Source organism: Platalea leucorodia (assembly GCF_965183815.1).
Source record: "Platalea leucorodia genome assembly, chromosome: 5".
NCBI classification, from domain to species: Eukaryota; Metazoa; Chordata; class Aves; order Pelecaniformes; family Threskiornithidae; genus Platalea; species Platalea leucorodia.
Window position 1 is genome coordinate 33892857 of NC_138827.1, and position 144179 is coordinate 34037035.

General features: G+C 39.5%; 2 protein-coding genes across 2 annotated transcripts in view; one reads left to right on the forward strand and one right to left on the reverse strand.

The window, feature by feature from the left end:
• Positions 1 to 1208: 1208 nt before the first annotated feature.
• ST6GALNAC5 (ST6 N-acetylgalactosaminide alpha-2,6-sialyltransferase 5) lies at positions 1209 to 73476 on the forward strand (the record flags this gene model as incomplete). The annotated part of the gene is made up of 5 exons (XM_082311529.1): positions 1209 to 1274; positions 1947 to 2171; positions 60708 to 61117; positions 66503 to 66610; positions 73245 to 73476. 5 exons carry the CDS (start codon positions 1209 to 1211, stop codon positions 73474 to 73476), a joined length of 1041 nt encoding a protein of 346 aa, XP_082167655.1.
• A 10730-nt stretch (positions 73477 to 84206) lies between these two features.
• Positions 84207 to 144179, reverse strand: part of PIGK (phosphatidylinositol glycan anchor biosynthesis class K) — a 73151-nt gene continuing 13178 nt past the window's right edge. The window contains exons 9-11 of the mRNA XM_082314481.1: positions 141584 to 141756; positions 110283 to 110358; positions 84207 to 85781 (exon numbers count right to left, since the gene is read on the reverse strand). Of these exons, the coding sequence (XP_082170607.1) occupies positions 85665 to 85781; positions 110283 to 110358; positions 141584 to 141756 (366 nt within the window). The 3' untranslated portion in view covers positions 84207 to 85664. The remainder of the gene's footprint in view (positions 85782 to 110282; positions 110359 to 141583; positions 141757 to 144179) is intronic.

The window sequence follows — 144179 nt, forward strand, 5'->3', positions numbered from 1 at the left end:
CTGCATGCTGTGCCAATGCTAGAGGTGGCATTTGTTTCACTGTTAGTCCTCCAATGAATTAGTGAAGATAAAAAATGGATTTCAATGACAATTCCAGCCTTGAGAAAGCTGCTATTGCGACCATGGTTGAGTTAGCCTGCTGATCGTTTTCTCCTTAATGTAATATTTAATGTTATATAGCTATAGGTTAGATGTGAAGCCATATATTAGAACTATTATTTCCATGAGTAATTTCAAGAGAAATAGCTCCATGATTAGGAGACAGATTTTTTTTTTAAATGCTATGCTGTCAGTTTAATAACTTCGTAAGAAATCAACCTTAAAATGGCTTGTTTTGAAGGGGCACATTTATAAACGTGGAATTGCCAGAGCAAGAAATCTATGTAATTTGAGGTCTGTTAATAAAGTTTTCACAACTGAGCCGTACACCATTAACACAAAGAAAGAAATAATAAAAAACTTTAGAAGGCTGCTTATGAAAGAATAGTGGGAAAATGTCCGTCTTCAGAAACCAAAAAGATGGCATGGGGAGCAAGCCTGTGAGATTTACTTTAAAAAATGAAGAAAGCTTCTGTCAGAAGGTTTTGAAACCGGTTTTTAGGGCTTGGGAACGAGAGGGTGGTGTTAGCGCCGCACAAGGAGTTGAGGGCGTCGATTTTTTTCCTAACGTGAATTTAAAGTATTGCCTGAACGCTGCCAGCTTCAGGAAACCCAGCTAGCGGCGGGGGAAGGACGAATGCTCCGCTAGGGAAAAATACAAATAACGTAACGTGAGGGTCGTGCCCCGGCGCTACAAGCAGGACAGAAGCCCGGGTCGAGGGAGGGAGCCCCCGCCCGCTGCTCGCCGCCGGCCGGGGAGGCTCCGCCCGCCCGGTGCCCGCTCGCCCGGTGCCCGCCCGGTGCCCGCCGGGGCGGCGGTCCCCGCCGCCGCGATCCCCGCCGCTCGCCGCCCCCCCCCCCGCGCCGCCGAGTCGGGGTCTCGCCGGCGGAGCAGCGCGGTCGACCGAGAGGGAGGCAGAAGTTAACTTCCACCTGCCCTGAAGCCGCCGCTGCGCCGGCGGGAGGAGGCGGAGGCGGAGGCGGAGGCAGGCGGGGCAGCCGAGGACCCGGCTCTGGCAGGCTCCGAGGGTCCGGCCGGGTGTAATTCCCCCCTAATCCCCGCCACGGCGGCGCTTCCCTGGCCGAGCCATGTCTGCGGCTTCCCCGCCATGCCGAGCCTAGCGGGGAGCGGGAGGACTGGCGGCCGGGAGGCGCACAAAATGAAGACCCTGATGGTGAGTGCATCGCTGGCACTGCTCATCCCGGCTCCGGCGGCGGGGAGGAGAGGAGCGGCGCGGAGCGGAGCGGAGCGGGGCTGCCCCGGGCACCCTGCACACGCTCCAGCCTTCCCGGGGCTGCAACCCCGCGGCTCTTCGGGATCGCGCGAAGGCGAACAAAACCCCGGCGGCGGCGGCGAAGAACTTTCCGCCTGCTTTCTTTTATTCGTGTTGCTCGTGGTTTGGGGGTTTTGTGTGTGTGTGCGCGTTTTAAGAAGCGTGTAGAAAGCCGGTCTGCTTAAAGGACGAGGCTGGAGGCAGCTAAGCGCGGGGGGGGGGAGTGCTACAATCCCCAACACTCGTTAAAATGCAGGAATGAGATGCCCAAAAGGGGACGGCTGCATGGGAATGAGGGGCGCGGGGGAGCCGGGCACGCAGAGGGGAGAAGAGGCAAGGAAGCAGGGCTGGGGGAGAGGGAGGGAGGCAGGGGAACGGGCCGGCGAGGGGCCAGGAGGAGGAAAGCGGGGGTTCCCCAGTTCTCTCCTCGCACTTCTGCCGGGTCTCTGGCGGCGTGAAACTTGCGGGCGCCGCGAGTGGGCCGGCGGGGAGCGGCGCGCCCCGCTGGGCCCCGCGGCGGGGGGAGCCCGCTGCCCCGCGGCGCTGAGCCGCCTCTCTCTCTGCCCCCCGCAGCGCCACGGGCTGGCCGTCTGCTTGGCGCTCACCACCATGTGCACCAGCTTGTTGCTCATGTACGGCGGCATCGGCGGCGGCGGGGGCCACCCGGAGCCGCGGCGGCGGCAGCAGCAGCAGGTGGCGGCGGTGCCCAGCCGCCCGCCGGGACGCGGCCAGCACCGCCCGGCGCTCCCCGTCGGGGCCGGCCTCCTGGAGGGCTACATCAGCGTCCTGGAGCACAAGGTGAGCCTGCGGCCGCGGGGCCGCCCCTCTCACCCGGCCCTCGGGGCGGCCGCGGACCCCGCGCTGCCCCGTCCGCCCGAGCGGGCACCCGGCCCCGTACCTGCCAAGCGCCCCCTCCTGCCCTCCTACCCTGCGGTCCCGGCGGGATGGGGTGCCGTGGGGCCCCGGTGTCCGGGCTGGCCTCCCGGCCGTCGTGCTTGGCCCTGGGTGCGTGGATTAACGGGACCCGGTGCCCAGCCTGCGCTTAGGCCTTTATGGAGTGTTGGTTTTCTCTTCCCTTGCCCAGTAGAAGATGGAGGGTGAAGTGTTTTGTTTCTGATGTTGGATGCTAGAGGTACACTACAAATGTATGTTTATGCTGATATTAGGAAGGGCTAAAGAAGGAAGTTTAGTTACTGGAAGGGAAAGTCAATAGGTAGGTGTTTATTCTTAGCTCATTTCGTCTTGGGAAACCGAAGAGAACTGTATTTGCTGCACAAATGACCTTTTCATCCTCCTCCTGGGAAGCACAAGTTGTCAACTGTAGTCTCCATTCTAGAAATTGGGGGCACCTCTTTAATGGTGAACAAAATGATGTTCCTCCCCTTGACACAGGAATTACGAGGCTGGATTGTCAGCCTGTAATACCCGTTTACCAGAGATAGGCAGACTAAGCTTTGATATCTCACAGGACAGACGTAATGGTATAAAGTGAGCAAAGTGGCACATCCATGCTGAAGAGATGCTTCAGCTTCAGTAGTTTTCTCAGAAGGCAGATTCCTCTACTTCTTGTGCAGCGTTCAGTTTGTTGCATTTACCTGGAAACTCCGAGGACCCTCTCTGCCAAAACCTCAGATAATGTTTAGTACACACACTTATTGCAGTAAAAATTTACTGTAAAAAAAAAAAAAAAAAAGGAAGGGAACTGAGGATTCTTAACTTTCTCATGTTTTCACATCCAGACTGACATCTTTCTGAAAGATATGTTGTCAAACAAGTTACTGAGCTCAGTTTAGAGGTACTGTGTGAAGATTAGTGACTTTGATTTACAGAGATTTTTATTGTTACTTCTGGCTTCACTTTCTATGCAAGAGTTATCTGTAGGGCTCTTAACACAGTAAAACAGCGCATGATGGTCCCTTGTAGGCTTTATTTGCTTTCTTCCATGGTTCTCCTGGAAATTTTCAAACGTAGTGGCTGTATAGAAAAAGCAAGTTTGGCCATGGGGCTCTGTACTGTGTGAGGTGTTCTCTTGTCATTCTTTTGTTCTTCTTGAAGATGACTGTAGTGGTGAGGTATAGATATATATGCACACGATTTTTGTAAGCAGTAATAATTGAAAAGGTATCTATGGGTTTTTAGGTTATGTATGTGAGTAGCCTTCTGACACTGGTAACCTCTTACATTGATTTCTCCTGACTCCCAAACACCCCTCATTAATAGAACGTTCTTAAAATCGCTATTCTGTGTTTATTATTTTCTGGGGTAATTTTAATGTTTCCCTGTGTTTTGGAGAAAGCTGATCCTCTGGCTTTTTAATATATTTTAATATGGCCCAAACCCCACAGATACTCCATTTCTGAATTGCATTTCACATAGCTCATGCCTTGCAGTAATAATCTGCTGAAGCTTTAATAACTTTTCCATGTAACTTCTGGGGGTCAAAAAGAAGATTGTACAGTCCCTGCTGGGTTCCCAGCTTGCTTTGTCTTATTTTAATGCACATGAGATCATGCAGAGAGCTGTGCCACTGTGGTATACAGAGCAGTGAGGACACTGTATTACCATAAGGAGATGATGGGGGAGAGAAGGGCTCAGATTTGACTCTTAATAGTGTATTTGTTTTAGTATTTTAACAGACCTATATATTTAACATGGATTTACAATCTCAGAATACATAGGTTTCATGCAGAATAAAAAATGGAGAATGTAAAAGATCAGAGGCATTAGTGGTTTGCAAAAAGAAGGATGCAGGATTGGTGATGATGAGAACAGGGAGAGAAACTGCAAGAACGGAGAAATGGTGAAAAATTTTCAGAGAATATGTTTTTTGGGTGGGACACTGGAGACTGCAGAGAAGACAGCTTGAATAGCAAGCAGCATAAAAGTCCAACCCAAAGTGAGAGAAAATGAAGGAATCAGGAAGGTTTAAGAAATATTAGGAGAGCTGCAAGAAGAGAGCAAGATAAAATTCTGTAGCTGTGAGAAGGACATGATATTTGAAGAGACAGGGAGGTCTGGAACGAGATGAAAAGTACCTGTTGTACAAGGACAACAGGCTTGGAAAGGCAAGTGGGGAATGACTTCAGCAGTGGTACATGTTGTTTTGATGGCACAGAGGGTGACAGTGTGAAATGACAATGGATGGTAGATTTTTCACAATAACAGCTTCCTTAATTTCCCGTATAGAATCTTGGGACTATCTGTCAGGTTGAATGACCTGAAGCTGAATGACCATTATACAAAATTCATCCTTGGTATGTGTTCATGCATGAATGACAGTTAGCAGTAGACTAAATGTCTAGATCATTCAGATCTAGGAGCCGAACCATGTTCGTAAATTTAGAAAGACTTTGTTTCTGGATCCCATAGTTTGTTTTAATAGGAAAACATGGTTTCACGTTTATAGTGTTGTACCTATTCTGATGCGTTTAACGGGAGTAAGTATGCACACATATGTAGAAGCTATATGATAAGTACTGAAGTTATTATTAATCCATATATGAGTATTAATCCAGTATGAGTATTGACACATACAGAAGCTGTGTTACATGGCAGTATAGACCGTTCTCTTCAGGGATAAAGTTTAACAATTGTCCACATGGTGAAATATCATAGAATCATTAAGGTTGGAAAAGACCCTTAAGAACATCGAGTCCAACCGTTAACCTATGTATTACAAATGTCTGTCACTACTAGCAGTACAGCTCATTAAGCAGTGCTGAGTGATCATGTATGGAGACTATTTGCCAGAAAATCAAGGTACTTAGTAAAGTACCAATGATTTTAAAATATAGCTTGCAATATTGTAATTACCAATTTTTTTCCTCCTTTTATTTTATATTCAGTAAGAATTGCAGTTCCTCATCCATCCTGTCAAGATAAGCAGGCAGTCTCTGAGAGTACAGCTAAAATATGTAATATTCTTTATACTGGATTGAAGAGTCTTTTTGCAGGAGTCTTTTGTCACTTGGTCAGATTTGTGATGTTTTTTTTTCCCCCTGAATCAAGCAGCAGAGATCAGAATCCATGTTCTTAGCTTTGGCAGCCTTTTGCAGTTTAGCACTGGAAACTTTGTTTTTGTTGAACTGAACTCTTAAAACTAGAAAATTCAGAAATGCAGTGGATTCAGAGATTGGGTCTTGGTATTTCGCCTCTGCATGTCGCAGAGCAACAGCAGTTGACAGTCATTGTTGATGGATGTTTGAAATGAATGAATGATATCTTTTTTTTTTGTTCCTAATAGCCAGATGTTTATATCCTAAAACCTCTCACATTTGGAACAGAAAACATGGTTTGCTGATAGTTGCTATTGAGAGGTCAAGGACCAAAACGAAGTGGAGAAGTAGCAGCTACCCTTCTACATTTGAGGAGCTGTTGCTTCCTACAGAGGCACATTGGCAGAGTGTAGCACTGCTTAGCTATTGCATCTGTTCTGCAATTAGAAGGGACAAGAGTCCCAGACTGTCAAACTAGCATCTTTCATGAATTCTTTGAGTGTAATCCTGAAATTGAAGAGGTTTTGTCACCGGCGTCGAGGGAAGCGGAATTACGCTGTTCCATGGGGAAGCATGGGGATAAGACTTTCTGTTGATTTATCATAGTGCTAGCAAGAAATTACAATGCTAATATTTTTAAAGCAATTACTGCATACAAATAAGAGACTGTTAATGAAACTAGGAAACCTAGCACTATTCCAGAACTTGCAAGAAATAAATATTTAACCATTATAGTACTATTCTGAAATGAATGTGAGAACATGTCTCTGGATAGTTAAAAAGCTTTTTACCCAGTATTGACTCAACAGTTGGCACTGCGAATAAAATATGAGTTTGTCACATATGTAATTGAATAATATTTCAAGCCATCAAGGATTTTGTTTCTTAGAAAATAAAAAAAATCAAAATCAATCTTGCAGACAAAATGTATGATTTATTAGAACCAAGTTTAAATACCTTAAGAGAGCATTGAGATCAACATGATCATTTAAATGATCACAATGATTTCTTAATATGATAATGTAAATTATCATATGCAAAGAATTCTTTGTGATCCCTTTAAATTAATGCAGATCAGAGAATAGTGTAGTTAATGAAGTGTTTGAGGAGGAGTCATTCTGCAAACAGTCCTATAGCTCTTTAATCTCTGAGACACAAGTTGTTCTGGGATGAAACTATTTTTTCGAGGATAATAAACTTTGTGCACTTAAAGTAGGGGGGAATCTTGCCATGTTTTATATTCTGTTTAATGAGTATTAGATAGAAAGAGTTTGGAATTTGAATTTTTACCTAAATAGTTACACCATTGATGGTTTTGGGCTGAATAGTTTGTGGGGGGTCACTTAACCAACCTTCATAACTAACTTATGTGGAGATGGGAAGGAATTAAATTTTTTTGAGGGTTTTGGTGTCTTTGAAATGAATTTTTCACAGAATCATAAAGTATCTTAGAACAACACACCTTGTCTTGCCTGAGGTGGGATCGAGCCCACTGAGTTGAAGTAAACCATGTACCATGATTTCAGTACATGTTCTTATTTGCCTCTGAAATTCTTACCTGCACAGACTTTATTACACAATTAAGTGTTTGATGGAGCTTTTATTATGTGAGAGATCCACAAGGGGGAGACTTTATTCTAGAATAACCTTGTTGGGGGACACTTCCATCTGCTGGAGATCTAGGCAAGATATGAGTCCAAAAAGCCCCTTGTTCAGTGTTTTGTTGGTTTCTTGGCTTTTTTTTTATTTTGAGGTACTGTAGTTACCTTTTACACTGATAAGCTGTAGGTTCGTTATAACCCTCATACAGTTGACAAAGAAAAAAAAAATTAGGGCCTTGACAGCTGGCGAATGTAACTGAATATCCACACGCACAGAGCAGAGAATTGTTTTACCAGATTTACCCAACATTTGAATAATGACTATCTTATGCTTTATATTTTCTTGCTTTTCAGCTACTGCAGTAGTGTGCTTTCTCAGCCTAACAGATCATAATACTGGATTCATTCATTTTGATGACCCTCGTCTAAAATTTTTAGCAGCTTCTGTGTGCGTTAGATAATAATACCTAGTGTGCAATACATAGCGCACAACAATGATAGGAAATGATGGCACATTTTCCTGTTTTCCTGGTTGCTTGGCACCTCTGCAAAGAACGAGTAGTCCTAGCTTGGCACTGTTCCTACTTAGAATATCTTGAAATATTTTCAAATGTTTACATATAGGTATCAGTTAGCTGTGCAGTTTATGCATTTATTTTATTAAGAAGTCCATATTCTGTAGCTGGACAAATTTTTTACAGAATTCTGACTCCAGTGCCTGCTTGAGAGAGAGAACACAAATGTTAGCTATCAGGATAATAAAAACAAGTAATATTTTACAGTTGTCACTGTTGCCTAATTCTTTCTAAAATAAGTGCCATTAAAGATGAAATCTAACTAGTAGAGGTAGGTAGTGACTCCAGGCAGAGGTCAGGACCTGTTGCTTAAAAGAATTGTCTAAAAAGAATACAGGAACCGTTATATATTCAGATGTCCCTGAAAACTGAAAGATGTTCGGTAGGCATCTAATATGTGCTGTTATTACATTCATTCATGTAACGTGATGCATAAAAACCTACCCAACCACAAACCAGCTGTGTTCTGATCATTTCCTGGTTATTGAGAAGATAAAGGAGAGTAAATCATCGTAGTTGTACTGAAAACAGAGAAAGTACTGGAGTTATACCAGGTGAAGATCTTGCCCCATGTAATTTGTGACATTTTGTGATGTAGCTTTATTCTTTCATAGAAACGGAAGCAAAAGATTCCTTCAGAGACTGTATCACAGAATCTTGATGATTGATTTCAGTACAAACATAAATAGTAGGTAGATGTTCAGGTCAAGACAGTTAATGCAGAATTGTGTTTTCATTTTCTCACATTTTAAAAAAGTCACATCTCACAGCAATATCTGATACCATGAAATTGGTCATAATATCTTATCTTGTTTTTACAACTAAGACAAAGTTCTTTGTTTTTTTTCTTCGTAAAATTGCCGAAGCATGAAGGTGTTTTTGTTTATTTTATGCTTCTGTTTTTTGATTGATTCTGGATTATAGCCTTTATCCTGAATTGTGAAAAGCGAAGAATAAATAAATATGCTCTTTCCTGTTTTATGAATATCCTATGCATTATATTTTAATAAGTGGGTGCTGTCTGTTTCCCTTGTCTGTTTCCCTGTCTTCTTTTGTGAACACACAAAATTCTTCATTGGATGGATATGCAACATACTTCCAGGCAGGGAATTGCTGACACTTTGTCTGCTAGTGAGATTTGCCTGTCTCTCATGCAAAACCCCTTAATTTTTTTTTTTTTCATTTTCATCATTAGTTTCAATGACCACATTTATATTTCTAGTATGTGCTGAAGTATATTATATTTGATAACCATTTAAAGTTACCATATTATGCACTTTTGCACACAGTCTTTCACTGTGAGCATTTTAGGCTCTTTTCATCTTCCTGTGAAGACAAAGTGTTCTTTTGAAGGGTTTTAATCCTTAGTGGAAGCAAGTCTGAACTAAATGAGATTTTCAATGACAGGAAATGTCATTTTTGTTCACAGCTGATAGATATCTCTCAATAGAGTTCCTTAAGTTCTCCCTTTCTGCTTGTCCTGGGGCATAAGTGGTTATTGAATGTCATCCTAACTATGTGATACCTTCAGAACAATAGACTGCAGGTAGTTTCCTTTTCCCAGTGACCTTCCGTATTAGTTTAACCTGTATTGCTCAGTAACACTCAGTATGCACATCCTTGATGCTGAGGTGGCATTGATAACGAAGAACTCGGTGTATTAATTGAACTTCTAATTAGAGCAATTATGATCAAATCAGCAGTCGTTTGGTGCTGATACAAGCAGATGTGACAGCACAAAAGCTACTTTGAAGGTGAGATGAAGCATCATGATGTTTCACCTCACTCGGTTTCACCTCATCCCTAAGCAATCTCCATTAGTCATCAGTCTCTTGCTCTAATAGTTAAAGCTTAAAGTGTTAAGGCCAGATTAATTACTGAAGTTTGCTATTAGCTGGAAAAGCAAATATTTTCAGTTCAGAAACTGCTATTGTTCTCCATTGTCATTCTGAAAATATCCAAATACAGTTAAGAACAAGAGTCGCATAGGAAGGGAGGGAACAAGCCAAAGCTGAAACCTTGTGCCTTCAGAGACTCTGTTTGCAACACAAGTGCAAAATACAAATGGAGAAGTGGAGCTCTGAGGTGCCCCTTGTTGCTGTTATATGAAAGACAGAGTTGGGCACTGAGAAACACGTACACATTCCTGCAGAGAATATAGCACATTTGAACTGAGGTTAGGCAAATCTGGTAATACTGTTAGTGCCTGGACTGTATTCAGAGACATACAATGTAAGAGAAGCACAATGTGTATATTAAGTGCAATAATAAATACTACATTCTTACTGGAGCCTTGTAAAAAAAAAAAAAAACCTTCAGAATAAGATTGGGTTATTTTAAAATATGGAGGGGGCAAACGGATATATTTAATAGATTACTAGAATATTTTTTCACAGTGACAGTGAACTAGTGCAAAATGTTCACATTGTCAAAGAAAAGGGAACAGTATAGGTTTATATGGTATGCAGGCAGCAAAGACCAGGTTTTCTTAATTCAGATTTAATAATCTGGACTGTTGTAAGTAACATACAACACGAATATATAAATGTGTACGTCGTCGTCGAATACAACATGTTAAGAATTCATTGCAGCTGTAGAAAAATTTCTATTACAGAATGGATGGCTTAGTAAGAAATAACCTGGAAAAGAGGAGGAGATTGTTTCTCTGTAAACAGTCAACACATTTGGAATATGCATTCTTGTTTAGCAAGTATTATATTTTGATTTTAGTACATTATTAGCATCCTCAGGTATTGGCATGATGTTAATATTGCAGAAACAAAATATTCTGTAAATTTTGTACTGTTGGACAGTATTAAATTAGAATATATCTTGCCCTCAGCTATAGCAGGTCATAAAAGCAGATGTAATAACACTCAGCAGAGCATCAGTCTAAGAGTTATCTCTAAGGAAAAGAAAAATTCAACAGTGCAAGTTTGCACAAATGTACATCTATATCAAGCTTTGTGCACAGGAAAGTTAAAGGAATATTTTTATACTTAAGAAATGGCTCGCTGAGAAATAGGCTTCTAGAGACTGTGTTCATCACCAAGCACATGCTACTTACCAGTTTGCCTGCATGAGGTTAAAACCTTTTCTCCCAGTTTGAGGCACCAGGCTGTGTTTTGTAGGTAGTGATGCGAGTTACATTCAGGCTCATTACCTTCTAAACTTTCTCACCTGCATTGCATTCTCTGTGGATAGACATTTTTATTCTGTTTCGATGAAATTCACCCTTGTGACTTGTACGAAACATAAGCATCTGAGGAGGCCCATAATCGAGGCAACTGACAGGAAGGTAGCACGTGGTTCCGGACTAACAAAGTACGATGCAGAGATCCGAAAGCTAGCAGAGGCTGGGTCAGTAAGTCTAGGTAGCGAACTTCGAGACAGGCTTGTTAGCTTGAATTTGAGAGCAGAATAGTCACATTGTATCTGAACAAGTAAATCCTGACCTTTGGCAGGTATGTTTCTTCTGGAGCTGGGATGGCTCTGCACTGTGATTTCTGTGGCATTCAGGGTCAGAATAGGCTGAAGCTACACAGGGTGCCTAGGGAATGGTGGTACGGACATGCCCAAAACATTTCTGGACAATTATCAAGTGCAGTGCCAGGGACTGAAACTGCATTTGAAATACGACCTGTTCTTTAACTTTAGCCATCCAAACTATATACACCTTGTATTTGCAGAGATTGAACATTTGGCCACAGCAAAGATATGTTTAGAAAACATGATGATTTCCAAGACTTGTCCGTAGTCCTTATGAGGAAACTTTTTGGCCCAATGTACGGAAGCAGTCCTCCCCCAACCTCATCCTCAGTCTTTACGCAGAGCGCAGAGGCTCACAGGGAGCACGTGCTGTTGTACAACCTGTGCTGTCCCTTCCCTGCCCTGCTCTAGCTTTCAGTATGGCATCTTTGGGTCTGTCCTTCAGACACTTGGCTAAGTTTCATCCTTGGAGATTAGAATAATGACAAATGTGCTCCTAAATTTTGTTGCTGTCCATTTTATTCCTAATGCTGCTGTAAAAGGGTTAGTTTTACACATCCCAGCATATTGGTTGACTCTAAAATAGGAACATAAAACCTCAAAATACAGCCAGTGGTCTGACTGCAGCTGCCAGAGTGATGCAGAGTTAATACTGCCTGTCCTTCTTCACCTTATCCGCCTGTGCCTGCACAATTGTAGGTGAACTCCTCTTTTTTAGAAACAAAACGAAACAAAACCTAACAAAACTCTGTGTTCTATTTAGATAATTTATTTCTTAACACTTACAGTCCATAAAATGGTCATTATCACTGGTATTATTGATGACTATCCAAAATACTTTTTACAAATTAAAAACCTATGGCAAAATCACCGCTATTTATTTCCATTTGTTCATCTACATATGTATTCTCTTTGTAACACTGCTCCATATTTCTTTCTGTTTTTAATAGTGATTCATGAGCATTATGAAGACTGAGACAGTTTGTTATAATACTGCTCACATTATCCATGAGAACTACCTCGGACATGAATGGACTATACATAATAACCAGCACTTCAGTAAGACTTTCCCCCTCTTGTCGAGTGCCAGCTGACATGATGTCTAAGCATATGTCTATATGGGATTTTGCCAGCAGACGAGAGCATGCTCTGCCCTCCCTGTCAGCTGGTTGGAGATGCACTGGCTCTCCTCTGGCAGCTGAGTAGCTGCAGTTAGCATGTTGCTAAGCCAGAACTAATAAGCTTGACTGAGAGGCAGGGTTTATTATCTTGGGCTTAGCAGCATATTTAGTGTGGTTTTGTAGCTTACACCATAGAGCTTCTCTGTGCCATACAATCTCAACGCACAGGCAGAGCTTGCTTGTGGTTCGTTGTACGGAGCATGGTCAGTATTTGCTTGCATCTCCCTGCAAAAACCTGCTAGTCCATACCCTAATGGTTTCCTAACTCTGCTCCAGAGGAGTGTTTTCAGTCCTCTGCCACACCACCAAGAATTTCCTACCTAATACGGTTGAAGAATATAACTACAACCAACAGATTTATTGTACAATTGCACACTTCTCAGTATTCAGTCGGAAGTCTTGCTTACATACCACGCAGCACTCTTGTTGCTTGAATTTTGGTCGTTAGGTTGCCACACGTTTAGTACACTTAACAAAAAGGACTATTTTTCAGCATTTCTCTTTTGTACAGCAGCTTATATGGCAGATGATGTTGTGGATCAGGTTTTCAAAGTTTGAAATGAGACCTTAAATTAAGTTCACAGAGCATGATTTAGTCTTCTAAGTCACCATTTATGACAAAATCTGCTGTTTTCACTGGGCACATACTTATCAAAGAAAAGATTTTAATTGCTTTGCTTTAGAAAATCATGTATGAGAATGAAGCTAAGGGTTTTTTTGCTTGTACCATGGCTATTTCTATATACATGGCTTATTTTATTTGTAATGTTTATGTTTTCATTTGTGTTTTCTCTTATTCTTACCATGTATACTTGTTTGGAAATGTTGACAACTGTATCTTAATTTCAGTCAATGAAGAATTTTTGCTGATAGGATATTTAGTAATATCTTCACTATCTAACGTAAGACTGCTGAGCCTTAATGTTACTCTTTCCATATGTAATTATCATATTAATAGATTTAAAATTGATTTATATTTTAATTTTTATGAATAGCCAAGAGCTCTGTTTTTTTACAAGTAGAATCAAAACTAGAGCTAAATTCTTCACTTCCACTGTATCTGCTTTATGTCTTGGTAGCAGCGCAAAGAAGCAATGAACCTAGTTATAGATATGCTGAATATTCTTTCTCAGGAGTAGTGTTGGCGTATCCCTGAGGGTTTAAGGGCATAAATGAGGTACTTTGTGCAGCTGGTAGATGTGGAGGAAGGATATCAGGGCCAGGAGGGTATCTCTGGTATTAATGTGTCTGATTTCTTCCAGCACAGTGATCCCTTTTGATCTGCAGCAATTTGTGCAATACAGAACAGCTTTCGGGGTATCTTTAATTATGCCTGTGGACATTTTGGCCTGGAAAGTGAAATGAGGCTTTAGAATCACCTTTCACTCCCAGCTGTGCTGATTTGAAACTTCGAACAGCTTGTTACCTGCTCCTAAGTGTGGGGATCATGTTTCTGCTGTCATGAAAGACACTGAATGTGCAGCATCCTGGGCTTGGGTAGAAGGTGCAGCTGGCTCTCAGTCTTTCCGTCACAGCTCTCACTACTGTCGAGATGGAATAGCAACACATCCTATACATACACATACATATAACCTGTAAGAGCATGCATCTTCAGGTCAAATCTAGATTTGAGACAATGCACAGGACCTGAAAACCTGTCTTCGAGGTTTCATATTGATATGGAATACAGTGAAACTGCTCCATTAGGAGCACTTTAGAAATAGAGTTTATGCTAAAAACAGGCAGAGCCATTATGCTTATGTCAGTGCTCTCAGACACATATAGAATAAATTGATTGATGATAAGACGCATCAGCTTTATTAAAGTTTCTCAGAAATGATTTTTTATAATTATGCCACTTCCTAGGGATATTTTTCAGTGTGTTATGAAGATGACATATCCTATTTGTAGTGCATAATGTGAAAAAAATCATTTTAACATGACAATTAGAGTCCTAACGTTTGAACCTTCAGGTATGATGGTTAATTTTCACAGTCTATAGGAAATAAAAAAAGAAGATTAATTCCACTTGAATCTGCAAGCGGTGATCTCAGCCATGTCATGCTAAGTCCAAAGACCAACAGTTATTTAAGTTCTCAAGACTTTAAAAATTGAGTGCAGTGCTCACAGGAAGTACATGAAAGCCTTGTGACTGAGATCAGAGGTAAAAACAGCTATAACAGAGCAATGTGTAAGCCAGTTTAGCTGAAATTGTAGTTCCATTGCTTCTTGATTGTGGATGATGAGGTTGCACCTGCTTGTCTTTTTTTTTTTTTTTTTATTGGAATTGCTTTTTTGTGTACCAGTCTGTGCAAAGCACCGAGACTTTGAAATTCAAAACAAAAGTAATCTTTAAAAAAAAGTAAGTTTTATAGTTCCTTTTTGTTTCCCTTGGAAAACAAATAGATCTGTCAATTTTTTTTTTTTGTTTCATATCCCGTAGTTTACATCAGTAAAACTACCGAAAATTACATTACACTGTGTTTATTAAAGTTGTGCTCCTACACAGTAATACACATAAGACATCTTATACTGCCTTAAGGATTAAGTTAAGCTCCTTTGTCAAGCCTGTTGGTATGGCAGGACTGTTAATCTTTAACTGTCAGAGTCTGGGTAGATCCTTCTTTAGACCGAGGCCATGTCTAAGTGCAAAGAAATTAAAATGAATGAACTCTCCTAGTATTTATGCCTTCATATTTTTGCACAGAGCAATCAATAAAAAGAGAAGCTGTGTTGGACATATATATTTCTATAAGAAGATTGCATTTCAAGCTCTTATTTAGCAGCATCATAATTTGCTTTATGTTTATGCTTGTGAAATACGAAGACAAAGTTGACAGAAAGTGTTCAAAATATTAAATTCATGAAAATAAGATGTGCAGTGGGTGGCAGCTCATTGAAAGCAGGACAGGGGAAATTTTGTGAACCTACATTTCCTAATTAAAATTCCATAGAGTTGTCTACAGTATGTTCATGTTTCATTACATCAGTAATTACTCTTACATTTTCCTTTCAAGTTACAACATTAAGTCACAAAAGAAGAAATGTGCTGTAGTTGCAGCATATTTAGACAAGGCAAGACTTGAAACAAAGCTGTATGAAAAGAATGGTGAAGCTGGGAGGCAAAGTTAAATTCATTGTGAGAGATTAAAGCTAATATTTGAGCCCCAACAGGATATAAAACTGGTAGTAAGGAGCCACAGTATTGTGCTATAGGTAGCAAAGGTTTACATTTCATTGTGGATGTCTGTACAGTTTAATTAATGTTGTCCTAGCTAAAACTTGTGAAGAGGAATTTTTTAATAATTATCTGATAATAACCAACTAGTGCAATTTGTGCAAATATTAATTCAAAGTGGTAACATAATCATCCAATGAAGTGACACAGGTTGTATGTTGAAGCAGTAGGCAAAATATACTACAAAGAAGCTTTTGAGTATGGTAGATGCCTAAATTGTACTTTTCTAATCAGGCTAGATTTTTTGAAATAATAGGAAAAGAAACCCTCAACAAGGAACAATTTTCTTTCGCGTTTTCCTTCAAATATAGTTTCAAGTGGCTGTTTTTATATTTTACACACATATAACCTTCCCATTTTCTGAAACGAGGTTCTTTCCCTCAACTCATTAAATGATAATACTTTCTACCTACAAATCACCTTGCTTCTGAGGATCTCGAAGTGCTGTAGAAGCATTAAATGGAGACTCCTGCCTTAAAGTACAGGAGTATTAATTCCTTATGACACAGGGGGATAGTGAAACAAAAAAGTTCAAACCATAGTTTTGACCTTGAGTGCCCAGCGAGGAATTTCAGGTAGGAGTTTGAAAAGTGCTGAAGTGTTGAAAACCGAGGGGACTCAACCTCGGGATAGGTGCACAAGCAATCACCTGAGATACCCGACTTTCATGCATGGCTTGGAAGTGAAATTTCAGACCTTGTTCTATATAACAGTGAAGTTATATACAGTGGACTGGGAGAGTTATGCACCTGAAATGGATTTGAGATACCTATTCTGCTGTGTAGAGCTGCCCAACAGCAAAATACTTAAGTGCACTTTCAGTCCAGCCCTTCTGCTTGGACAGGATCATGGTGGAGGATGCTTTAGCCCAGATAAATTGTGTTCTCTTTGTTATCTTTTATGGTCTTGATTTGGGGATCTTACATGGAAATGGTGTGTAAAGCATTTGAGTTCCTGCTCCAGAAGCTGTTAAAGCACATCTTTTGAGAAGCACCTAAATTGGAGATTACAGCATTACCTTGTAACTTCCCAAAGAGCTTTCTGATCTGTTTTACTGAACTGTGTAACTCCCCCAACTTCATCGTATGTGGCAATGTTAGATGTCCTGCAAGGCTGCCAGATTTACCCCCCGTCAGGTCATAGTCAGACACACAGAAAGAGCAGTCCTTGAGCGCAGATTTAGATGGTGGCTGAACAGGGCTTTTGAAGATCACACTTCTGGTTTTGGCTTTCGGGTTCTGTCAAAGTGTCATTGACTATGTCTGAGACACCGAGATCTCACTCTAAATTAGTACACAGGCAGTTAAATAAATGACCTGATTTTCAGAGCGTGTTGAACCACATGCATTTTGCAACAACTCTGGTGACTTATGGCAGGTTAACTCTTTAAGCATGGTATTTGATGTGTGCAGCAGGGCTGCACAGTATTTTGGGCTCTAATAAACTTTAATGGGGCGTGCAAATACAGGCACTGAACAGCACTGAATAGGCACCCTCAGGTCCTTAGGGAAACAGTGCATTCATCATACTGGCACCAACTACTTATACAAAGTTCATTAATTTATTATGCCTTAAAAATATTTGGTATGTATTTTACATTGTATTGTATTATATTGTGCATTTGGTATCTATTATATGACATTATATTAAAAATATGTTTAAAAATCAAATATGTGAATTTCAGCAATGGGGAGAACAATCACGATAACACATCTCAGATTTCTCTTTGCGTATGCAAGTAATCCCATCATATTTTAGTGTAAAGAAAAATAAAATCCTTGCTTGACTGCAGATGATGATCAGCAAATAGGATGATTTAAAACATATTTGAATATAAATGTTGTGCTTGTATAAAGTACCTGACTGATAGTTTTGGAGTATGAAGTCTCTCACAACCCTGTGAAACAAGAACAGTTTGGGAAGAGCAGGAAAAATCTTGCCATATACCCAGAAAGATCATACGCAAGAGCAAAGGTAGAAGTAGTCTTTAGGCTGCCAGCTTAGTCGTTAACCTCTCTACGAATGCTGATCCAGAGTTTCCTTGGACAGTGAGTTGTGGCAAAATCACTTGTGGTGTGACTGTTTGATCTAATAGATGAAAATAGTAGCTCTCCTGAAATTCTGTAAACTGTAAGGGCATCCACTGTATGCTTAGAGTTTAGATAGCTCTCAGTTTTCTTTGCCTAAAATTTGCAAAGTCTAAAAAGCAAGTACGCAGATACAAAAGGTTTCAATTATTTTCTGTATAGCAGTAGTGAGATACAAGCAACTCGGTACAGAAATATAGGATTTATGGAGTATCGTCTTTGAAAAAAATGAAGGGCGTCTTTCAGGCTTAACATTAAGCAGCTGAAGTCTCAATGACCTCAGTTTTCTTTGCTTTCTATGAATTAGGTATAAATATTTTTCTCTTCCCTTTCAAAGGGTAAAAATAAAGATAGCAATTCTGTTCTTCTCACTTAAATTAGGAAAGTTGGAGAAGAGAACTGCAAGTAGTGAATCCTGTTATCATGGATAATAAAACTGCAATAAAAGCTGCACTGCACAGCTTTCAGAGTGAAGGTGTACAAACCAGACCATTCTGATTAGACACTGAAATGCACATATTCCTGCCACAATGTCGTAGCTTAAGCTAGATACATGACTCACAAATGGTGAACCCTGACAAATAATCCATCAAGTGATGTTGAGATTCTGTCAGGGAAGGCAGCCTCAAACAACTTTTTTTCTTCTTTATTATAATCCATCACTTCTTGTTGTGCATCTCCTAACGGTCTTATATTGGCAGATATTTTTGTAACTTTCTCTCTCTTTGCATTTCTTGGGAGAACGAAAGTGTAGCATTGGGTGACTTAGGCCATTCCCACATGCTGCTTTGCAGAGCTAGAAAGAGGCACACGAGGTCAGAAAATGCTACAAATGAAATAGCGTTATTCAAAGAGCCCGATTTTGCTTCTGCTAAAGCTCTGTGGCATTCTCCCCTGGAAATCAGTGAAAGCAGGATTAGTACCCAGGTCTGCAGCCCGATCAATTGTTATTAGCAGAGGCTGGCAGTGCTGCGGGTGCAGGCCTGTGAGACGTTAAGCATCAGCTGCTGATCACCTAATAGAGCACCTCTCTTCTGTGGGCACATAGACTATTTATTTCCTGGTTCTGCTTTGAAGTGTCGAAATCTATAGATCAATAAAATTTGAAGGCAGAAGGGCAAGTGGCATGCAGGGTCGGGCCCTCTCTGTCAGATTCATATGGATTAGGGAAAAAAGTGGGAGGCTGCAGTCCAGGGCTAATAATTGTTAAGTCCCAAGTACTTCCTACACTGAATGTTTCTGAAAAGTTTTGTATGTGTGTCTCATTGTTAAAGGAACATGAGAACTTAGAATACCACAGAAGAAATTGGAGCTATAGTGTTAATTCAGAATTGGGATCGGGGAAATAATAATCTTATTTTTAAACATTTTTTTAGGGTTCTCTGTGTTAAAGGGTGACAGCGATAGGTGTTTTTCTATCAACAGGTCTAGGTTTTAATAAAGCACAGACTTTGGCAATGCTTGTTGTCACATGTTATTCTGATAGTGTCTGTGCAATGACCATTTGTAAGGAATTCCCATTTGAGGGTTGATGTTTCAGTGGTCATCCTCACATCTGAGGAAATCTGTATGGTTTTATGAGCGGTGCCAGGATTATACTGTTGAGGGACACTGAATCTCTGTCTTTTCATTCTTGAAACTAGCACTGAGCTCAAGTCCCAGCGGTGCCCTGAAAGGCCAGAACTTCCTTTCATAAACCGCTGACCTTTCTTCTTGATTATCTTTGTGAACTGGTGCTGTCTTTCAGTTAATAGAACTTTGTATTCAGGGAGCTAAGAGGGATAAAATAGAAGTGACAGTTTTTGCTGCTGGTTAGATGTTAATGTGAGTCCTGAATGCCTTTTAAATATGTTATTCTAAATCTGAGGAAATGGAGAAGAGCACTTGTATGTACTAAAAAGGCTAGGAAAACAAACAAACAAAACCCCCATTTGTCTGATGAAATTGAAGGATGTGTCACTCAACTTGAAACTGGAGGTACAGGTACAGAAACCCTTCATGAATGCAAAAAATGCAATGCCTTATTATACTTCAGTATGCTTTTTTGAGAGATTTACTATTTTAAATATAAATCCTGTTTGTAAATCTTGCTACACTGCAACTGACTTCTGGTTTAGTACTGTAGTTGAGACTGAAAGAGAAATTCAAACAGCAAAATATTTCTGCAACTGGACTGTATCACTCTTGGCCCCTGGTGAGAATTGGAGCAGCTCCAAGCTGTCTCTAAATTTATTCTCTCCTTTTGGTATTATCCTTTGTTATGGTAAACAGAATAGTTCAGTTCTGTACCGTTTGCTGCAGCCTGTACTAATGGCTAAGGGAAAGGTTGGTGTGAAGCTGTTCTTGGACACTTCACAATGTCTGCCCGCTTGAACACTCCTATATAATATTTTAAAAGTATGAAATGGGCTTAGTGTAAAATAGAACCAGGCTAACTAGCCTTAGTGTGAAATCTTTGGATATTAAACCCCCAACATTTCAAGATGAATCTGTCTGTGTCTGGATGCGCCCCAGGTGTTCAGAGAGGGCGCCCCCTTCCAAGAAGATTAAGGCTCCCCATCCTGAGATGTCGCAGACTTTCCCATAAGGCATATGGTTAAATAACTTTGTAGAAGGCATTGGCAGTATATTTTAGGTGAGGGCTGAAACAGTGGTGGTGAAAGCTCCGTGTCTCCCAACCTTTGCTCTAGCTCTCACTTTTAAACACTCAACTCTCATTCCTACGGAGGCTGTTGAGAAACAGTGAAGATATAGAACAAATGCTATCTAGAACCCTCATCTGGCCACAAAATCAAGAACCCCAAGGAGTGTGTTTTCTTGTGTTAAGCAAATTGTTCAAACATTTCTCTAAACACTCACTTGGGATGTATTCTTCTAGGAGTGATGTTTTCTACAGGATGCACCTCCCATGAAATGGTGCTTACCTAATGCTTTGTATTGAAAGCAGCATTTAAAGAAGGCAGATTATAATTTGGCTTTAGCGAGTGATGTTTGGCAGTTCATTTGCTTTCTTAATACAGAAATGAAAATAGTATGACAGTATGTGAGGAATTTATTCAAGGCCATATAAGAAGTAGACTGCTATGAACAGACCTTGCTGTTGTTCCTGGCAGTGGACTAATTGGCTCCGAGGGCAATACAAACAGGACACAGTTACAGAGTAAGGTGTTTATTTATGTTAACATTATTCCTTTAAGCATTCTTGCAGAGCAGGCTCTGAGGTGCCCGGTGCTTTCAAACACAGGGCAAGGAGACAGTCCCATTCTATTGATTGTTCTTTTAACATGATATACCTAGCACTTGCGTAGCTCTTCCTAAAGTGCTTTGAGCCCTTTTAGGATAAAGAATGGATCAGTGTTATAACTCTCATTTTAAAGATGAAAGATGAAATTCAAAGTGATAATTTCACTATAAACCAGACAACCTGTGGGTTCAAAGTGATCCACAGGGTTGGTTCTTAGACTGAAAGGCAGCCTGCGTTGTTTGCTTGGGGATTCTCTGTTTCTTGGCCAGTGACTGACCAGGAGGATCCTGACAGCTGATCGAGAGGTACAGCCTGGCTAGCTAGAATGAGGCTTATTCGCTTCACATCTGTGCCCACATTTGCTGGACCTGCTGCATGTCTGCTGTGGTTATGTGATGAAAGGCAGCAAATTCTTATTTGTTTAACGGGGCTGACTTGCAGCCATGAAATGGCGTAGAGAGTGAAATTAGATGTTTTCACTTTCGTGTTAAGCATTTATCCTACAAAGTTGCATAACTCAAGTTTCAGGTGCTGAATCCAGGTGAAACATCCTCATCCTTGGAAAACTATACAGAGAGCATCACAACCAAGTGTCTGTATTTTGCATGTGACTGTCATGTTCTTTTTTTTTTTTTGTGGAACTATTCAATGGTGTTGATTTTTATTTTACCCTGTGTAGCATATCTAACTGCAAAAGTAGCAGGCATTCTTTGCTGCCTTTGCCATTCAATCCAGTGGTATATGTGAAATCACGGGTTTTGAAGATATGAGAGAGGGGACACAGATTCAGTATTTTCTCACTGATTAAGCTTTTGGAAAGATTATTCCAGCTTTTGAAATGGCTCAGTTGTGCCAGTTTAGATTTGCGTTTCAGAATGCTTCGTCTTCTTATTTGCAGTAAAATTGAGGATGTGGATGGGATATGTAGTGTTGGGATACGAGATGGGATACAGAAGGGATATGCCATTCACCTGTAGTGAATTTGTGATACATGGTGGATTTGGTGTAAAAAAAGAAAAGGTCTGTGCTTGGAAGCCCAATGATGACAATATAAATCAGCTTTTAGTTATATGGTAGCAGCTGTGTTTGCCTCAAATTATTTTGAGACACCAGTGCGAAAGAGGAACATAGTGAAACATTTGTTCTGAAGTCAGAGAAACCAGCTCCTTGGTCTTCTTTCAGTAAAGGTTAAATCCTGTACTGGAAGAATAGTAGTCTCAAAAATGCCAATTGTACTTTATATATCATCTCAGTGTGACATTTTTTTAGAAAGTTCTTTTTCCTGTGTGTTATTTCCTCATCTCATTGCATCTTAGTGCAGTCTGTTGCTGTGCATTCAAATGAAATATACCATTAAGATATATAATACTGAAAGCCTCTGCTGTAAAGTCCAGTGAGACACATTTTCCCTTTTACTAGTAGATAGTGATAATGTAAGTCTCTAATCTCATTAGTTTGAAAGAACCACCCCATAGCACTTGGGTGCTTTAAAAAAGCAAGAAATAGAAGAGACATGATTAAGTTTGTAGAAATTGGAAGGAAAATGTTTCTTTTGAGGTAACAATACACTTACACATTCAGTGTTAATGTTCTGGGAGACAATGGAAGAGTCTTCGATTTTGAAGTTAATTTGCCTGTGTCCTGCATGAGAAAACTTAGTATTTTGCATTAGTTTGTTTGTGATACAGCAACTAAATACCATGTTGTGGTTTTTTACTGTTTGTGATTTGCCTTTCTGTCAATATTCTTTATGCTGTTTATCTTCCCACCCTCTGTGAGAGGAGTCAGCAGCTCTGTTTTTGTTTTTAGCTACAGTGTTTATGATTATTCTCAGGTGTGTGTTGTTACTCTTGGCAACTACAGAATCTACAGGTTTTCATAGACATGTCTAGTAAGTAGCATTAGTGTTTTATTCAAGCATTTAAATTTGACTGATGAGTTCATCTATATGGTTTTTGCAGAAGTCTGTTAAATCCATTTATTTGATATTCTGATATAATTGCCTGTGCTTATGTTAATGCTGTTTTCCAGAAGATTAAGCATATGCTATAGAATCTAAATTCCAGTTTTTGAAAGGAAAGTGCTGATGATTTCAATGTTGGATTTAGATAGAAAACTAAGCTTGATAGGGGACGGACAAGAAGCAAGTGCTAAGAAAATAAATGTTGGATCAACTCTTCATGTATTTGTTGTTCACCTGAGCAATTTTACCCTCTGGTTTGTGGGTCCCTCCCATGGTTCTGGATGGCACAAGTATCTTACTCCTTTGTGCTACTCTTACATGTAAATGTCATCTTAAATTTGTTTCTCAGCCTGTTTTGTTGAAAACATGGAAAAAGGCTAAAAGGTCAATCATATTTATCTTAATCCAAATTATTTTCAGTAATTGTATTTTCACTCCTCATTGATTCTAATGGGACATAATGTATTATATGTGCCCTAAAATCAATATAAAATACAAAGTACTATTTATAGAATAATGAATTTAAAAAAGAGGAATACCTATTATTATTCATGTAATGCTGTATATGTTTTATCAGCTGCGCAGTATAATTTATCAGATATGGTACTCTGAATCCCATTGAAATCACTGAGAAATGGATATGTGACTATTCACCATGCTCATTTATTGTAACGTTTTGGTCATTTAGAGCTGCTAAGGGTTTATTACCAAAAGCATAATTTTGTGTGTTACCCTTAAAACTTACCAGATAGATAAATTAGCACTCAGAATGGAATGATTTGCTGTAGCGGCGTTTCTGATAGGTGTATCATGAGATGTTGTGTCTTGTCTTTCCTCCCATTGCTGTCCCTCATTTTGTCCTGTCACACATATATAGCATGCATATGCATTTGGAGAGTGGTGGTGGTGATGATGGGGTTGCACGTGTATATTAATGTAAGTTTGATCTAGTCACTTTGAGTCTTGCTGTGGAGAACTCAGTTGTGCTGTAGGTAGTGAAGCAACAATCTTTAGAGGTCCATGGCAGCCAGCGTGAAGACTTACTATATATATGTCATCTAAGGGATTTATGGTAGAAGATGAGCCATATTAAGAAACGAGAGGAAGGACAATCAGTAATCCTAGGGTTATAGTACCATCACCTTGAATTTAAATAGTTATTGACTGTACAGTCCTCTCCAGAAGGACAGATGCTTATTTAACATGTCTATCAGGTTATAGAGAACTATATCATTACTTGGAGAGTTACAGTCTTAAACCTGCTCTTTCTCCTTGCCTTTTTGCAAAGCTTTATCTTGTGACTCTCTGAAAAACTGTTGGCCTGTAGGTACCTTAGTTATTCACCTCTTTTGATAGGAGTGCGTATGGCGCCATATTCTCGCCCCTTGCTCCACCTCCTGTGAGATGGTTCTCTAAAATTCAGTGCTTTTCCAAACTATCTACTCAAACGTATCCTTCAGCAGCACATTCTTCGGTAGTGGTGGTGCCTTCTGGAATGTTAATGACTAGTTCTTCCTTAGGGTTATCTTGGTTTTCATCCTGAATGTCAGGTAGCCCAATGTGGTGAACACAACATTAGGCATTCCAGGAACGTAGACAGCACTTTCATCTTGTACTTGGTTAGAATTTATTAAATGAAAATGTCTTGCGTTGGATTCTGATGTCCTGGAGTCAATACCAAATTCATTAGTGACTTCTGTGGCGCATCTTAAGAGTTAGTAATAAAAACTGAAATATATTCTGTGATAGTTTTCTATTCTTTTTGTTATTTAAAAAAAAAATTAATTCTTTACTTTGGGACAGGCAATCTCTTGTCTCAAGGAAGCTAGGAGATACATTTCCTTTTGCTTTGTTTCCCAAGAACTTCCAGTTATGTAGAATTTAAAGCCACAGTCCTGCCAGCATATATGCATGAGTTCAGATGTTGAGCTGTTCTAATAGTTGTATCAGTATTTTATTTAGTAATGTATGTGACAGACATCAGAGCTTGTAGCACAGACCTGCAGTTTTAAAACCAAAGGATGCTGTAGTAAGAGCTAAAGGACTGAGTTGCTCTAGCCTGAGCTGTAACAGACTGATATCTATGGTAGAATGTATTTTCACTGAAGAACTATATACGGATACACATATTATATGTGATCATATAATACAGTATTGTAATTTGCACACTGAAAACTCTTTTGGTTCCTGGAATATGAGAAAACCTGAAATATGAAGGAACCTGTGTTATGAGTCTTAATGCTCTAGTATAGGGGTTCTTGAATTAGAAACTTGACTTGTTCATATACCATCTACTCATAGCTTTTAAGTGAATTGATTAAACACAAAGCGCATTGCCCGTCTCCCATCCTGTGCATTCATTAGCATAACTTCTGGCTTTTTGAAACCAGAAAGTGTTGGAGGTTTTGTAGTTTTCCTTCCTTTTGGAATAAAACTCTATGATCTCCCCCTCCCCCCTGAGATTTCAGTTTAAGTTCTCAGCTGGTCTGAACACAGTCTAGTATCATTCAGTCTTTCGTAAACTTCTACAACATTGATCAAATGATTCCTGTTGTCTGCATGTGACTTAGAACCATAGAATCGTTAAGGTTGGAGAAGACCCTTAAGATCATTGAGTCCAACCGTTAACCTAACACTGCCAAGTCCACCACTAAATCATGTCCTCAAGCACCACGTCTACCGGTCTTTTAAATACCTCCAGGGATGGAGACTCAACCACTTCCCTGGGCAGCCTGTTCCAATGCCTGACTACCCTTTCGGTGAAGAAGTTTTTCCTAATATCCAACCTAAACTTCCCCTGGCACAGCTTGAGGCCGTTTCCTCTCATCCTATTGCTTGTTACTAGGGAGAAGAGACCGACTCCCACCTCGCTACAGCCTCCTTTCAGGTAGTTGTAGAGAGCAATAAGGTCTCCCCTCAGCCTCCTCCAAACTTAACAACCCCAGTTCCCTCAGCTGCTCCTCATAAGACTTGTGCTCTAGACCCTTCACCAACTTCGCTGCCCTTCTTTAGACACGCTCCAGCACCTCAGTGTCCATCTTGGAGTGAGGGGCCCAAAACTGAACACAGTACTCAATGTGTGGCCGCACCAGTGCCGAGTACAGACTTGAACTAACACAGTTCCCATTCTTTCCTCCGTAAGTTGGGTCTTTCACTTTGGGTGTAAGAAAAGTCCTTTTCAATGTTGTTACATGTTCTCTGCAAGATTTCATTGTTGTTACGCAAGCGTGTCTGTGAAGAGGTGGTGTGCCCTTGTGCTAACTTAGTTCTTGATATTTTAACTCTCCATACAGAAGTGTGATACAGGGTCTGTTTTTAGGCACAGATTTGAGGAGCAGAATATAATCCAAGCACTTTTCAATCAAGAAGTGTAGCGTCATTACCTCTAATAGCTTATTTACCCACTGATGTTTTTGTATTGTAGACGATCAGGATTGACATTTTCCTCCCTATAGCTGTAGGTTGAAAGTCAGTGCAGCAGGTCAGCCCCTTGAGAATACCTCTGTGCTTATCATCACACCGGGGACTGTTGTGCTTGCAGTTCACTGTGGAGTTGCCCTGTGGGGGGTTAGTGTGACCCGACCCCTCCCTCAGGCACTTTCTCTCCCATAAGCACCTTGTCCTGTATTATCTGGTTGGCTGGTAGGTGGGGTGTGCTTTTGATCACCTTCCTTTCTTAATCAGGTTTTGATGTCAAGAAGAAAGTTGATGAGTGTTATTTTTTCTGATCTTCTCTAAATACCAATTACAATTGTGAGATGTGTTTGAAGGACCATGAGTTGCGTTCCCACTTACTGAAGAAATTTTCTTTAAAAATCATCCTATGTCGTTATCCATTATATTTTCTAGTACTCTCTTTGAGACTTTTGACTTCTGCCTACTCCATAGTGTAGTTTTCTTTTTTCATATTACAGTGTAATGCTCTTTATGAAATTTCACATTTTCTTGCCTTTAGCTCTTTCTTCTTCTTTGCTTTCTACTTCCCGCTTGCTTAGTTAATCCTGTTTCATGTTTTGTTTTACTTCTGCCTTTCAATTTTTCCAGACTTCAGTTGTATCTTTGCACTAAGTACATCGTGGAGGCTTATGGTACTAATCGGGGCTTACAATGCCTGTTTTGCCCATTACATATAATAAGGATCAATACCTCGGCTTGATTCCGCCTCAGACTTCCATGTCTTTAGACAGGAATTAGGGTTGAGCCCCATAACTCCAGCTAATGCTAGACATGATGTCCATAGTCAAACTACTGCAGACAGATTACTTGTGCAGAAGCAGATGGGGATTTGGAGGACCATAGCTCCTCTGCAACCACTGTCAAATTTCCTGATACTCAGAGCTCAAAAAAGTCGCGCCTCTTTGGAGTAAATCCAGTCAGGCATCCAGCCTGGAACTATGCAGAATTTTTCAGTCATATTTAATTACTCAGGTCTATCTTTAAATTGTGTTTCTGCAGGTGTACTTCTTTTGTCATAGAAAGCCTTAATCCTAAAAAAAAGGTGGTTTAAATTTAAGCATAGAACAAATTTATGGTTAATTACCTCCCCAAACTACACTGTATAAAAGTGAAGTTAAATTTGATGCTAGGCACCCAAATCTTTGTATTAGTTACTAAATAAAGGCTATCCTATATGGTCAGTTATTTGGAGCTGTAAATATTCTTTGTTACATATCAGGTGCTTTTCTTGATAGCTTGTTTGTTAGAATACAGTTGTAGATATGTTTTGACAGCTGTGAACATTCTTTTTTCCTATGTAGGTGATTGCATGGAGAAGAAAACTTGCCTTCTAAAAACCTAGTGATATTGAGTGTCAGGAATATTACAGGATATAACAAATGTTATTTTAGCTATTTATTGGATAAATTAATAGCCTGCACCTTTGCACTTTTTAATGGGCATTCATAAATAACATATGGGAGAGAGGTAATCCTTCTGAGCATTGCATTATGCTGTCCTAAAATGAGGCTGTGGTTTAGTGACTGTGGTTTGTGGAAGAATTAATGATATTGAGTATACAAAATTACTTTAATATGCAGTGTATTTCCCTGTGTTTTGAAGATCAAAGAAAGCATAAACATGAAAACAAATAGGACCTATTTACTTATATTGCTCTAAGATAAAAAGGAATCCCAAGTGAAATTAAATTTATTTTAATTACTGATTTAATATCAAATAATTTGCCTGGTAAGAGGATTTCTTCAGTTGTTTTTAAGTGAATGGAATGGATCTGAAAGTGTTGCATATAGTTCGTATACTCTCTGTGTTTACCAGTGAGCCATATTATAATAGTGAGAGGGTAAGTTTCTTTCACCATTCTGCCATACTATGCTGTATAGAAAGGGATCAGCCTTAAAGAGAACATACTTTGATATCAGTATATCTGTCTTCTTTCTTAGGGAGAACCTACCAGAAAACGAAAGCACTTTTAAAAAATACATTAAGTTTTTTTTCATTTTAGGTATTTCAAGAACAGATTTTCATATTTTATATTAACATATTTTGATATCTGGAAAATTGTGGGGTTTTTTTAAACTATGTTGCATTTAAAAATGAAAAATTGCATTTTCATAAAACCAAATAAACCTAATACTGAGGGAAAAACAGTTTTCAGAAAGCTTAGGATTTATTTTTTTTTAGATATTAACAATTTTCAAAACAGAAGTGTTTTGAAAGGTTTTCTGTGAAGAGAATCTCTGCTCAAATTGTGACCATCATCAGTAATTTGCTTTTCTTCTAAAGGAATCAGTAATGGTTATGATGGGATATTAGTTTGAGAGGTAAAGATGTACCATTAAGAACTTGTATTTATCCTGCCAAATCATTCATTGCTTTCACAGTGCTCTTATAAGGTTTTAAGTTTGACCATTAAATATATAACTGAAATATTTACCTACATCTGTAAATTTTTTAGGCCAGGACTCATCTAGCTCCCTCCAAGCAGTTCTCCTTCCCCTTCAGTTAGTGCCTGCACTGTACAACTTCAGATTCTTAAAAGAAAACAGACCCCTGAAAACCCAAAACTTCCCTTATAGTCTGTAATGTTCTGTGATGAACAAGCATTGAATGCAGTAGTGCAAGTTCCAAGTTCCAACATCAGTGCCGTGTGTTATAGCATGTCAGGGGTTCAGTGAATAATCAGGGCAAGTTACATTTCTCTGTAACAAACATATTTGGTATTTTCAACTCTACCATACTTTTCAAACTTTATAAATGTTTAATGATGGCAGCATTTAATTATGTGTTCAAATTCCAAAGATTGTGTTTATCATGAATTATTTACTAGGATGAAGATTTTATTCAATTTTTTGTTCAGTATAGAAGATTTTAGGAAAGGGGACTTCAGAATCGGTTTTAATGCCTATATTTAATGCCTAACTCACTTTAGCTTTCTATTGCTTCCCCGGCCCTTGGGGAGGCATAGAGTTTAGTCAAATAATGCATACTACTGTATTTTAGAAGCATCACTGCATTGGCTGTCTGAATACTTAGGGATATCTCATGTATGGGGTAGAGCAGCATGCGAGTACTAACTCCGATGATGCTGAGAAACTATTCAATGTCTCTGCTATTGAGGCCCCCTCCTCTCAGCCGCTGTTCTAAGTCTTACTCCAGAAATGTCCTCACGCTTTGGAGAATCTTTATTTAGTCATTTTGAAAGATACTGACAGGACAAATAGACCATAATTAGAACTAGATTTCAGTGGGGTACTTAAGTACGTGAGTTGGTCTGTTACTTCAGTGAGAATAATTAAACATTTAAGCACATGCTTAACTATCACGCTAATGAAGGCTCTCGTAATGAGTGCTGGACTCCTGCTTATCCTAGTCTCATTCCAAAATGGCATCAGCTTCCCGCCGTGCATGTCAATGTCGTCAGCGGGTTCAGGAAGTGACGGCCTCTCACGAAGTGAGCCGGTACCTTTAGGAATATGTGGCGACTTCAATCTGCACGTGGGTAGCTTTTGATCAGTTACTATCGACATGATGTAATCCATGAAAGTGGTCTTAGTGCTTTTGTATCCAGAACTGAAGCCCTTGGCATAAAAAGAGCTCCTTCTCCCCCACTTTCAGTTTAATGTTGTGTCTTAACAATATGAAAATGCATGGATTTGGGGGCATTTATTGTCAGAGTCTGTTTGAAAAGGGTCAGAATAAAGGACAATATCTGTTGGTTCTACCAGAGAGATCAGTTGTTACGCTGTGTAAATCAGCATACACTCCACGAATCCTACAAAGTATAAATTATGGAGTGTTTTTTTTTTAAGGGTGGTTAAATTCTACTTATTACATTTGGTTGTATGGTCAAGCTGTGCTGAACTGCCCTTCCTTAGATGCAGTAGTTTGCTGTGAGTGGAATGTACGAATTTGCATTGCTTTGGCCAGAGAAGGAGAAAGAAATGAGCACTGAGGCATTGTTGGTAAGTAGTGTCTCTAGGGGATTGCAGTAGAAATCCTTTTCTGTTACTGTGTGTTTATTTTAAAGCACAGGTAGGGAACCAAGCCTAAATGTGCCAGGAACTCTACAAACGTGTAATGAATAGATCAATTCCCAGACCTAAAGAATTTGAGGACTAGGTAAGATGAAAGAAGTTACAAGGTAAAGCATAAAGTTACAGTCAGGTGACTGTTACAGTATACTTGCATCTGAGTGACAAGAAGTTTTTGTGAGTGCTAGAAGTGTTATAGGTACTGTTTATCTCATATTGGTACAGTTATATAGTAATTTAAATAAATAATGTGATTATATCAAACACCAGAAAAAAGGCAAGGAGAAAGTTGAAGCATCACAGGATAAAATGAGTAACCAAATTACCTACAAATTTTTGTGCTTCGTATAAGTGCTGTTGCAGTGGAGGGTTCCTACAGTACTGCAAAATGTTTTGAAGGCTCTAAACTCCTGTGATCCAAAGTGGTCTGTCTGTTAGTAGAAATGAGGTTCTCAATACAAGTATGAGGGTATATGCCTGTGTGTGTCACTCCTGGTTAGGCTGAATGTGTGTGGTAGATAGAACAGAACAAAATGTTTTACAGTGTTTAAAAATGTACTAAATGAGTTTAAGACTATTAACTACTTACTAGGCTGCAGAGGAAGGTTGAAATATTTCTTTAGAGCACTGATATCAAAACAACATATCTGATGCATGTGAAACATCCACTGTGGGGATTACCTCATTTATCAGGTACATCGTTCAATTAATGTCTGTGTGCCTGTTGCTTTCTCAGATCAACCGTCTTGTGTTCTTGTATTGGTTCTGATCCATTAAGAATACAAAAGGCCGCATTTGTCATATTACTCCAGTGTGTGTAGAAGCGTCACTGCAGACACACTGGGAAAGCAGGATATTTTGGAGTATGCAGTTAAGTAGTGGCATCTGAATATTAAAGAATTTTGGCATGATACAGTTAATTTTTGAAGTATATTCTGAAGGGGGAAGCTTAATATTTAGTAGAATATATTTTGAAAGAAAGATTCTGCCTCGTTTCAGTTTGCTGTTGTGACACCGTGCTCATCAGCTGTGTAACACTGTAAGGTACTTCAGCATCTGTCAGATTCGTAATCTGATGAGCTATACTTGGAATAAACCTGAGTTGATGAAACAATCAGTGAGCCTTTGGCACTCTCAGAACTGATTAGTGAAAATCTAGCCGGTCTTTGCTCATGTGACACATAACACTGCGCTGTATACACTAAGGCTAAATCATTGAGATTTTCCACCGTGACTGGCCATTACTTAATGCTAATAGCTGCTAAGGGCATGATCGCCTCATTTAGAGAGATCGTATATCCTTTCAAACATGGTAGAATTGTGATTATTTAGATACTTCAGTATTTGTTGACAGATAACCACCTATTGTGGGGTTTCTTATTGATATTCCAGACAGCTCTGGTCATTTTTCCATAGATACCAGTAGTGCACTGACTGCTAAATGCACAGGAATGATTGATTCAAATTTATGCATGTTAATTTTCAGACTTTCTGTCTAGACTCCATAAAATTAACCAGTCATCCACTGAGATATAAGTGAATTCCAAGGTACTGCTTGACAAACTCTACTGATAGCTCATGTGACACACCCCCACAAAAAGCAGCGACTACTTGCTACATAGCTGATGTATGACATGTACAATACCCTATTTGGAATATAATATTCCATGCATTATGCCTGTAATAAATGCAGTTGACATGGTTCAGGGAAACAAGTATGCGCTTTTCTATTTGAGGAGTTGTACAAACCAATTGATGTGATTACTCGCATGTATCAGATTATGGGATTGGTCCTGAAGTCTGTGGATTTACTTGAAAGTACAGTCAACATTTGTGACCTTCATCTGCAAGCAAGCAAGAATACTACAAAATAAACTGATATATATAGCTATGTAGTGTTATACTGAGTGCTTTGAACCAAAATCTGTCTAATAATAATTCAGTGAAATTCAGAAATGTCTTTGGCACTCTACATTAGTATCAAGTAATTATCTCCAGCTAAGATAAAATGAGGGTCAAGACTGATTCTGGCTATTAGAGCTGGAGTGTTGCTTGCTGTATTGAACAGGTTAATTTAAAGCTGCATTAGGAAGACATGAAAAAAAAAAAAGATTCTCCAAAGTGAATTTCATAGTCACTTTTTTGAAAGACTGGACACAAGTTGTTTTTAGAAGTTAAGGAGGGCTATTTGCAACTAACTGTATGTTGGTGGGATGGACACAGGCTGCCCTAAATTGATACTAGTTGAGTACTTCTGGTGTTGAACTCAGTATCTCCCATTTAGGGCTCTTAAATGGAAAGATCTCATCTCTTATTATAAAACAATGATATCAGGTTTATAATTTGGCATTTTGTAAAACTCACCAGAATGATACATGTGGGAGAAAGGTCATAGCCTGGTGTCTTATCCTGACATGCCTTAGATGGGTAGAATTGTAAATGATGTCACTTGGTGTGGCTTGGTCTAGCCATGCCGTCATGGAATCATTGTACCTAGGAGTGATGGGCAATGCCATCTAAATGTTTTGCCTGGTACCCGTAAATATTATAAATACTATAAATACTGTTTGACCTATCTATCCTTTCTCTGATGCCTAGTTTCGGATTATTAGATCTGAAACTGACGTTGCTGTGGATTGGATACTGCAGCACAAATGGATGCTGGCACCTTCCTGCCCAACCTTTCCTTTATGACAGGACCCTTTCCCCGCACAGCTGTCATCTTCATCTGCGTTCTCCTGAAAACCTACAGATACTTTTTGCATGAGTTGCATAGCAGCTCTGCTTTTGCTTTGGAGAAGGATGTGAACAGCTCTACCCATCGCTCCTGTGGGCCCAGGAGCCCCATTTCAGCCCAGCCTGAGGCCGTCAGTCGCTGCCGCAGTGACACCGACACCGCAGGAGTGCCAGCCTCCAGCTCTGCCCCAGCCCAGCCTTGCCAAGCTGGGCCCAGCTTGTGAGCTGACATCCTGGCCTGGCCGCAGCCCATCCCTGTCCCCACCGAGGTGCCTGATGCCTAGGGCTGGGGCTGCCCCCAAGCTGTCCTACTGCTTGGCTGGGATGGTGAGGCTCTGCCCTGCTGCTCCCTGGGCAGCCCCCACCGCTTCTGCACCCCAGGGAGCTGCTGGACCTCACTGGCACACAGATGCCACGATAACGTGGTAAAATCAGTGCCTAGTAGTTTTAGTATAATTCAAGATTTCCTGGATTTAGAACCCTGATCTTAGGGTTCCCCTTATCAGCATATTAGCCATCGTGGTAGGAAGGGATGAGGCTGCACAGAACAATATTAGTGTTTGAAACAGTTTGAAAATGTTCAAAATTTTAATATGAGATTATTTTCTTCAGTGAGGAGGGTGCTGCAAACCTCAGCTGATGGATTGTGTGACTAAGCCAATTTCTTTCCTATGTGAATACATTAACTGTGATGATAATACCCTGAGAAGTCCAGAGGTCCAGTTCTTCGAAAGTAGTTTGATGAAAATTCTCATTCATTTCAAACAGATTTAAGTGTCTATGTATTTTAAAGATCTAGGCCAAAATATGTTAAAATCCACCATATTAAATAGGAATAATGGAAATTAACGTCTTTTGACTCTGCCTCAGTCTTAGGTGAATGTATTGGTTAGCTGTTCATCACTGCTGTGGTTCTCACCTAACTCTCTAAATTAGTATTTGTTTGGAGGTTTGTTACAGTTAATCAATTTTTCATAATGGCCCCTGTAAATCCAAATATAAAAATATATTCTCAGTTGTTTATATTCATTTCTTCTAGCACAAGAGGAATGTTTTAGAGTATGAATTTGCATCAGAATAATTCATGAAGCAGAGTTTGTTTCAGGGCTATTTATTTCCTCCCAAACCCTCTCACAAAGTACCCGTAGTAGAATTATGGATATTGTGATCCTCTTGCAAATTACTTGTACAACTGCCCCAGGAGGGCAACTTGATACTGGACAGTGGTTTAGCAGATCGTGGGTGCAAGTTAGGATTGCAGGAGGCATTGCCTAAGAATGCAGCTGGAGATAACAGTGCTCAATGCTAGGGAGAATACGAAGGTTGACGTTAAGTTTCCAAGCTCTGCAGGGTTGTTGAAGAAATCGAAGCAGAGTGAGACATTATGTATGTTCGTCCTAGCACATCACAGACTGTTTGGAAGCATACTGTTTCAGCTAGGAGGGAAAAAAACTACACGTATGTTGATGTCACAGCAAAATGTTTCGAATATGTTGGTGTCCAGAATATATATATATCTGGCCACAGTAGGGGAAGATGTAGTCTTTTTACATTAAAAATAGTTTTGCTTGTACTCATGAGTTACTTTGGTATTTCAGAGGAACATTTCTGGATAGCAGGTAGGATGGTTCTGTCAGCGTGAGATGGTTCAGATTTACTAGTAGATATTCCTGTCTGAGCGCCTGTCCTGCAGAGGTCTCTTGCTTTGCTTCTCAGACAGTTTTACGTTGTAAACATCTTGGTTCTTATCATCCCTGCCAGGAAGCAGACAGTCTGCTGCTCTGTCTATACATTAAATTGTATTCTGAAAATGGAAATATTTGGACCACAAATGCTCTGAATAAATATTCCAAACAGCACAGTGATACAAAGCAGCAAAAATAAGAAAAATGCTAGGCTCAGACTTGCAAAGTGATAACTCCATTGAAAGCACTTCATAACTGTGGGTCTATAATTACATAATGCGGAGAACTATTAGTGGAAACCCTGTATGTGCAAACCCTGAGGAGGGCATCAATGAGAAGAAAAGTTTCCTTTGTGTTGATAATAGTGTGCCTTTGATGTAGAAACAAAAGATAACTGCTTTTTTATGCTTCTTTTATCAAGAACCCTGTTTTCCCCAGTTCTATTGAAATGTGCCCTCTTTTGTTGGGACTGGTTTTTATTCTATTATGTTCACATCCCTAATGGAAATAGTCATCTTCTGCCATGGACATAGATGTATAGTGTCAAGATGCCTTATCCCAGAAATGCCTTTTATTCTTGTTTTCCAAGACGAGCTTATCATGGAACAAACAAACACCTCTGTACCTGTAAGTCTGCATCCACATTAAGACAATTGTACCACTTAAATTATACTTTTATAATTAAAATGGTACAACTTCTGCATGTACACTATATTTCAGTGAACTCGTTGCTTTTGAAATATTTTTTAAGATATCCATCTTATTCCTGGCATGTTTGTGTATAATCCTGCCTCTCACTACCAGTAGTCTATTACGTGTATCTAAGTCCCTGATGGTGCATTGTATCCTCAAGTCATTTAGCCCTTTCTCTGTTCATAATGATACCACTGACCCCTCTGAGGCAATTCCTTGAAAGGAGATAACAGTTTTTCCCCTGCCCTTGACCAGTAGGCTCACTGTTGTGTTCAGCTCTCCTGAGAACACTGTTCTGTTTCCCTCAGGAATGCGAAAAAGTAATTTCCCCAGATAACAGCCAAAAACCCAATTAAGCTTAGATTAAAGAAAAGGAGGATTTATTGGCATTTTATGGAATAGAGAGAAAAGGAAAATAAAACATAGGAGATACTAAATTGCCTGAAGTGGAGACACAGACTGTCCAGTTGCTAGCATTACTCTTCAGTTTACGGAGTAATTGGTGGATTTTTAGCTGGTTTTAACCATATAACAGTAAAACATTGGGTCTCCCACAGCCCAAAGCCATGTCTGTCTTTTTCTGTCAGAGCTGGAAAGACTGTGACATGCTGTCTTTGAAACACTGTGTGTGGCTGGAAAACCCCCTCAGTGACTTGGTCTCTGAATTTGATGTGAAGGTGTCAGTAGTTTCAAAACATGTTTATTTTCCCAGTGGGATGTTAAAATACATGCAAATTGGGCCAAGTAGACAAGATTTTAATTTCCATTTTCCTGGTACATTGTATTTTAGCACATGATTTTTTAACACCTTTCCTACAATGTATTTCACATCTCATTGTGATCTTTCAGAGGATCCATTGTCTTCTCGTCACCTATTTAAATGGGACGTTAGGTACTTCCTAGCTTGAAACATAAGAAAACAAATTATTTGCCTATCTTTAATTAACGCTCTCTTTGTGTAGATTAAGATTGCCTTTAGTAACTGTCAGGTTTCTTGGCCAGTTGAATAAACAGCTTCTTGCATGCATTTCAATTACTGCACTTTTGTATTGCTAATGAGACTAAGCAACAGTTTCTTAGAGGCAATCTTAATTTAGGGATTTCATTCACATTTTTATAGGGATACAGTGTTCCAGCTATGTAATTAATGGTGCCATCTCAGTTTTAGAGGTGGACAGAGAATTAAAAATCAGCATGACAAATACATCAGGTATAATTCAAATTGTGAAGCCGTGTTATCTTAAATTATTTTCATACCGCAGAGTACCAAACTGTTTTACAGAATATATTCAGAATATCATAGTACAGACCATTCTGTCCTCAGAAGGCAGCAGCCAAGTGGACGGTATCTGATTTGGGAAAGTTTAGTCATGGCCAGAACATGACTCCTGTGAATAAGACATGCCATCTTCATTACTGGGAGCAGGCAGGACTTTAGGGCTTTTATGGCTTCATTAGGAGGGTTTCCTCATGGCGAACTGAGTGAGCCTCACAACATGAAGGGTTGAGCTCACCAGTCTTATTAGTATAGCCAAATTCCTACCAAAACCAATGTTTACATGTACAGTTGCATATTTTGAAGTTTCAGCAGCATTCAGAATGCTCTACAGGCAAAGCTGTGCTCTGACGGACAGCTGCAAAAGCAGTGGGATAAACTGTGGTAGGATGATTTGTAAATGAGCCTTAGGTCTTTTCTAGTTAGGCAGAGGAAACTTGATTATAAATAATTCTCACTATATTATTAAAATTAGCCTTCAGCTTTTTGGCCAGATTACTTCAAAGAGGACTTTGGAGCTATTGTGCCGGGAAAGCAACCAGAGATATTTCAGGGTCAAATGGTAAAACAGCATTAGGGAAGGTTAGAGGGATGCATTTGCAAGTCAAGATGACATTGAAGGGGATCTAATTATAGGCTTAATCGCTGTAGGTAATGACAATTCAAGCTACTATATTTAACATAGCCTGGATAGTATAACTGAGGTCATCCAACAAACGAATCAACAAATCCAAAGCAGATTTTCAAGAAATGTTTAGAAAGGAATGAAAAGTCTTAGACCTGCTGAAGCCAAGAGGACTTTTATCAGTGAGTCAAGTTTTCCAGCAGAGCCCAGATTTCATCCTATGCATAGGACTGTGGCTTTGTTTCAGAAAACATCTTCAGTGAGATTATATGTGAATTTCTAGTAATGTATATGCTTAGCATTTTGTTGGAGCAGTGCCCATGATACGCTTTGGGTTTTAGAGCTGGAAGTTGAGCCAGGGTACATACTATGGTCCTATTACCAAATCCATCACTGGCTTGCGTGGTGACTTTGGCTGAGGCACGCGTGAATGTTTATGATTATTTGCTCCCGAGTCTCTCCACATCTAAACTACCTATCTGTCTTCATAAAAAGCTTAAACATCTATGATGAATAGTGCTATAGAAGTGCAGTAACTTGATGTTTTCAAGGAGGAGACAAACAAAGGCCAGTGAAAGAGTTGACTGGGTGGGTGAATGTAGCTGTATTTTCTTCGTTCCTACTTGTCCATATTTGTGGTTCACAAAAGCGGAAACAATGTGGTATTAACTCATGGTCTATAAAACAAAACCACATTTTTAGTCTTGCATTTCAATCGGTCTCATTTTTATGAACTTTGCAGTTGTGTTTCACTTGGGATGTATTTGGCTGCTTGACAAAGTGACTGGAGATTTATAATTCCTTATTAGTAACTCAGGGCTCTAAAGGGAATAACAGAGTACTTATTTACTTTTCTAGGTCAGACTCATGATGTAGGAGTTTAATGAACTTCTGCTAAACAGGAATTGAAGCAGAATTAAAATCTCAGAGTGCATCTGTCCAATAAGGTTATTCATCTTATTTTCTATAGGTTAGATACTTTTTCCTTGTGCAGGGCTGTTTAGGCTGCACTTTCTAAGTAATCAGCCAAGAATGTGAGACTCTCATATAGAACCTGGTATTAAGTCAATGCACTGATGTGATTTTGCTCTGAAATTATATTATGTCAGATAACTGCATTTATGTATCAGTGTTCAGGTCAGTAAGACCCCACTTAGAATGTGCTGAAAAAGAGTTTGTGATTAATGTGAGCAGCTAAACTATTGCTGCAGTTTTGATGCCTCTCAGATACTGTTTGAATCAATAAGGTGGGCACTTCTCTTTCAAGAACACAGTCAAATCTATGTTCAAGAAAAACAGTGCAGTATCTCTGCTTCCCTGTAAATGTGAAGGGAATACAGTGTTTCATATTCTCACAGGAGATATACGTTGGGATTTACTTGAAATTACAAAATTAGTGGTGGAGACAAAGATGCATGGAAGAAACACAAAAACATGTTACATAACCACAGCCATGCTTTTCACTGGACTTGTATTGCAGGAGATAACATCTCCTCTTTACTGAAAAGAAGAGTTTGTATTAAATTCAGAAATGTTTGTGAATAAAGTATATAAAACGCAATAGTATATTTGAAGATCCTAAGTATTTCAATAGATACTGTTTAAGCCTTGGAGGTATAACTGTGTATGCACATAAAATGCCAGATCTCCTTGGTTTATGCAGTATTTAGTAAATATATATTCATTAACATATGTTTAAGACAGTATGGAATTACCTTGGAAAAAAAAAACAAAAAACAAAATACAAAGAGATAATAGAAAACAATGAGTGAGGGGTTATGTCTTAAATAGCCTATCTTCATGCTTATTCGTGGCTCTGACGAAACACCTTCCTTCACGCTGTCGTAAATGCTGATCGTGAAAGGAGTTCCTCCACCCTTTTCTCAAAAATCAGAGATCAAGGTGACCTTTGCAAAAAACCATCTAATTCTCGATTAAGCAAGAGTGCAGAAGGCAAAACCTTCATGTCTTCCTTGGTCAGTGATGATTTACAATTCTTCCTCTAAGGATACAACCCTAATCTCTAAACTACAAACTAATGTGGGGGTCAGAGTACTTTGTACTTCTTGTTGGAGCTGTGCCTCTAGGCACAAAGAACTGAGCAAGTGGGAGTGTGAGCTGGAGGCTGGGAAGGGCTTGGTTCAACCCCTGCTCCTCTCTCTGCTTATTATCCAATGGCCATTTTACACAGAACTCATGAAAGTCCTCAGAGCATCAACTAGCTTCTTTAGCCTTCAGGCAAGCGTGTTGTACAGTCTCTGTTCATCATTTCTTCTCGTTATTCACAGCAGATTTTCTTTTTCTTTGGCTGCTTTCTGCATTAAGTGATGGGAAGGAGTATTGAACTTTGAATTCTTTTTCTGCCTTACTCCTCATCAACCAAGTTGCCAACTGGCAGAGAGTGCAGAGTCCTGATTACTCTCTATGATATAAGAAAGAGAGAGAACCTAGCTCGACATTTGGATCCCAGGTGCTACGGGATACATGGGAGAAAAGCAAAATAGCCTTTTTATTAAACAAATCTGATGTGGAAGAGAGGGAGGAGCGATTTTATATTTGCTTCTCTGGTTTTGACCAAGAATACTTGGTTCAAGAGCAATAAACTACCATTATTCTTGCTTGTAAAAAACACTTAAGAAGCAGGACTGCAAATAGTAACATGAAATTTGTATTTAATAGTAAGCAAGCAAGGCTGTGCCCATGTGACAACTAAGCAGAGAAATGAACAAAGGAAGCTTTCAAAGCATTTCTGGTCAGTCTGATTTTGTAGTTGGTCAGTGGGAGGACCAGGTGTAATTGTTTGTTTGCCAAAAAGAAAGGCTAAACAAATTGGAATTTCTAGAGCTTTTTTGGGGAATGCCTTATTGAAATGGTAGCGAGGGTTGTTGGCTTCTTTAGGATGTGGATAATGGGAATAACTTTGTGCTACTGTTGTTGGTCAAGGGAGGAAATCAGATGCCAGACCTACGCTAAGAAGCCCTGTAGGTGTTGAGAGAGGAGAAAAGGTGTGATCACGGACGGGCACAGTTGTTTGGGAAGAGACTAGTGTAGAAGCATCTATACCCGTAAGTCTGGTAGAATTAGGCTTGACTGTGAAGGGGTGATGCAGCTTGCCTAGTACAAAGCACTTCTTTGCCATATAGCTGTACCCCTGATAGGACTGCTTTTTTGGCATAATATACTTGTTTTGCTATAACGATAACGTGCCTCTAGAATAAAAATGACCTGAGAAGGGCTGAATACAGAGGAAGAGTATCTCTCTCTTCGGGAGGGGTTGGTAGAGACAATAATGTAATAATAGTATTCCTATCCTATTCATTGGTATGGATTTTTTTCCACTAAGATATATGAACTACCTTGAAAACTGGGTCAACTTAAGTGCTGTCACAAATGCTCATCACCAAGCGTATATTGCTGCATACCTGTCACACTCGGCAGCTGGAACGAATTTCATGAAGAGACTGGGGTAAAGGGTGAAGCTCCGCAGGATTATTGGCTGTGAAGGAATCACACTTTTGCAGTTTGTCTGGTACAAAACAAAGGAAATGGGGCAAAATTGTGCTTAATACTGATAAATACAAATAGTATTTGTCTTTTTGTTTTTAAACTGATATTTTTTGTTAGTCAAATTTGTTTGCATACATTTGGTAAATGCAGTATTATTCCCATGGTGGATTATTCTTGCTGCTTAAGAGACTGAATTTATTGACATATCTAGACGTGGGAGTTTACTGGGAATTGCTTGAAACCCTTTAGGAGTTGAAAGTTCTTTAAATGGAGTTAGTTTCAGTGTAATAATAGGATTGTTGGTGATAAATTGCAATATTACATATGTACTGCTAACCAAGGAAGAGCTTTTTAGAAGATGCTCTTTCTTTTATGCCAAAATGAAGTTACATGGATGAAAGCCATGGTGTCCTCTCATGGCATATCTTTGCTCCAGCAGCTCTTGATGATCATAATTCACTGTAGAAAATTTAGGATTTGTGCCGGAGAACAATAGCATCTCATCCTAGTTGAACTGTCCAGTAACGCTTGGGAAATAACAGCATGTATGATTGACGTGCCACTGTGTTGCATGTCAGTAGGTAGCTTGCCAGCCTGGAGAGAGCCAACGTCAGGGCTCAAGCCTGTACTTTCCTCACTGTGTTAACACAAGCTGAAAGCATCCCCTGAGACAGATCATAAGCTTTCCTGTGTGGGTAGGAACGTGGTAGGGAGCAGTACTTAAAGTTCAGGCTAGCTCTGCAGCTAAAGCCTGCCCTAGGAGTGATTGTCATCTGCATCTATATCCGTTCAGTCCTTGGCTTTTTCACTGATGGTGCCCTTCTGGCATTGGTGGCTTTGTGATGCAAATCAGTCCTGCCAAGTCTTACTTACTAAGAAGGTAGCTCATTCATTCGGGGTCAATTTTTAAGGCAGCTTGTAACATCTCTCTCATTTGGCGTGAAGGATTTTGCTGAACGTTTCAATGAGACAGTTGCAATCTCACTCAGAATTTAAAAAAAAAAATTTCCTTTCGTTCACATTGTCACTCTGAGAGTTGTATGTGAGTGCCAAGAACTGGACAGAGAGACTGAAAAGCAATAAATTCGCTCTCCCAGGGTGAGCAGAAATTTTGCCTGCAAGAATGAGTTGAAGAGTCGCAGGGTTTTTCTCAGGAGGAAGGCAAGAGCAGAGAGGACAAGAGTGGTCCAAAGGACCTTACTTTTTTTACCAGGACATACAGCAGGTGACTCCTTAGTGGCCTGTTCTTCAGAAGGAGAAGTGGAAGGGAAGCAGCACAGTAGAGTCTTTTGCTAAAGTGTGAAGAGTAAAGCAAATACAGGCTCCAGTGCATCTGTTTGAGAGGGAGGGAGTAGGAACAGATGCGCTGAAACGTGTGGCATGTCCTGGAGAACAGGGATGGAGCCAGCAGCAGGGTGGCCAAGCAGAGAGGAGTTGCTGTGATGCTGAAGGCATGTTGCCCTGCAGAAAGCTTTGTGTATACAGGAAATTCTCAGGTTTTGTTTTGAGGAGGAGGACTTACTAAGCTGAGGCAGAGGAAATGCTGGACTTGGCTAGTTGGAGGCAGAGCACCTGAAGCACTGTTCCCCAAACCCCTGGTGGGTATCCTGACACTAACAGGGTTAAAGAGGAGAATATAATGCAACACTTCCCAGTGAGGACTACTCAAAACTTCTGGGTAGACAGTGGATACAGATTAAGCAGCAGTATCTCAGTTGTGATAACTACACAAGTCTGAAGTGAGCATATATGCCCATTCTTCACATGTTCCCTAGATATCATAGCTCTGGACAATCTGAGTCAAACAATCAGAAATTGTGTCCAACTAATGACTTGCTTTAAAAATTGTAAGCTGTAAATACTAATATTATATTTGCAGCTTATTTTTTCTATTGCTTCTGATGTTTCATTGTGTACTTAATGTTACACTTTCTGGTTTCTCAGCCGCTTTGAGAAACTTGTTCTCTTCTAATCCCATCACTCTGGGAGCTGGAGAGTTAAGAAAACCATGCAATATTATGAAATATATAATAAAATTGTAACAATTGGCAACCTGGTTAGAGTAAACAGATTGTCAGTCTAAGACTGCTATATGCAGTAATTCCTCCTTCTGTGTAGGTGATGCCTGAGTCAAGAAAAGCCTTATGTCGTCGCTAGAAGGAAGGTTGTCTACTTAGGTCCAGAAATGCCGTTAATTTGCAGGTTCAAGTCATAAGTGACCGTCACTGTATTCCTGAGAGAAAAAAAAAAAAAACAGAATGTAGACCCTGAACTTGTAAATATATTGAAGTTTCCAAAATATGCTTTATTAAAGCAACAGCTATATGTTTTTAACAAGTGACGAATACATACAGAAAACACATTTTATAAACTATCCATAGGCTGCAGTTTTGTTTGTCCATACGAAGTCTTTGGTAACCCTACGCTGATAGCAAATACATAAGAAATAGAAAAAAGATTGAAATCTATAGTGTGCCCAGCTGATTTCTATAACATCCTAAAATTCACATCCACATCCTCAATTTTTGATGTGCTCCCTTCATCCTTCAAAATGAATTTCAGGGATGTTTCAAATGCATTCTTAATTTACCATATGTGCTTTGTTTGTGTTGTATCACTGCAATAGCATATATGTGGCATAGAGATTTTAGCCTAGAAAATAAAAGATATACTGGGGAGTGAGCAACCATGAAAGAAAGGAAAAAACACTGAAAAATTAGCCTGGATTTGAGAGAGAATTCAGTGATGCCAGCCTGCCTTTGAAAGCTTGCTGAAGTGTGTTAGACAGTTGGAAACAGAGTTATAAAGGGGAAATTTAATCTCCTTCTTACAAGACAGCAAAATTTAACTGATACTGGATAAAGGGGAACCTCCTGTGATGCTGTATGGCTAATTTTCACAGAGAATGTTTAATTCTTTCAGATATTGCAAGACTGCATTTACTGCTTTAGCAAATAAAAATTGCTGCTGGTGAAAATCCATTTAGTAAATGTTATTTTGGAGGGTGTTGGCATCTTACACAGTACTGAGGCTTCTTTATCCACTTTTTACCTGACCTGCTAAACAACTGCGAGTTTTCCTTCATTCAGTAAGCTTTAGTTGAATAAAAACCCCTACCAATTCTTAATAAAATAATCAGATAAGAAAAGGCATACTATTAAGATGAATGGTTAATACGTGGAAAATTATTCAAGACAGAAGTATTCTGCCTGCAGTTCTATTAATTTTATCAATGCATATATAGTGCACCATTATGGTATATAAGAATTACATATACCCATGTGCAGTAGACTGCATGGTATCTACCAAATCTTTACACTGTAAATAATTCACATTTATTGCCAAGCAGAATCAGAATTTTCCAATCTCAGAGGAAAATAAAGTCTTGTCAGCCCATCATGTTGTCATTATTACTGAATGCCTAGTAACCATTTCCACAAATATAAAAGTCTAGACATCCTACCTCTTCTTGGATGAGATAAGTTGATTGATTCCTGGAGCCAGTTTGCTCAAGATGCAACTGTCTGTCTTGAATTTGATGTAGCATTTGCTCTGGGTAAGAAGAACAAAGAGAATGCTAGTACTTGTTTGTGCTTTGGGCTAATATGGAAAGGGTAGAATATTTTATTTTATATTTTATATACTCCCTGCTACTAGTCTTGCTAGCAGGGAGAAAGGACGCATTTTTCTACTGTGATACTCACAGTGCTTAATTAATACTCACCAGAGCTAAGCCCTGTAGAAAACCAGAGATATGATTTTTTGTTCTTGAAAAGGAGAGGCCGACTAACTACTAAGACCCAAATTGCCATGGGTAACACAGGAAGTATGTGGTTATTTCTGATGAAGGTGGTGCGTTAACACTTTGTCAGTGGGCTTGAGTTAGGCGTTCCGGTCTTCTACTCAGGAGGGACGAACACCTTGTAAAATACTGCGAGAGAACATTGGATAACTGGTCTTCAAATAGGATTAAAAGACATCATTCAGAACATACAAGAAAAAGCTGTTTCAACATGCAAAATGCACAGAACCAGATAGCTTCAGACTATATTCATCTGCAAACAGTAAATATATACGTAATTCACATTTCCATAGTAAGAGTTTGCACACTGCATAGAGCTTGCATAGCCTACATTTTGTAGGCAAATACTGTTGAAGCAATTCAGGGTGACGATCAGTCCAACTTGCGTTGCTTTCCTAATTTGAAAATCCCATTGATAAGAGTTGCACAAGAAAGCTGGTTGCACTGAACTTGAATATCTAGTTTGTCTGTGATACAAGTGCTGCCTCTGTAATGCAGATTTCCTCTCTTAAGAAACATTCACTTCAAAGTGTTATGCAAACTACTGCACTACAGCAGCAGCCATAGAAATATACTGCAGCATGTCCCAGCTATTACACACACCTGTCGAGCGCAGAGAGCGAAAAAACAATCAGGCAGCAAGCGCTAGGACCGCGCTGGTACGATATTTTCTGCCAGTTTAAAAATAAAGACCTAGGATAGGGTTGGTGTGTTGTCCAAAGGAAGCCTTTTGTGGATACCAAGCTATGGCATTATGCTTTTAACCTGCTGTCAGCCCAGAAGGAAAGATGAATCTGTTTTCTTTGGATTATCTGAGGTGCCACTACCTGGCAAACCAGAAACGTCTTCCGTTTATGCACACTAAACTGAGCACTAAGCAGGGCATGTCTTTATTAGCTCTGGGAAAGAGCTTTCCTATTCTTGTGTTAGCAAAGGCTAGGATTTATTACAGCGTAGTTTGAGAAGAAATTAGTCATCTGTGATGTGGAGTAGGATATTTTCTCTTTCACATGGTTTCTCCATTTTTGCCTTGTACGCCACTAGCACTTTCCTGCATTTTAGATGATGTATTTGCATTTTCAATTTGTACATTTCCCTTTCTGGTTTTGCTCTTCATTGGCAGATAAGAGGGTAATAGGTATGAGAATTAAGGGGAAAGGTGGTGAGCACACCCAAAGCGGCAGCAGAATGGTTTGGGGAGAAGTGGTGTCTTTAGATACTGCTGTGGCATCTGGATACTTGGGAACTACGTCCATGAGTGTGAACTAAACATAGAAATGCCAAGGTACTTATAAAGGGCCCAGTTTACAAGTCATGTGTCACTTTTTGCACTGAATAGCTGATTTGTATTTGCAGTTAACACCATTTGTGTCTGAGATGGAAAAGTAAATGTAGTGTCCCTGTTTGCTAGCAGTTCAGACTAGGGACTGTAATGTAAAGTATTACGTCAGGCAGTGCCTCGCCTCGTCTAATTTATGGCTTTGGAACAGCTTGTTACACACCCGCTGTGGGACTGGGTGATGGGAGTAAAGAAACCCCCACCTTTTCATGTGCCCTAACAGCAGATTGCCTGGTCTGCAGAGCTTTGCTGCATCAAAAGTAGATTAAATCTTTATTTAAGAATCAGAGGATGGTGATAGTGCTCTTAAACACTAGCTGCTATTAAAATGTCAGCATTGCTGTCAGTCACCACCGAGTACCTGAGTTAGCGCTGTTTCCCCTGATATTGAGAATGGAAAACAGACAGGTTGCTACTTAAAGTGAACTATTGTAAATGAGGAGCACAGATTTAATCCTTTCTGATATGGCTTATTATACATCTGTAAGATTAAAAATGTATGTTGTATTACTTCAGGGGTTGCACTGACCTCTAGATTTCATGCTTCTGGATTTTACTGCTTCTTATGTACCGTTATGGTTTTATTCCATATTTTGGCAATATCAAGGCTTAGTCATATATGTGAAAGAAAATGTAAAGTTACAGATAACATGGTAATTGTCCGTTTTATGAAAACTTTAGGGATTTGTCTTGTGAGCATTGTGCAAAATGGCAGATATTGATCTCTTAACTAATTATTCAATCAAAGATTTGGCAGGCCAGTCAATGGGAACGATGTACAATGGACTAGAATTGATCACACTTCATTTCCCATCAATTGGCAGAGCAAATGGTAGCTCAGATGATAAGTTAGGATCATTGCCAGTCATTTTTGGGCTCATGCCTTCAGTTTTTTCTTTCTTTTTTTTCTTCCAAACGAGAACCCCCAGACTATTTGATGAAAGTGAATGTCCTCTAGTGTTGGTGAATAAAGCAATGCAGAGTTTTTGTAGCCTCTGAGGGACGTGAGACTATTTCTGGCTCCATAATTGATGCTGCTGCATAGTCCTATAATCACCTAACCTTATTGAATTGTCCCCATGTGAAGATTTGATTTCAAATTTAGTAATCATTATACATCATTTATTTTCACATAGATTACAGGTTCATCTGTAAAGTGACAGAATTTCACCCCAGAGCTCTTTGAATGTTCGGCTCTTCACTTTTACTCCTTTTGGATATGCTTGTGACACTTCCAACTTTGGTGATTTACTAGCAATTAGTAGGCTTCCATGACAGATTTATTGTAGCCTTCCAAAGAGTGATGAATCAGGTATGTGGCTATGAAGAAGTGGTTCCCTAGGAATTTTACTTAATTCAGGAACATAGAGTTAGATCCCGTGAAGAGCTTTGGTGTCTAAAGCAGGACTTAACCCAATTAAAGCTCCATTCCTAAACCTAAAGCTAAAATTGCAGTTTAAAAAAATCTTTGCTTAGCTGCTATCTAACCCTGAAAGCACATAAACCAACTCACTGTTTCCTCATTTGAATTTCAAGTGAACTGGATGCCTACACTTCTTTTTCTATATCTGCCAAAATCTTTGCCTGATTCCTGTGTAAGGCTGCTCAGGAGCTGGAAGTCAGAATTTCTGTCTCCCAAACGGCTCTGCCTGGTTCGGCAGACCCACCCTACATTCATACACCCAGCCGTGCCCCCAGAAGCGTAGCTGGAAGGGATGGTGCTATCTACCCATAGGAGTTGTTTCTGCGTATCACCCTTGGCTAGCGGGTAGTTCATACTTGGTGTGAGGTTTTTGCATGCATTCTGGTTTCTGCTGTTGTGCTGTTTTGTTCTTGTCAAAAAGGTAACTTACTATTTATCTTTTGGGATAGGGATCGATTCCTTTGGAAATGGTAAATATTCAAAAATAATCTAGTTGTGACAGGACCAAATGTTTTTGCACTAACAAGCTTTCTTTTGAAAATGTATTGATCTGTTCTTTTTATTTGCTTTCCCAGATGTCTATTCCTCAATACAGATTGAAAAAATATCTCATTTCTGATGTGAAACCATCCACGTGCTAAACAAATACACGTTGAACCAAAATAAACTATTTTAATAACTTATTTTTTTTAATTAAATGCAAATGTAGCACCCATTGCAGTCTGTTAAAGCAAACAAAACCCCCAGCACATTTAGCATGTTAAAAAGAAGATTTTTGCTGTGTTCACAGTGTTATACAATAATTAAAAAGGAAACCAGCTAAGCCTTCAGAACCTGTCCACTTCTATAGAATGTAATTAATTTCTGTTTAATTATAATAGTAGGGCTGTAGCGTGATTATTATTTTTGAGGGGTAGAAATCCTGCGCTGTTCCTGTTTTTTGTGTTTTGGGAAGCAGAACACATGCCAGAAAGGGAAAGATTTGAGCCACATTCCAGCTGTAATTAAATGGTGACATGTCAGTGCAGTTTGGCTGCTCGTTTCTTCAAATGTGGATTTCCAGGATGGAGGCTCCTCCCGGCTGTACCGTGCTAACAGGAGCAACAGTTTCTCCTGGGAGGATGTGTTGTTTTCTCCTTGGATGCACAACTCTGGGAAGTAGGCAGGCCTGACACAGTGCAGACACTGCCATGCTCGAGGTGTTCCCACTTCGTTCACACTGGTTTTGAGGATGTCAGGGTGCCCGCTGTCCTCAAGGGCTCTCCCTTGAGAGCGGTGTGGACACTTGTGGTCTCCCTGTGCCTGCGACCGGGCAGGCTGAGCCAGGATTATGCTCTCATGCCATCTCCTGGCAGATTGTCACCGTGTTTGCCTCTCTGGGCTGTGTCCCTTCTGCCCTGCCCTGTCCTCTGCAGATGTATTTGTCACAGCATGCCAGCCCTGCGAGATCAGCGTGAAAGGCAGTGGGGCTGCAGGTGGCCTTCTGTGGGCACGGTGGGGGATCAGAGAGGACAGTGCAGGTACAGGGACAGCGGGGATGCTGCAGGCTGCAGGGGTCAGATGTTACACCTGTGCAGGGCGTGTGCAGTAAGGTGGACACGACTGCTGGGCTCTGAGGGTGTGCCAAGAGTGTGAAACGGCAGGCAGCTCCAAAACCCACCTGATACATGTGGGCGTGTGGGCAGCAGAAAGGCTGGTACCATCTCGCCCTGCCAGTGAGGCAGTGGGGTTTGGGCAGAGTCTCCTGGCCCATTCTGCCACAGCGTGAAGCAGCCCCTGAGGGCAACCCAAGGGCCATGCAGTAAAGACAGGATGAACCACCTGGTCGCATCTTTGTTCAGTGGAGTGAAGCAGTTACACCTGATGAGTAGCTGGTTGTCTTCTTTTTAATTCTTTGCTGAAAGATTCTGATACAAAAAACTGTCGACACTTCAGTATTTCTCCCTTACAAGAAGAAAATACCCTGCCGTCTCTCCTGAGAGTTGAAATTGTGGCTCTAGAGAGGTCTAGGTTTGTCAGAAATGCTGTTTAGGTGGGTGGGCACTATTTGGGGCAGTAAAGCTGGAAAGATGACTTACATGTCCAGTGCAGAAAAACTACTTTACTACTTTAGAATATGCCTGTTGCTCTGAAGAAACTGTTTGACAGAGGTTCATTCGCATGAAACAAGAATCCCAGGCTGCAGCCAGGCGTGGTACAGAGACCTGAAAAGCAAGCGCTGGTTGCAGAATTTAAAATTTCCTGCTGACAGGTATCAGTTAGATGTCAAGGCATTCAGTAATGGTGATTTGAAGCAATGAAAGATTAAGAGATACTTTGAAAGACCTCTGCAGCCTAGCACTTCTTGGTCATGCTGCCGTGTGCTCCTTTTCATTCTTCCATGACCACCACCGTCACCCATCTTACCGTAGCATTTTGGGCTGAATTTTATATACATTCAGTGTCACTGAAGAAAGCAGTGCCATCCACCTATCTTCTTTTTTCTTTCCTGCCTTGTTTTTACTTCTCTCTGCCTCTTGTCCCCATTGTGAAATGGATCCAAGGAGTGATCCAGTGAAATACACTCCCCCTCCAACCCAGGAAGAAGTGAGCAGGAATTGTTTAATGTCACTGCCAGGTAAAATGCACTTCAAATGACACACACCTCACATCCAAGGAGTACAATTTAGGACTAGTAATGTAAAATAAAAAGCAGGTAGAGTGTATAAAGCACCCACAAATCCTCTGGGACTCTGGTAGTCTGCATTTCACCTGTTTGCAGGGAGGTTTTATCTCTGCTGCTGCTCACTAAAAGATGATTCTTTCTTTCCTGATTTCTGTGTCATCTGTTCTTAAACCTACCTCTTGCATCGTCCCTGTGGCACACCCTTCTACACTTCAAATTCCTCGACTAAATGCGTTGGGTAACTGTGGATTTAAGTTATATCATTTCCCCGGTTATAGATAAGCTACATCTTTAAGCAAGGAATATTACTGAAGAGTGTTAGCCAAGTGCCTGGGAATCATACTGCACTCAAATCAGTTAACAGTAAACATAAATAAAAGCATTTAGGTGCCACAGCCACAAGAGATGGCACAATTATACGTAGATACGGAAATAGAGTTAACTCTACTTCTAGCAAGGTCAAACCCCCTCTCTCCCTGTAATTAGCTGACTTGCTATCAGCTCTTTCCTGGCTCAGTTTTTCAAGGACTCCCACTTCTCATTTGCCCTGCAGCTCAGGGTACTTTTCTCCGAGAGAGATCTTCCTTTCTCTCCAGCCAGCCTTTTTCTCTGGTCCTCCAGAGATTCCAGTTAACCTCATCCTTTTCACCCAAGCTTATTTACCCCTAACTTAATTCAGAAGATGATAGTTTCGACTTTCTGCTATAAATTGAAGAGCATCTCTTTGGAGAAGCAATGCTAGGTTGGCAGACAGAGTGCCATCTCTTGTACTTGATTGTCTAATTAACCCTTAGTGGTAGGTGCATTTCAGTGCTAAATGTTTCCATCCACTGAGTGTTTAATTTCCTATTAACCTGCACACTGACAAATAGACTTGATACAAACACCCTAATCGGATAAATATGCTTATTTGTTTATTTTTGTCTCCTGATCAGGACTGTGATAATAGTAAACAATTGGAGAGACATGTTTGGAATGCTGCAGGCCTTTTTTTAAAAAAAAAAAAAAAAAGACCCAAAGAGCTGACCCCTGAATTCAAAGGATTATTTTTCAAGTTTAGTTGTAGCCCAAAACCCAATTAAAATTATAGTGATACATAGTTGCAGATACAGATACAGATTTTTAAACATCTGTCTTCAAGATGTTTTCTTTTCATCTGGTTTTAGTCCAAAACTGAATATACAAACATTTTAGCCCAAAACACACTCTTTTTCTTTTCTACATATGTGCATGGGAGAAATTCCCAGTGACTTTCTGCATCCTGTAGCTATTGAATGAAATGGATGTTTTGACCAGTTTTGCTGCCAGTACCCGTTTCCAGCATCTGTCTTTAGTGTCAATATGCCAGTGATTATGGAGGCTATCCTGCTGCAGAGGCAGTACAACTTCGGGTATTGTTGAACCAGATATATCCTCAGAAAAACATTTTAAACTCAGATGCAGTATCTTCTGGGGAAAGAAAAAAAAAAAAAAAGATTTTAAATCTGCTTTCGTTCCCTAATTTCTGATGTGCTATTAACTCAGAGGGATAGAAGCTAAGAGCATATAGAGCAGTCTGGGTTAATATAAAATAAGCTGATGAAGATTACATGGAGCTAGCCACATGAAAATCGAAAGGCCTTAGAGAACACCGTGAGGCTGAACATTTTTGACAGCTTTTGAAACAAAGACCTTTGAACAAAATTTTTGAACAAAGACCTTTCAAAGGGATGAGGAGCCTTATTTTTTTTATTTCAGTCTACTTCAACAAGATGAAAAAATACAAGACAAAATATATTTTAGAGAAAATTCTCTATGGGGTCATTAACTCTTTCTAATCAGACATTGGGTCTTAATTTTCATCTGGCCTGTTCTAGGGACTCTGTGTGCTGTGTTGAACTTGTCATGTTAAAACTGGGTGCCATTGGAAAGGCTTGCCTGGGTCCTTGGAATTGCTATCGCATTATTGCCTTGTAGCGGTAATGGTCATAGTGAGAGTTTAGATGCATTTGGATGAGCCAAATAGTGTCAGAGAAAGCAACAAGTGCTTGAATTTGAAAACATAGGCACAGACTTCAAAGATCAGTGATGCTTAGCTGTGAAGCTAGGTTAGGTAAAAAAAAAGTGACCCTGTAAAACTTGAAGCTCAAAAAAAATCTTGCACAGCCATGACAGGTGGAGAGAGAGCAGCTGAGGGCGTATTTCCATGAAGCATTTAAACGGGAAAGAATTGCCAAAACATACCAAAGCAGACGAGAGAAGTTGATGTGAAAACTTTCTGAAGCAAAACTCCAGACTGTCCAATACCTTTTCTATAGACCATTGGCATAATTCCTGTTTTTCTGACACTTCAGTGATAACAATTTGCATAGTTAAGACACCACGCTTGTGGCTTTATTGCATTTTAGTGCAAGTGCTTTAGCTGCAGAACAAAAGTAAAGCAGTTTGATGTAATATGGATGTCTATTTGCACTCCTTTTAAGATAAACATTAGGCAATAACCATTTCTTTAGAGCCTGTATATTGTTCATATGATTCTCTCTCTTGTATAGCAGCTCATGTTCATCAACATGATACATTCCTGCCTGATTTTCCAGTTCTGTCTTTCATTGAGGATATTCTTTTCTTTCTCTGATTGCTTTTTCTTCTTAGACCATTACTCTAGTTGATAGCTTCAGGTTATCATTGTATCCCATCTCCCTCTCCAATAAGCCTATGATTGATACTAATCTTCCTCATGGGACACATTTATAGGAGGCAGGATGGAAACTACTCTCTAAATCTTAGCTTTATATGTGCTGACAATTTGCAAGGCTGCACCTTCTATTCACTTCAGGTGGCTTAGGGGAAAACATCAGCACCTGGTAATCATGCTTCTAAATAAGAAGAGAAATGCACTCCATATACTGAAAGTTATCTTGTTGTTCAGTCTCCTGTGCTGCTTCTGCTTGTATTTTATGTAACTAGAAAGGGCTCGGTTTCTATAGGTGGTCAATGTCCTGTAACCAAACTCATGCCTTTTCTTTCCGGCGAGAGGAGCCATATTTTAATTAATCTAATGGAAGCTGTGACTAGCAGGCAGTCCCTGAAAAAGAGTTAATGTGCCGGAAAACACTTCACACAAGCAGAAGACTCTTCATTGACTAATGTGCTTAATGGTACTTTTTCTGAGAAAATTATCCCAGTGAAAGCTTTATGGAGTGCATTTGTTTTTCTATTTTTCTTTTCATAATATAGCCTCATGTTTTGAAATTGAATTAGGTATGTCTAAGGACCTTTTGAAAATAGAATTATTATGTATTTTTGCTACAGGTTTTGCTGATGCCCATCAGTATAGTATCATGGAAAACAAAAATATTCCATTCCTTGGAGGAATAAAACCTAGGGCGCTGTGATCACTAGTGTGATGGATGCATTTGCCGAAGTTTGGCTATTTCACTGTTTCTACTTATCAAATATCTGAAGGCAGAGTCCAGTTATATAATTAACTCTGAAGAATCAATGGGAAATGAAGATGCTAATATTTCCACAACATTTGCATATTCAAGCTCCACAGCCCAAGAAACAAAGAGAAGTAATAAGAAATTCATTTGTTTTATCTTTTATCTTTTTAAGCAGACATGCATTTATCTTTATGAACAGACTTGCCAGACCTTTTCTGAATTGCAAAGTTTTGCTGCAAATGCTTGTTATTTGGATTTGCATAAGGATTAACAATGTTGGCCAAGTGGTATCTCCTAACCCTTTCTGTTTACTTGTGTGATATCAGTCACTGGGATACAATTTTCCAGGCAATCAGGGCTTTTAGTTCCATGGATAATGCAGGTTGTTTTCATGGCAGATTCTCTAATGTTCCAAAAGTCTAGTTCAACAAAAATCATAAATGTATTTGCTCAGAGGATTTTTTTTTTCCCCTCTTTAAGTGCTTTCTGTACCTGCTAGCATAAGGGTTAAAAAGAATGAAAATTTATGAAACTTGAGGGGCAAGTCCGAGCTGGCACACATAATGTAGAAATTAAGCTACACTCCCTATCTGAACATACGTGTGAAAATGTCATGGTCAAAGCAAAATCATCTCTTAGATCAAAACTTGGCACCACAAAATCAAACTCCCTGAGACTTGAAAAGGGTGCGTGCCACAGCAAGTTGAAGTTGGTTGAAGTTCAAAACTCTCTTCACACTTTAAGTGTTTCAGTCTGGTTTTTTGTTCCAGCTTTTTATAGACAGAAGTGTTACCTAAAATCTGCCAGTGTGCATCTGAATAATTTTTACTGTTCAGAGAAGACTAGTTTGAGGGCATTATTGCATAGCATGTCAGATAGATGGTACTTGAAAAATAGCAAAAAGAAAACTCTTCGTGCTTGTATGTTTTTTCATTTTTAGTTCTTTTCTTATTATTGTGAAAGCACTGTTCTATCATCAATACATTACAAAGCAAATATTATCAGGGAACTTGCATTATTTTCACAGGACCATGTTTCCCAGAGTACTTGCATTGTGGAAATCACTTCTGAAGTGCACAGAAGTGTACTTCACTAATGAGACAGTTTGAGCCCCACAGCTTGCTGCGTTGACTTACAGAAGTTCCTTTGCAAATGTGAAGCTTCATGGTTTCTATTCTACTTTAAGGTGATTGTTGGGAATTTCTCAAAGAAAAGCAGATTTGGCCTTAAAATCGTCAGTCGTCTAGGAAAAATATTAAGGAAGGAGGCACACCGATAGAAAAAATATGTACAGCTTGCTCATGAGGGACAGACCTGATGGCAAGAGAAGCTTTATACCTGGAGCAGTGCTGAGTGACAGGGGCTCACAAGAGCTGGAGCAGCCGTTTGTGGTGTGCCAGCAATGGGCTGGGGATGCCTGGAGCTCCTGCAGAGGTTGGGGTGCCCACGGTGACAGGGGCATTGTCCTCGAAGCCTCCGCGAGAGGAGAACTGGGAAGGAGCAGCCGGACTAGTGGAGCAGTCGTCCCAAGCCAGCAGCTTGTGAGAAACCTCAAAGCTGCTCAAGGCTACAAGAAAGTGTAAAGTTAGAACTGAAGCTGCCAGGACAAAATATGATGTTACTGGCAATGCATTAATTACTCATTGTTGTTGCTGGTGGCTGATGACCCAGCTATCAAGAACAAGCCATAAGTAATAAATTACATTGAACACGGGGTGAACACAGAGTTCATTAACAGCATGCATGAAATGCTGATTGAGTTCTGTGCACAAGGCAAGGAACACAAAAAGCAAATACTGAGGTAACATCCAGTGAGTGTCACAAGCTAGCTGTTGTGCTTAGGCCAGGCACAACGGGCACTAGGTAGGGGAGACGTGAAACTCCTAGCAATTAAATTATCTATCTATCTGCTTTATAATAAAAAGAGAAAGCTAGACTGCTCTGGAAAAAGCTTGCTTTCTCCTGAACCAGTAAGACTGTCTCTTGTAGTGTTTATGTGTGCTTTTTTAACCATTACTATAGCCCTATACTGAATTAATTCAATTGAAAATGGAAACAGTTTGGCTTTTCTGTACATCAGTTTTCTTATTTCTACCACCGCTTTTACTGTAGCGGTCAGTTTGGGAGCTCTTGCAGAGGACATTGTTGGTTCAGGTAGTTTATAATATAGAGTGGAGAAGCCCTATAGCTTCTCATTCCAGACCAGACAGAAGACAAGTGTGCTGGCACTGGCCAACAAAATGCTGTAGAGGTGTTGCAGTGCAAGAGAAAAACATAGCTGTCAAGTACCTTATTGATATTTTGCGCTTTCAGTCTCAAATACTTTGTTAAAGGTCATTCATCCAAAAGGAATTTGGATATTCTTTAACCTTTCTCGGTCTCTCTTGCTCTCTCCCAATACACGTTGAAGTCATCTGTAATATTTCCGGATGTATCTATGAGGAATGCTGATGTTGATGAACTGACAGGTGGTCTTTTGCTGCTGAACGCAATAATGAGCTGTTCTTTGCTCCAGAAGATCGTATTTTTTTGTTTGGTTGGGTTTTTTTGTTTTGTTTTGTTTTGTTTTGTTTTGTTTTTTTGTTGGCCAGGTCATCATTGTCAAGATAAAATACTCTATTTTTTTAATACTCTATTTTTTATTTATAGAAGGGAGACTTTTATACTACTGGTAATGGAGTGATCTGAACCCAGGGGTCTTGAAAATAGGTCATTAAGTACTCAGTATAGGAAGAAGCGTGTTTTCCAGTGTTCCTGATTTTACCGGAGGGAATTGTCTTGTTTTCTAAATCTTGGTTTTAAAATCAAAAGACTTTTATAAGCAAAAAACCCCAATCGATCATTTGATTTCATCACAAAGAAAATAATTATATCTGAGTCACATATTTTGAATCAGAATAACATTTTTCCATTGATTTTTTTTTTTTTTGAGCAATAAAGTGTCTGAAAAATAATTTTTCTATCATTGGACAACATAGATTTTAAAGTCAATAATAATAGAGCAGATATTGCCTCAAATTGGAAAATACAGAAACAAGTGTGGCATTGGTTTTTGTTTGTGTTTGCCTGTTGGTTGGTATTAAACAAATCAGACTTATATGATATAGCAGCAGTACTTACTGGGCTATAACCTATGTCAGTGAAAGTTGGCAGGAGTCAGTTTGGCCCATGATACTTACAGCAGTGCGAGGTTGCGCTCATTTATGGCCCCTGAGGTGCTGTTACAGGGTTCACCAGAAGCTAGCAAGCTTCCCCTGCTCCCTTCATTCCCTTGGGATAGCCCATCTATCCCAGAAAAGCACCAGCTGATTTTGGCATCTTCCGGGGTTCTAGCACTGTGAGCTTGTTGTCATGTAACCTCTGTTCTCTTTCTCCCCATATGTATTTTTGGGTGACTGGAACTGAGAGGTAATTTGGGCAATTTATTTGGCTGATGCTTGGCTCGTTCACTAAGTGCCCTGAGTATTGACAGGACTGCCTCGTGTTGTAGAAGTAGCCACATGCTCTGCCCTGTTGGGCAAGGTGCTGTATATGCAGTTCAGGTACACGTGAAAATGTGGGTGCTTTTTGACAATGGGTACCATTAAATGTCAGCGGCTTTTACATGCATTATATGTTACATTTCAAGATAATTAATACAGATGCCATAAAACTCACCTACCTCTCACCCTGTCCCTTTTCTGGGCATTTTGAAGCAAGGCTCATGAAGTAAGTAAAAGTGTTGCATCGCCTGCATAAAATATAACTCATATGTCATGGGTTTGCTTTTTTTTTTTTGTTTGCCCTTTTTTTTTTGTTGGTCCAGATATCACTGTAATAATTACCGTAACAGAGAGCTTTCTGTGGCGTTAATGTTCTTCTGGCTTAATGGCCCCTGGTTATTCTCAGGCCATCAACTTTTCCCAGCTGGTCATCAATCCCAAAGAACTGCCTTGTGCCTCCGTTATTATTGCTTAAATAGATGACATTTCTGGTGCAACCACTGCCTCCCAATGAGATGATATTACAGCCAATAGCTTTTTTCCCCCTTGCTTTCAATATTGTCAAAGCATTATAAACAGCTGGTACCAGAATGTTGTGGCTGTTGGCTGTGAATTCCTCTGACAATTTTTAGGTGTGAGTTTTGTAGATTTTGCCTGAAAGAACCTGAGTGAGGTGACTGAAAATGACTTGCCCGGAGCAGCTACATGGGCTCAGCCCCCATGCATCATTCAAGAAGTAGCTGGGCAATACCTGAATGTTTCAGTCTAAAGACTTTTTCCCAGAAGGAACAGTTTTCAAACAAGATCTGGGACAGGGGGGTGGGTGGGTGGGTGTGGGTGTGGGTGTGGGTGTGGGTGTGTGTGGCTGTGGGGGTGTGTGTGTGTGGCTGTGGGGGGTGTGGGTGGGGTGTGTGTGGGGGTGTGTGTGTGGGGGGGTGTGGGGGGGTGTGTGTGTGTCTGTCTGTCTGTTTATCATCTAGCAAATGTTGGCATCCCCTCCCTCACCCCCCCTCCCCGTTTCCACAGCTCCACTGATGGTCGCCCTTGTTTCCTAACAATTTATGGATTCCTTGGCAGACTTTTAAAAGAAACAAGTAAGTTGTAGCTCAGTAGGCCAGAAACCAGCAGAGATTGTTTAGGTGAAAATGTCTTGCTATGTGGATATTCAAACCCATGTGAGTTAACGTTGGCGCTGACTACATTTCCTTTAACCTCATTAGCACTTCATCTTGCTTTCCCAAGCATGATGGTGGAGCAGCTAGTTCACCTTAGAGCCTTTTGCTAGGTAATTCATCAAAGTGGCAGATGAAAGCTTAAAGGGAAATGCATGTAAATACTGCATTAGGAACCTTGGCTCACAAAGGCACGAACATTTCTACCCATATCATTAGCTCGAGATTACAATCCATATATGTGAAAGAAAAGGGACTTTGTCATTTGGGGAAGATGGAGATACAAAGCTCACTGGTTGCATCGTTACGCAAATTTTATAGTTTAGTTATTTTGTCTTTAATTAAAAAGCACTTCATCATTCATTAGCTATTCTCATAGGAAAAAAAAACAGCCTGCAACCACTTACTACCTTCAAAATTAAAAAACAAGGTACTTAAGTAAAATACTCCCTTCAAATGCTAAGGGCCAAAACATTTCCAAACGGGATTGAGATTATCATCTCAAACCTAGGTTATGTCTTCTTTTCAGCTTTAGAGTTTTAAGCTGAGCCTCACAGCACACTGATTTTGTCATTTGATTCCTATATACATGTGGTTGATACTAAGGGTAATTATATGTCATCATAACTTCTCCTCATTGCTAGTAAACCCACTGAGTTTACACCTGGAGACACACTAACTATGTTTGTAATGGCATGAACGAGGCACTGCCATGGAGAGCCACAGGGTTTGATCTTGAAGTACTGAGGCCCTGTGGTGGGTTGACCTTGGCTGGACGCCAGCTGCCACCAAGCGGCTTTATCACTCCCCTCCTCAGCAGGATGGGGTGGGAGAAAATGAGATAGGGGAAAAAAAAGGAAAACAAAGATCTTATTCTCTACTTCCCAGCAGCAGGCAATGTCCAGCCACTTACCGGGACGCGGGGCTTCAGTACATGTAGCAGTTGCTCCAGAAGACAAACACTGTAAATAACAAATTCCCCCCCTTCCTCCTCCTTTCTCGTCGCTTTTATTGCTGAGTGGACATCATATGGTACGGAATATCCCTTTGGTCAGTTTGGGTCAGCTGTCCCAGCTGCGTCCCCTCCCAAGATCTTGCCCACCCCAAGCCTACGGGTGAGGAGGGGAAATGTTGGAGAGACAGCCTTGATGCTGTGCCAGCACTGCTCAGCAGTAGCCCAAACACCGGTGTGTTACCAGCACCTTTCTAGCTACCAATACAAAGCACAGCACTCTGAGGGCTGCTGTGGGGAAAATTAACTCCATCTCAGCCAGACCCAGTACAGGCCCTCGTTGTCAAAGATGGGTTTAGGCTGCTAGCGCTCTACAGAGCCAGCGAATACCGTCACCGCCTCAGTATACTACAGGATCAGGCTGGTGCCACAGTGCAGGAGATGACTGCTCTCAGCATGTTGTGCGTCTGATTTGCAGCCTCAGGAATTAAACAAGCCTGTTACTCACCAGGAAGGTACTGGAATGCCATTCTTTATGGTTAACGGTGAAAATAAAATTCTGATAGATAGCCTTAGGGAAGAAGATCAGTAGAGCAAAATGATCATGAACCAAAACGGCCTTCCAAGGAACTTCAGACTGGTGACCAACCAGTTCAGTTTGGTTGCCTTTTTTTTTGCAAAGAAACTATAAGATACACACTCTGTGTTCTGTAATCTAATGTTACTGGTCTTAAATGCTGCAAGATACTGTCTCATGGAGGGCCACCCAGCCACACCTTCAAACAGGCTTTACCTCACAGTTTATTGTATTCTTGTTAGAAATTAGCACTTTGGGTTTACTGTTAACCCTTTGCCCCTCTCTAGTTCTGGTGCTGAGTAGCACATACACTTACATACTCCTCTTCCTGATATCTAGATTAGTGGCATACTATGATTTATAATGCATTTTCATTTTCATGAAAGCTTGTTCTACTCTCCCGATTCCATTAGGTCAGACACTCACTGAACAGGCACCTCCTGTTCCATTTTACTGTGTAACTTTTAAACATGGCTTGACAAGCCAGAAAAAGTTCAGTGCACCCATTCACTGTCATGTAAACTGTACACAGACATTAATGACCAGCTCTGACTGTTGAACCACAAAGGAGGCACAAGAGCATTGCAGTGGTAATGGCACGAACTTGGAGATGGTGTAGAAGGATGGGACCAAGGTATAACTCTCTGCCTTTAGCAAAATGTCCTGACCCCCAAGTTTGAAAAGCTATTCACGCCTGGGCTTATGAGGACTTAGAATTGATTATTTCCTGCAAAAAATTGGAAGAGGAAGAATCAAAAATACTCCAATTATAGCTCATTTATGGCAAGTGGAAGAAATACAATCCTATGCAGCTGGGAACAGTATAGAAGCTAGTGTGACTACTGTATATGACACAGCAGTGGAAAGGAGGATTTAAACAGTGGACATAACTCCACAGAGGAACTTCAAGGGCTATACATCTATACCTCATTTTCCCCATCTACAAAATGCACAGGTAATGTGTGCTCAGTTATTTGGGAAGACTGCTGGGTGAGATTAATGTAAAGTCCTCTTGAGATTTTTGCTGTAAAATATGCCATGTGCATGTAAAATATAGTTATCATGTAGTGAATGAGAAGATGTTTACAGCTAATTTTGAAGTATGTATGTTTCTGCAGCCTTTAAAAATGCACTGCAAGAGTTGTGCATTGGTAACCAGCTCTGGACACCTTCTGGGAAGTAAACAAGGTGACAGAATTGACGAGACAGAGTGCGTAATACGAATGAATGATGCACCTACTCGAGGTTATGGAAAAGATGTTGGAAACAAAACGAGCCTTCGAGTCATTGCACACTCCAGTATTCAGAGGATTTTGCGAAATCGCAACGAACTCTTAAATATGAGCCACGGTGCTGTGTTTATCTTCTGGGGTCCTAGCAGCTACATGAGGAGAGATGGTAAAGGCTTGGTGTACAATAACCTGCAGCTGATGAATCAGATACTGCCTCAATTAAAAGCATATATGATTTCTCGCCACAAGATGCTTCAATTTGATGACCTTTTTAAACGGGAAACTGGGAAAGACAGGTGAGAACTTATGCGGATACGTTTGGGGGATGTCATACAGTACTAAAATAATGTAGTTTATATATACCAATTTCAGATCTGCTCAGAGGGACCATCACACCCATTAAATCCTCTGCATCATGAGTTGTAATATGGTATGACATGCCAAATAACATCACTTGCAACATAAGTAAAAAATATGCATCAAAATAATTTGTATGGAGTATTGCCTCATCAACTTAGAATACCAGAATCTGGATGTACTGTTTATACAGCCAAGGAGGCAGGAGCTGTTTAAATCTCACTTTGGGGTAATATACCTGAAAGTTTTTTTACTGATTCTGAAAAATCAGAATGGATAGGTTATGTTTTCTTATAGAGGAAATGCCACCATTCAGTGAATTATAATAGCTGTTTATTGAATTTAAGCATTCTTGGAACATTGCAGCTGTAAAGCTTCTTGTAAAACAAATAAACATTAGTCATACATTAGGTGCTTCAGAACAGTTCATCTTGTATTTCCAACTGGGAGAAGGAAAGTTATTATGATAGTTACATCTTCATGAGACTGTTTATGACTTGTAGGCTAATCTTCAAATCAAATTTTTAATAAGTGACCCACTGCAGGACTTGAGCATTTTCACATATAATGTTTGAAAATGGGCATTTAAACCAAAGACTTCCTAGAAAGAAATACATTTATTTTTAATGAACTCTCATTTTTTACTTATTAAATATGCTCCTTGTAAAACTGGAACAGGGTCCCCACGTAGGTACAAATGAAGAGGTAGGTTTATTGTGCAGTAACTCATGGTGAGATTTTCTAGCTTCACAAATACTATACGCACACACCAAAGCTTGGAGCTGGGCTTGATCCTTTTGTGGACAGGGAGGACTTAAGAGCACGGACTTTGTTTTCTGGGCTGCATAACAAAGGCAGAACCAGTGTTAGAGGAAACTGCTGTATCCTCTTAGTGGATGGCGACTGTATCTTTGCTTTGCATTTCCTGCCTTTGTCTGCCACACCCCAGGTGGTTTGCTTGCAGAGCTCTGTTCAGTTATAGTGGATCAAACTACGTATCCAAGTTCTTGACTGACGCACACTACCTCTAGAGCCCACAGTAACTTTGTCGGTTTCTTACCATTAAGGGTCCTTTTCTCTTCATCCTCAAATCGGTGCTTGTGAGTCTCTGCCAAAGACTGCCTCTGCCAGAATGAGAAGGAAGGATAACAAGGGAAGATACCCTGCCAGTTCTGATGTGTTACTGTCTTTTCCAGCTTTCTGCACCCAGAGTAGAGCGAAGTGAGAAGGTGAATTAAGCATTTGAACCCTTCAAGAAAAGTGCAAAGGATTATTTGTATGCCCAGTATTTACAAAGGCATGGAAGTTAACAAAGCTGTAGATGCCCTGTAACGTGAACCACCATCAGTGCTAAGGGTCAGACCCTGTACCCAAGCAATGCACACTGCCACCTCCTTTCCTGAATTACTCTTTCAGTGTGAGACCACACGCAGTCCCCAGTTTTGAGGAACAGTTTACCTCCTCTGCTTCAGTCTGGTGAGTTCTGCCATGGGGAGCCAGGGTCCCAGTTCCTTTCCTGACACTTGCTGTGCGATTTCAGGCAAGCTGCTCTTTCTGGTTCTGCATCACCCATCCGGAGCAGGAGGCCTATAGCTGTGCATGTGATGAAAGCATTTCTTCTTCTGCACAGGCACCAGGCTCAGTCTTGGCTCCTGAAATATTCTCAAGGCGTTTGAGACATTAATGACATTATAACAAGTTTATAGTGGACTCAGTCATGGGCACCCTGAACTCCCAGTGTGAATCAAGGGCAGTTGGATGCTAGCAAAATCCAGCCTCCCAAACAGGTCCTGTTGCTTTTAAGAAATTGCAGGCTCTGCTGTGTATGAACCGCTCCTTTAGAGGGCACATACAGCATACTTGAAGGACTAAGAAGATTAAAACAGGAGATGAAAATAAATGAATAGGCAACACAGAAAAAGAGAGGGGAGATGAAAAGAAACACGGGTAGGAAGGAATTTGTAAGGGAAGAAAATTTATGTAGCTGTGGGGGCAGGAGCAGAACGTTGTACAGACCGGAATGTTGCTGTTCCCTGGGAGGTTTCTGCTGAGCTCTTGACATTAGTGCCTGCAAAAAACAAAGGAGGGAGAGAGAAGCCTGATTGCAAGGCTGCAATAATCAAACCATTCATTTCTGTCTTGAAAACGATGAGAAAAAAGGTAATTGGATGTATTGTGCTTTTCAAAAAAAAGCTGATTTTGAAATGAAGGGAAACCTTCAGAAAACATTGCCAGTTAAATAGCATGGTGAATGACAAAGGCTGCAGAGCAATATACTTGGTATTATAAAGTAACTGTACTTGAAAATAACTTTATAATTGAATAAGGGTACATTAAGAAAATATGATTCAGAACCAATATTATAGTAATTAGATAAAGGAAGCATAAATGAAATAACTGCAGGAAGAGTATTTCCATAGAGATTATAAATGAGATTTTGGTGGAGCAGAAAGGCCTTTAATTGTAATTTAGTGTGCACTACAGAATTATCAGCACAGTGTGTTAGGTCATCGTATAAAAGAATATCTGATAATTTCCCCTAATAAGCACATGACAGTTCTTCATATTCTTTCATTACAGCTGATTAGGTATAAAAACAGTATTCCTTTGTTGGACTCTTGTTCAGATCTTTTATGAAAAGGCAAGACACTGTAACCCTGTTTCTGTATTGCTGTCCTACAGACATGGTATTTAAAGAGGCCAAAGTGGTACTTGAGTAAGTTTTTAAATCTTTATTTTGTTGTTTACCTTTTAAGCTAGTTTATTTAAATTCAGTTATTCTGTTTATTGCAAACACTAAATTACAGCATAAGTGTGTGTAAGCAAAAAGAAAACTAACCCAGCAGACAGCCTAGCTAGGTTGCCTGACCTGTGCAAAGCCCAGCCACGTTGGTCATGGTCTAGATAGAACTGCTCCCACAGCTTTGGACTGTAAGGTCTTAGGCACCTAAAACGGTGGCCTTGTGCAAGCTCCAAAGTACTGCTAGCCTGAACATGTTCCTGAATTACCTAGCGATTCATCGGCTCAGAAACTCTCAAGTGGCAGGAAAGCAAATTTTTTAGGTTTATCCCTAGCTTTCCCTTTCCTAATAATTTTGAGCCAAAAATTACTATTTACTGTTTTGTATTGTTGCAGCGCCTGAAGGCCTCTGCTGAGCTTATGACCCAGCTATGACATTGTGACAAATTGCATCACTAGCCCCCCCCCAAGCTTAAGTGCAAATTCAGAAAATAAGTAAGGCCCCATAATTGGAACTAATGAGATGCTTAAATCACGTTATTCTCCAAATGCTTGCTTAGCTTGGAAGTCTGTATGTCAGGAGCAGTAAAAACGTACGTTTCAGGAGTTCATACATTACCAGGTGACCCACAAAGGATGGGACAAATTACCTAGGCTTCCCCAGCATCCTTCAGGCATTTTTGGTTAAAGAATTCCTTTATGTTTAGAACTGCCTTTTAAGCAGCTGGCGTTGATACCACCAGGTTTTTTTCCCTTTGCAATAGTCTAATTCACTGAGGAAACGGGAAACCTTGGTACAGGGCATTCCTCAATCTGACAGTGCTCAAAACATCTCCCTCCTACTGCCCTGTAGGTGACCTACTTGGAACCAACTTGTTCAGCATTAGCTTGGGTAGCTGCATGGTGGGCTCTTGCCTGCTGAATCACCCGTTAGTGATTGCTGGCAGTTGCTTGCAGTGGCTGCTGTGGCTCCAGGTCCCTGCTTCCAGGACTGTTGTGCATTTTGCTGTTCACTGGGTAAACTGCAAAAGATGGCCTTGGAACTGGGGTCGGGACCTGGGATTCCCAGATGACTGCTCTGATGAGAACCTCATGTTCTCTGCTGTGCTTTTCTTGGGGGTCACAAAATTTCACAGGTGTCAGGCAGATGTAGGTGTGGTGGAATGGGGTTAATGTAGGTTCCATATCGGTGCAATCTGACACAGCACACAAGCCATCCAAGAGCCTGCACTTGCTCTCACAGTGCCGCAGCTTTAGCAAGAGATTAAAGGAGAGCCAGTCACTGTGACAGGCTGTCATCAGAAATCTGAAGCCTTTTTGGGACACAGAGTACACAAGCTTGAACTTCTTCCTGCAGGACTTTTCTAGCTGAGTGAGCAGCCATTAGGGAGACCTGCTGTCTCCTTCTTTAACAGTATTTGAAAGGAGACCTTTGAGTGAACTTGTTTTCTCTGGAGCAAATACCCGACGATGTGCCTCCATTTCTAAGAGAGGTGCCTGACTTGGTCCTGTAGGGCTGCCTCTAAATATGCCTTTATGACACCTTTAAGACATGCTCCTCACTGGCATTTCCTTGACCCTCTCGTTCCACGGCTCTCCCCAGGCATACGGACAGTTCAGGAACTTAACACAGGACTGGGACTTCCAGTGCAACCAGTAACCATTATAATACCCAGCTCTTACACACTGAACAGCAATGACAAACAAATGCTAGGAAGAGGAAACGTTACTGTTGTCATTTTGCAGATAAGAGCCTGTGATACAGCAAAATTTAAGCACAGCTTGTAAATCTCTCGTATCGGTGAGCAGTTACATGGAGATATCTCCTATTTTGCATAAATAATGCTGGGATCAGCTGTGCTTCTTTTTAAGATTTCTCCCAGCCTGCAGAGAAAGGAGCTGCCTTAGAGGGCTCCCTTGCAGCGCTGTCATTCATATTCAAAGGTCCCACCAGGCCAGGATGGGACTTAGGGCAGGCAGAGGGTAGGACCTAGGATGAAGGTTTCCCAGGCTGGCTAAGGGACAGGCTTAGCTGCAGCTAACTAGAAGTTTTCTGCCAGAAGTCGCAGTGGGCAGCTTGGAGCTTCTAGAAACCAAATCATGGACGGGGTGGGAGGAAAGATGGTTAGACCAAGCACTTGAGGCCAGGAGGCCCCGCTCCAGCAGGCAGGCTCCTCTGTATGCTGTGGCAGGCAGCATTTTAAGCAGCCCTCTTCATCCCCCGTGATGCGTCTTCCTGAGCACTTAGTGTGTAAGCTCCATTAGGTGACTATAGATGTATACTAGCAGAAGAATATAAATACAGGACATGAAGTTTCAGTCACTTAAGGTAAACTTACCAAAAGGTCAGCTAAATATTAACATTGCTGTGCCCAAAATTAATTACAGCAAGGGCAGTTTCTGCATAGATTAATCCACTGACAGAAGACACTAGCAAAATCATTAAAAGATGAATGAGCAAAGTAGTCTTGGTTGCCCAATTTTCATAACCTTTCACAAGAATGAAAAAAATGCCCAGAAATTGCTTCAGATATCTCAAGAATCATTTGTCAGCCTAGAAACTTAATTATGTTTTTGCTTTCAGGAAGATATCCAACACTTGGCTTAGCACGGGCTGGTTCACAATGACTATCGCATTAGAGCTCTGTGACAGGATAAATGTTTATGGCATGGTGCCACCGGATTTCTGCAGGTAGGATTTATTTTGGAACCATTATTAGCCAACAAGGTTGAACGTTACAGATAAATATCTGAATCTTTAAATTTTTTTTCTCTGCAACATGTCTTCAGTCCTCTTAAAGCAATTAATTAACATGTCCCAAGATCTGATTCTGAAAAGAACAAACAGCATTTAATTATGTTATATAAAATATTTAAAAAATTTGTTTGTAGTGTGGGAGAATTAATCCATCTTGTTGGTTTCTTTTAGTCTCTGAATATTTATCAGCTAAAAGTAATGCAATAATTGGCATGAAATTAATCTGAAGAAAGGAGTACTGGAAAACATTACTTTTAATTTGTTTTTAAAGTTTCTCCCAGTTAATAGAGGAACGGAGTTCACAGTGACTAGTTTCTAAATTGAACTTTCTGCACAACTCAAATTAAGGTTGTTCTATCTCTGTTACATGAATCCCAGTCTTCCAGTAAACCAGCTTCCTAAATAATCCCCACCAAAAAACACCCCCAGAATTCGGACCTGCAGAATAGATGGATCAGTCCCGTAATCACCCGTTTTGGTCATGCACGGGGGTGCGGGCCACAAGAGGTAGAAGCAGCACACAAATTCTGTCAGTGGAAGCTACGTGACCCTTCCTGCTGTTTTATAAAGGAACAGCATGCGTACATTTTATGGCTACGCTGTGCCTCCAGCCGTATTCGGGACTCAGGCCCAAGGTGCTGGTTAAGGTTTCCTCCTATGGATCAGTGATAGAGGGAAACAGTCTTCAGGACTTCTGGTGCTGGACTAAAATCACGTTAGCATGATGCAAAGCACTGATGCAAAGCACGTGATGCAAAGCACTGATCCAGTACAAATTCATACAAATTTGTTTTACATCAGCAATCTTTATGCTGACTTAAGTATCACCTGTCCATCCATTACTAGGCCTAGCACTCTGGCCTTTCAGAAAAACGTGGTTATGTGCCCACACCTCGTCCTGATCCCATTCGCACTGTTAGGTGACCCCGCAACGCACAGAGCTGGTACTGGCAGTCTGGACCGATGGCATCAGCGTAACGTTTCATCACCTGCTCAAGAATCCCTTTCATTAAGAAGTACTTGCTTCAATTTTCTGTTGCAAATGTAGTGATCTCACTGAAGTTTGGTTCATTGACTAATTCAAGATGCCTTTCAGGGGCAAGGGGAGCAAGGCTGCAGTGACAGGTTAGCTCATCTATCAAACAACAGGACTGCTTTGACTTTCTTCTGAGCACTGAAAAAGATCATTCGGGAATCTGCGTTTGTCCTGGGCACACAGTAGAAATCCCTGAAGAAATTACAATATAAAATGTCAACACTAAATTCCACTTTGTAAGAATTTCTACAAATGATAACAAAACACTGATGATAAACGCTGTGATGTACTGCCAGATTTCATCATGAATTCTCCAAGGAAAATAACAAACTAGATCAGATATTCCAGACAACATAAATACCTTCCGCAGCACAGCATTTCAGTTCCCCTGTCATTTCAGCTGGCCAAGACACACTTCTTCAGTTTCTCTAAGTGGCTGGTCTGTCTTACTCCAGAAGTAGCTGTATTCCAGTGGCACGTGGAAGTAATTCTTAAACAAACTGATGATCTAAAAATAGAGAAGACAGCAATTCATTGTAAAGCAATGGTCAATCCTAACTTTTCAAGCAATGTAAGATTAGTTTAGATACATATACTCAATTAAAAAAAAAACCAACCTGTTTTTAAGAGAGGTTAAAATTGTCTCTGAGACTGTATGAAAGACTTTCATAGAATTTATAGACTGAAATCAAATTGATATAATATTATAACACAAGAAAGGCTGTAATCAGTCCTACCATTGATAGATGTAATAAAGCTTACAGCCTGCATAAAAAATCTTAACATAAAGGTACCCTCACGTGGTCATAAAGAGGGAAAAGGTCATTTCTTAATCAAAAGAATATAAAGTGTCTTTACTTCAGGTTTATTCCCCAGACGATGAAGAGGAAAACTGTAGGTGCCATGCCTTGAAGAAGCTATCCATGAAGATATATGAAAGGAACCTCTTGCTGTAAATACACTTAACCTTCTTAGTTTGCTCTTCAGCCACTCATGAGGAAGTTAAACAGTGCTTCCTTGCAAAGAAATAAGACAAAAAAATAGAATAGCAGAAATAAAGAAATATTCTGTAATTTTAAGCCATATTTCCTGGTTTTCAGTCAGACAAAATACAAAACTACCATTTAAAAAAGAAAAACAAAAAACAAAACAACAAAAAAACCCACACCACCTCATGTGTGTGCAAGATAGTATAGCTACTTTAGTTGCTGTGCAACTAAAGAATCATTAAGATTTAAAAAAAAGAAAAAAAAAAAACCAAAACCCAAACAACTCTTATTTCTATTCAGAGTTAATATCACCAAATTTACAACTTCAGCAGACACCCATTATTTTTTAAGTATTAATTTGTGGAGTAAGTAATGAGCATGGGTGATCACTGTCATGGAACTAAATGAGTATCACATCTGTACTGTGAAGGACATCTCAAAGGTATCATGAATATCATACTGTTGATTCTGCTACAAATTATTAGCTTAAGATCATTAACCAAATTGCTTCCCACCCATGCAGGAAAAATAGTCTACTGAAGGAGTCTGGAGTACAGACTAAAAGATTTGTCACTATTAATTGCAACAACGTGTTTTAGATTCGTTTCTATTTACTTTCACTGCACATTGATTTTTATAGCTGAACTGGAGTTGGTGACCGGATTATTATAAATTTCTAGTGCTTTACAGCAAAGCTATATGTAATATCGAATCCCTTTACTTTGCTACAGATTTATGCTGTAGTAAGGGTTAATGGCTTTGATATTGCTCTCATGCTGTTAAATACATCTGACTTGCACAGTCTAGAATAAGATGAAAGCTTGTGCTTCCGTGCACATTGCAAAGATTTTGGAGAGAGTGTGCACCTCTCGCTCTTTTGTCACAAGAAAGACAAGCCATCTTGCTGTATTTTTCCAGTGCCCAGGGATCCAATCCTAGCCTCTGCTGGAGCAAACCACCGCCCCAGATGGGAAGCATTTCCCTCTCTGAGCTCCCGTTGGCAGCCTGCCGTACGCACAGGACTCACTCCTGAACTGGGATGTCAAGGATTTTCCTCTTGCGTCCCCGCATCAGCAGCAGGATTGCGGGGCACAGATAGCACCGCAGCTCCTGAAGGCACTGCGGTGCTGCTGCTTTTCTTTGTGGCTGCTCAGCAGCATCGGTGGGAAGGACGCAGACGAGCCTTAACGCAGTTTGTAGTAACTCCAGTCCCTGTCCATTGGAGTCTCGGCACCAGCGAGAAGCTGGTTCCTTGCAGATATCTCTGGGTACTCCTGCACACAAGGAAAACTCAGGGTGTTAGTGAGAACCCCCCTCCTCTTCATGGGCCTTCTGGAACTCACAGAAACTTAAAGCTTAATTCTCAGCCTTATTTTAACTAATATTAATAATTTTTGCTCCAATTATGGAGCCGGATCATTTTCCTATAAGAATCCTCATTTGACTGCCAGGCCATTTCCCATCTGTGATAATTTGCTTGAAAATTGGCATTTGAAATCCTTTAATTTATTCCTTTGGGTACAGCTTTTAAATCTAGTGTTTTCTTACCTCCCTCTCTCCACTTTCAATGGCTTTAAATCAAGTCCAAAGAAGCAGTTGTTGCTAGTTACATTTCCTAGGGCTTATGAGGGGCTTGATGGAAGCAGGGGTACTCACAGGATTGTAAACTGTATGGCGCTCTGGTCCATACGCCTGGATCTCACCTCATTACCTTAATAACAAAATGCATAAGTGGTTTGGAAAACAGGGCTAGTATGGAGGGCAAAGAAAGGGGATCCTGGGAATAGAAGGCAAAAAATTATCCAGAAATGCTCAATGTCCTGGCACAGCACCTTGCCCATCGCTCAGCATGTTAATGACACTTCATTCACCCTTCAAAATACGCATTATTTTACAAAGCGTGTGAGTACATAGAGTTTTAGTGGGCTGATTTAACAACAGCTCTTCATTGGTAAAGGAAGAGATTGACCAGAATGTGATACGGGATGGTCTTGGTTTTCTGCCTTGTTTCTTTTGAGGCGAACGTTGTTTGCTGTATTTTCAACTTTCACTGTGGGTGGATACCATCTGTGGGAAAATGTGCACTGAAGTGGCAAACAGCAGATGACTGACGGGGGGTACGAGCACGGACACGGCTGCTGTGCTGGCAGGCTATTAGGCAGGAAGTAGCGTCTCTTTTGCAGAGGAACTTTCCTAGATTCCTCCCAGCTGTGATATTAATAGGCATGCAAAGACTGACAAAATACTGATTAATGTCCAGTATCAGTCAGTGATAAAACAGCATCTGTTTTAATGTTAATAAATGAGATGGCAAGCAATTTCCGTATAGAAATTACTCATGCATTTCATTTGCTGGTGACACAAGCTAATTGCAGAGTTAGAAGATAACACACTGCAGTTAATTTGGGTTATGGTGTAGTTACTCAAGCCAGAGTTCAAATCCAAACCTTACTAGCATGCCATCTAGGGGAATCCAGAACTCCCACAAAAGGAGAAAGACTTCAGGCAAATGTCCTTGGTACCAAACTGCCTTTCAGAGTTCCTAAATCCAAAATAAAACATTGGGAATTTAGCCTCAAAGCCTCAGTCAGTTGCAGAATAGTCTTGAAGAGATCTAAAGCCACCAGCAATTTCATTTTTGCATTGAATTCAGCTCCAGTTCAGCCAGTAGACCCACACACAAGCCTTGACAGCACCCAGCAGGGGATGCCTGAACCCAACAGGGTGCCCGGACCGCGCTCCTCTGCCTCTCACCTGCCAGGCCCTGCGCAGCGGGGGTTTCTGGACTGTTTCTGATGGGACGTTGCACAGAATATAGTGACCCGTTACAGCCTGGAGCTCAGGGCATCCGCTTAGGGTACTCTGATGTTAGCTTCACTGCCTTTGATGTAATGTAGAATCCCTGTCTTCAAAAGGGAAATCAGTTGCTAAAATATTCACTGGTAGAATACCGATAACATAAGAGATAAAGCACTTACTGGGAGGTACAGGCTTCAAAATGTTGCTTCAAAGAGGTAACAGAGGAGTGTAACCCTAGGTAAATACTAAGTTAGCAGAGTGAGGGAGGAGAAAGAAGGACCACTATCAGACCTTGTCTCCTTGCTCTCTCTCTCTCTGATCCACCTACCCGCTCCTGTACCTGTATACTGTGGGGTTTGTGTGGAGAAAATAAAAAAAATGACCAGCATTCTTAGAGATCCTCTGTGAGAAATCCAATTCCAGTTATCACCAATCATCCATTGCTAATTTCGGCGTACAGCAAAGGAACAGGGAAGAGACATACAGCAATTAATTTCCTGCTTTTTGCTCTTCCAGTTTGTGTTCTGCAAACCCCGCTCAGGCCTTCATTAAAAAGGGGTGGGGTAGCAGAGGGAGGATCCCAGCCAAATCCACCCGGCGGTTTCGGGGCAGCAGCCCTTCAGGCTCTTCGCAGCACTGGGCCCTGAGTAGTTAACTTACTTCCACTGTGACTGCATTTGTTCAAAGTCTGTTGGAGATATGATTTCAACTTTACTAATCCTAACTTTAAAGCAGTAAATATCCACCAAGCAATATAGGTTTACCCTCGAGAACACAAGAGTAAAATCCAGCTTCAGTGCAGAAAGGAAGAGCAGTCTAAACGAGAGGCAGAGGCCTACTTGTTTAGTAGATCTTAAGAAAAAGTAAATCACATTAAAATGTATCCTTTTAGATTTACAGTAACCATACAAATGATTCACTAATAAGAGGTCCACTGTATCAAAAAAGTACGTGAAAAATTAATTGAAGATTGAGATCTAATAGTTGTAGCTAAAACAAAAGTATTACATTTCAATATGAAGGGTATTTTTTACATTACAGATGTTTTCTGTAGGTGAGGTATTGAAGGATTTCTTTTCGCTCTCTTATGTATTCCAGTGAGAATACATCCAGTAAATTTAGAACCCATCTTATTCTAGAAATGTAATTTTATTGTTATTCTGGTCTTGTAAGATTGATCACCATGTTGTGTGACCAGGAAACCAGATTGATTGAATTAAAACGTTAATCTAAGGTACAAATGGAAAGCAGCAGCAATATCATACATTACTACTTCACATACAATATGGATAATGGTAAAATAAGAAAAATTAGAGAATTGCGTAGGTGACATCAGCTATCTTCCCCATCCCCTCTATCTTCCCCTTCCCCTTCTTCCCCTCGTTCAGTAAACACCTCTGCAAGGCTTTTTACAAACCACAATCTAGATATAAATCTCTTCTAAGCAGTTTGCTTCAAATTTCAGAGTAGTAACACAGCCCTGCAGCACTCTCCCTTGTTTTTGAGCTACTGCTGTCCTTTATTTAACTGGGAGGAGGGGATTAAAGGAGAGAAATAGAAAGGAAAGAAAACACCTTTGCCCCATTCTAATGTATTAAATATGCAAGAAAAATACAGCTACCTAGAAATTTGGTTTAACTGGGAGAAAAAGTGGATTTGAGCCCATCAGCTTATTAAAGATAGCATCTTTTCAATCAGTAAAAAAGAACATCTCGGGCTTCCATCTATTGTCTTTCTTCCACAGGGATCCTAATCATCTTTCAGTACCTTATCATTATTATGAACCTTTGGGACCTGACGAATGCACGATGTACATTTCACACGAGCGGGGACGAAAGGGCAGTCATCATCGTTTCATCACAGAGAAACGAGTGTTTGAGAACTGGGCACGGACATTCAACATTCACTTTTTCCAACCAGACTGGAAACCAGAACCACTCACTGTAAATCACCCCGAGATTAAACCGGTGGTCTGAGGGATGAACGCACGAGACCGCAATCACAGTCACCCACTGTGTCAGCCTTCGGGGTGTCGGACCTTCTGGGACAGCAAGGCAACCTGGAGGGGAAGGGTACCAGGACTCGCAGCTGACAGCAACAGTCAGGAAGTTATGATGAAGGAGCGGAGCCTATCGAGTACTTTCTGTCGAACTGTGTATTAATCCAGTATCTAGCCTCTTTTGGCCATCTGACTTCCTGTATGTGTACGTGATTTGTGAAAAACAGCTTGAGTATCATTAACGGGATGGTTAATTCATTATGGTTTTTTAAAGTACAATGCCACTGAATTTTCATAGTGAAAACTTATGGTATTTATTTAATGGAGGTTTTTATGCAACCTAGGCCAGTATTTTTCTAATTCACAGTTACGTGGTTGTTTATCTTTCATAATCTTTCAAATCCAAAATGAATATTGCTGATGGTTTGAAAGGCCTAGCTTTTTATTTATAAAATTTGTTTGAAAAATATGATCCTATATAGCATGTAATTAATATTTGATCTGGAAATGTTGCATTTCTTTTAAAAATTTTCGGCTCTGTTCCAGCCTAAAGCCTTTAACAGCAAGAATGGTCCCATGTGCAGATCTAGCTAACTTTACATTCTGACATCTCATGTTAATATGAAAACAGTAGTGAAAATTCTGTTTGATATTAATGTGCATTTGCTGCTGTGCTATCAAGCTGCTGTTTTTTAATTAGGGGTGGGAGGAAGGAGGGCGAAGTTTATCCAAAAAAATTACTGTCTATCGCAGCATGCTTTCAATGACAAAGAGACCAGCTAAGGCTGGAGGGGTTCTGTTCTGTTTTGCCTCTTGCAGTCCTGCAAGAGGCTGACGGAGCAACCCTCCTGAGGCAACAGACTACAAACCAGGCAACAACGGCTTGAAACAACATGACCAAATTTCTGAAATCAAGAAGTTACGCTACCAGGTACTACAATGCCAGCCGTACTAGCCAAAAAGATTGCAACACTGCACCTGCAAAAATCTCTGCCTTCCACTGTTCCAAGATCATCGCTGATCGCGGAGATCCTGGATCGCACTGAAGTTGGGATGTGAAAAGAGGGCCATGGGTACAAAATTGTCCTCTTGAGAAGAGCAAAGTTGCACTTGGCAGTTTTTTCGTGAAGTACACGTGCATGGCGAGTCCCTGCAAACCAAGGGGATGGACAATGCTAGTGCTGTATGTGGAACCTCACAGTGTGAATTACTGGGTTACATTTGGCTTGTGAATAAAGAAGATTTCAGTTACAGTATTATTTTTCCTTTTGCCTCACAAATATTAAATTTCTGATTTCTTCAAAGTAATCAGTAGGAGTAATTGTATGAAACATTATACCTCAGGTGACAAAAGGTGTCCCTCATTAGACAAATACTAAAGCTAGAACAAAGATATTGCCTTAAAACATCTAAATCCAAGAAGGTGAACCTCAGAGGCGATACGTAGAACCGGGACCAAACTCACTATCATTTAAACCCACTTATAACCCATAGCGTTCCTCCTTCCAAACCCGGACAGCAATAGCTGCAGCTGCCCTACAGGTACCCCGAATCTCTGGGGACAAAGTGAACTGTGCCCCCCGTCAGGGGCAAAACCGTGTTACCCTTGTAACACTGCGTGGACCCGAGCAGCAGGCCGCCAAGAGCCACCCTCCTTGCCGCAGCCCTCCCCGCTATCAAAATCAAGAAACTATAACCTGTTTTGCCTTCAGAGTTCCCTTGCGGTGTTCTTCCTGGCACACGCCACTCGGCATACAAACGGAATGCAAAGCTCTGCTACTGCCAGTTGCTTGTAACCTGTCTCTTGTCAGCTGCTGTTTAACCCACCCTCTTTCACTGACCACGTTTTATTCCTTCCACTTGATTTCACAACGTTCGACAAAAAAAACAGAATGGATTTTGAACTAATGGTAATTTGAACATCCCTTTCAGCATGTGTACTGGGGCGTGTATCCAGCATATGTTGCTCAAATTGATGAACTCTGTCAAATTGATTCACTGATTATTTCTAATGTGACTGCAAGAGATGGCACAGATCACAGGAGGTCCTCTGATGCCACCATCCTTTTGTTACTTTATTAGTGACATAATTATAAAAAGATCTTGCCATGCTAAAATAGAGCTGTTAGGTTTTCCATTAATCGAGGGCTGCAGGATGTGTATGCTAAATGTTTAGTTATGCTATTGTTAAAAACAGATAATTTTAAAATAAATTACACTGATCTACTTTAAGTATTCAGTAGAAACACGAGGACTTGCCAGACTCGGTTGTGCTCCACATGCTTGTTTCCTTTCTGCGAGACTGGTCAATACCAAGTAGATCAGATGAAGCGTTAAGAATGTGAAGACGAAACATGGGCTAACCTGACATTAGATCTCCTAACTTCTAACAGAGTGAAGCTAAGGAGTGTAAATGTTCCTTCTTCAGTTTCTGTTAGTAACAACTATGTGTTCTTGTTACCCTTGTACACATCCAGTCTTTTAAACAAAACAAACCCCAAACTCGTCGCATCAGCGTCCTGTGGCGTTTCAGCAAGTTCCCCCATCTAATTACCAAAACTGTGAAGGAGTGTTTCCTAAGAGTAAGTCACACCTATATATATAAAACTCACTGCAAAAGGAATTTGATGAAGCCAAGGAGACAGCAAGTTTTAAATAGGATTGATCACACAGATTTATGTGGAATATAAATCCAGTCCAAAAAGTGCAAGTTATAAGAGTGCAAAAGAAATGTAAATAATTTTCAAAGCGCTGCAATTTTAATTTACAAATTACTGATGTATTTTTCTACAAAAGCACAATTTTTGAACCACAGCATATCCTGCTACATTTCAGCCTGAAGTAAGGTTTTATGGCCTAGTTATAAAACAAACAGATTTATGATCAAAAATGCTGTCAGACCAGAGATAAGCAGTACAGACTAGGCGCTGCTGCCATTCTCCGGTTTATGCTGTCATCTTACGCTCTTCACTATAATTTGATCGATTCATGATCTTCAGCGCGCATCATTTCACATATTAAAAACTGTTGCAAAACAGTGTTTACAGACATCAGCAGTTTTAAGATCTATGTTACTTCAGTTCTGAGCTCTTTGCGTACCTTATGCTTCTATGCTTGGCTTCATCAGAGTAGCTATTTTTCATCTCGAAGAACCGTAGCTCTTAGGCCGTGATATGTGCAACTGGAATTGAGAATGATAAAGAAAACATCTCTGCAACTGAGAACAGAAAAATACGACCGCTGGTTTCCGTTGTTTTGGCACAACGGTTGCAGGATGCCCAGCTAACAGCGTCACGGTACAAAGCAAAAACACGATGCACTTTGAGAAAACCTTCCTTGCAAAGCGTTAAAGCACCTCAGAAAGACAAGTTAATACTGTTTATGCCTGGGTAAGGAAACTGAGGAAAGGCGAGGTTAAGAAACTTCCCAAGACCAAGTTACAGCCTTAGCACTAGATTTTAGAAGAGAGTCAGGTCTGCTGACAGCTACTCCTGGCTCTAGCCAGCAGAACACACAATGGCAATTTAATATATAATACATACATACACACAAATAGGAAAATAAAGTGATAAAATTCTGCAGGGGGTGCTTACCTGGGTCTTGTCCTGCACAATTTCTGAGGCAAACTTCATAGAAAACTAAGTGATTCTTACCCGAAATAGCTTTAAGGAGGCAAGGATGTGATAATATAAAAATAGCTGGAAAAACATTGGGGGGTGGGGGATCTAAAGAGTGAGGAATAAAACGTGGGGTTTTTTATAGCTAGCTCGCTACATTCCCCTGGAAAATGAAGATCAAAGTCAGGCTGGAGCTGACAGAGTGGAAAGCTGTGGCTCAATAGCAATGGCTGTCCTGCAGAAGTTTCTTTTCAATATTCTACGGATCTATCACATGCTGCAAAAACTCTGAAAAATTCTGATAATCACCTCTGACTAATCAAAGTTAATTATTTTATTTGATGCAAGGAGATGTAATATTTAGTTCAAATAAAAAACCTAGCCTAGGAATAAAAAAAAAATAAACAAACAGTGAAAAAGTGTTTGTAAGACAACAAAATGTAGTGCAAAAGAGAAGAAAGTACAGAAACCTTACAGGTATCAGCACTTCACCTTTCCTGGTGCATCAGTTAATACTGATCACTTTGAGTTTCCAGCTGCCTCCTGCAAGCAAACCTTACATATCATAAGTATTAAGATTTTATAAGGAGGAAGAAGGAGGAGAAGAAAAAAAAAAAATTAAGAACAATCTCCTGTAAAAAAAGCCTAGGAAATATGAAAGGACAAGAGTCTAAGATGGTGAGAAATTTCTCCGTACTGAAGCAGGAAAGTATAAAACTCAGAGGATGTTCTGTAAAATGGCTCTGCTTATGCTAAATACCATTAAAACCACTAGATTGTTAAATGTTTTCTACACTGAAAATTACAACAAAACGTGAAATGTCAAATGATACCCTTTGCCTGCCGTGAGGATGGAGTTTCAGTATCACAGTGGAAGTAAAGACGGGGACTTTTATCACGGCTGGCTGTAGAACAGGCTCGACGGCAAACGCAGACGTGCGGAAGGAGGCTGTGAAGCAGCACCTCCTTCCCTTCTGTGGCACCCTCGCGGGGGTGCCAGCATGAGAGCGCACAGCTGCCGCAGGACAGGCTCTTGCACTGCCAGCAGAAAAGGGAGACGTTTCCTTGTGTCGTCTGTCGTTGAACACCAGACCGAGCCAGAGGAACTACTCAGCAGATGATCAACATACGGTGTCCTTGTTCACCGTGGAGTACTTTGACCAGGAGTTGTCAGGAAGACAGAAAAGACAGGAAACTACGGACAAGCAACCCCAGCAACCCAGACAAATGGATGGAAAACTGTAACAACAGAATTAGCGGTCAGAAAGAAGATACACTGGGTAAGATGTAATGCAGCTTCTGTAAGGAAAGTCGTGCCTCGCAAGTCTGTTTAGAGTTCTTCAAAGTCCTCTGAAGGAAGGTGTCTCTCAAAAGACTCCCAAAGAAGCTACGGTACCTTAAGATAAAAGAGAAGATCCTCACCTACAGAACCCATCTGAACACAGGAAATAAAGGCTAAGAGGATACATCAGCAGCTTAAGGTTACAAGCAGAATTCCACAGGAAAACATCACAATGTATTTTCTCTGCTTTTCTGTACTCTTCCCTTGGCATCTACCATAGGTCACTCCTAGGCACAGGATACAGGGGCTAGACTTTGTCTAAATAAATAGATAGATAGATAAAAAAATATGAAGAAAAATCTTGCATCTAGTGAACATCACCTTGTACGCTAAAGCCCAGTTACAGTCTTGCCGTACTCGCAACGCACCAGGCAGCCACAAGATCTAACAGCAGCAACTGCATTCTCATTCTACTGAAAGCAACGTCAAATCATCTAGCTCAGATGGAGAGCAAGGCTGGACCCTTTTCAACAGCCAAGGAAAGTCATCTTAACAATTTGGTTTCTCAGAACAGATTGATCTCCTTTAGGAGATGCCTAGTGATATTTAAATCTGTCAGCTTCTTTACTCAACCCAGACAACTGTTAAGATAGCTTTTAGGACACTAGATACTTCCCGAAGTACAGGGAAGATAAAGGGAATAATGCCTATTTAGCAAGGTGTAAGGTTTTAGGACTTTGCTGACTTCCCTTTGGCTCTCAGATCAGTTGGAGCCTATTAGTTAGGATCCAGACAGACAACATGATGTGAGTCTGTTAATAGCAAAACGAAGGAAACTCTGAAGAGAACCATTTGGTGTGGCTGAGTTTAAGGCAAGAGCTTAGGTTAGGTTTATATTTTAACAAAAAAGGCAAAAGAAGTGAACGGTTTATACCCTATGAGGATATGCTTCCCCCCATGGCATCCTTGCTGTAACCAAGCTGCACACAATGCCAAAATGGAAAGAGGTTACTGGTAGTCAGTGGGACTGTTCATCTGTGTTGGACAAAACTGAAACATTTCCCACTACAGCATTTTTTTTTTTTTAATATGGCTATACATCTGTAGATGTAGCATTACATGAAACACTAAAAAGCTGTTCCTGGTCAGTCCATTGCAAATGATATTGCAGAGAAGGAACAGCTATACAGAAACAAGCAACAAAAGCAAGTGCAGAAAACCTTCTATGCACAAAAAAAAAAGTCAAAGATAGGGACTACTGCAAAGAAGGGCATGTAAAAGACCTGTACGAAATACAAACCTACATTGCAATGATATACTGATGGCCCCATTTGCCGTTCCACTTGCACTATAAAGATGAAGTCAGGGGACCCTAAAAACATCACAGTTTTGAGCCATAAAATTTTGAACTTAATCTGAACAGCAAAAGCAGTACAGAAAAAGTAAGTAACAAAAACCAAACAGCGGTATCTAATGCTTAGTGATGCTCTTCATTGGCAACTATCAAAGCATTTGACAAAGGAAGTAAGCACCATTATACTGGAACTGGATATAAAGGACCGAGGCTAAGCTTAAAATACCCACTACATGCAAAACCAGTGGACCTAGCCAAGCATTTAATATATGACAGCATTATTCCAGCAAGTCCTTTTGCAGGCGAGAAAGGAAATACATTTGCTATTTCAGATTAGTCAACTCTGACATAGAGACTAGCATGACATGCCACGAATCTCCGAAATAAACCACAGCCCGTTTGCCTGGTTGCTACAGAGCTGCGTCACCACAGCTGCGCAGCGGTCAGCAGTGTGAAAAGAAGTCACTTCGTAAGAAATAGCATCTATGCTAGAGCTTTGCCAGCAGTGCTGTTACACTACCGAAACAGTCTGTTTCCGGTACAGCTTGGTTTGTTCAGTGGATTGCTGTCAACAATGCCGCCAAAATAACTTCTGCTGATACAATTCGCATCCCTAGTAAGCCTGGTGGCCAGAGCAGCAAAACTGGCTCAGTTTTGGACAAGGCTTCAGTGTTCTTTGTGCATATACATTAAAAGAAAGAAAGAAAAACAAAAAAAAAAAAGGTTACATCTAAGATTTGCATGGGGAAGAAGACACGGCACAAACATTAATAGATGTACATCTTCATAAACTTTGCACTGAAACCTTAAACGCTATCAATTTCATCACTAAATTAGGCAGAAATCTTCATTAAAGGAGAAAAACTAACTCATTTTAAAGAGCTTGCAAGTGAAATTAGTGCTACAAAATGCTGATTTCGGAGTATGTTATGCAGCATATTCAAGTTTTCATCAGAAAACACCAACGCTTTCAAGATGCATTTCCCTACAGCATATTATTTTTAAAAGCTCACTGAAAGAGGGAAAGCAGAAATAATGCAGAGTGCACACAGCAGAGGATATTATCTTCCCTGAGAAACACATTGCCTTTTTTTTTAATTTGTCTTTCACCACTTAAAAAATGCAAAAGCTATTACGTTCATTATTATACAGAAGTGTTGAAGTGATGGTTGAGAAGACACTTTCATTATATACACTGCTATTTTCTGTAGTTCATAACTTTATGGGTAGATCAGTCTCGTGGGTGAAATGTTTCATGCTTGTCCTCGGTCCAAAGGTGAATTAGTCTGGAAGCACGATAAAATTCTACCAGGTCACACACAGCTCTGTGACACAGACAGAGCTGGAAGAGCTGTACACAGGGACGCTGAGTTTTCTGACGCCCCCAATCTTTGTCCCCAGATTGTACCACATACAAAGGCTGTCATCTTTCCAAACGCTGCAGACTCCGTGAAATGCACCATTCCCACTTCGTAAATTGCCTTCCACTTCATCTATTTTTATCAAGTCCAAATACTCCTGAACTTGTAGTTTTTCAGTTCACAACACAACAAAGTACTGGATAAAGTCTAACCATTTACCAGCAACTGGCAGCATCTCATTTCCCCATCTATGTTGAAGGGGTAATTAGCTCAGTTTTTGGAAGTCTTCAGATCAGAAACTTCTTTTTATTCCTTCCCTCTAAGCATCCATCAAAGAAGAGAAAGAAGCAGCTCTCAAGCTTCAAAAAAACCCTGAATGACATGCTGTTGGTATCAGGATTGCCAGGGCTGCAGACTTCGCTTGTCTGCCTCAGTGGGACAGTTAAGTCCTTCAAATCTCTCTTACATGTTGAGGAATACAGTGCAACACCTGCCCGTCCCCATCACTTTGCAAATCCTCTCCACCCATGATAAATTCACAGCTGAATCTGGTCTTTGCTCCTTCACAAATCGCTGATTTACTACTACGTGCAACCCAGCCCTGCTTTAGCGCACAGTGATGCCCATCTGAAGGCACGTTAGACCACGAGATCCATTCACTTCCAGTATGTTTCGTGGATGTGGTACCAGAGAATGGAAATCTCCGACTGCTCAAACAAGAGATGGAAATGGGCTCAATTTGCAGACACTCAGCAACAGAACCAGATTACATTTGCTTTCCTGTAGTCAATAACGGAGACCAGCTTTTAGGGGGGAAAAGACAACCAACAACAACAACAAAAAAAATTCTCCACTCTCTAGAAGAGATACGCTATCGCTAATGATATTTGTGAAGATACTTTTGAATGGTCTATGATCTTTGCTTATGCTAAGACAACAGCATTTCATGGTGATATTCACATAAATATAAAAAGATTTAGCTGGCATAGACCAATGAAACGCTGATGGCCTCATCACTACTCAGGCTTCTTCCTCCACTGATTTTTGTGGGAATCTCACTTTTCAGTCTGTTACAGAAGTGTAGCTTAGAGTCATGCATTTGTGTAAACGTTTGGGCATGGTCATACAAAACGGTGTTCTCAAATGTATCCAGCATTTCATAGCCAGTTCAGAAATCAAATGAAGTGCAGAGACATGAGAGAATGTGTATGTGAGTAAAAACCTACTGTTAACTTACCATTTCTTCAGTTCAGTAATAGTAACGCATTTCAATGTGATCCCGAAAGAGAGCTGAAAAACTGAAATCAAACAACTTATATTTTTATCATCCACAAGTATTCTAAACAACGTCTATGAAACCCACTGCAAGACCTGTCAATGCAGTTACACAGTACAGGGTGCAGACGTGAATGTACAAAATTTTGCAAGCATGGGCACACTTGGTTCACAGACCTACCTATGTAGGCTCACAAAATGCTGAAACGTAATTCTGCTCGAGAAGCTTCTATGCAAAGAAACATCAGGAAACTGCCATCTAGCTTGTTTTCTGGATTCCATTAAAAAGATCACCTGTGCACAACAGAGGAAGCATCTATACCGCGCAAGCACACGGTTTGGCATGAAAAACACAAACGGCTTGTGAGTGAGAACGACCTGGCTGGTTCTCAGAGCCCAGATCCCAAATTGAGTTTGAAGGGCTCTCAGGGAAAATGAAAAGATTAACTTCAAATAAATAAACAAATAAATATACAAAACACATTTACAGACAATGCTGTGACGTTTCTATACTTGCTTTTAGACTCTAACTATTCAAGGCATAGACGTTATCACTGTACAGAAAATACTGTGTCCTAAGTGTAGCACAGGCAACTTCATGGTGACTCTGAGAACGATCTATTTCAACTCCTCACTTTGTGCATATACAAATGTTAGAAATGCCCAAAGCACAGTTTGCTGCATTCCAGTCAAATTGTTGTTCTCACTTCAATTTAATCACGTTCACACTTATTGAGCGCTTCTATTCATAGATTGCATTTTAATAACCCACCTAATTGCCTCCTTTTCCCCAAGCAGATAAGCTTTCAATAGGACTGCATCTTTGGTATTTTCTGATACTTGCAAAATTCAGCTGAGTTCGGTCGATGTTTCTATCTATCACTTCCTGCAAAAGGTGGCTGAAAGAGGGAGAGAGAAAAATTTAATAGGGTCCGAGGAGTCTGAGTAAGTGTAATTGCAACTGAAGCAAGGCACAAAGCTCCATCAACTTCAGTTTAGCCACTTTTTGAAGTGTGACAAAACTTGCCTATAAAATAAATATTTGATTAAAAATATTCATTACAATCAAAAAAGAATATCAAAGGCTGGATTAAAAAATGAAAGCTAAGCAAATCCTCAAAGAAATTCTGTAGGATTCATTTCTCTACCTGTCTACACATTTCTATAGTGTCTCTCTGCATTTACATACAACAGATCTTAGTTGAGTGTTGCATTAGAAATAGCTGAGGGAGGGGGAAAAAAGAAAAAGGTTTTCTCATTTTACAAAAAATCACTGTTGTATCAGGATTTTGGATACAAAGTCACTGCTTATGAAGGGCGCTATCCCAAAAAACAACCCCAAAACCCAACACATTGTGGAGAGATCCAGCGCTAGGAGCGTTGCTCAGACCCGTTCAACTCCTCCCTCTCTGCGGGAGGCATTTCCAGCAAAGAGAGCTTTCATCTTTCACATTAAGTTGCATTGCTGTTGGCAGGGGATCTGTGCATCAGTTACACAAAAACTTCTCATCAGCAAACTGGGAAGAAATCTCTAGTATTATTTATCACAGAATATTAGTTTACAGAACTATAAGGACAGTGGTGTAGGAATGCTTTTGTTTTAAATACAGATTAATTCCTATTCTTGGTGCTTAGCACATGTTACTGAAAACAATTCCTGCTGTTCACCAAAAAGCACAACAAAGTTCTCAGCACCATAACTTTACAGGAAGGTAAAGGTGTAGCAGGCAAGTGTTTACCTCCTGGTAACAGACCATTTTGGACCTTTATCCTCTCCAAGCCTAGAAGATGCATGGAGAGAAAAAAAAAAGTTTTTAATCCTCAAGAGATATACTACACCGCTGTTTTTATTGTTCTCTGGCATCAGCCCTTAGAAACAGCTGGAAGCCTCAATGGCTGCCTTCTCTGTGGCCCTCCCAGTCAGTGCATACACACAGCTCTCTGACAGGTCTGCTACCTCTAACCCGAGGCTACAATGCCACAATCAATCTGAAAGAGAAGAAAAAAGCACGATAAAAGTGTTTAAGCACTCGAATTTGTATGTTCTGTGCAATATGCTCAATACCATATTCTAAGAAAAACATATTCACTCTGATATTATGTGTGATTACAAATAATTCCTAATAACTTCTAGAGATACATATCTAGCATTTAGGCCATGTATGCATCGTGTAAGCTTTATTATGATGAAGCTAGAGAAGAGGTTCCAAAAGCATACTGCAAAAGCTTCTCCTTGCTGACAGACTTGTTTCGATATACATGCACAAATTTGCTCTTCTCTTCACGAATATCAGTATGTTACACAGACAAAACCCTTTTTAGCATACATTCATCAGTAAATGTCCAAGAAGAACAAATCAATATGCCAAAACAGAATTTACAAAACCTAGGTGATAAAGCTCATTTTCCAAGGGCTCAGAAACTACAGAATACAATAGTACATTTATAACATTTTTCATCCTGATGCTAGAGTCAATTTTCTTCCGTGCAAAAATCCAGTGCATTGGAAATCCTGAAAGCATCCAACTCCACACTGTATGAAGCAAAAATAGAACACCCATGAAGGGTTCCTAATGGACATGGCGAAGTTGTAGTTTCACTTTTTTTTGGCATTTTTTGAAGTAGTTTCAGTGAGGTCATCATATATTTTTGTTTCACTTTCACCAACTCATAGAATCCTAGACTCAAGACCGTCTAAAGTGAAAAGACTGATCTAAGGGTTGTGTTTAATAAGGACAAAAAAAAAGAATAAGAAAAAAAATCAATACATTCTAGAGTATTTTTATTTTTGTGAAGAAAGCTTTCAATACGTAATGCCAAAGTCTGCAAAGTGGCTTAAGTTTTTATTGATAAAATGACATCTTAAATAACATTCTGCACAATGTCTAGTTCTTTAGTGATAGGTTGACTACTTCTAAGATTTACTTTGAAGTACGGGGGAAAGAATTTGCCCATTTACAATTCACAATCAACCTCAAAAATGTTGTTACTGTGTTTAGATCCTTCCTCTTTTTTAGGTTTAACTGGAAAGAAAAACTGCTTAGAAAAGCATTAAAATATGTTTAAAACAAAACAAAATAAAAAAAAAGTCTAACATTAAAACTATTTGTTAGACTCTTTTCAGAAAAAGGGGCAGAACAGATTACTTCAAAAGCAGCTTTAGAAGCAAGATCTCAACACCGATTTTCACTACAACCACAGCGCACATACAGAGCACTCAGGTGACACCAATGAATCCAAAGTAGCAGTCAAAGCAATCATCTTCCTTGCTCGAATTCAGAAGATGTGTTTCATGTGCTTGATTCCATATGTTTTGAAGAAAACCATGATGATCAATGCCCAGAGCCCTAAAATAAATCCTCCAGGAGGATGCCAGTCCTTTTGTTTTGGTTTCTGAAAAAAAAGAAAAAACAAACAAACAAACAAACAAACAGAGATAAACAAAGAATTCGTACTTAGTTTTCACATTAAACGGGCACTGTGTTTATCAAGTGCAAAAAAAAAGAAATCCTTGCAGCAGAGAACAATCCCAATAAGCTGTATTTCTTCATAAAGTAGAAGCATCTTTCTTCTTGATGTGGTGGAACGGCTGATGGGAGGTGAGCTGCCACTCAAGCAGGGAGGTTAAGGACCACAAAAAGGCCACTAGAACTGTGCCCGAGACACCACTTTGACAGAGCATATCAGCGTTGTGGGACATGTTCAAACTCATTTGTTTGGACAGACTTTCTCATATCTGGTCTCATGTTAATACAAGAGAAAAATGCTGCGAGTATGAAAAACAGTTCCTACAAGTGAAAATGTGAAAGAGAAAAGACAGCGTTGTTTTTTCCACTACCTAGAATGTTTTCTACAGCTCCTTTTATACTCAGAATTATGTGAATAAACAGATATCTAACCACATAAGAAGCTAAGATTCATTATTACAGGAATATCATAAAACAAAATAGGATTGGTTTTAACGTCAATCACATTTCCCAGGGGCCTCATTGAGTCTAACTGCCTTTCCTTAACGTAGAAATATATTCTGCAATTCAAATCCTTGTCCCTTCAACAATTTTTTCCATCTTCAGTAAAAAAAGCGATACACTGCAATTTGTTAAGGCCTTTTCTATCTCACACTTAGCAGTAAGACAAGACAAAACTTGTCTGTCCTCTTCCTCCTCATATTTACAAAAATTTCAGATACTCCATATTCAGTGAGAAATGGATGGCAGAAGAGCTGCTATGTGCCCCAAGATCTGTCTCTGAGGCTAAGAACAAGGTGAAGCTATATGAATCCAAAATTTTAGTTAAGAATATCATAACAAAAATATCAGAATTACAGTATGTAGAAGTATAACTCAGTCCCTCATGCCTGTGCCTACTCTCGCCCTCAGCAGGTATGTTTTACAGATCTTCTAGGCAGACAGAGATGATTTACTATTACAATAACAAATACTGAAGTGCTTGCTGAGCTTTTTATTCCCGCCTTGCTGAAAGATTTGCACTATTTTGCCCTTGTAGTGAACGAGACACAGGGGGCACAGAGAGCATTTTGGTTTTGTTGCATTTAAGTCACATTTAAAATTCCCTTTCTGCCATGTGAATAACTATTGCGAAAGATGGTACTGTTTCAATTTCTGCGTGAATCTGTATACGGAAGCTTGTCGTTCTCCACTAAACGTACCAGGTGGCTGGTGAACTTTAATGCAATAATGAACAGTTTGCAGCGTCTGTTCTTTCAAAACAGCTTTCCTATCAACAAGAAAACAATGTTTGTTGAGGCTCCCATTTTCTAAGCTACATAGTTTAGCTTTAGGATTTTTCTCCCAAGTACCACGCTTGTAATTAAAAAGTATAACAAACAGCCACGTCACCTGAGACACCCGAAGAACTGAAATATTAATGATTTTACTCTGATACAGGAATCACAGAACCAGCCTTATAATTTACATCAACAGCAACAAAACCAAAGATAGGAGCAGAGATGGTGCCTGTGTATGCAAAGCACTCAATCTCCTAAGAAGCACCCATCAGCTGCGGTGTACGTGCTGGTGGTAATCTGCCACCTCGCTGATACTCGCAACCACGCATCCCCCTATAAACAGCTCAGAAAATCAGCTCTGCGTGTTCAAAAAGGCTGCCAGCACACCTCGCTTCTGAAAGTAACAGCACACGACACTTCTCCACACAAAGGAACTTTCTTGTTTAAATCCTCCTAATTAACCCGTAACTTCGTATGCATATTGCAGTGCCCGTTTCATCAATCTCTTTGTACTATCAATCTTTCCTTTCTTGGATCTCAGACAAATTCCTTACCACAAAGTGGCACCTGACCCTTCTAGACAAATGACTTCAATTTGCAGTCAGTGACACTAAAAGCCTCTCTCTCCTATTTTGTATAGAACACGTAATTTAATTTCTTTAAAGAATTTATATGAATAAATATTTATAAGGTGATCTATGAGTATGGTTTTACATTTTGTCATGCCATGTACTGAAGCCTCCATGGAATTCCACAAGCAAATGGAGGCCAGTGCAGCAACGGCTCCGCGCTGGGAAATCAAGGACATACATATATGGGATGCAAAATTAAAATGTGAAGTATTAAAAACATGAAGGCACAACAAAAAAGAGATATGAGGCTATACAAGAGCTTAATACTTAGTAATCTTAAAAATAAATTATCTTAATGAGGAAGATTTACAGACCCAGAAACTGAAACCTACACATAAATATTAAACCTCAATAAAAGGGCAAAGAGATGCAACTCTATTGTACATCTGTAAGTCAATAGTGAGGTTAATTGAGCACAAAATTATATTGAAATATGCCAGTATTTTCCACTAGGGGCATACAGATATCAAAACCTTATGAATACCTAAAACAGGATGACAGAGATTCATGTTTAAACCTACAAAGTATACCTTTAAGAGCTGAAATATGTCACTTTCTTTAAATTAACTTGATCATAGATTCCCAAGAAAGTTCATCAGTGAATTAAAAATGTAATTAGCTTTCGAATTGACAAGTTCATCCTTCTGAAATCGTAACAAATATGACATAGAAAACTTGAGTAACAAATCTTTGTCCAGCTGGGCCCATCAGCTAAGCAGCAACAGCACTGAAGCTCCTTGACAAAAAGCTGCATTTTGCACCTGTGAATGAAACCCATCTACATGGAAGATGAAGTCGCTGCTTCCATAAATCATGTCAGCAAATTGTACTTGTAACGTGGGCCGGCAAAGAGCTTTCAGCTGGCACCATTGTAACAGCATACCCAACGATTCTCTCCTCTTGGCGCAGCTGCGTCACTCCCATGAGCACTGCTGGTGTACCTGTGTCAGCGAGGAAGCGCGGCATCGCTCCGAGCTGCCGCAGCTACGTCAGCAGTTTTGCATTATGAAGGCAGAGGCCAAGGCGGGATGCCCTTCTACAAACATACGTGAGCCTCAACTGTGTTGCTGCAGAAGCTGCTTTGACTATTTTGTGCAGGCAGGTGGGGAAGAGTCACAGAGATCGCTCCTAATGGGAAAAACTATTAAAGTAAAAAAGAATCACTTTAATAGCCAATGAAAAAGTTTCCATTTTAGATCCACATACTGGAAAAAGGCTTAGCAAAGACAGAATTTCTTTCTATGCTTATAGCAGTTCTGTTGCCATAAGCAATCCCTAGATAAAGTGTCCCTTTATATCAATTTTAGGACTGATCAGAAAGCATTAGTGAATAGAAAGTTCTTCCCAGATTCCTAAAAAAAAATTCAGTATTTATCCAATGAACATTGCCTAGTTCAGGGTCTTATTCCAGCAAATTTCTATGAATCTCAGGCGTTTTTCTGAAAGTCAGGCATTTTCTCACTCGCGAGAAAATGCTAAATGGACAAAAAAAATGTTAAGTGTTGCAGTATTTTCATTTGCAATTAATTATGTATCTTTATTATGCCTAAATGGATGTGAGAATGCGTACTATTAAAATACTACAGATTGGTTGCAGTATGTACAAATTATGCATAACTTTCTGATATTTGGGACCGATCAGGAGGAGCAGAGGCAGCAGCTCTTACGGCTCAAGTTAGTCTGAATTTCCCTGTTGTAGTACCCACCCAAGAACTCAGTATACCAAGTACTGCTCATGTAACCCACGTACTTAGGTTTTGTGATCTGCGCCACAACACAAGCCCATTATAAACGCTCTTTATCCCTACAATAATAGCAGAAACACACAGGTGAAATGCACGTATAAAATGGTACAGTGTGTCACGAACAAACACATTTAGCAGCTGAAGGGCTAGATTCCAAATTTAAAGGATAGGTAGCTAAGCAACAGCAAGCTTCCTCCTGTGAACAGTTTTCTGTTGTACGCTCTCTAGTTCTGGTAGACTCATTATCTGGTGGAACTTAAAAACAGTTAACAGAGAGTTGCTCCAAGTACTGTAATTAAGGAGAGGATAAAACAGCGTATTTTCAAACTGGATGGGTCTGTAGGGACCTGAATGGAAAGTATCCAAGACTTTCAATGAAGGTGTTTCATAAAACATGCAATACTTGTTACTCCAATTAAAATGAGTTTTATGCAAAAAAAAAAAAAAGTATTAAAGCTGAAGTGGTAATTAGATTAAGAATGGTTTAATTTTAAAATGTTACATCAGCACAGAAATAAGATTTAAAACATCATGTATTAACATTTCACATGGAAACCACTGTGTTAAATATCATTATAATCCAACCCTACGGTCCTCTTCCAACAGAACTCCCTTTGCATTAGTGTCCTCAATAAGGACAAAAATATGGTACAGAAAGCTTTGGGTTAAACTCGGAATCCACATTGGGATGGTGGCAGCAGAGAAAGCAGTGCACACAGTATTATAGTCAGGAATGTAGTAATTACCAAATGGAAAAGGGATATGCAAATTCTTCACCCTCCTCCAGCATCTTATTCCAAACAGGGCTTTAAGAAAGTGGGCAAAACCTTAAAAATGAATGTGCACATCGTCCTTGCTATGGGGGATGTTCTCCCCAACCTGAGGCAGATGGCGTGTGTCTGTACCACGGGTGCAAAATATCCATATGTAACTGCACAAAAATAAAACATTGGAAGTGCTGTGTTCCAACGAGTCCATTAAAGTGGCAGCTATCGTATTTCAAATTAATCCCTGCTTGATTCTCTCGGGAGTTTCAGTGCAGAGTGCCCTAGACCCAGTTTTGGCCTATTTATTGCCGCACACGCGGTATAAAATACCACCCAGGATTCTGAGGCTTCCTGGCAGGGAGCAGCAGCTACAGCACCGGGGGGAAATCCCGTGCACACCCCTCTCCGGAGTTCTCCACCTCTACTGGTCTTGGGGGGCAGCAAGCACTCGCAGGGAAGCGAAGCATGCTTGCTGCTTCTCTGTGCCGTGCTCGCCGTCATTATTAGATCAGTGGGGTGAATTTTATGTATTTTGGGGTGTAGATTTCCAAGTTTTCTTCTTGGTCATTCTCCATTTAAATGAACATTTCTATTTCTTCCATTGCAATACTAAAGGTTTTCTTTCTTGTTTCTCAAGATACCTAATTTTCTGTTACGGTCTGTGTTAAAGACCAGTATTGAAATCTGAAAAAAGAAAGATCCACATTTCAAAACAGGTCTTCGAAATCCAGCAACCCGCCTGCTTCTCATCTCAGAAAAAAACAGCTGATCTCAAACTGAAGGACAAGGGAACTCCTTGGAAAAGCCAAATTCTGCCATGCAGTGCACTGTGCCAATAGCACATTATATATTTCCTAGAGGCACTCCATAACAATTCAGGTTTACTTGCAATTTCAAATTTCAAACTGGGTAATCCTCTCAATTCTTATGAGAAAGCACACAACAAAGTTTAATTTCAGAATGAATTTATATGTATCACAAGCAAATCACTGCATAAAGTATGTCTTCAAAGCTTTTAGTGGAAGTATGCACTTCTAATTTGTCAGTTACAGTTTGGATTTGGGGTCCTCGCAGGGGGGTGGGGGAAATCAAGTAACTCCAGCCATCTAGTAATAGTTTAATCCTCTTTTGTGCCCACAGGGAGATTAAAGTCATAAGACAACTCCAACATAAATGGTGTCTGTTAATCTGCAAACCAATTTAAAGCACTTTTGTCTAAGCTCCCAGTTTGTATTTATTAACCACAGTGCCATGATTACTGATATCTCCAGTATTAATAAAATAATGAAGAAAGTTCACTCATCGACAACAAAAACTCATGAAGGATACGGGAAAGAACAGCTGTTAAACTAAATTAACATATCAATGCCAACAACTGCATTTTAAATATTTACTTTGAAAACTGTATAATCACCATAATATAAACTACAACACTGTTATGATAGCTTTAGTTTTTCATTTCCTTCTAAAATATGTAATCTATAAGGGCTTTTTAGAAATGAACTTCTACTTATTATTCTCTACTTTCAGTGTTATCTCTCAGCATTACATAGCACTTTAAAGTGCTTTTAGTGGTTTAACAATTATTCATTAATCTTCCAACCTGTGACACAATTCATAATATACTTCTTCTAATCAAAGGGAGCTTTCCCAGCACCTGGGACCCAGGGCAGTTTAATTCCCAGACAAGCCAGCGCTCAGATGAATGATGCCCGCCTGGCAAACACAATCGGGATTGTACTGGGGGGCCTCCAAACCCAGGCGTGTGATTTGCTACATCCAAAGCTAACGAACACAGCTCTGTACTGGCAGCGGTAACCATCCCCATCTATCTCCGACAGACTGGCACAGCAGAGGTCTTACCTCTGCTGAGGCACGAGGGCTGAGCTCTTACCTGCTCAGCTATCACTGACTTACGGTATGGAACTCACGTATGCTTTAGGGTGGAGATGGAAAAAGTCAAAATGTAAAGTTGTATTTAGGGAAAAAAACCCAACTACATCTATTTCAGGTCTATTAAGCAAATTGGGTTTTATATTTTAATCAAATTCATACTCTTATATGAAGCCATGATCATGATTTTTCACAAAAGGGCACCTAAGCGCACAGCAAATGTACGAATTACATTTGCAAACACAAAGCTTCATGCCAACTGAAGCATGCAAAAATAGAAGATGAGCAGCTTAATTAAAGTAGACTCGGTATTCAAAACTTGGCCACTGCTACTTTGAGCGGCATCCTCCTTTTTTAATATGTTTATATTTAATTAATTGAAACAAGAAGAGGATTATTAGCGAAAACAAGACTAAAGGCATTCAGTGCACAGTGCCATGCCACAAATGGAAAGATAAACTTCTTGAGGTCCTTACACTGGAGGGGGTCAGAAAATGACAAAAATACACGCTAGCGAGGCAGACCTCGGTGAAGAGGCCCTCTAAAAATGATCAGATATAAAAGCAACTCACTTGCTGCTACCAAAACTGGGTTAAGCAGACAGAAACAGCAGCTGCAAAGAACAAAGGAGGTGAAAAGGGTGCGTAGAGGCTGCTAGAGGGACAAAGATATTTTGTATTCACAAAAATACAATTTTGTAAATAGGGCCAAGCTATTCTCAGAGCACGGTTTTTCCAAGCAGCATGCACTGCTCACTTCCCCCTGGGAAAAGATTATCTGAGAATCTTCTACGGTGCAGATCTTGTTCACACGAATACCATGTCACGTTGCCAGTGGGAGCAGAACCAGACCCCACCTCTCAGCTCTGCGGAGACGAGGCAGTAAGTGCATGCATGGGCTCCTACCTGTTTCAGTCTGGGATGATTACTCCAAGTCCCAGCCTCACCCAGCCCAACCTTTCTAAGGAGCTCAGCTCTCCTGCTTCCTCCTTGGAAATGTAACTTTGATTTCCCATAGCGTCTCTGGACCACAAGGTGAGTCCATTCAAATGCTTTTAGATCAATATGCTCTGAGGGAGGTTTTTTTTTCCTTAATCTCGTAAAATTAATTGTATGCCTTACAAGTTCCATTATGAAGTATAATTTTGATCATTCAAATTCAAACCAAGTTTCTTCTGTTTATATGGAGAAACCATGATGTTCATAAATTATTATGCTATTCCTTTCAAAGTAGTAGTGACGCTTCTAACCACACATTTTTTTTCTGGATATCCCATGAGTATCTATTCATTTATTTCCAGGTGACAGGCTGTATTAACAACAGATGTTAGACAACATTAGATCTTATACTCAATATGCCCTACTGAGTACAAGATCTAATCAAATATCTCGGCAGCTACATTTTAAGAAACTGGAATCCAAGTAAATATTCCTTATTCACGTTGTTCTTACTGCTCATTTTTTAAATCTCTGCAACTATAACGTAAAGAGTTTTCCTTTGCCCTGAGCCGTGTGCTACATTATACGTGTATGCAGTTCAGCTCCACATTTTCTAGCTCCAGCTTGCCCGACTCAACACAGCATTAAAGAGGCAAGCATGAAAAAATGGATGGAGGGAGAAGCAGCGCTGAGGCAAAAGGAGCCTGCACATTTATATGAGCAAGACCAAATATGGCTGTGTTTTTATTGCTTCAGTAAGAAGCCTGTGTATTATAGCTGGTGACAGACAGTTTTGTTCCCCCCACCCCACCCAGCTTTTAAAGGCGATTGTTGTGTTAAGTAGTTTTGCACTCTCATGCCAGACAAGTATTCTCACCCAAGTTTATGTTGCACGTACTCTCTCTGTGAGCATAAAAGAAGGAAAACGAAAAAGAACTATTCTGAAATACCAACCTAATACTTTTGGCTACTCTAGCTGCTACACAACCTCAAAAACAAATCATAAAACATGGACACTGCAGTAATACAGACACTTATTTAGTGGTTGCACTTAATTACACCTACACCAGAAAGCCATTTCTGTTATGCTTGGTATGTCAAAGAATAAGAGTCCCAGAGAGCAGATCCCTTCCTACAGAGAGTTTTTGTAGGCAGCTGCCAATAAGAAAGAATGGCAGATTTATGGTATCATAAATATCCACTGTTCCCACATGACATTTGCATGACACTAGGTTCATCAGTTGAACGCTACGTGGGGCTCAACAAAGACCATCTTCCTGGAAGAATGAATGAGTGTAGCTGAGTATACACTCCCCCAGACTACCACATGTAATACGTACAGTATCAACGTCTTTCTGAAAGGGTAAGTCTTTAAAAAAGATAAAACCACAGATTGTCTCATCTAGTGGCAACCCAGTTGCACCTTTCCTGCCTACCATCTAAACTAACCACAGGCTACTGCCCTACTGATGTCATGTTGTCACTCAGTCCCCTGTAAGTACTACTCATCATCTGTTTGTCAGCCATGTATTTGTAGATGGTCTTTTGTGTTAAGCACTCCCTCCTGAAAAGATGTGATCACTCACTAATTCACAGAGCCCCACCATTGGAGCCAGGCTTCTCCAGGAGCACCGAGCCAGAGGAGGCAGCTGTCAATGTGCGGGGCCTCTCGCCCTGGGGGGAGGCTGCAGGGAGGAGAGAGCTGGCTATGGCAGGGTGCCACACACCGAGCAAGAAAGCCAGTTGCTACAGAAGTAACCGCTTGCACAAAGCTGAATCACAACCTCATGCAAAGAATTTGCGCAGGAAGGACGATGCGGGATGCTGTCTTGTTTGTCCAACAGTATGAACACAATTGCTCCATTACCGGAGTCTTCATTCATTTACCCCTTCCATTCATTCTTCAAATGGAAATGATTTCATCAAATTTAAACCCTCTGAATTATTTAGGAAAACAATTCTAGACAGAGCACTAGAGAGGAGCCTGCCAATATCTCTATCTCTGGCCATTCATCAGTCCTGTCAAGAGCTGGTGAGTTACATTGCTGTGCTCCTCACAGCACGCTACTGAAGGGTAAACAAAATATAATTAACACCAAAAAATCACCAATAACACCTCACTAAGTTTACACGGTTAAGTGGGATAAACGTGTGTATATATTTGGAGCTAACAGTGCCTTCACCTGAGGAAAAGTGTTCAGAAAGGTACCTGCCATCACAGCACTGCAAAATACGTCAAGCTAAGATTGAAAACATTTATATTTTTTCCTTATCAATGTGAGCTTATTGGTAACAGCTACTTTTTATGCTGCATAAGCTTAGAAGAAATATAGTAGATAGAAGAAACCTAGCAAAACTGTTACTGCTAATTTTACTACTCACTACCATTCAAATAAACACTGCCTATCAGAGAAGCTCTCATGTGTAAACAATAAAAAAGTAATGATTAATAAAAACTGTACAAGGTTATGTGAGAAATGAAAACGTTACAGAACACTGAACTGACACCAGAAAACGGAATTAAATCTTGCATCTTGGACAGCCTACTATAACATCCTTCAGTAATCTGCTTTATATAGAAAGGTCCTGTTCCTGCATATACTTAGTGACAGGTAACACAAACTAAGTCAAGAATTTAGTCTTACGCTCAAATTACACATGTGCTTACACACACACACACTAACATTGTGTTTCTACGCCCAGTGCAATCAGTATTAAGCAATAAAATAAGAAATAAAGACTAAGAAATACTTTGCAGTTTGCCTAAGGATCTAACAGCATCCCCTCCTTTCCCTCCACTCCACACACATATCCATGTACGCACTTGACTTTCTTAGTCCTGGCATTATTATGCCAGGGACACAAATACAAACCACCAAACCTGTAACTGGAGAACAAATCTAACAGCCGGAATGGACGCTGACCCTCCTATGCAGGCCTCGTCTCACAAAAACTGCACAACCATACTGTACGTTTAGTTGGGTAGTTCCCGTTCACAGCTTTTTGGGAGAGAAGAGCTAAGGAAGGATCAGACCACCCTAAGGCACAAGTTAAGAGAAACTGAAAGTGGGTCTTGACAGAAGCCATTCAGCAGTGTCAGCAAACGTGATAAAGCAGAATATGACTCATCCCAGTAATACAGCAGATCTCTGTCTTCTCACCAGTTTCTACGGCAGACAAAGCCAGAAAACTTGTGAACAAGTTGGGCATAATTTTGGGATGCCAAAGGCAGCTCTTTCATAGCCGAAAGAGGCTTCTGCAGAAAAATTAGCTGAAAGGTAGGAAAGAGGCCCTTTCTCTGCATATAAAAACAAAAGTCTTACTAATCAATGACCACTTAGGAGTACCGCTTACTTTCACATGTGCCAGTAAGTCTCATTCCAAATGCAAAGCTTGTTCCACCAAAGACTCCTCCTACAGAACAAGCAAAACTGGCCACCAAAATTAAAGCAACTCTGGAACAGTTATTTCTTCTGTTAAATGCTGTATTTACTAAAAGAAAAAGTGATTTAATTTACCATTAAAAGGTTTTGCTAAATCAATTTTCTTTTAATTAGGGAAGTCCTAAAACTTGTTTTAGATCAAGCATAATTTTTGAAGTACTACCCTAGCACTTTATAGGCTGTTATGATATAGACAAGATTTATAATTTTTAATTCAATAAAGATTACCAAAATAAATGTAGCAGTAGCTCTTCATTCCATGATATTTTCAGCTATTAATTTACATTAAAAGACAATTAATAAAGTTATTAAATAACTTTTAACGTAGACTTTTACTGCTACTGTTTACTATAATAATAATAATGAAGATGATAGTCTCTACAACCCTAAAATTCTACTGCTCGGAATTACGCTTTATCACTAAGGTTTTTGTAGTTCAATTGTCTTCATGTAATATTGATATTTGGTACTTGGATGTAATTAAGCATAGGGGAACCATTCTTAGAATACTATTCCAATCCATTAGGCAAATTTTCTCACTATGATATGAAAATTTTCATCTACTTAATTAGCACACCTACTTCTCCCTCGCCTAAGTGCACCTAAACTATGTTTTACGATGGCCCAAGGAAAAAAAAAAGAAACCACAACACATCAATTATGCCTCCACTCAATTGTACAACTATTTTAAAATGTGTGAACAGTTAAGACAAAATTGAAAAATTACCATAATAGGCTTTTGACACTTCCCTGCTTAAGCAAAAATTAATTCTAACTCCCTGTTTTTATGCAAAGCCTTTATAATTTCTCTAATCTCAAGTTCCCAGGAGAGAGAACACAATACTTTCAAGTACAAGAGTGTGAGGCTTGGCATCTTCTCTTTTTAGTTATGCAGTTTATTTGATGGAAGTCTAAACTGCTAAGCCTCCCTTTGTGCTTAATATAAGCCGTCCTCAGTGGAAATACAAGTTAATTTAAGTAAAATGAAGTTTTAGGAAGAATGCATTCTCTTGCACAGAAAGCTTCACTAAAGCAAAGCTTTTTTAAACGCAGCATCTGTTTCCTGAATTGCTCTAGAACCTGTAATAAAAATAAACTAAAAAGAAGCAAAATTATTAAAAGGTACTTTTACATGTGAAACATCATAAACATAAAAACATTCTAACGGAGTAACTTATTTATCATTTTACTGTATGTTTTACAGTTTCATCTTGCATCGTGCACGAAGACGCTCCACCAACGTAATGAATTACTGTGTTCTAAGCATAAGACATTAAGCATCTTCTGTTTTATTAACGGTGACTGTTATTAAAACCTACTGCTTATGTTACAAGGTAAATCAGCTATATCGCTGGTACACACTTCCATACACAGTAAGGTGTGTGGATCACATACTAAATTCCCAGAGTTATTTCATACATTTCTTTTTCCTCAACCACAGTTGAAATATTTGTACATCAGATATTATGCTACAGCAGCACATGGTGTATTATGATGCCTACAAACCTATTAAGGTCACAGAAAGCTTGTGCATATATTTAGTCTATTCCCATGAGAGGCAGAGGTATATTATTTGCATACCATTATGCACTGAAAACCTATTCAGTTATCCCCACTGGAGACAACTCACCACAGTGACCTAAATAGCACTCACTTTTCCAATATTTGAAGGAACAGCAAATAAATGGGACCCAGCGCAGACAAATCCAAAAAGACTCCGAACATCTAAGAATTCAGGCTTATAAATGACAAATGCAAATGAATGCAGACCAGTGTATCACAAAAAATCTCACAGAAGCAAAGAATGATGAAAAAAGTGAATTATATGCTTAATAGAGGACTACGATGTTGAGAGTGAAAATGGCTGGAGAGATATTTTAGCAAAACAGCTCTGACATTAGCCAAGCTTATTATGACCACAAAGGAGAGCAAAGAGTCTCAAATCACAGAACAGAAAAATAACCTCCTTACATTTGCAGCGGTAGCAGCAGTTCTAATATCAGCTGCCCAAAACAAAGTGAGATACCTATTGATATTTTATCTATAGCACTGTGCAACAATTCACATGACGGTAGCAATTGAGACCCCTGGGACACGTACATATTGCTTCTTCAGTAACAGCTGTAATATCGTGCATACTTTCTGTAATCATGTACATGTACTAATATGCCATAATTGTCCTCCTCATTTATATTCCCCCCATAATTACAATATTTTGATTAAACACCTACCAGCCTCTACTGACTCGATTTTTCTAGTCATCCTTCCTGATTTCAATGTAGCCACGAAGAAGGGAGAATATAAATAAAGTATCTATGTACTCTGTGCAGAAAGTCAGAAGAAATTAAGGTAACGGTCCTTTATGGCCCTAGTCTACAAATCAGAATCTCTCACTGTTAACCTTGTTTTGCTTTTTGCCAACATGCTATTTGAAGTTTACTTTAAAGCTGTAAGCATTCTTGAACCTGTCTTTCTGTAGAGCTCTGAGCATAGCTACAGCACAAGAGAAACAGTAACCACGGTCTTAAAATCACACTTGTGAGCAGGTCGTAAAGCACAACAAAAGGGGATCACGACACAATCAAGTCCAAAGCCAAAACAAAGACACAAAGAGATCAATAGTGCATATTGAAAGGTCTGTGCATACAGGGTTGTCAAACACATGGCTGATTCAGCTGAAAAAAGCACAAATAAATTTTTAATAATATAAGATATAAAATAGATGTAATAATAATATAATTATATATAATAATATAGAATAGAATATAAAATATAATAATTATATAATTATATATAATAATATAATAATAAATAATACGTAATAATAGATATAATAATATCAGAAGTGCAATAATTTTTAGAGTTCATGGTCATACAGCTACTACCAACCCTCCAAGTGCAGTTATTTGAAGTTCGGATGAGTAAACCACAAAGATCTACAGCACTCTATAAAGCCTGACATGTTACAGTCACTTCCTGAACCTCTTCCTTCATTTTACATCTTAGATAGTGCTTATTAAGAAGAAACGATTACAGGAATTACCTCTTAAAGAAGCTGCAAATCCAGCGTGGCACCTCTAACAATTATAGCTACTATAGAGCCGAAGTATCTTTTAATATATTTTTTAATAGTACGTCTGACAATTCTATATGCTGGTGGGTATGAAACTGATGTCTCATAATCCATGAAATGGATGACGCTACGTTCACATATAATGCCTCATATTACCAGTATTCTCAAGGGCAAACTGAGCACTCCCATGATATGCACAAAAGCCTTAAATTTATTTCCATTTCAGCTTTCCAGAGTTAACAATTATTTTCACTGTCTCTCACCTGCTCATGAGAAACATAAACAAAAATTTGCTGGGAATATACCTACACTTTATCAAGTGGCTGATACTACCCATTCTAGTTGGCTTTCAAAGTTCTGTAGTCACATACCCAGCCAGGCTGAAAAATGCCTTTTTTTTTTTTTTTTTTTTTTTTTTTTTTTTTTGAAGCAGTATTTTTTCAACTCATTGTTGTCCTTAATGAGCACAGGCCTCTAACAGGAATGGGGGAGAGTGGAGTGTGGCCACTTGAGGGGCAGCCCCTAGTTAAATTACTCCAAGCTGCCAAATTGATCTCCCACCCTGTGCCAAAGAAAAATGAAGATACAATGCCAATCTGTAAATGTAACGGTTTTCATAGGTCAGGGAAAGAGGAAAAAGACATGACCTCAGAAAACTGAACAGTTTGGTGCTATACTTCGTTGTCCAAACTGCAGGATCTGTACAGCCTAAAATGGTCATTTTTGAGAACACTGCATCAGTTGCATCCAGTTCTGCTATTACATGTCCCTGAAGAGGTGACTATCTTTGAGGGAGAGCATGGTCTAGGGGTTACCGTCACCTTGCTGGGTGCCACTTCTGTGAAGAAGTGATAAATCCACGTTCCAAGACATGACAGCAGAGACCGGACCCTACTGATGCCCAGACAAGCTAATAACATACATGCACATCGAACAGAACATTTTGGTAACTGCTCAACCAACCATTTTTAACAGAGCTGTGTAATAGGAAAAAAAGAGATAATTCTTCTGTTTTTAAAATATACTTTGGTTTCATTTTTTAAAAATGCAAGGAAGGAGGTAAAGTTACATGTTTTAATGCATAAACAGGGAAGAAAGAATGGACCATGCATGCAACATTTCTGGCAAGAAAAAGCTACCGTCCTCCATCTCCAGTGTCTCTGGGCAACTGGAACAGGCCATGGCACAGTTTCCCTTCTTGTTCCCCTTGAAAATGTTCAGTGTGGTATTTCTAGTAGGAAACAGTTAAAAACAAGAACCCCACAACTGACTGTTCAGGTTCCTCATGCAAGATACCTTCCAATGCATTTAGTTATTCAATGCATTGTATTCAGCTATAACTGGAAGAATTTAATACTACATTCAGTTCCCCTGTAATGCTCAGTCAGCAACAAAAACCACTCATGCTTCTTTTCTGGCTCTGCCGAGCAGTTTTGTGTGCAGACAAAAGAAGAGTTCCCCATGCATGAATATTTCGGTAGTCTATCCTTACAGAAATGAAGTTCCTCAAAATTACTGCTAAATTTTTAAGATTTGAGAGACAGCATTTGGAAGAAAAATAATTCTAAGATACTTATCTTTATTGTCTTGAAGACTAAGAGAAGAGCTTCCATCTAATATTTCAACTTAACAAAGAGAAAAAAAAGTAGAACCTTCCCTGTGGTTGAGAAACAGTAAAATAATGATTCCGGATAGGCAGAGAGTGATCACCCACAACAGTCCTTTAATGGGAAGATGGAAGAAAAGAGACTGCTTTATCAGGTCCCTGCTTCCAGAGGGTTTCCCTCATGCTCAGATGAAAAATATAACAAAACAAAAGCAGCTGCGCCCTGTCTGTAAAAACAGATCATCACTAATTTATGCTAACTCCACATCATTGTCTTCTGTGATCAGAAAGCACTGATGAGAAAACCAACAGCAAATGAAAAAATTATAGTTTAAATCTTTTACAAAAAGATTTTATGCTACACTCAGAAATATGCTCTATTTCAGGAATGTTATGACATTGCTTACGAGATTTCATTAGGCTAATGTGCTACTTAATTTCTGAATAAGAAAAAAAAGAGAGACAACCTTATTGTTTGTGTGGACTACCAGCTTACAGATGAGGGTGCTGAATACTGTCACTGACTGTGCAGTAGTTCACTAGATGAAAAAACACCTGAAAATGTTTCTGGTTTAATGTTTCGCTGGTAAAAGATCTGCACCAGCTACAACCAAGTCAAGAACGCATTTGGTGATTGCTTGGAGTCAGTCAGAGAAACAGGGGACTATTCCATTCTTAATGTATTATTTATAGAAAACAGTACTACCAAAATCATTAAGCACTCATGCTCTAGATTTAAAGGTACACACTGCATGCATTACATGACTCATACACACAGCAAGACTCTGCTACTCACAATTTTTTTCATCAATCTTAACATTAAAAGAAATATTGGGAAGTGAACTTCAAAGCACCTATATGCACCAAGTAGCACAGTGTTGGCAGGAGTATCTTTGCTGCTCTATTACATATTTGGTTTGGTGGTTGGCAAACTGCACAGCAATAGCTTTTCACAGAAAGTATGTTTTGCTCCTTTTGAGCATAGAGTTTTCTACGAGGTAGCATTCAATTTAAAGGAAGCCAAAAGAATTTAAATAATCTCTAACTTATGCAACAGTGAGAGAAATTAAATCCACATACTGTATGAAATTTAGGGAAAGAAGCAAGTTCTTATTTACTGGATAACATCCAGTCATGATTCCACTTGAGACCACTTTCATTAGAGTTATAAAATGCAGGCAAACCACCTCTAGGTTACACAATTCACAAACATATGTTTAATACAGAAAAGAAAAGGAATTGGAAAAAAAAATCTTAGTAAAACACATGAATTTCTAACTCCTATACACGCCAAATGCCCTAGATGAAGAAAGGCTGGTTCAGCAATAGGTGTACAGCACACCTGGGTTTAGTTCTGCACATGAATATAGCTAGAATGCCTGAGCCCCAGAAAGGTCAGCTGGCAAGGAAGAGGATGTTGACAGATTTCCATGACACACATCGGAAACAGCTTTTCTCACCTCTAGTCGGGAGCAGACAGAAGCGGACGCTGCCAGAACAGGCTGCTGTTCTCCATACACTCCAAAGTGGCCACAAGAAGTGGCAGCGGTAAGGGGACAACGCTGTCTTCAGTATGTTGCTCAGAACTGCAAAAGTAAAGCCTGACTGGGCAGGTGTCTTAGTGCAAGGTAACATGCCACAAGGCTTTTTGCTGGGTAGCCATGTAATGTATTTTGTTAAAATAAAATTGAATTCTAAAGTGAGAGCACCTTTAACCTTTGATATGAAAAATTCAATTTTTATTCATCCTGAAAAAACTCAGTTCTGACAAAGAAAAGCATTCCTGGAAAGACCTGTGTCTGTGCTAACAGGTGCAGCACAATTTGGACCTTTTGGTGAAAGGTCATATTTTATCTCTGACATCATCTAGCTGAATACTATGACCAGAGTTTTAAAAAGCAAGCTATGCTTTAAAGTTATTTTCAAACACAGCTACGGGAATGGATTTTCAGAGAATGTATAAATAGCTGTGTCTAAAACTTTAGACATCCAACCTGACACATCTAAGTATCACAAGTTGCTTTTGAACCTCTTAGCCGTAAAGACACAGTAAAATGGAAGTATCACTTTCAAAGTACTTTAAAACTTTTAATAAATTATTATCCATAAAGCAAAATTACTGTCTGCATTTAAAAAAAAAAAAAAAATCAAGATCTGGGCTACCGCTGTGCTATTAAACACCTTGCATACTTGACCAAAGTTCTGAAAACCACTAATGGTTTTTATAAGGCATAAATAGGAACCAAGACTCCACCACCAGGACAGACAGACTGAGAGCGAGAGGCCGTCCTTGAAATGTAATAACTGCTACAGGGCAGCTACGAGGCGAGGGGCAGGGCACCAGTGTGATCCCTGAATTTTAAAGTTATGCTTTCAAGACTCTATTAGCATGTGATGGGTTAATTGTCATATCGAGCATTTCACAAAGATTGTAAGCCACATAAAAGCACTTTAATTTAATGTTTGTGAAAACATTTAAGTCTGAGAGCTAAAATTGTTGTTATAGATAATAAAAAAGTACTTCAAAAAAATCTATACAACATGGCTTGTTCTATTTTCTTAATACTGTTTCAACAATTTCTGCCAAATGCTGCTAAAGAAAACCTCTCTCAATTAAATCAGCGTGAAACAGGAATAACATCAACAAATGCAATAAACTAACACCCCTCTACTATGTGAGAATGAGGTCCAGAGAATGAATAAAAACTAATCTTCAAAGCAAAAGGATTTTTTTTGGGGGGGGTGTGGGGGGAGGGCAACAAATTCGTTACAGAAGCACAGAAATTATGGAAACAAAGAGCTTCTTGCAAGACTTAATACAGAACTCCAACTCTACAGTCATCTTTGATGATCATCAGCCTGTCCATCTATAACTCTGGAGATCCCTCTCCCATCTTTTTTTCTTACATTTCTTATTTCAATTTCCCTTATTGCAGACTGCAGCCTAGACTGGATGTGGCAACGCCCTAACATCCTGAGTCTAAACTCAGCAAAGCTAACGGTGCTCACATGAGTTGCTCAACTGGACTCTGGAATAGACAGACATGTTTACTCAACACGGTTAGCATGATCTCCCAGTAATCGTGTGAGATTATAGAAGGCATTTTCCACTAAGGCTTTATACTGGGTTTGCATGGCAAGGTTTTGGTAGCAGGGGGTTGCAGGGGTGGCTTCTGTGAGCAGCTGCTAGAAGCTTCCCCTATGTCCGACAGCGCCAATGCCAGCTGGCTCCAAGACAGACCTGCTGCTGGCCAAGGCCAAGCCCAACAGCAACAGTGGTAGTGCCTCTGTGATAACATATTTAAGAAGGGGGGGAAAAAACCTGTGCAACTGCAGCCAGAGAGAGGAGTGAGAATATGTGAAAGGAACAACTCTGCAGACACCAAGGTCAGTGAAAAAGGAGGGGGAGGAGGAGCTCCAGATGCCAGAGCAGAGATTTCCCTGCAGCCTGTGATGAAGACCATGGTGAGGCAGGCTGTCCCCCTGCAGCCCATGGAGGTTAGTGGTGGAGCAGATATCCACCTGTGTCCCATGGAGGACCCCATGCCAGAGCACATGGGTGCCCGAAGGAGGCTGTGACCCCATGGGAAGCCCGCACTGGAGCAGGCTCCTCTCAGGACCTGTGGCCCTGTGGAGAGAGGAGCCCACGCTGGAGCAGGTTTGCTGGCAGGACTTGTGACCCTGCAGGGGACCCACGATGGAGCAGTCTGTTCCTGAAGGACTGCACCTTGTGGAAGGGACCCAACGCTGGAGCAGTTCATGAAGAACTGCATCCTGTGGGAGGGACTCAGGTTGGAGAAGTTCGTGGAGGACTGTCTCCCGTGGGAGGGACCCCACGCTGGACCAGGGGAAGAGTGTGAGGAGTCCTCCCCCTGAGGAGGAAGGAGCAGCAGAGACAACATGTGATGAACTGACTGCAACCTCCACTCCCTGTCTCCCTGTGCCGCTCAGGGGGAGGAGGTAGAGAGAATCAGGAGTGAAGTTAAGCCCAAGAAGAAGGGAGGGGTGGGGGCAAGGTGTTTTTAAGATTTAGTTTTTATTTCTCATTACCCTACTCTGATTTGATTGGTAATAAGCTAATTTCCCCAAGTTGAGTCTGTTCTGCCCGTGATGGTAACTGGTGAATGATCTCTCCCTGTCCTTATCTCGACCCACAAGCTTTTTATTATATTTTTCTCTCCCCTGCCCAGCTGAGGACGGGGACTGATAGAGCAGCTTTGGTGGACACCTGGCATCCAGCCAGGGTCAACCCACCACAGGCTTCTACAGAGAGGCAACAGAAAGGCACTGGTTTTAAAACTCTACAAACCAAACAAACTTAAGACATACCTCCAAAAGGAAACTCAATCTAATTTAATTAGAAATTATATCTAACATTCCCCCATACATTCCCCTACATGAGAAAACACCTAGGAACTCTTTATTTTTAAGTAAACGTGCAACTGTAAGCCATGTCAATTTTTAAGTAAATTGTGCAATTGACACTATGGGCTGGATGTTAGTTTCCTGAAATACCATCCTGTTTTAACAGCACGTTAATTTATTTGCTTAATATTTTACAATGGACTAAAATAAGTATGCAAGTTGATCATGGTTTGAATTTGCTGTTTCATTTTGTTTTCAATTATAACATCATCAGGAGATCTGGCATTTATCCACTGAAATGTGCCTTTCATCAATAAAACATTCTTCCATCAGTAAGACACCTGTAACAATTTAAGTCTCTTCAATATCCTAAATCCCAGTTAGGCAAAATATATTAACACATAGTGACATTCAGAGCACGAGCACTGACACTGAAGTTAGGTACTTTTATTAAAATACCTTGCTGAATTGGAAGGCCAGCAATGAATATCCTTTATGATAAATGAAAACAATCTTCTCAAACGCAGTTTCTCCTGTTCTTTCACCAGACCTGTTTCAACTAGAGACACGTGCAGAATTAAAGTACTCTCTCCTTTTTCTCTCTCTCTCTTTTTTTTTTTTGGCCTTACTATTCATAAACTTATTATAAGTAGCAGCATTGTATGCATGGCTGTACACAAAGAACCTCATTAAAAAGGCTGTCTTATGTGGGTATACCTCTGAAAGCTTTACTTTTGCCATTTTAGACATTTATATTAATGACTGCATTCCTTTACCAAGCACTAGTGGTTTTTTATTTCAGTCAAAAGCACACGTTTTTCCTTTTTGTTTTTGAAAATGGAGAAAGCTACTTTATTTACAAATGTCTGATTTTGGTTCATGTCTAAAAACTAATGGCTCAAATGTTAGTATTTGTTTTCATTCTGCTATTTATTTTCATCTCTTCACATTTGTCTTTTTAATTAACCATGGTCTAATGCATTAAATATAACACATTTCTGAGAACAGGAACTGTGAACTTTACAGTGTTGTTATTCTTTTGTTTTTACACTGCTATCATAATAAATAATTACTAGTGCCATAAAGTTTAAGATCAATTCTGGGTCTCCTTTCATTAAATAGTTTAGGATGTACCAAGTCTGAAATTTTCTTGTGGAATAATCAGATTAGAAATCAAAAGGTAATTTCTGTTCATTAGCACAGTATTTTTTAAAATAACAGAGATGAAGTACTCAAGAGAATGTTAGAAATCACATGTAAATGCCCAAGAAAAACATGTAGACTTTTAGTAGTGTCCAGGAGAATAAATTTACAGTGAAATTTAGATAGAATTAGCAGCCATGTTGGCTACTAACTACAATTAAAAGGTACTTTGCATTATACTGATTTAGGATACCTGTCTACCGTTGTGAAGTTTTAATGTATATTTATGCTACAAATATACATTACTGATGCCTTTATATCTGCCTAGAGGTAAACAAAACATGGGTTAACATGAGAGAAATCTTATATGTGATATAGAAACAACAACAAAAGCCCATACTAAACACAGTGATTACCCATTTGGATAAAGCATCGTAACACCATAAATACTATTCACTGGTTTTGCTCATGTTATTTCTTATTTCTTTCTTCCTTTTTTCTTAAAGTAAAAAATATTTGTTCATATAAACGTAACATGGCCCTTGCCCTATGTGTCCCAATTGCCACAGGTCCCTCAGAAACGATACATGATGATCTTTGCAGTGCTAATTCACCAGGACACTGGTGCAGAGTATGCCTAGCTGATTACAGCTCCTCGAGGCTCAAAAAGGGCATCACAATCATACAAAACCAGAGCATGACGCCTGACTCCCTGACATGATAGCCAAACAATGGCCATTTTATCCCGTTTCTCTACATCAAAGACATTTGCAGCTCTGTTCAGTCTGTTTTGCTGCCTTGTGTGGACCACAGCGCTATACTACTGGTAAATTTGTTACAGCAAACAGATAAGAGTACATAAAAAACAGATTCTTGCCTTTCCACAGTGCAATATTCTATTGCAGTATAACACACAGTAGCCAAATGAACCCTCTGTGGTTATTATCCACCTAATGTTGTAAAAATATTACTATGACATTTCGTCTGGTCGACCATCTTAAAGGTTAATTCTGTTTCCTATTTGAGATTTTCCTCTAGGTGAGCCATTCCGTGCAGTTTCTATTTACTGATTCCAAACAACCCCCAAACTGTTTCATTGCTCACTCTCACTGTTAAGAACATATTGACTGGCTGCCTGCTCTGCTGTTTAATTCATTTATGCTGAGAGTCAGGCATGAAGACAGAATTTTAAATGTGACATTTGCAGGCTGTTGGGTCATTTGAAGCTCTGACAACACCAGGGAGTTCCTGACATACAAACTGGTCCTGATTTCCAATCTTCCATGTTCTGAACACATCAGAGATCCCTCCCGGAGGTGCAGATTTCAGCCAAAAGTTTTAAAATCCCTTGTGTTTACGTCTCGCAGGAAAGACCTGTACACTTTAAAGTTTTAAAGTAAAGCTTATGTTTCCTTTAAGGTAAAACCAGCACTGCCTGCAGCGTGCAACTCAACTGCTTAAAGACACTGATTGACAAAGGTATTTGGAAAGATCTACAATAATTAATACTAATAGGATTTTGTAAGCAAATTTAACATTCAGCAGACTTTTATTTGTTCCTGTTGATCTTTAAGCGTTCAAAACCAGCTCAGTCTGAAACCACAGCTTGATCTCACATTGTCTACCTGGCTATTGCTACCCCGACCAACATCAAGTCCCGGTTTTCAGGTTGGAAGTTTTCCTTATCTCAAAGCAGTGAATGGACTGTACCATTTTGTCTCCCATGATGAACTGTCATTATCTTCCCCAACTTTCAGGTCAATTTTTCAGAGTACATGTGATTACCCGAAAGATTCCATACTGCCAAGCTATCTTTAGGAAAAGAGTAATCTGACCTATTCAGTCCTGACTTAGAAAAACTATAGTTACCTGTCCCTGAAGCAGGACTCACATCTACAAAGTTAAAAAATATTTCTTTTTGGAGAAAATTCCACATGACTGCAACAGAGTAGGTCTTTTTGCTTTCTTTAAAGCATCACCAAGAAGGGAGATGCTAAGTCTCAATACTCATGTTTTCCAGTATATCACAAGTTTTATGTTATTTGGCCATGAGAGTTTCCACAAAATAGGCAGAGCCCACTGTGGCTAACAGTGAAGAATGAGAAGACATGTGAATGCGGGCTGAGCATCTAATTTACCAGCAGGACGGATTAAGAATCAGACCTTGAACTTTGAGAAAAGAACCAGAAGGGAGTATAGAATCTTCTGCACAGAAAAGATCTCTTCTGCCTCCTTGCCATAAATTGGGGGGGAAAGGGGGAGCAACAACCAAAAAACCAACAGGACATGATATAATAAAAACTGTAGCCTGCTATTCAATCCCAGCTCAGATGTCTACATGTGCTGGTTTTGGCTGGAGTAGAGTTAATTTTCTTCTCAGCAGCTAGTATGGGGCTATGTTTTGGATTTGTGCTGGAAACAGCGTTGATCATACAGAGATGTTTCAGTTACTGCTGAGCAGTGCTTACACAGAGTCAAGGCCTTCTCTGCTCCTCACCCCGCCCCACCAGCGAGGAGGCTGAGGGTGCACAAGAAGTTGGGAGGGGGCACAGCTGGGACAGCTGACCCCAACTGACCAAAGGGATATGATGTCCATATGGTGTCACGCTCAGCATAGAAAGCTGGGGGAAGAAGGAAAGGGGGGGATGTTTGGAGCTACGGCATTTTGTCTTCCCAAGTAACCGTTACGCGTGATGGAGCCCTGCTTTCCCGGGAATGGCTGAACACCTGCCTGCCGGTGGGAAGTAGTGAATGAATTCCTTGTTTTGCTTTGCCTGCGTGCACACCTTTTGCTTTACTTATTAAACTGTCTTATCTCAACCCACGAGTTTTCTCACTTTCACTCTTTTGATTCTCTCCCCCATCCCACCAGGGGTGGGGAGTTAGCAAGCGGCTGTGTGGGGCTTAGTTGCTGGCTGAGGTTAAACCACGACACCACATCATCCCTCATTTGTTTACCTAAATCAATGGAAGAGTATTGATTTTAAATAAAGACACAGTTAGATGGCACAATCTAGGCAAAATCTCAGTCTATTTTTTTTATTGTGCAAAACAAAAAGGAAACAAAAAACCCTGTGCAAAGTAGAAAGTATGATGACATTGCTATAGTTAGAAACAGAAATAGTGCTAATTCTGAACTGTATTAGGAGGGGAGATTGTTCTCCCTACTCAACTCATCATAACAATTATTCCACAATAATGATTCTGTACTTTGGCTGCTTTTTCAGAAAGGGGAATATGATTTAGGTCAAGATGCAAATTCAAAGAAATTAATGGATTTTTTTATTTTTTTTAACATCACTAGACACACAACAATTTTAACAGCAACCTCTGAAGTGTCAACTGTGTCATACAGCAAGTATCTTTTCATTGCCATATTCAAAATAAGACTTCTATAATTTAATAGTTGTCATCTGAACAAGAGTAAGATGTTTTTACATACTTCCAGCATGAGGACATTGATTCTGTATGACCTAGAAAAGCAGATTTTATTGCAGATGACGTTTATTCTCAAAGAAAATCCTTAAAATAGAAAGACATACCTGGTGTATTATCTGAGCTACAGGAAGTTGTTCAGCATATTTTAGTGGTTCTGTTGCCAACTCATCCTTTGGAAGCCTGGGAAGAAAGGAAGTTAACATTTATCAATGTTAATACAACGTTTACCAAGGTAAATTACTGAAATTTAAGGGTTTCAGGTACATTTCTTTTAAATGTGTGGTATCTGGGAGATTATTTTGCTTAAGATGAAGAAAAAGTGTATTTTAAGACCTTAATTGAATGTATTTCTTACAAAGTTGAGCGAAAGAATAAATTTATAGTAAACAGGAACGTGTGTAACATTGTGGATTTTTTCCCTGACCAAAACATAAAACACAAATTTAGCAGCAGAAGCCTAAGAAAAGCTTTAAATTTAGTTTTAGACAAACAAAATGCTGGTGAAAGCTAGATTGAAATCCCCACAGGAAAAAAAGTCTTATGTGTTTACAGAGCAGATTCAGCACTGTTAACAATACAAGCTTCTTCACTCAATCCTGCCAACATAATTCAAATATGACCATCTCAAAAGGCAAGAGGGATTATTCACCATTTCCCATTTTTGCTGCAAGTGCACGTCAGTGTGCAGCTGTGGTGGAAGTTCAACACCACGAACATTTGTACATTTGCCAGCACGGTAGCGTGCACTACTGGTTTCAAATAAGCCAAAGAACTAGCGCGAACAAAAAGAGTAGAATACTTCACAAAGAAAATGTATCATATCCCTTTAAACTTCGAATAAACTGTAGTTGCAACTGAAAATTCAAAATCCATAAGCAGTCTCTTAAAAGACTATTTAAATGATAGTAAATTAATATGAAAGCATATTTTAAACCCTTCAACCATACTGCTTGCTTCTACTGGAACTGCACAGCATGTGCTACATTTTCAAAGTATCATTCAAGGTTTTCATCAGTCATTCCTCAATCTTTCTGAAGAGTTCTGAATATAGGAATTTGAGTAATATGACAGGAAATGAAGGGGGAAAGAAAAAGATCCCTACAAAAACAAGGCCATTCTATAAAGTTAAAGCAGAATTACTTTCAGACAAAAACTGTGGCCAAGACATTTTTTTCCAGGTTCAAATTACTACCTTATACCCATTCTAGTCAAAAATGATACATGCTTGCTGGGTTAATTTACCTGCAGACTGGCTGCCAAGTAAAAGCCAGAAACTACAGGCTTAGACTCTGCACTGGGAGTTAACAGGCTGTGGGAAAAGAGAGGACAATAAATGCACATCTCTTCCCTTTTCCATTTCCGAATTTATGTTGTGGTTTGGAATGCTTTTAAGCTCCAAATAAGAGCCTGAATACCCAGAAATCTGTAATGAACAGAGTATGAGGAAGTATGAAAGTCTTACTGTATGAGAAATTTAAAAGCAGGGAACAAAAGAAATGTGGCAATATTTCAAAGATCAGAGTGACAGCCTGTCTAGAACTGCTTAACGTGCTTAAGAAAAATTAAGCAAGCTAGCTTTGAACTACTGAAACTGGTCTACTGAAACAGTTCATTTACTTATACGGTTTTTAGAGGTTTTGGACTATTATGGCAATGATGAATTTGTACTCACAACATGAAATAGACTGCTGTTATAGTCCAACACAACCATCAAAGCTTAGAGTGGGCTCTGCAACTCCAGTGCGGTGAGCAGAAGGAACCTTTCCACTAATTTCCTTTCTACTTTCTATCATTTGCAGAGTCCTGACCGGCAAACATACCACTGTCTATTTAGCTACCCACAGTCAGTGTGCATTTGAGATGACTTCTGTTCTACTGCGAGCCTGTTAACTCCCAACACCTTGATTTATGGTTACATAAATCCATTTCTTAGCCATAGTTCTAGATATGAAACCACTGTGTAAAGAACAAAATATTCATCAATATCTTGAACACTTATCTCTACAGTCTTTACAGGGACACTGCAAATCTGGAAAAAGAAAACAAAACAAAACAAAACACAAAAAACCCCCCAGTATCTCAAATCCCAAAATTAAATACATGAAGCTGCAAGTAACAGCTACAATTACTATAAAATGAATGTTAGCAGGGAAAAAAAAAAAAGGCTTGTCTGTTCTATCAAGGACTTTGTACATTTAGCAATGTTTTCTGTCTAGGCAGAGTCAGCATTCCCTTGCCTAGTCAAACACCCCCCTTGTCAATTGCAGAAAAAAAAAAACCTTTCTTCAAATGTCAAAGGATTAAAAAAGATAGAGAAAAATTATCAAGATAATTTTGAGCCTTCGGAAGCTTTACTAAAAAAATAGGAGGGGAGAATAGTATAAACGTGTTTTAAAGTAATCAGATTGAAACTGAAATTAGGCTGATAGGAGCCTTCCAACATCAAGAAAGACTATTTTTTAGTTTTTTCTAATTCACCTTCTGGAAAAAAAAAAAAAAATCAATTGAACTACACGACATTTTATAGATTAGATAGGTGCACGTTATAATACATATACATATATGTGTCCACACATTTGTACCCACACTATAATATGTATACGTGCATGCACACAGGTATTTTGGAAGAAAAGTTCAGAACTGTTCTCTCAAAATCTCTGCTTAAATGCCATGAACTTCTTGTATATGTACTCAGCAATGTACTAGCTGTCAAGTCTACAAAAGAGAGTTTTGATTCTTCTCTCCCACAGATAAGCCTCAACTGGATGAGCATGTATCTTGATCTTCTATATTAAACTGCATAAATTAAAGCATGGAAGCTCAAAACTCTTGACAAAAAAGCTGTATGAAATATTGCCCAACTATATGCTCTACCTGGAGCAAGTCATTAACTTGAGCTAGCAGGTATGATAAAGCAGTGCATCAATAAACTTTGGGCATTTGAGGCTACTAAATAAAGTGCAAGAATAACTCCCAGTAAATGATCTTTGCAAACTTGACAATAATAGCGTAGTCTTCATTATTATTATACTGCAGTGCTATCATCTAAAGCCATTGCATGGCATTTTGTCAAGTGAAAGAACATACCACCTCCTCCTAGTACCATACGCTCAGATCCGTCTAAGAAAAATGAACTGTGAGAAGGATATGCAGATTACTGAGCCAATCTAAAACATTGGCAAGTTCTTACTGACCATGACTAATTTTTTTTTTCCCCTAAATTCATAAGCATACATATGGCTTCACAAAGTTTTTTCTGAATGCTTTGTTCCCAGCTCTTTTCTGTTCTTTGATCAAGTATCAGAATATTTCAACATATATTTTTCTAGGGTTATTCTCATCCGCTTCTACTCGCGGTTCTGACCAAGAGTCAGATATGAACTGTTATTATATTCACTGTTCATAGCTATTTACACATTGGAAAATTAAAAGCATCTAATACTAGTGACATTCTTTTTAGCTAAAAAAAGGGAATTACCCCTAGAAGTTGTGTTTTATTTTAAGCAAATAAAAGTAAAAATTTTGTGAGAAAAAACACATTTTTTGCTTGATTTATCTTTTTAATTTTCCTATTAAGTGATGATACCTGTAACAGAAATTGAACTTTATGACAGAAGCAGCTTCCAGGTCTCAGTTTTCAAGTACTTCTATACAGTCAGTTTGGAAAATGCTTCAAAGTGCTTCACAATGTCCAGCACACCAAGTCATACCAGTATAACTATGCCAGTTAGCAATACCACTTTCAGTGTTGGTTTTAACAGATATAAGCAATATAGCCTCCTTTGATGAGAACTATATTACAATGAAGCTTCCATAGATCTCATTTTCATTTCTCAGAGCAAGCACCAGTTTACTGGTCTAAACATTTGTATAACAGGTATAAGGCAACTTCCTCTAAATTTCTTTTTGCTTCTTTTATCTTACCAACAAAACCTGTCGTGCAGTCATTCTTTCTAACAAAGGTGAAAAATGAATGATGCAACAAGAAATTGCTATCCTATAAGCAGCACAGAGGATGAAACTCTGCATATGAAAGGCTTCTATGAAACAGCATCCATCATGAAAGCTCCAAGAACAGGAGTGAAGTCAAGACTTGTCTGTTCTGAGAAAAGGCCAGGAACAGCTATTGGAGCCTAAAATCTCCTGCAGGTGGGCACAGAGGCTATACTTTAAATAGTCTTTTAGATAAGAACAGAGACAGCTCGCTGCCAGTAAGATCAAGGAACATGACGTAGCTCACAACTACATGGCTCAATTCTCTCCCCCAAAGCGGGGGCTGCATCCAAAACTGGCTACTCTAGGCATGCGTTATGTCCTGAACCACGCGCAAACGTTGTCCAGGAGAGTGCTAGCTGGTGTGAGCCAAAATAGTATCAGGGACCATGCTAACAATTAAACATCACATATGACTGCAAGACAGTACCTCAGTCTGTCTAATTTACAAGCACAGAAGCAGCCTCATATTTTATCTTTAAGACAATTACATTGGTTAGCTTGGTCAGTTTTGCAAGTGGATCAAAGAAAAGCCACAATCAGGACAGTTAGTACCGAGGAGAAAAAAAAAAAACTTGCTGCAAAACTGCTACTTCATTTTACACTAGCCCTAAGATTAGTAGCCCGCTAACAGGGGCCTCTTGGACTGGCAGAATTACCTGTAAAAGGCAATCCTCTTCTAAAAAGTGTAAGGGATAGGAAGGCCATAACTGGAGAGGAGAAAAAGGTCGGGACAGAAGAGGATGTTCTCCTTCCTCTTCTTTTGCAGGGCGGAGGAAGAGAACAGGTCAGGAGACAGATCCCCTCCATTACAATCATCCTGACCTTGCCTCTCCCTTTCACAGTGGGATCCAAGTAAATTGGTTACTACTCTCCTTCCAGAGAGAATTTCCAGATGCCTGGGGTGGCATTCACTTTGGCTCAAAACCAGCTATGTTGGGGGGGGGGAAATATCTCAGTTGATGGAATTTGTGCTCAAATCATGTGTGGCAATTTGAGGCTGTAATTTCACAAAATAGAGTTGGCCTCACTGTTTAGTTCATTTATATTTGACACTTAAACCTTTATAAAGGGCTGATTTGTTGTAATACAAATTTCCTTGTATGTTTAATTTCTTTCAAAACAATTCTATTACAAAAACAAAAGTCATTTTTCATGAATTAATTTTCCAGTATGAAACGGTCCTTTCTGTCTCAATTGAGCATGACAGCAGAGTGCTGCCAACAGTGCCAAAGTAAGCTAACACAGTGGCATATCAGCATACATGGCATCACGCCTGACAGCTGGTAATGCAAAGCATAAGGAGATCTTGATTTTCAGGGAGAAAACTAGGAAGAAACATAAAATCAGAAGAGAAGTGGGAAGCAGTAAGAGATAGCAGAAGAGGAGGATCTTGAAAAATTCAATTTAAAAGTTATTTTTATACTGCCACTGTGACTGCTCTTAGATGAAGGAAAGTAAGCATGAAACAGAAACTGTGGAAAGTGAATCTTAATCCAGTAAAATGTGTCAAGATATTTAGTGAAAAATCTTATTTGTTATTTATATTTGCATGCTCAGTCTTATGGGAAAAATCCTGGGAGAGTCAACGTGTGCTAAAGAAAAATAAATCCCTAGCATCAAGAAGTGGCACATTTTGCCACAAATGCTAATCCAGCCTACGGTTTGCTACACAGACTAGCTACAGTGGCTTTAGGGCAGAGATATATTTTATCTCATGCAAGTATTACAAAAATACAGGAAAAAAAGAGCAACATGTGATCACTAACTGGTTTGTTCATGGCAGAAATGGGCTGTTAAGACACTTCAAGAGAGAGAAAAGTCTAGACAACAGGACAAGCCATAAAACCTGGCTCTCTGGGCAACTATTCACTAATTATATGAGGCAATAGGACTAAGGCCAATATTTCTTCCTTCCTATACAGTCTCTAGATTTGATGGTTTGGACAGCTCACACATTCTTTTCATGCATATGACCCACATGTAGGTAATACTGCACCTCTTTGAAACTACTGCTCCTTGATGATAAGTCTGAATATATAACCACCTCTCTTGGAAACCACACAAAATCGAAGTCAGAGTGTGAACAGGCTGAAGAAGAGGATATCAGAAACAAAAATACATTACAGAAAAAGGGGTTTGGGGATTACCATCTTTATTTGCTGTAGATGTACAAGACTCACACTGCTCCTAAAGTGCAGCCTGGTTTGTTTGACAGATAACTTCTGAATAATATGAATGAAAATACTGGACCCGATTGTCCCACTTCTAGAAGTGGCTTGAAAACAGAAATACTGCAACGGATCAGATTGTCAGTATGCGACCAAAGGATGCAAATAACACAGCAATGGCCTAAATCAGGCACCCCAGACTGAAAGGTTGAAATTATTAATCTAAACCTGTGTATAGCACTGATAGCTTTATTGACTGTAAATACATGAACACACTTGCATGTGGCAATAAAAAGAAAACAAAATGCCAGAGCTTTATGCGCCACATCAGAAAAAGTTATTAGGTTTCCTATTAAAGAGAGACTGAAATGGGCTATGGCAGGTTTGAGTGAATAGTTTTTAAAATTGGCCATTGAGAAATTTATCTACCATATCCATACTACAGAAGATTAAGAATTAGACCTTGGATTAATGCCAGGTACTTGATCTATCTGCTAAACCCTAACATCACACATATTTAAGAACAGGGTATGTTTAAACAACAGAAGCACTAGTGTACATGGAAAATGCCAGTGCTTGAAAAGATGAGATCATGGTTAACTCTGCCCAAAAAGCGTGCTGATCAATCCTTTTCTTAGCTTTTTAAGGGAATGCAAGATTTGCTTATAAGCATGTTTACCACATGGATAGTCACAAAGAGAAGCAAACACACAAAAGTATAATCATTCCAAGGAACTTCCTCACAACGTCTCCTTCATGGCATCAGTTTCTTCAGTTAAAGGGTCAAAACAAGTCTTTCAGCTACTTAAGAAAGCATTCAGTGTAGGCTTTGCTGCCACAACCTTTGCTCAGGTGAGCGTGGATGTCCCCCTCTAAAAACCTGATATACCTAATAATGCAAACAATTTCATTCACTACCGTAGCACCGAGCTCTGGTGAGCTGGACAGCTGGCAGCTTACTTTGGGTGACCTTGCAGGACTGTCTAGCAGAATGCTAATGTGCATCTTTTGCAGTTCATTGCTGTGGAGTCTGAAAGACGTGTCTTTGAATGGGTAAGCGATTAGTGCATATTCAAAGATGAGGAGAGGAGGGAGCTATCTCTACAGTCGAAACATGCCGGCACTTCACAAGTACAGCCAAGCACACCAAGATTCTTTGGTCCACGAATGCTGTGACCTCCAGTTCATGATGCTTGCAGAACCTAATACAGCAGGTAGCATACTATCAAAGATGGCTTAAAAAGAAAATTGCACAAAAATGAACAATACAATATGGAGATGAAGGAAAAAAAAAATAAATTGAAGGCAAAAATGATCGTTGATGCAATGAAAAACTAAATCAATGTTAGACACAGTCAGATTTATAATTATCTGAAGAAGGAAGCTACTGACTTGCATTGAAAACAAAAAAATAATTCACTTCATTGTGCTGGCCTTTACAGAGATATTTGTGTAGAATAAAGCAGCAAAGCATCTTATGGTTTAGAAATGCAAAATACTTTCTGTAATCTGTTCATTTCTTTTCAAATAAATGTGAAAAATTTTGACCCAAACTAGATGTACAGACTTATTCCTGGAGTTTAAAAAAATACCTTAAGTCTCTGAATGCACAGTGATTTCTGTTGGACCTGATCAAAAACAGGTCTGCTGGTGTTCCCAGAGTCTGCCAGACACATTGAGTTACAATCTGTTGCTTCATAAACAGGATAAAACTAGACTGTAACAAATGTTTCTTCTGCCTTTCTGTGATCCACACATAATTTCTTATCTAAACAATTTCAGGTGATTAACCTTTGTCAAGCCACATGTTCTTAAACGTCCCACGATCCTTAAAAGAGGTAATAGAAGCCTATAGTGTGTTTTAACACAGGTTGACCGATATTGTGTCTCTGCTCTTTTCTAGCCAATGACTTTTGTCAAAATATGTTTAGTTGCTGAAGGGAGTCTCTGTTCTTCCTGCTCCTATTTTTATACTTAGGCAAGACACAGGAAAGGAATTAAAAAGAATATTAGCTTAAGTAAGCAGAACTGACTTTGCTGCTACTGGAAAACACATGACCTGTAGGGCTTAATTTTGTTATCTCAAATATTCCACATTTTAGGTAAATTAGAAAATCTCTTTTGAATTAATTCAAACTTCAACATGATGATGCTGCTGAAGCACAAAATGCTAATCAAAAATTGGAGATAAAAAGACCAGCTAAGTCTCTATCACTGAAAATCACCATTTGAGTCCACAGCTAAAAGTAGGTACTCATTGCTTAATGTTAATTCATTCTCATAGCAGGCAGGGTTTTGGAGGAAAAAAAAAAAAAAAAAAGAGAACAAGTGCATCCATCAAATTTCCCAAACTCGGGGGATGTTTATACAGACAAGTCCAGCAATATCAGAGGACCTTCTACTGATAGTCCAAACCAGTCAGAAAAGCATATCACTCGCTTAGCTGAGCAAATATTCAATCTAGTTTGAAGTGCATATGTGCTGTATCTAGTAACTGGGACTGCAAATTTCCCCCTTGGACTCGGTCCTTCCTAATTGTATGGCAAAATGTTTAAAAGATTGGTTAAAAAACACAGGTTATTATCACTCTATGACTAGTTTGGAAACCTGTGACTGAATTTCAGAGAAATCTCCAAGAAAAAGACCAAACCCTCCCCTGCCACCACATCACACATACAGCTTAAATACTACTACCAGTACATGTTAGAATTATATTTTCAGCTGGATAAAGCAAGCTTGTTCATTTTTCATAACTGAAAGTTTATCAGCAGTGCCTAATCTTTACATAGACCAATTCAACATCACCTGCCACAGAAAGTCAGAAAAATCAGCAGGAAGCTGTTTTTAAAACAAAGAATTAACATGCGAATGTGCCAGCATAGCAATTCCATTATTCAGTGGCTACAATGAGTCTTTATAGCGAAGTTCATATTTTGTTTAATACCACTGTTCCTTCCTGCGTATGTTCAAATTAAACAATGTACCTGCATTTCATTATATTGTTACACTTTTCAACAAGAACCTTCTAAAAACCCTGTAATACACACATTTTAAGTCCAATATTTCTACACCTACAGTACATATTTCTATTTTTTCAGTTCATGAGTCACGTAATGTGCCATCCAGCTGTAATTTCTCATGAGACTGTTTAGTTCACTGCAAGAATCTGTCAAAGTAGCAGTGACAACGTCTTTTCTCTGCCCAGTACCATCCTCACACGTTCTACTTTACCCCCTCCATTTCAAGCTTCCTACTTCACTTTTTTGCCCCTTTGCTCCAATTCATCAATATAGGTAACCACACAGAATTACAGAAATGTTGTTTCTAAGGGACTTTTGGAGATCATCCAGTTCAACCTCCCAACACCAGGACAGGTCAGCCATGGCTTTGTCTAGCTGAGTCTTCAAAACCTCCACAACTTCTCTGTGTAACATGCTTTAGTGCTACTTTACTCTCTTTGCAAAAACGCTTCTCCTAATATACAACCTGAACCTCCAAGCCACAACCTACAGCCAATGTCCCTTGTTACCAAAAGAAGAGTTTACCTTAACCATCTCCGTAACTGCATTTCAAACAGTTGCAGCCATCTTTTCAAGGCTAAGCAAGCCCAGATCTCTTAACGACCTCTCACGGGTTGTGTGCTCTAGGCCCTGACCATCTTGGCAACCCCTCTCCATTGTCTCAGCATCTTTCTTGAAGGAGAAGGCCAAGAGCCAGACAATATTTAAGGTGGGGCTTCATCAGCATCAAAAAGAAATAATAACAATATTGCTCAATCTGCTAATCATATTCCTCCTCATGCAGCTCAGTAGGCAGCTTGCTTTATTGATGATGATGGCACTCTGTTGGTTCATATTCAACCTGGTGTACACCACTGCCTCCAGATCCTTTACAGCAGGGCTGCTAATCAGCCTGTCAGCTTCCAGCCCCACTGATATGAAATAACAAGAAAAGACACCAATTGAACTGCTTTCTACAGGTGTATAAAAGAGCATATATTGTTACCAATAACAAACCCAGGTTTTCTTGAAAGAAACATGCTATACACTGGGCATTCAGAAAATTAATCATAAAAATTACAGTTCTGGGCTTTTGAGAAATGGTTTACTGTGCAACTAAGTCTCCACTGAACACTAGATGTTGCACTTGATCTTTTTGGATACAACATGATCAGTAACACATTTCCATAAAGCAGACAACAAAGATACACCAAGGACTGCAAAACACTATACCACAAAACTTAACCAACTGCTTTCCCTTCTTTCACCACTACTGTTCCCCTCTGTAGCCAATGCTAAGAGTGGCCATGGCAGACAGAAATGAGTAGCCTTCCAACCAGCTAGCAGTAAATGCTTTAGATCTCTTGTCAACAGATGCACCTACGTAACATTATATTGCTAAGCACATTAGGAGGGCTTTTCTTCACAGAAAGCTGCACAGAATGTATGTAGCTCTTAAGCTTTTTATCAGTCTTATCGTCCGGACCGTGATTTTCTGTTATTTATAGATGACTTGTGCAGTTTTTTGTCTGGATTCTGGTTTTGTTTGTTCTTGTTAATGGCAGATGAAACTTCAAGTTCAAAAACAAACACTTAGCTGTATTATATTCTCTGAGGCCAAGGTACTGCAGGTTACTGAGTCTGCTGATGTTGAACAATGAATCTATTAATGTTTGACCCTGTAAAGCAGTCACCCTTTTTCTTCATACTGGTATTTTACGGTCTGCCTTTCTGTCCTCACTTATTTCATAGTATTAGGACCAGAAAGGACTCATCTCCCATCCACCACAGACCACTGCATATTAACCAGAGTGCCCTATATTAAGTTCAGTGACTTTACAAGCTTCACAGCCTTTAAGCCCAAATAATTTTAGTGGTCTGCTCCCAGGAACAGAAGCGGTGGCAGCAAGTCATACTTTTTCTGGGTCAAGCACATGGCACGCTGCTTGTCAAGCTCCCAGCAGGCATACAAACTTGGGAATTCCCCTGCCCTTCCAGCCAAGCCACTAAGTCTGAGGTCTGTGCTACAGAGAGAGGGACACTATCTCCTTTCATTCAATTCAATGCTGTAGTAGCTCCAGCATCTGCCAGCTATACCTGTACAAGACATACACCTAGATTTGCAAGTTATCCCTGGTTGCAAAGCCAAACAGGACGCTGGACATGCCAGATTTCTCATGTTCCAAGGTCATTTCTAATCCAAATACACAACACAAAATCTGGCATCTCAGACACCTGCCAAGTCCAGATTTCCCATTACCTCACCCTCTTCTTGCTGGGAAGGGACAGATGCAGTAGCTCTGAGCATGCCACAAACTATCAGCCCCCTTTCTCTCTGTGGTCTCCAAGAGGCAAGGCTAAAGCAGGAACAGAAGCAGCTCTGAGGGCTACAGGCACATCCCTCCCCATCTTTCTTTCTCAGTTACCTTAAATTCTCTGTAGTGTTTTATTTGTCTTACTGCAATAGTAAAGAGATAAAACCATTTAATATAAAAAAGCTTTTTTACATAAGTTTCAATTTATTTCCATACTTATGTTGATATGAATGCTGCAACACAAAGCAAAAGCTACTTCTATGAAATGTGACGTTCCCAAAAAATTAAGTACATTTTTCAAGAACACCTATATGGGTTGGACCTTGCCCACAGTAAAAATAATTTATGAGTTAGCAGAATTATTATGCTAACAAAAATGTCTAACAAAGACTAATATTAAATAGTTATTTTTGAAAATGGGACTTCAACTTTTAAAATTAAACCTTCAGTATTCAGTCAGAACATGCCCAAACTTCAGTTGACCATGACTTTCTAAGCCTGTCTTATGGCAGTATATACATTAAAGGGGTTGATCTAGTTTTACTTTCCAAAACAAAAACAAAACACAGAAAAAAAATATCCACTTCGCTCTTTTGTCAAGAGGATTGTTCACGTTATTTTTCTAAACAAATGTAAGGGTTTATATAAAAATGATTTGCAATTTTAACTAAGATTGAAGCCCTAGTATTATTAACGTAATCTTGGTCTTTATCTCATTCCAGTAGTATATTCTTCCATTATTTAAAAGCCATTTCCTGCAAATGTTTGCAATCTACAAAACATGGTATCAGTAAATCTGAATGTTAAGTATGCATTATCAGTAGATACTACCAGCAAGAGACTGTGTAAAGCAGAAAACATCACAATGCCAATCTGTCACTCAGCTTTTAGAACTTCAGGCTCTCAATACACCTTATGTAAAAGAACAAAATCTCCAATGCTGTTAAGGTCCTTCACAATCCTATATATAAATATACATGTGTCTGTGTGTGTGTGTATACACATATACATAAAAGGCAGCTATGGAACTAAGGCAAGAATTAAAAGTTTCTTGGTTCATTTAGTACAGATAATGTGGCCAGATTTCTCTTTTGCCACCTGCATAGAGAATAACTAACAGTTATAGAAACAATGGAACAACTCCAATTGCACAATAATATGTTCAAGAAAAAAAAAAAATCCAAAGTGAGGGAAGCACAAAGACATGCAATAGCCGAAAGAAGATTTCTTTCTACAAAATTTTGCATGCTAAATATTATCAAATATATGAAGTCTAGTAAAGAGTTTACATTCTGTCCTGCACCTTTTAACTTTGTATTTTAAATGTTTTGTGAAAAACAAACTTGATTTCTAAATCATCTGTTTTCTTTCATGTTTTCATGAATGTTCAAGATCTCTGTCACCAAAATTGTTAAGAGTACTTCGAATGTAAGCACCACGGTAGCAGGTGCATGTCTTTCTTGTGTATGTTCATTGCTCAGCTACACTGGATTCTCATTAATCAGTGGGACTTTCACTCACTACTGCAGTATAAGTAACCAAAACAATAGGCACCAATTTTTTGCAGCAGGAATATTAAAGTATTTTAGTATACATACTATGAAACCCTTCTACTTGCATCATCATATAATTCTACTCTGGTTTTGGAGTTAATGATAACCAAAAGTATATGATGGCAATCAAGTATGTTGGTCCTCTACCCAAGGAAATTAAGAAAAAAAAAAAATATTTTCTTTCTGCATTTTAAGTCTAATACCTCTGCGGCAATTTTTCTATGTCTACCCTATAGAGGCTATACAGTCTAACAAATTCTTATCGTAAAACTCACAGTATGTGTTGACTATTTGTGGCTAGTATATGTATTCTTTATGGCTGCTGGTCAACTGAGATTTCATGGGCACAGGCTTTTTATACTTTAATGTCTCCTTGACTTATTTCCTAAAAAAACACCAAAACAAAAGAAAAAATAAAAACCTGCTTCTGCTGCATTTATCAAGATTAGGATGAATGCGGCAAACACACCCATCTCCACCGATGAATATGTAAGTTGCTTTGAAATGAAAAATTTCCATTTCAGTAAATAGCCTGCATTGTAAAATACTGAACTTTCACTAGAGAGCTGCTTAGTGACTGCAGTTATTGTCTTATTACAGAGTCCTGGACTGAAACTTGATAATATAGTACTTACTGATGCACTGTATTCATTGAGAGAGAAAGGCCTGAAAGACAGATATAGTGGGGGGAAACAGCAATAAGAACACCTGCTATCTCGAGCTGACTGTTAAGCAGCTGACAACATTTTCACTGCAGCACTTGCCCTTTAGCACAGGCAGAGGTTTCCTCAGTATCATGGCAGAACCGCAATGCCATCGCCTTCTCAAAAGAGTTGGCAGCCTGGGGTCCACTGGGAAGCCATACAAACTCTGGTAAAATATGATTTAAAACAAGAAAATGACAGTGCTGATGGCTCTCCATAAGTGGAAAGCCCCAGGAATTTCTACTTATCTCAAGAATGTGATTTTTTTTGTTATTCAAATACTTTTCCTACTGATCTTACTGCTATGAAAAGATGTTGACCAACTATCGGCCATCTTTAGTAAACCCACCATTATGCAAGAGGTCTTTTCAATGGGGAGCAAGAAAAGAAAAAACAGTTTAAAAATGAGCTATTGAGAGATTATATAGTCTGAATTCAAGACAGCAGTATTCAAGACAATGGCCAATGCAACACAAACTGATAATGTTATATTATAATCACCTCCAGGAGTACAATGAGGGAGTGGTTCCAGGTTTGAGGTTTTATTTTGTCATTTTCTGGTTTGTTTGTTTGGTTTTTTTTTAAACAAAACATAATAGAACCACTGATCTATTAGACATACTACATCAACCCTTACAGACCAACCGCATACATTATATTTCAAAAATTATTTTCTACTGGAACCTTATTCACTCCATTTCTATCAGGACAGTAAATTGATGGTATACTATTGTAACTCACTGTTTGAAATCTGTTTTTCTCATAAATAAATGGTTTTAATTGTATGTACACAATACTGCTGTAATGGTAAGCAAATCCAGAGTGAAACTGGCAAAGGATAAACTGCAACAAAAGAGATCCTGAGAGAGAATTCTCCAAGCAGATAAGTCTGAAAATGCCTCAGTAAGCCCCTAGGAAGAATATTATTTCACAGCAGCCACTTCTGATAGCACAGCGAAGCACAGTGGAAGTCCTCTGCTACTTACTCTGTAAGCCACCACCCCAGCTATGAATACAGCATCGTGACACCAGCCTATACTGTAAGAAAGGGAGATATGCAAGACTAAGCAAAAACCAGAATGCACTTTTTTCTTGTATGTGGAAAGAGCAGTCAAAGACAGAGTTATATGTTAAATTTTAATAATTATTGTATATAATCACGAATCACAAAACAAAGACTGTATTTTAATTCAGTGAAAGACACCCTTTCCCCAAATTTATTCATCTGGAGAGAACTACTTGGCAAGGTGATTTATTTGCTTGCACCACCTAGTGGGGTTTAGTTTAATCTACCAAAATAGTCAAGAGTTCAGTCGTGTTCCTACCTCCCGACATTAGTGACAGACCGCATTTTCTCACAACGTGCTTAATATTTCAAGCCTGCACAACCCACTAACAGCACTACACCTCTAAGTTTCCACACATCTATGAAAACATAGCACAAAAAAAAAAGCTAGAAAACAATTCTTATTTTGCTTGCGTTAAACAAGTTCAGCAGGAACTTAACAGAGATGTAGAAAACTACTTCAGAATGTAACATTTATGAGTTTCTACCTTGAAATACATGTCAACAGTACCTGTCAGGGCATACCATACATAACCTCAATAGCCTTAACAGATTGTGTTGTGTGATATAACAAGGCCGCACACTGAGATTTGGAAGATTTCTACAGGGCTTTTGGATCAAACCTCTGGCAGAGGCAGGCACCTGGTGCAAAGGGCTCTGTGTGCAGGAAAGTGGGCTCAGCAAGGAGCACCAACCACCTGTGGTAAAGTCCAACTGCAGCAGGAGCAAGCACCTACACTGCTTTTGTTATAAAGGTTCCTGCTTGCTCCACTCCAGTTTGCGCTTCTACGTTGGCTGCTTTATAATGCACTGCCCCAACACAAAACTTTACTATGTGAAGGCCAGCCACACTGGAAAAGTCCTTTTCTCAGGTCAAACCCGAACCTGATACAGACAAGAATTCATTAAATGTTTAAATACAAGTCCTGAAAGGCATAGGTGAACTGACCTAGAATGCATTTTTCTTGTAGTTCTTCCTAAAGAAAAATTTATATACTGTAGTAAGAAGTCTCTTGCATTTAATCTGGAGCATAAATCATGCTATGGAGACACTATAGAATGTTTTTATAGATGGGGCAATTAAATAAATAAGAGATCAGTGCCAAAGCGTTTCTAGATCTTCTACCTGTTTTCCAGAGTAAGGACCTTAAGTACTTACAGAAATTCACACCGCCTTTCTTCTTTACAACATTCATTATTTCATGATTTCAGCTTAATCAGTATCAGTTCTCACTGTAATGTAGACATATATTTGTAACTCTCATAATATCAGAGGAGAAGAAAATACTATGCCCACTTTACAATAAGGAACTCATCACAAGTTTTATTTGGATTCACAGGAAGACTTTGGGGAATAAAGGCAAAACTTTTTACCCTTCTATAAACTTCCATATGAGAAAAGAGGAGAAGAAAACACTTTCATTTCACAGTAGTTTATAAAATAACCAAAATCTGTTTTTTCAAAAACAATGCCTTTTTTTCCAGAAGAAACAGACACTAGTAGCAACTGCACTGACATGTATGCAAAGCCCCAGGCTATGGTACTGTCTAGCACAGTTCGATACCATCTGATAGAATCATATTCTAACAATATCAGAGGATAACTGTGCCGCAACCAAGCGGACACCAACACAGTCCTTTGAAGAGAAGGCAAGAAGTGAGTCAGACTGTGTTTTAAAAAAAGGATAAGGTGTTTTTTGTTTCCTTTTTGGTACTCAAACTTTTAGACTGTTTCAATAATCATACAAAGCACACCTTCAGGATAAAACATTAAAGTGCATTTTTCATTTTCACAGTTTTCTTATTTGCTTAAGGTTTCAACATGGGCCGTTTTGCTTTAAGATCAAATTTAAGACTTAATAGTTGCATAGGAAGTAGAAAAGAAAATGCTTGCAATCTTATCCCATTTGATGTTCACCCACATAAAAATCTAATTCTGCACAACTGTGAAGCAATATACAGGCAAAACACTAGACCTCCTACCCAATATCAAATCACTGCGGAATGCTGACTCCATTCAAAAAGACAAAAAAGTATCAAAGCTCAGCCTTTAAATTAATCACTGGTAGCAGAACATAGGTTCAGACACAAAAGCACAGGCAACTGACTGTTCATGTTATTTTACATAAACCTGTTATATATGGGCAACTCTCACTCCTAAACTTACCAATGCTGCTCTTTACTGAAATTTTGATGTCCACGAATTTTAAAGTTGCCTTTGCCACTCCTGTACTGAAAGGAGTGCTACACAGTCAGTCGACCCAACGTACCATCCCGTGAAGAACTCGCAGTATTCCCACTGTGGGACTGCTTTTATTAGGAACTTTTGGTCACGTTTGTGTCATGAAAGGCATTTTCAGAGCCTATTCTACCACACAGGTTAAGACTGCAGCTACTCAGAAAACCATCTGCAGAGAAGAAAATAAGAAAAAAAATCATAAAACTTTCACCCATTTTTCCCACCAAATTCACAAAAGTGTCACCTTAATAGGGTCTAACGGACTCCAGCACTAAAACTTCTTCATTAATAGTGGTCCTCATATTTTTATTTTAAAGCCAATCAGCTGCTTATCAGGGATTTCTAAGTGATAAAAGCTGAGTATTAATCATATTTGCCTTAAAATTTCATTTTTATTTTTTAATGCTTTATGAAATGGCCCTCATATTTCTCCTCTCTTTACTTAGCTTCTGTCTAAAGCACTTGTGGTTGCTATGGTAACTTTGGCTTTTTTCCCCACTGTTCATGCAGGTTTTCATCAAACCCAATGACTTTTTTTAATCTTATCTGCTCTATAACAATAGTTCCTTGACTAAGGTGCTGCATACTGTACCGGATGAGAATCCTGCTATTTCACAGTAGTAACTGGAAAAACGGTAAGTTTTGCTAAATTTTGAAAATTAGCAACTGAAGTGGGTTTTTCTGGTTTGTTTTTTAAATGTCTGAGTACATTTCTTTCTTTCTTTCAATCTGAACATTATTCAGATAAAATATACTAATTAATGCACCATTAAATGTAAGATAAACCAATATTTATAAACAGTAACACTTAAGGAACAGAAGACCTTATGTGGTAACTTGTTTTGAAAGAAAATTAATCACTATTGTTTCATGTAGACTAAGCAGGACACAACTAAACAAAATGAGAACTGAGTCATTTTCTGCAACCGCTAAATGTGCTTAAACTCCACACTACCCCTGCAGATTAACATCAGTTCAAATCTCCCTATCACAGAAAAAAATACTTCTGGTCACTTTAATAAGATATTTCTTAAGATCAGCACATAGTCTGTTATCAAGTTGGTCTATCACCTACACGAAACAATCTGCACATGCCGAGAAACAGATGAAGTACGTGCAAAGGCTTGAGCCATTTCCAAACACTCGTCACTAAGATTCTATTTTTAAATCTATTTTTCCAAGAATATTTAAGTTTAGGGCTAAGTTCTTCAATGTGAGTTTGTTCTTGAAGTTTTTCTTTTCCTTGAATTAATGCAAAGAGAATGCTCTCTTGATGTTATCTACAGGACAATGTCATCTTTTTCTGCTCCAGATAGGAAGCACCTCTCATGAGTATCTACCACCTTACTCACAAGAAGTAACTCAAACACAGGGATTCAGTCAGACCAAGCTGAATAAACAATTACACAAAATTCATCCAACATACAGGACTGAGCATTAAAAACATAAATCCACACAAAGCTACTAGCGAGAAACAGATTAACTACCTCACTCATTAAATAAGGTCCAAAAGTAGCAGTCCTGGACTAAAGTTTTACTCTCATATGGTTACCTGAATCTAGCCCCTAACTTTACTCTGGAATGTATGCAGGCAGGGCTGTGCTGGAGACCCTTTGGTCCAGTTCAATAGATTAGGCTATTGAAACAACCTCTGGTAAAATTAATTCACCTTTAATACTGTCATCCTCTTAAGCAGTATCAATAATATGAGCAAAAAATAGAAAGGATTTAAAAACTAAGAAAATCACTATTTCATAGAATTCAACCCTGAGAATGATTTTGCATTAGTTTGTTTGGGGAGGGATTGCATTCAATATCCATTTGCCTCAACAATAACAATTCACCTTTTTGTCATATATTATGGATATGGAAATTTTTCCTAATTTCAGGTTTTATAACCAGAAACGCATCATGTTTTTTGACTTGGGTAGATGACTAACATGTATATTGCTGTTATTTTATATTGTTTTCCTGATTCCTTCCTCTCCTACTAACTTTATTTTTTTTCAATTCAGTTTTGAAAAGAAGCATACCTAAAAATTACTCTTTTAGTTTACAAGGACAATTACCAGTGAGAATAAATAATCTACAATTTGCTTCACTTCATTTCAGCAATTTTGTTTCTTTTCAAATTTCTGGTGAAGTTAGCTTTGTTATATAATTATTCTTTTGTACAATTCTGATTACATTTAGCAAAATAATCTGATTACTAGATCAGCACAGTAGGCACAAAATGCATTAATACATTAATTATTCCCTGTTTCAATTTATATTACACTAGCTCTACTGAGAACTTCAGTTTATTACCATGTGCAGGTTGCATATTCATTTGGCACATTAAAAGATGGTGGGATTTCCTCAGTAGGTGGGATTTCCTTTCTAATAATATCTATACCAGCCATAGTTTCTACAGCTTTCTCTTATGCTCACAACCAGATATAGGCAACAGTCGCATAGCAATTAGGTCTGTTCCATAGCTGCATTTTATAATATAATCACTGACATGGAAAATGAGCTTGCCCCTCCAGCCCCCCCCTTTTTTTTTTCCCAGCCTCAATGTGTCTTGTAACGGACTTAATTTTACGTCCAGAGAAAGAGGAAAGAAACAGTTAGAAACCAGTAAGAAACAATTATCCAGGATATCTAGAAACTCATCTAAGTACCTCTCGGGTGATGTACTATCATAAATAAATTCCATGTCACACTACTAATCACTATTGTTCTAAGGCATCTCTTGCATCTATTATTACCAGCCATAAAACTCACATATGTGTACACAAAATTCAATACAGTGATAATGACAATCTTTTAAGAATTGCACTGTAATTTTAAATGCTTTATATTTAGTATTAGATGAATTTAAGAACAGTCATAATTTGGCACGTAATTACCAAATGACTCATGTATACTCTCTTATGGTGTTAAAGAAATAATTAAGTTTGCGTAAAATCCTGATAGTGCAATATAATAAGAATTTTGTGACCAGTAATGGAAGCCCTCTGTTTGCTGAATATGTACACCACCAGTACATTGTTTCCACACACTGTCACCAAACTGGAAGCACGTCCCTCTCCATAACCTTTCAACAGCCACCAGTGCTGCTGAAAGCATCCCCAAGAATGGCAACTGAGGAAGCTGTTTTCATGGTGCTTCTTACATGTTTGCTCATTAGTAACGGAACAGAAACACACATCACTTAAAATACAACAATTATTACTAGAAAATATTTAGAGCGACCACTGATGTAAACCACTTTTGAATCTATGGCATGAAAAGTCTTCCTGCCACAGCTAGTGTAATACTTTCTCCTGTCCTTCCTAAATTACTTTATAAACCCACAGATTAATATGCAGTCTAATATTTTTCAATAGTGTCATTAGATTCGCAAACCATGTAGAAATATTCTGTTTTAAGGACAATTTTCCATCTAACCACGTTTTTTGTGTGCATACACAGCTTCCAGTTTTAAAACATTACAGCAGAGTGCAGATTTATCCATTTTACAGATACACCATATATTTTTATGGAGACATTTGTAAAAGTTCCTAAGCATCTATTAAGACAGAAGTCAGCTCACAATATTTTGTAATAAAGTACCTATCAGTAAAAACTGTATCAGAGGGAAACCACACACAAAGGAAAAAGGAACTAGGGCACTCTATTTGACAGCTGAGGAAGAAACAGAGGTTACGTCCTCTATGGCTGAGATTTAGAGCAGTTTCACTTAGTGGCTGTTCTGCTCCAATTCCCCAGATAAAATTTAGACCTACAGCAAGCAGTCTTCATTCCTATTTTATTCTAGCAGGAAGTCATGGTTCAGACTCTTAAGTAACCAATAGAGAAAAAAAAATACTAGTCAGTGGGGAACTATGAAGCTTAAATATTATGTTACAGTTAAATTGAGATAAACCTTACAGTAACTACAGGGTTCGTTCTATTCTCACAAACTAGTGAGTCATAAATTGCTAAATATGTAGAGATGTAACTTTTGTCCTACTATTTCAAACAGAAAAATATTACTAAATTTTAGAGCAGCTGAAACACGCCTGTGGCAACATCTCTCGCTTGCAGGTAACACAGGACCAGAAATCATCCAGGAATACAAGTAACCCTTTCTGATTTTTCTCTCATTTGAATTATTTAATACAATTGTAATGTTATATGCACTATCTCACCTGTCAAATTTATATAGCTACTGTGGAACTACAGGAAAAACATACTCTTATCTGCTTTTTTTGCACAGTTTACACTTAAGTAATCTTTCCGATTGCATAGAAAATCCAACCATTCCTATCTTTCAGAGCGCTGTGCAGCTCAGGAGGAAATTCAGATGTATAATCTGCAAGCCAGATTTGTCCCTAGTTCAGGAAAGCTTCTGCCAGCAGAACTGTCGCCCCGGACAGCAGTTCCAGGAAGGCAGCCATGGGGAAAACATACTGGCACCAAGCAGAAAACATATTGGCACCAAGCAGCCCCAGCCCTCCTCTCCTTCTAAGAGCCCATATGGGGTCTGCGCAAACTGAAAAGCAAGTCGTGCAGTCCAGCAGGACGCCTTCAGCCACTCTGGCTAGCACGGCCTAGCCACAGATTAACTCTGCCCCCTCCATGATACAGTGCCCTCAGTGAGGAGCAGAATGACCATCTGTTCTCTCCTTGCAGTTAATCTCCCTCCCAGCAAGGGCAGCAAGCTCTGCTATGCCAGCAGAGTACAAGTTATATAGACTAAAAAACTACCTGGGACCAGCTATGATATGGATATGTCATGTGGGATACGCATTTTAGTGGCTTACTCCGACAGTTTGGCTTTTCTAAGCAGAATAAATGGGCCAGCTTTGGCTTAAGAACATGCAATTTCCCAGGCCTGCAAAACCACCTGCAATAATGGTTAACTTCATGGGGGTACTCAGATTCTTAATGTTAAATACAAATTCAAACTTTTTGCATAGTAAGTACAAGAGGTTGCCCACTTCTACAAAGTACCCTTCCACACACCTGCTGAAGCTGTATGAATCCAAATGTCTGCCATTTATCATTCATCACTGAAAAACCAATAATCTAATAAACATTTTTTAAAATATCGAGATAAGAAACATAATAAGAGTGAAAAGATACCATCAATTTAAGGATTATAGTCTGTTGAAGATGATTCTGAAGGATTAGCAGAGTTCTTCCTTATCCTTCAATCAGAGTGTCTAAAAATGTACCAATACATGGCCAGCATTACTCAGTCTTTTCCTCTGCATCTGGTCCCTGCAGAATCGATTTCTTTGTATTTTTTACACAACAATTACACAGAGAATTACACAGAAAATATCACTGTAAAATTAAAAATACAGCAACAGGAGGAAGGTGCAGCATTGTTAATTTTTTTCAGTTTCTGATCAACCTTCCCCTTAGTACTGGAACAAATTTGTATGTCGGCTAGACTTCAGCAACAGGGTTTTTTAACCAGTAGGAACAGAAACTTAAAATAGCTATCATACCATTCAAGGAACTTACGCTAAAGCAACTGTGAATACCAATACTCAACATTTATTCTTCCCTTCCCCACAGGAAAGGAAATCTTAGCCTCCACTGTGGTCTTCTCTTGGGAACTACTGGATTGAACTACTCATGCCTGAACACTCGGCAGGGGCGGGAGGGAGATACACTCTCCCTCTCCGAATTTGCTTCTAAATCCTCATTCCTGCCAGTCACCAGAATGCTATTCAGGTAATGCTGTGCTCTCACTAATTCTGTATAGTACGTACAGCGTGACAGCGGAATTCCCTAAACAATACTGCTGGTTTCAACTGACATTTTTTGGAAGTCCAGTGATTTGAACCATTCCCACATCCATAAGAAACATAAATATTAGTTTGGTTATATAAAAACCTAGTAATTTCAGTTTGCAATGAAAATATGTTTGTTCCATTTATGGCATGAGAATATACCGCTTTCAGTGGTAATAAATTCTGGTGCTATATTACAAAATATGAACATCCCTCTACACATATACACACAGTAAGAACTTCCAGTTCATTTTGTGAAAGAGAAATCCTGCCTGTCTTTATGTTCCAAGTTAGATCTGACCTCTAGGCAGATGACTAAGGGGTTTCCAGGCTTTTTAGTTCTTTTTCAATGTTATGTGAAGTTATGGCCAAGCTAGTCTTGCTTTTTTAACAGTAACTGGCACAACGGAGATGGGCTGTCACCATTCTATGAAAACTGAACGTCCACAGTTGCCACTATATTCCCTTGCAGCCCCAGGAACCTCTAAATAGTAACTGGAGCCAACTGAATTAAGTTTGCTAGGATTCAAAAGACACTGCAACATATCCAACCCCTGAATAGCTATTCCTCCAACTCCCTCTGTATCCAACTTTCCTCTTTTTTCCCTTTTCTGCTTCAGGGGATGCCAAAGACTCTATTGTGTTTCATTACTTTTTGTTTGTTTCTCCTGGTATTTACCTTTCGTGCAATCATGGTCTCCTGCCTGCAAAAATGCTGAATAAATCCCATTTTGCAGTTTATAGAATTACTTTCTTTTCTTGGAAGATCAATCTTACCACACAGATAATATTCTGCTGTCCCACAAATTTCATACAATAATCTTAGCAGTAGCTTGGGCATTTTGGTAGACGTATTCAGCATCTGTTATTTCCCCTCCCACAGTTTCTATAGATTTCTGATACCCTTGACCAAGCACATAAAACAATCTCATTTTGTAAAGTAATATTAAACAGCGTTCAGCAAGCCATCTGTAAATCCACTTCTTTGTGTGATCAGAATCGCCTTTTGTAATCACCTCGAGTTTTCTTTCCATCCTTTGATGCAATTGTGACTGCCTTGCTCTCCTATTGCCAGAAATTCGCACTAGTCTATTCAAAGAGCTAACCGGATAGAAGAGAGATGCCTAGCAATAATGCAATGCTTTGTTTTTTGGGTTTTTGTTTGTTTGTTTTTTAAGTTCAGCTCTTCTCTCACAACTCAAATTTCACTTTTTTGCTAAAGAACTAGGGCCCTTAGTACGCTCACTATGAAGCATAACTTCTCTGAGTGTAGTAGAGCCTTCAGAAATAAGCAGGGCAGTGAAACATTTTACTATCTTCCAGACCATCATGCAGCTTACCAAAATCAACAATAGGTCTTCAAGGACTTGTATTTAAGTAATAAATTTAATAGCTCTATGATGAGAGCTTCGGTCCACCAAAAACCTGACTTGAGAAAAGTCTCTCCTATTGGGAGGGCTGGCAGATGCAGATAGAGATCATTTTATGGTCTTTTAGCCATCAGTTACATAAATGCATTGTGAAGGCAGAATGCCCCTTTCTCCCCCACAGCTTTGGACCAGACATGAATTTTCAGTGGCAGAAATCTCTAATCATCTGGAAGGTAATCCCTCAGGCACTCAAAAAACAAGTGTAAGCTTTTTCACAATATCGAAACAGGGAAAGACTAAGAGCATTTGCATATGCCTTAATACCATATCAGAAAAAACAGTAATGTTGCTTGAGCCCCAGAGACTTAATAGTTACGTGCCCAGGTTCATTCCTGGGGCATAAGGAATGCTAACGTATGCTTGGCCACTAAATTCCAAACACCTAACAGTCCCATAATCATGGCTTCAAGCTCCTTGTTTGCTCTTTGCCCCCAATTTTTCAACCTCCTAGAAATTTTCTTCTTAGTCACACAAAAAGCGTATCCTAACAAACATAACAGCAGCTCTGGTACTTTTGACAGAAAGTAAATAATAGTAACAGAATTTTACTGAAATTATCATGCTATCTCAAAGTGCTGAAAACATGCCAAACTTACATGAAAATATTTCCTGGTCAGACTTATGCCAAGTACTACAGCTGTTTGTATGGTCTTCTTGAGCAGCAACATGCAGTACACAACCACAGAAGTACCTCTAAGAACAGACCTGAATTTGTATTTAGCACGTGGACAGCAAAGCAAGAAGATCAAGCCAGGACTTCCATATAAAGAGCATTAGAAAGACTAACGAGCACTTCAGGAGACTAGAATTATAGAGCAGCCCACTCAACTGCAAAAATAATAGCAGGTAAAGATCACACAAGGGAGAAGAGCTGAAGAAGAAATAACGAGGCAAAATAAGAATGCTACATAGGAAAGGTGTAAAAAGGACTGGGTAAAGGAAAAATGAAATAAACAACCTAGACTGAACACCCTATGATTTCTGGGTATTCTCAGCTGTCTAGACAATGTCAAAATTTACTAGACTTACTTAAGACCTCCCTCTAAATCTGTCACGTAACAATTTTAGACATTACCTGTCTATTACCCAGCACTATTATGTGTATAAGTCAACTGGCATATGCAAGTCACTTATGAAGAACATGTAGCTTCTGGACTTGATTAAAAAGCTAAAGTTAAAAATATTGCCATTGACTTACATGTGCTTCACAGCACCTCTACAGACCAAGAGGTTTGTTTTGATGTCAATGCCTATTAAAATTATACATAAGAATAACTATATGTAGGTTCAGCAAAGTAGCGTTCTACTGAAAACAACGTAAAATGATAGAAGCACAACCTGGTACTAACAGTTGAAGATTTCTCACAAAAGAAATGCAGGATGCCACAAGAAACCCCACTAAAAGTTGGAGAAAGAGGGGAAAAAAATCATCCAAGACCAAAGAAAATCTGACTCAAGAGCTATAGTTCTGCAACAAAACATTTTCATATAAAAAAACAAAATCTGGCAAAAAGCATGGTCAAAAAAATCCTTTCGAATGACCAAAGAATATATTGTTCAAAGCTACTTTTTAAAATATCTTGCTAAACAGGGACTGTAATTACCAAGCATAATACTTGAGTGTATTTCAAGTCTTCCCAACATGATTTATACCTGCAGTTCCTTTTGATATTGTCAGTCATCCTTATTTATTTTGTACTGATGTTATGCTAGTGAAATTGTACCCTCCTGTATTTCTCCTACTATAGCCCTCATATTAATTTTAGTTGCATTGCCTTGAAAAGTTCTTTTACACTAACAGGTATAGGAGCTATGTATATGTGCATACATATATATTGATCTATCTCTAGGCAAGCAAAGAAAACCCAAATATACTACATGTGCAACTGATGAGTGTGTTTCATGAAAAAAAAAAAATTATGAAATCCATCTGAAAATGTTTCCAAAAAGCAATGCCACCTAGAATTAACAGCTTCATAATCCCACTGTCAATGCAATACAGCTTACTAGAGGCCCGCTAATTTATAAGTACTTTTTCTATTTATACATTACCCTGAAACGGAAACACATTACATCTCCACAAGATTGCTGTCCAATGGGAAAAGTGGAAAAGAAATATCTGACATTATCCCCTCAAATTTACACCAAACAACAAAAAAAACTTCAACTCCTCCTTTCCTGCCCCAGCCACAGTAATTTCAAGCTGATCACGTAAAGGGGGCTGAGGGGATGGGAACCACACCCCCACCCCCACCCCCCCCAGCAAGCCTCCGTTTCCACGCCATGGCTGAAAAGCCCCGAGCCCCGCTGGGCGGGGAGCTGGCCCGCGACAACGCTGCCGCCTGGCGGCCACCGCCGGGCACCGCCGCCCCCGCCCCCGGCCCGGGCCCGGGCGCCTCCCGCGGCGGCCGCAGGGCCAAACGCCTTCGCCCTTCCTTCTGCAGCACCGGCTGGGGCCCAGCTGAAGCCTCCTCCGGTACCGTGCGGAGGGCTGCCCACCCCCTCTGCTGTCACCAGCACAAATACAGCAACTTTCATCTTTAAAAGCCTTTGCATAAAGAATAGGTAGAAAATACAAGGAAGCGGACATAAATCTGTCGCTGATGTAACAGCAAATCAAGATGCAAATGAGAACCGGGAATTTCTCGGAGAACAAGAGCTTTCAGAATTAGTCCTAAAAATGATTTATAAAAGTTAAAAGAACCACAACTCTGAGGCATCTGGTAAAAAATGAACGGTAACTTCAGAACAAACCCAGCCTTTTTTATTTTAAGAAATGCCCACTGAGCTGAACAGCATCTACCAGCCAAAAAAATTACTTATTGGTTCACCAACTGGATCCCCATGGATTCAGGAACACGCAAAGGCAACTTTACTTATTAAGCACATCAAACTGAAAATACTGGTGGAACTGGTAGAAAAGAAGAAAGGACAGGAAAGTGACAGAAGAGACACACTAACACAAAAAAAAACCAGATTGAGAGGACATTAGCTATCAACATACTGCAAATGAACCAATTACAATTATTCTGTTACACAAGCATCCTTCCTCACACAAGTGGCGAATTTATTTATTTTTAGGAAAACAGTCACTGCCAGTAGTACCATAATTCTTCTTAACAGAAGTATTAAATATGAAGCCCAATTCTCAAAAGCAATGAAACTAGGATGGTTTTATATGATGCTGTCTTTAATTCACTTCTTACTACCCTCAAGAGAAATATTTATCCCAATTTCTACCAACGCTTTCCGCTGATACACATCTTTTCCTCATGATAGGAGCTGAAAAGGAGAAAGTGTTCCAACTGGCTGTAGAGTTACAATCCAAGTTTAAGAGACACGCTCCTAATTTATTAGATGTACTAAACTCTGCAAGGCTCCTTTCCAAAGATGCAGGATTTCTTCTACTCCTTCATGTCTCCTTTATGCTCTTTCATGGGGATTTAGACAAAACAGAATCAGCTGAAGCCCCAGAACCCCTAGACTGTCAGGTTTTCTGCTAAAACTGGCAGCTACAAACCCAGTCAGGACTGCGACAGCTGCAGAAGAAGCCCTTTGAAGTGAACATAGCTTAGATTGAAACTGCTATGAAGAAAGGAAACAGCAGAGGATTCTTCTTTCTATTTTTTTAAAGCTTTTACTCACAAATATTCACCTACTACTATGTGGACAGAAAGAAAGCGTCTTCTTTTGGTTAATTAGTAGTTGTTCTTTGTACAAGTCTCAGCCAAAGCCAAAGGAAACTTCAAAGGCCTCACTCATCAAATGTCACGGCTTGTGCTCAACATGAAACTGCCAGTTCTGATCTGGTCGCACAGCTATAGCTCACGCTGAGCTTGGGAGTGGATGCACATTACGAAGTAATTGCTAAGCGATTGTGTAAAAAAAGAACAAACTTCTGTTGAAAAGATTTGGCAAAGTCACAGCAGTGGGTCAGATGAAAACTTGAACAGTCTGCCAGCAGTACAATCCCAACACATGTTCATGCCTCACGTGATGGCATCTTCTTTACCCGTTATCTGTGTAATCAGTGGTTTACATCGTTTGTTCATTTGGTTTTTAATGCCCTTATCTGCACATATGATACTTGCAACTTTAAAACAAACAAATCAGATCTAACGCAGACTACTTAAGACTGCATCAGAGTCAAGGTCTGTATTTCATTTTCTGCTCCACAACACGAATATTCTGTAGCATTCTACTGCCACCAGTGTGTAAAAGGAAAAAGGTATCCAGCTAACATAGAGCGAAGAATAGAACAAAGAGGAAATGATTCATAAAGGAATGAAGCCAAGAGACTATATCAAATATTAAACCAATAAAACCTCTGCAAATTATCTTTTACGAAAAAAAAAAATCTAACTGAATCCAATATAGAAAAAAAGGAAAACATTTAAGATTCTGCATAGATTTTGTCAGAATAAAAAAAGATCTGCACACTCAGTAGCCAATGTAATACATCAAAATTTGCATTAGTGGTATATATTTGTGATCTATCAGATACTTCCTGGTAAATAATTCTTGCAACCCCTTAAGGGGCACAAGTTCAAGTATACGTGACTTTTTCCTCTTCATAAAGGCTTTTAAAACAGTATTAGGCATGAACAAGATTATTGATGACTAATTTAGAAGGATTATTCATTGTCAATAAGCCTGGTTTAGATCTCTCCCAACAATAGCAAAAAGAATAAACCAGGCTGTGCTAGCCCCATCTTTCCCTACCTATTTTACATAAGAGTGCAATCTGGGGTGTCAACAGCCATCACATTCCCAAAAGGCACAGGATGGTTTAACTAACACTGAGGAGGTTAAGATTATGCACTCACATTCTTTCATTCAAGGGTCATTCATATATTAATTTTGGACAAACTGGGTGGTATCTATTCAAAGATCACATAATTTGTGAAGTGTTCTGACTTCTTAACAGCCTCAAACGTAAATGTGCGTAACGTTTATAATATTCTTTAAATAACACCCGAGTAACTAGGTCTTGCAGAGCAGACCCTCCAAAACTGCTTTTTTTAAAAAGCATTAACATTTTTAATTAACAAATTCACTTCAAGCTATAATTCTGAAATTTGTTGTAGCAAAACAGATCTCTGTCATACCAAGAGGTACTGACCTCAGAATTCTGTTTAAGGAATTTATTAAGCACTCCACATCACTATCTATACAGCTTATACTACAGTTTTGCAGCACTTTTCTACAAAGTCGGTACTTTCTTCTCCATTAAAAACACACTCTCTATAAACTCTTCCAAAGTGGTAACAAGAAACTGAGAACTGAAGTACTTTCTTGGAAAATTGTATCTGAATATAGTGCAATGAATAACTCACTGTTTTACATGAGAGCACTTAAAAATCGTCATGCACGTTACAGATGTGAGGCAGTATTCCATACGTTGCTGCTGTGTGCTTCCATTCCTAGGCACACACGTTCTCAAAGACTCTCTCAAGCTAAAGAAGAACTATTTAGCTATTAAACCAGCATGTTCCCATCCCTTCCAATTTCACAGATTTAAGCTAACTGGAATTGCCATGATAATGTAATACAGCTTTCACTAAATATCAGAACATTTCACAAGAATAATATTCCTCTCTGTGCATAAGTGCCCATTTCTCAACATCGCTTCCATGTGTTCAACTCAGTAGTATGCCAGATACCCAAAAACCCTGGATATGTTGGCACCAAACTAACTCAAAAATAAAAGCTGAAAATCCCAACCAGTCATTTCCTGTTTCAGAACAGTAAAGTTGTCCAAAACCTATTTCTCCTTTTAATTGTCCACAAATTAGAAACCCACGTAGGTTAAGTTTTCATCATGGTTTTTGACTGGCAAAATGTCTGTTGTTTGCCAAAAGCTTTTTTCTTCTTCAGAGAAAAGACAAATTTCATGTCATTACATATTATTCTAAACTAAAGAGTCACAAAATTAGCTTGAGATACATATGGTTAGTACTAACGCACATGATGCAGATAAAAATACACTATGAAAATAAAATATGAAATACACTAAACCGTGTAGGATATTTTTAATTATGAGGACCAGAGTTACTGTTATCTTTAGAATAGACTAGACTATTTCAGTTGGAAGGGCCCTACAACAATCATCTAGTCCAACTGCCTGACAAATTCAGGGCTGACCAAAAGTTAAAGCATTGTCCAAATGAATCTGAAACACTGACAGACTTGGGGCATCAACCACCTCTCTAGGAAGCCTGTTCCAGTGTTCGACCACCCTCTCAGTAAAGAAATGCTTCCTAATGTCCAGTCTAAACTGCCCCTGACTACTTTAAAATTAATAAAACTACTATCCACCGACTTGTTCTTTGATTTGAGCAACAGTACACAAGGTAGAAAATAATTTACCTAAATTTATGGGTTGAAAAATATTTCAACCCTGGTATAGCAGACTATTTCAATCCCTCTTTTTTTTTTCCCCTCCTAGAGGACAGTATCATGAAAAATAAAAGATGCAACAGAAATGGAAGTACAATGCTAAATAAAACCCCACAGTACAAGCACATCTTCCTTTACATGTTCCCAATAGGTGGCAACAGAATACCAAAAATACAAAGTAGTTTATAATTCTTTCTTCATCCACAAGGTAATGGAAGCCTCGTTACAACTTCTATCAATGAACTCACACCAGCAGTTTTATTCAAATGAATCGGTGCATCTCAGCAACAGAAATTCTCAGGACAGTTAAAGTCAAAAGCCAGAGAATTCACAGAACAGAAACAAAGCATTTCTTAAAAAGCTAGTCGTTATGAAACGACTAACTGATGGCTTATATTCGGAGCTTATCTGATGGAGTAAACTATTACAAGCAGGAACTTACAGTAACAAAATATTTCTGCACATTAAAGAAGAAACGTTGAGGAAGAAAGAAAAGTTTAGTCGAATTTTTTTGTTGCTGACATCCGTACCTTGGTCTTTAGCAGTATTTATCTACAAGACTGAATAAAGGGGTGAGCATTTTTAAACAAAGTTTTCAGCTGACAAACCCCAACTTTACCAGTAGTAGCAGGTCCATACTAACTCCCTGGTTCTTTGTAAGAAATGACAGGAAATCGGAGTTGTTCTTTCCTTGACAAGTCATATGACTATTTTGTTTCTGTGGTGCAGAGCTATACAAACGAAGTCTAAATAATGACTACTTACTTGCTTTCAATACCAGCTAAGTCACCGTCCAAAGAAATTGTCTCTGTCGTAATTTCAACCTTTCTCACACTGCCAAAGAAGTCTGTTATCAGCACATTTTGTGGGTCTCGCTGAAAGAGATCAGTTCGGTGCCCAGGTGTGGAAACGCACAAACTTTTTGGACAGACCTGAAACTGGAAACCAAGATGGACAATCACATCCTGTCCCCCATTCATCAACAGTCTCTACATACACCGTGCAAAATGAAATTGCTATAAAAAGAAAATGCCACACGACTTGTATTAATCTCAGTACAAGCTCCACAGCTGAAAAAAATGACAGAACAAAAACATTAAAAGGCATAAACATCTTGATTATGCATTTCAGAAAACCTTTATCCTCACAATTATGCTGTTCGAGTTTAGAAATGCTTCTGTCAAAGCCAGCCGTCAATTACATCTAATTCATTAAATGCACGAACGTATTTCTGAATATAGATGCAGCAATGCTGCTATAACCTTCCAAAAAGCACAAGTGGGTATAAATTCTTCATATTTACCAAAGGGAGGCAGGCAAGACTAAACAAGCCTTGATAAGTAGCTAATAATAAAGGCTTCATAAAGAAGCAAGAATCTACATTTTGATCAAAAAGAAAAAAAATCTCCAAGTCTTACTTCTAGTTTATAGCCTGCAAATTAATGCAGAATTAGGATCTTCATATATCAAAGGTGTTTTATGTACATTAAGTTCACAGAGACATCCTGTAAAACCTACAAATTAGCTATATACCTTATTACTTATTTTATCTATGTGTTTTGTCTACATATCAGATCCACTATATCCAGCACACATTGCAACACCCGGAAGACAAAAACAGCACTACCTGTTTTCAATGAACTCAGTTCTGTATAAAGGTACATTTGCAGAAAAGAAGTAGACTTAACAGTGGCAGATTTGTTGTGGCATTTAGAATATCTGACAAGATAGCGTGCCTATTAAATAACTAGATTGTTATGTACCCAGCAGATATTCAAGGCAAAACCAATGCATTTTGGACACAATGCCTTTTTGTACAAGTCCTACCACACTCGCCACAAAAGTCTCTAATATTTCCCATCTGGACAGATTCCTTATTTCAAGGGATCTGGTAATGCACATAATGTAATACAATAAATAATAATTGGTTTGTATTTTTATTAATAATGCTACCTAGCTTAAAGTGCCATGAAATGCAGCCCAAGGCCTCAATCTCTCTAGCCTCCTTGATGAGCCTGGAAAGCTGAGGTCATGCCTCAATCATCAGAAGGCACTTCACAACCAAACACACAACTCCACTAGACACGGGAGTTAAGACACACATCCCCGCGAGACAGAGGCGAGAGGTCTACAGTGCTCTGGACAGTTCCATGAGCAAATGTTGCTGTCCATTCAACTGTCTCATGGGCAACCTGCAGACCGTCTGGTAACAGCATGCCTTATGTGAGTCCTTGTATATTCCAGCAACAAGGAATATTTAACAAACAGATTAATGTACAGGACCATGAAGGATGCTGTCAACATGGGTGCTCATCTTCCTTAATCCTAAATTCTCCAAGTGATTTTCACAAAGAGGTTCATCAGTCACTGGATCTAGAGCTCATATACCTAATTACACCACGGGTCATTTCACAGAAGGTTGCACTCTTAGGACAAAAATCACAGGGCCTAACTAGCTCAATGCAGATGCAGCCTCAATTATCCCAGATCATGACTGACAAAACCTATGAGTTTCAGTCCACACTTCCTAGCAGAAATTCTGTGCTCAGCCTGACACAAAATGCATGGGCTTGTATGGCGGCTTCTCTTAGGACAAAGCCCTGCATTTAAAGAGTTTCCCGGAGAGGAAACAATATACCTGGCTTTTCTTCATAGAGGACAGATTCTATCTCCCCATTCCTCCCTCCTGCTCTGTTACAGTTTCTCTTTTATACCTTGCCTTTTTTGTCTAAGCCTGTAAACATACAGCATTAGGCTGCTGGTCCAGGGAGCCTTCAGCTCACTTTCACCTTTTCCTTAACTGAAGCATACAAGCACACATATCCACTGAGCAATTTTTTAATGATTCCCAACTCTCTTGCTGGCAGACTATCACACAGCTGCTAAAGAAAAGATAGGGGCAGATCAAACCTTTCTGTTATCCTCTCTGTGAAGTGAAAATGAACTAGACTCATCAGCATCACGGTTCCCATACAAAGCCACTTGTCAATGCAAACAAACCCTCTTAAGTTTCGGTTTCACCAGAATGCAACCAATTTTCAACTCTGCTCCAACTAAGTGCACAAACATAAAAACTAAGTCTCTGAAGTAAGCTGTAAAAGCTAAGTATTTGTTTTAATCCTGTTATTTGATGCATAAGTCTATGCTGCAGTTATACTATTAAGTCTCTCTTCCAAGCTCTCAAGAGAGCATAAATGTCCCAGAACAACTGCATCAGCACTGAAAGTGGGAAACTGATACTGCACCCAACTATTTCTAACCTGTCCCACAACAATTTACTACCATAAGATGTTGAGATGAATCTTTAACAAAAATGTGCAATGGCACTGAGAAGACTTCAGTATTAAAAATCTACCTACCC